General features: G+C 38.9%; 11 protein-coding genes and 2 non-coding genes across 15 annotated transcripts in view; 5 read left to right on the top strand and 8 right to left on the bottom strand.

Annotated features, from left to right (window-relative positions):
* ssh (Protein phosphatase Slingshot) overlaps window positions 1–344 on the bottom strand; it is a 185,175-nt gene extending 184,831 nt beyond the window's left edge. Inside the window, exon 1 of the mRNA XM_071689541.1 lies at window positions 173–344. Coding sequence (XP_071545642.1) covers window positions 173–229 — 57 coding nt within the window. The 5' untranslated portion in view covers window positions 230–344. The remainder of the gene's footprint in view (window positions 1–172) is intronic.
* A 5,108-nt stretch (window positions 345–5,452) lies between these two features.
* LOC139763466 (hsp70-binding protein 1) lies at window positions 5,453–13,863 on the bottom strand. The gene is made up of 7 exons (XM_071689539.1): window positions 13,655–13,863; window positions 12,658–12,817; window positions 11,406–11,586; window positions 10,371–10,592; window positions 9,503–9,658; window positions 7,584–7,798; window positions 5,453–7,000 (listed from the first exon to the last, which is right to left on the bottom strand). Exons 2-7 carry the CDS (start codon window positions 12,784–12,786, stop codon window positions 6,920–6,922), a joined length of 984 nt encoding a protein of 327 aa, XP_071545640.1. The 5' UTR covers window positions 12,787–12,817; window positions 13,655–13,863; the 3' UTR covers window positions 5,453–6,919.
* Window positions 13,864–19,402: 5,539 nt separating this feature from the next.
* On the top strand, window positions 19,403–47,260 carry LOC139763459 (uncharacterized). 2 transcript variants are annotated; one of them, XM_071689534.1, is made up of 12 exons: window positions 19,403–20,263; window positions 23,974–24,154; window positions 25,490–25,629; window positions 31,572–31,701; window positions 32,322–32,466; window positions 33,487–33,622; window positions 35,818–35,936; window positions 37,140–37,265; window positions 40,860–41,100; window positions 42,861–43,018; window positions 44,687–44,841; window positions 45,125–47,260. In XM_071689534.1, exons 1-12 carry the CDS (start codon window positions 20,035–20,037, stop codon window positions 46,164–46,166), a joined length of 2,802 nt encoding a protein of 933 aa, XP_071545635.1. In that variant the 5' UTR covers window positions 19,403–20,034; the 3' UTR covers window positions 46,167–47,260. The 2 variants fall into 2 exon arrangements, with proteins under 2 accessions (XP_071545635.1, XP_071545634.1); XM_071689533.1 differs by having other exon boundaries at window positions 19,444–20,263; window positions 37,140–37,274.
* A 117-nt stretch (window positions 47,261–47,377) lies between these two features.
* Window positions 47,378–54,127, top strand: LOC139763700 (uncharacterized). The gene is made up of 4 exons (XM_071690025.1): window positions 47,378–47,402; window positions 49,730–49,887; window positions 51,554–51,708; window positions 51,992–54,127. Exons 1-4 carry the CDS (start codon window positions 47,378–47,380, stop codon window positions 53,031–53,033), a joined length of 1,380 nt encoding a protein of 459 aa, XP_071546126.1. The 3' UTR covers window positions 53,034–54,127.
* A 7,725-nt stretch (window positions 54,128–61,852) lies between these two features.
* Window positions 61,853–73,115, bottom strand: LOC139763460 (uncharacterized). Its single transcript, XM_071689535.1, has 5 exons — window positions 72,938–73,115; window positions 71,483–71,715; window positions 68,137–68,229; window positions 66,474–66,674; window positions 61,853–64,556 (listed from the first exon to the last, which is right to left on the bottom strand). The coding sequence occupies exons 1-5, from the start codon at window positions 73,005–73,007 to the stop codon at window positions 62,493–62,495; spliced, it is 2,661 nt and encodes an 886-aa protein (XP_071545636.1). The 5' UTR covers window positions 73,008–73,115; the 3' UTR covers window positions 61,853–62,492.
* Window positions 73,116–73,439: 324 nt separating this feature from the next.
* On the top strand, window positions 73,440–77,294 carry MED10 (mediator complex subunit 10). The gene is made up of 4 exons (XM_071689538.1): window positions 73,440–73,692; window positions 74,117–74,200; window positions 75,401–75,476; window positions 75,814–77,294. Exons 1-4 carry the CDS (start codon window positions 73,571–73,573, stop codon window positions 75,928–75,930), a joined length of 399 nt encoding a protein of 132 aa, XP_071545639.1. The 5' UTR covers window positions 73,440–73,570; the 3' UTR covers window positions 75,931–77,294.
* Window positions 77,287–86,182, bottom strand: LOC139763464 (uncharacterized). Its single transcript, XM_071689537.1, has 7 exons — window positions 86,118–86,182; window positions 84,477–84,600; window positions 83,858–84,096; window positions 83,243–83,407; window positions 81,931–82,102; window positions 80,044–80,101; window positions 77,287–79,778 (listed from the first exon to the last, which is right to left on the bottom strand). The coding sequence occupies exons 2-7, from the start codon at window positions 84,598–84,600 to the stop codon at window positions 79,748–79,750; spliced, it is 789 nt and encodes a 262-aa protein (XP_071545638.1). The 5' UTR covers window positions 86,118–86,182; the 3' UTR covers window positions 77,287–79,747.
* A 7,068-nt stretch (window positions 86,183–93,250) lies between these two features.
* LOC139763461 (sterol carrier protein 2-like) lies at window positions 93,251–107,650 on the bottom strand. The gene is made up of 11 exons (XM_071689536.1): window positions 107,469–107,650; window positions 106,138–106,267; window positions 104,402–104,595; window positions 103,819–104,009; window positions 102,927–103,164; window positions 102,248–102,380; window positions 100,772–100,894; window positions 96,686–96,842; window positions 95,817–95,922; window positions 94,381–94,489; window positions 93,251–94,237 (listed from the first exon to the last, which is right to left on the bottom strand). The coding sequence occupies exons 1-11, from the start codon at window positions 107,535–107,537 to the stop codon at window positions 94,059–94,061; spliced, it is 1,629 nt and encodes a 542-aa protein (XP_071545637.1). The 5' UTR covers window positions 107,538–107,650; the 3' UTR covers window positions 93,251–94,058.
* A 1,859-nt stretch (window positions 107,651–109,509) lies between these two features.
* Window positions 109,510–112,894, bottom strand: LOC139763719 (uncharacterized). 2 transcript variants are annotated; one of them, XM_071690042.1, is made up of 4 exons: window positions 112,830–112,894; window positions 110,850–110,976; window positions 110,489–110,616; window positions 109,510–109,859 (listed from the first exon to the last, which is right to left on the bottom strand). In XM_071690042.1, exons 2-4 carry the CDS (start codon window positions 110,927–110,929, stop codon window positions 109,663–109,665), a joined length of 405 nt encoding a protein of 134 aa, XP_071546143.1. In that variant the 5' UTR covers window positions 110,930–110,976; window positions 112,830–112,894; the 3' UTR covers window positions 109,510–109,662. The 2 variants fall into 2 exon arrangements, with proteins under 2 accessions (XP_071546143.1, XP_071546142.1); XM_071690041.1 differs by having other exon boundaries at window positions 109,510–109,862; window positions 112,830–112,887.
* Window positions 112,895–114,751: 1,857 nt separating this feature from the next.
* TRNAT-CGU (transfer RNA threonine (anticodon CGU)) lies at window positions 114,752–114,823 on the top strand. Its single transcript has one exon. It is a non-coding gene; the product is annotated as a tRNA-Thr (tRNA).
* Window positions 114,824–115,268: 445 nt separating this feature from the next.
* Window positions 115,269–118,529, bottom strand: LOC139763699 (uncharacterized). Its single transcript, XM_071690024.1, has 3 exons — window positions 118,524–118,529; window positions 117,576–118,301; window positions 115,269–116,807 (listed from the first exon to the last, which is right to left on the bottom strand). Exons 1-3 carry the CDS (start codon window positions 118,527–118,529, stop codon window positions 115,512–115,514), a joined length of 2,028 nt encoding a protein of 675 aa, XP_071546125.1. The 3' UTR covers window positions 115,269–115,511.
* Window positions 118,530–122,300: 3,771 nt separating this feature from the next.
* On the top strand, window positions 122,301–126,238 carry LOC139763698 (uncharacterized). Its single transcript, XM_071690022.1, has 4 exons — window positions 122,301–122,306; window positions 123,000–123,815; window positions 124,520–124,953; window positions 125,026–126,238. The coding sequence occupies exons 1-4, from the start codon at window positions 122,301–122,303 to the stop codon at window positions 125,993–125,995; spliced, it is 2,226 nt and encodes a 741-aa protein (XP_071546123.1). The 3' UTR covers window positions 125,996–126,238.
* A 448-nt stretch (window positions 126,239–126,686) lies between these two features.
* On the bottom strand, window positions 126,687–126,758 carry TRNAT-CGU (transfer RNA threonine (anticodon CGU)). The gene has a single exon. It is a non-coding gene; the product is annotated as a tRNA-Thr (tRNA).
* Between the last annotated feature and the right edge of the window lie 17,421 nt (window positions 126,759–144,179).

The following is a 144,179-nucleotide window of genomic DNA, read 5'->3' as shown; positions in this document are numbered from 1 at the left end:
TTAAATAGCCCTTTAATGAAATGGTTAAGATATCATGAATATCATACTTAATGTCATCCCTCAATGGCAGGTCAAAAAGAGGCAAACTAACACAAAACCTGAGGAATTCTTCCTTCAGATCTGCTCAGACAGAGGCTTTTGTAGGAGGATCCCTCTCGCCCTGTCCACTTACCGAAGATGGTGGAGAACTGCTGACGCTTGGAGACCTCTGAACCGTCACTAACGCCATTATCTTACTAATTGGGTTTATTCCTCACCAAACACCCGATGTCTAAACTATTCACATCGCTATATCGTCGTGAATCTAGGCCAGAATAGTTCTAAGTAGTGCCATATTTACAATAACAAATTCCAGTAATATGACTCACTCCGGTGTCAACTTGATTCTATCTTTTTTTTGCTTTTAAACACATCTTTTTAAATACTGTTTTAATTCTAGATAATTATTTATTGTGTATGCATGTTTACTGTAATTTATTGATTGACTTTATTCAATTTTTTATGTTACTTTTTAAGAAAATATTTTGTTTCTGAACAAGTTTTAGCCTGTAACCCGCGGGGTTATCCATAATTCAATATTTACTTCAAAAACTGCCGTAAATAAAGTACAATACAAAAACAACTTACGGAAAAATATGACTCAATAAAGCTATCATACACAGCTTATAAAATAATTTATAATTAAGAAGCTAAATAAGGCAGCCAACGTTTTGATAAGCTGAGAACTTTGCTTTATATCTTTTGCCTGCGAACAAAGCCTTTATTCAATGAATCAGTGAATGGCAGCTGATTCATACAAAAACCCCATATGCAGAGGCATTTCACGTATTTTCCCCATGACCAAGTATTATATAACATTACTTCATCGAAAATATCATCAAAAGTGACATAAACAAAATTACCAAACTGGTTTAGAGCCTTTCAACGTTCATTCGTTTTATTTATCTTCGTCTGGCTAAACAGGTTTATCTATTTTTTGTAATATGGAAACGAATAACAGAATACAAAGAGATTACTTTTGTTCAAAATGGAGTCTGGTAGGATCAAAAATTGAGAAAAGAAAATCATTTATACGAATAACTGGTTGCTAAATGAACACATTTGTGTTGAGGGAGGAAAATGAGCTTTTGCTAATTTGAATCGGGATATTTCATCAGACATTTTATTATTTTGTATAAGGTTTTAGGGCAGATTTACCCTGTGATTGCCGCTGAAAAGCACTGTCTATGTAAAATATAGAGCCAAGTGATGACATCGCTGTACTCATCCTTTTCCAATCCATAACCCTTTATCGACTGTTCAGCTGAGTAGAGATACGAGGAATGGCGTCCGATCACCTTAGAAGACCTTCAGAGAGGTGGTGCAGTGACGCCATATTGTGAGCAGAGAGTAATGCATGGTCATGCATTGTATTTTGCATAAATCACCCCCCCTTGTGTATTTCCCTAAGGTACCAAACTATATACACTGGCCGACGACCGACTAAGGTGAGGTCATGTGGAGTTCATTACGACAGACAAATGAAGAGTAACATGATACTGTTCGGGAGTGTTGAGGGAATTGGCACTAACGCTGCGCTATTGATTTATAATGTCCTGAGGCACGTTCTACTCCCTAGCTTGGGGTTTATGCAATCGACCGGACTAACACACCCAATGCAGTTGTGAGTGCTTAAGATTTTACCCAGCTCACAAACTGACATTTATTCTTATTTGTAAGGTAATGGGTACTTTCATTACACCCCCATCTCTTGAACTTGGTGTGAAAAATAACGAAACGTTCCCAAATAACTTGATAATCAACTAAATGTTTATAAATGTCCCTGGTAATTATCATACGTAGCCAAATATTTGATAAGCATCATAAGGATTTCGATGGTGGTACGTAATAAGTCAGTTAATCTTTCCCAATGGATATACACTGTAAAATATCACTGCAATATGCCAGTCCGCTCAAAGGCGAAACTATAAGTAGTTTCTTTTGCTTCAATCCATATCTATTTCTCTACGGAGCACAAGATCTATTTTAGCACATTTGATAGCTGTTACGTTCACACCAGGAATTTTTTTTGATATGATAAGCACTGGATCATTTTACCCCACGCTTGCCCTTGTGGACGGCATTAAATCGGGCCCTTTCGGGAAAATGTTTTGGGCTTTCTTAAGCATTTTGCCCCACCATTAGCAATTCCATAAATGTTACCGTAAATTGATTTCAACATATCTACATACGAACCACAATTGGTCTACTATTTAAAGAAAAATGAATAAAAAAGAGGTATGTTGAAGTATGAGTTTCTTCTCTTAATAAACATTCATTCCATATCGTATCTCTTTTAGTAATTGAAGAAATGTCAATTTAAAAGACCTATATTGATGTATAAGTTTCTTCTCTTACTAGTTTTTTTCCCCCATATCGCTAAACTTTTATTATCCACAGAAACGTCAATTTAAAAGATCTATGTCGGGGTATGAGTTTCTTCTCTTATTAAATTTCTTTCCCTATTACTCTTTTCTTCAGACAAAAATCTTTTATAGAACATAGATATATATTTTGTATACGTATTCGCAGAATGATCTCCAGCGGAACATTACATGAATTATCATTCGCGTTTATTTCTATCATACATTGAAATATCACAAGGAAATGTCCATGTCCTTACTAACAAATACGTGCGCTTTATCAGAAATTCAGCCCTTACATTTTACTTCTAGACCTTAGCCTAAAAAATTGTAGGGCATAAGTTTCTTTATCCTTATCAAACCATTACCACAATACGTACTAATGTATCACCATGCAAATATTATAACCTGGCAGCAGCGACTTCTCGTCGCATTACGCTGTTCTAACGAAGATATTTCTATTTCTCTGCCTTTTCGCCAGTACCTCACGCTAACAGGATTCACTACCTGTATATGTTTACCTTGTACATACAACCTTATACATACGACCTGTATTCCTAGGAATGAAGGTTGTATATCCTGCCATTATGAATCAGTATATACGGGGCAGATGATCATACGTCGAGGCCAACTTCACCTGGAAACTTGAAGAAACGTAGAAATAATTGAAAGCCCATTCAAGAAAATAACCAATGATTTACACTTAAAGTTATCTGGCATCCACTGCTTATCTGCACAATATTTGAGAAATAAATATCTTATTATACACTGAACTGATGATCAATAGTGATAAGTTCAAGATAAATGAAAACCTCTCCGTCCGTGGGACTTCTACAGATCAGTTCTTACGACAGACGCATCACAAGATGTTTTCTACGGAATTCTATCGGCTTAATACAATTTCTAATGATTACTGATGACTCTAATACTGCCAAGATCAATCAGCACACATCGAAGCTAGACTTAATGCAATGGTTTCAAAAAGATTAACACTACATTATGGCGGTGGCTTGAGGTAAGGCACCTCTGGCAATGACTGGCCAAGAAAACATTATGAGGCTTTCCATCACCATTGGCATTACTACTATAATATTTTGCAGACGGAAAGGCAGATAGAATTAATATCACCACTACCATAATTACTCAATATATATATATATATATATATATATATATATATATATATATATATATATATATATATATATATATATACTAGAGAAAATTGTCCTAATAATCTCACGTCTTTTCTGCACCATATACCACACTTACCACTCGAGACAACTTTGTACAATAGAAACTAAATATTCGTATGTGTTAATGGATTTAATGGCCATCAAAGATTTAGTCACTCGTGATACACAAATCAGATATAGGTTTGAAAAAAATTATGTACAAACATTTCCGTAAACACTGAAAGATACGGCAATGTGCACTGCAATGTCGTCATAACTCCTCAATTTCAGTGGAGCTTGTTTTGCCCAAAATGTACCAGTTTACAGTCTATGATGGCGACTCTAAAGGAAGCTTTGAAGTAATTCATTATCAAGGCCATTTATGAGCATTTTAGAGAAACTTTAATTACCGAGATACGCCGCATCTACACTCAATTTTCTGTTATGTTCTCAAAATCATTAACGCTTAAGTTCAAAATTGCTCTAGAGCAGACCAGAAAATGTAAGAGGGTACTATGTTATTGTGTATATTAGACTTGTGAAAATAATGTGAACTGCACATACGACATTCCAATGAATTCTCTGAGGCACTTTTTATGTAGTGAAATATGGTTCTGTAGCCCCGTAGGTTCGATGCACAAACTGCTACAGGAATAGAAGTTACTAAAATTGGTAAATTCCCTTTAAGCATTATTTTAGTAAGAGAAACATCTTAAAAGTCATGAGGCATTACTCGTTTACGTGTACAGTACATAAGTATGTGTGTTACCGGACTCGGCCTGCAAAGGGTTACACCGAGATTGAGGTAATCTTCGACAAGGCTGTATCATCGGCAAAGTAAGAATGAGAAGGTTGAATTGATCGATGCAGGTCTTCAAAACGATCAAAGGGTCTAACAACATTTATTGAAAACAGTTACTTAAGGATATATCAATCGAATTTCACTCGTATCAATGGATAAAAAATCGTGGATAAACGTATTACTTTAAACAAAGGAATATCTTCTGCACTTCCTGAATAAGGAAGATACTCTCCATTGCTTAAAGTGCTCATATTGAAGATGCTCCACTTAGATATGCACCTCACTAAAGACACTGCACGTTCTCCATCGCCAGCCCTACACACTGCCACTCTGTCTGGCTTTCAATAGCACTGCCAGATTAAGCCTTAAATTCGTGGTGATTGAGTCAGAAAGAGGAATCTCAACTTGTATATCATGTATATCACAATAATGTAACTGATTCATGTGTCACACTTATCTACCTAAGCAGTGATACTAGTGTCCTTCAAGACCCACAAGCTTATGTATTTGATTTGAAAACCAGACTTCCTGTTTGCCTTGCTCCTCTCCATGCTCTCATGGGCAAGAAGACTGGTGATGGGTCTGAAACTGATTGGAGCTTTTACCCAAGTTTTTCACAACTGTTCAACATTTCACTCTTCTTTGGGTTAGTCGATGGAGTAAATCCAACTACACCCACTGTGAAAAGTATTGTATTCTCATGGCATTCGTCCAACTCCTTGCTCATACTTTAATCCTCACTATAACCAAAGCAGTTTTGCAGTACTATCAGGATAGAGAATCCTTCAAGAGGCTACCCCCATCCTCGTGGGTATGCACTCCCTACTTGCAAAATATATCCAATTTCTATGGATATCCTAACATGCTGTGCATAAGAATCATAACTGTATTCATAATCTTGCCAAAAATGCCTTTTTTTGCTTCCAACTCTTCCTACTAGCCTCATAGTTCATATCTGCATAAACAGACACACAAGCTCCATATGTATTCTTAATGCACTTGTTTCAAATAATACTGTAAATTGTTGCCGACTTAAGATCACCCATCATTGTTAAGGTTAAGAAAACAAAGGGATTACACATACTTTTAAATATGAAAAGAAATGTTTACAACATATCAAACATAAACCTTGGATTACAGACTCTTGTTCTATATGTATAGTTCTGTCTCAGCAAAAGACAGACATTCTATTCAATGGTAAAACTTAGCATGTGTTCCATTGTAGTACTTCAAAACTAATAAAAAATCATGTATATGCAGGATGACATGGTAGAACTTTTTTAAAGAAATACAAATTACAATACAATAAACCCTAAAAATATAAAATTATTACATGGGAACCTGTGTTATATTGAAGTGTGTTATTCTTACAGAATACATTTAAAAAAATGCATTCTAAATCCCTCAAAAATACTTCTACAGCCCTGTACAAGAAGTTATTCTGAACAGATAACCTCCCCAAGCCAAAAATCAATATTTCATTGTTCAATGAGGACAATGAAATAGTATTCAAACTATTCTAATGTGGGTTCAGCTATTTTGTATCTAGTAAACTGATGACAATAGCATGATCGTATAGATAAATTAACCACAGAAAAGCATGACCATATTCAATAGCCTGGTTCTGTATTCATATCTCTAAAGTACTATCCCTAGTATTTCCAGAAGTCATTATATCATACTGACTAGTAAAGACTGAAAGCAAGTATGCAACTATTAACCACAGATCTTAGTAACAAACAGTCACTCCTTATTTTGTATTTTCTGGGATGTGTCCAAACATGCATGGGCTTCAACAGATGTTTTCTCACCTCCCCACTACTACGAAATTTTGCCTTGTTTTCAGGAGTAATTGCAGATGTGAACCCAAGATATAAAAAAGTATCTTTTGACCTTCCATAGACAAATAGGGTTAGGGTCCCTAGCTTGGAAACATTTCAACAGTATTCCAAAAAAAAAGAAACTAACTTACGAAGAACACTTGGGTTGATGAAAGATCTATGGTCAGAATTTCTTTTGGAATAAACAAAGTACAGGGTTAAAACTCACATGCTTAAATGGCAATTTTGCTTAGGTCAATAAAGTTCAAATTGCACAACATAAGCTTGCATGCACATACCCGAGAGTCCTTCAGACCTATCATGCAATGTGAACATATACTGAATTCAAGGTAAATAGTCAAATCTGCCAGTGAGTCTAGTCTTTTGAGACACCATGTACATCAACAATATAGCACCATTCTTTCTAGGAGATTAAGCATATGAAAAAAATATAGACACTGAGCTCCTGGCTGTAAAAAAAGACAATGGCAAGACACCCAACCACCTGCTTCCGCTATTGTTTAAGCTATCTGAGGCTCAGTATCAATTGCTTCACACATTGCCACGTCTCATGTTTACCTTTCTTAAAATCATATCCATCATGTACTGGATTTCCATTCTCTAAATTTTTCATTTTTAGGGTTTACTGTATAGAGGTCAATGTTGAAGATAAGGAATAAATATCTTAAACAAATAAAGTGAAATATTATCACTTTATTATTATCTATATGTACTTTCATCACCATCACCATCTCCTCTCTCCATTAACTTCAGTAACTCTAAGATGTATCCTTCCTCCTCCTGAAAAAAGAAACTAATTCAAATATCTTTAAAACTTAGGGAACTTTCTTTATTCAATCCAACTGCTCCTCCCACCTTAGCAAGATAGTGTTAGGAACAAAAGAAAAATGGCCTAATCTCCAAACATAATTCTAACTGTCATGTGAATGTGTGCAAGTGAGTTCATCATTCATGCAATCCTAACGCTACCTTACTAAAGTGGAAAAAGAATTCGGACACAGGAAAAAGTGCTACATTAGCTGAAGGCAAAATCTACTAAAAGGTGACCATTGTGGCAGCAATGGAGTTGCCTTAATGTCTTTCCGAAGCTCTTCTGATGCAACTTACACTTACTCCCAAATATAATCAACTCTTAACAGCAATCAACTTGCATGTTCTGCCTCAACCTTCAGTAATATCTTAAGTATCTGTGACATACCTATAATTCTTTATTATTTGACAAACAACCATTCATCTGTTCACTTCAAATGTAAGCATCACCCATGAATCAGTACCTTTAAATCCTTAACAACTGTACAACAATATCTTCATATCAACATCCTACTAAAAGTTAAATATAATACTCAAGATATACAATTCTTACCTGTGTTTCCTCCTTGTCTTTGATGTCATCAAGTCTCAACTTTAAATGTTCTGATACATGGAGCTCAGGCCTCAAACACTCAGCAAGTGCGAGTGGATAAGATGATACTAAACCAAGCAGAGCTGCTGTACAATGCTCTCGGGAAATGCTGTCTGTCTCATCATTGCTCAGTATTGTTGTTAACTGCTCGACATATCCCATGGATACTAACGTAGCTAAAAAATTAAAATAAATCAATTGAAAAATACAAAAACTGAAAAAGTGACTAATGTGTTAATGAACTGATATGACAAAGTACCAGATACTTAATGAACAACTCAACTTTCAATATACCTTGTGCTCATTTTGGTGCTTCCTCTCTATCTCTACCACTTGGTTTTAAAACCAAGTTTCTCTGCTGTTCTTCAAGGCTACAGCCTGCAAGCCTACAAATTAACTACAATTTGGTTGATCTGATGTACTTTACAGATAATTATCCGGTAGGTTTCTAAATTTCTCCATTGGGTGGTCTGACATTTTCTAATAATTGTCAGTAGGGAGCAAAACACATACAAGCTCCAGATATTCATAACGTTACCTCAACGTATTTATAACATGTTTTGACTGGAATGAATAAGAAATTATTTTTCCTTAAGTGCCTTCAAGACGTCTCACCATGTAAAGTCTTCTATGAAAATTCTTACAATCTGCAAAAAAATTATGGTACCTCGCAACCACACAGCAATGAATTCAAAGTAACACTCTCAGTAACTCTTTTATGTTTATGCTAGTCAAGATCTCTCTCTCTTTGTATATTATACATAATCTATAAAAGTTTGTTGAATTAGTCTTGATACCCCTAACCTGAAGCCTTGTAAACTTTAAAGATTTTTTTTCGTAACAACAGTTTTCTTTCAGGTATGTATTATCCAAATGATGCTATCAGAATGCACTAATAGGAATATGCCCCATATTACATTTCTCTTGTTAATTTGCACTTCTGACCTCTTCATAACATTAGTCTGATATTCTGCCGTATAAAGCATCTGCAGCACTTTTATTTCATTATACACTCTTAACAGCAATTTTGGCTTTTCTTTAAGTATCCACCAAAAATATCATAAAATTCCAACTATCTGCCTTGACACCTTATCAAACTACAGACCCTTAGCTACACTCATAGCTGATTATACTCATTACTACTTACTTTCCTCCCGCAAGAACTCCTACTATAGAACTCCCACAGCAGAAATGAAGCTGGTCTTGTCCACCAGGGGAGCCCAAAGATCAAGAAGTGTGATGATGTTGTGTGTTTGTCTGTGTGAGATGAGTGCAATAGAGTTAAGAAGTAAGTGTAAAGTGTTTTCAATATGAAAGCTGCATCATAAACCTAGCTAAACAAGTAATTACAATGTTCCATGTTTTCAACAAAGATTTGGATCAAATTTCAATGCCATTCTGTACTGGTACAAAACTATCTGCAATGGTAGACACAAAGCTCATAACTTAAGTTAGGGACCTACATTAAGCTGCACCTTTTGCATAAGGGTGTCATCTTTAAAAGTAGGAGTGGGAGTAGTGTCAATCTTTTCTGGATAAGAACTCTTATTAGTTTCTTGAGGATACTTTACTTTCAAAGCCTTATCAAGTACCAAGATTTAATTTCATAAAGACATCCCTTGATTCAGCTGTCAGAATAATTCCATACATAATATTACCAGTTCCTGCTACTACCTCCATGAAAAAGAAAAGGGCAATCAAGTATGAATAATATATCATTTTTGTAATGATATAAATATGCTAATCATAGAATCTATTACCTCTCTCTTCAATTTCATGCAACCTCTTCTGTGCCCTAAATGCATGTATATGTTTCATCACTTGCCCATAAAATCAAATTCTTTACAATATAATATGCAGAGATAATACTGAAAACTTACCTTTGTGAGAGTCATTTCCTCTAACAAGCTTATTTAGAAGAAATGCTGATTTGACAACCAGTTTCTCCACACCAGATTGCATTGCACGCATCAAGTATGAAGAGCCATCTGCTTCAAAGAATTCTGCTTCTCCTTTTGGGCAGTCTCGAATAAGACCTGTCAAGAAGAGTATGAATATGATATTTCTGTTGTGTATCTTTCTTTTCATATCTATTCATACTCTCAATATTCCTTAATGATATCTGGGTGCTCATGCAGTACTTCATTCATAAACTTGTCCCACTCATTTCACTTCTGGACAATGCAACCTTCCAATACCTAATTTTTCCTCACCTCCATATCAAATCTACATAATTTTCATTACTTAAACAATTGCTGCAATCATAAAACATATCTTCCTTACAATTTATCATTCCTCACTCTTTCCAATACTATGTTTTCCTCCAGACCCGTACAAGCAGACTCACCTATATGGATTTCAAATCTTTGCATGCTCCTAAAAAATACAGTGCCTAGATTGATCCCTTGAATTCTGCTGAGTATTTTATAAACAAAGATACATTCCTCCAAATAATGACAGCTTTTTATCAAAGTAATAATTTTTCATGTTAAGAGTATTTCAGCTGGTCAGTATTGACAATTTTCATGCAAATCACTGCAAGAGTAGTTCTATACAATGAGTTAATCCACTCCTCATTCCAGAGCACCAACAAACCTACACAACCACTACTGGTAATTGTCTTTGTTTCACAAAACCTATATAAAATTATTTGTTCTAATTTCATAAGACTAACAAATAATATCTTTATGCCTGCCCTGAACCTCATAGAATACTGCCTTGGAACCAATCCGCAACATAAACACTTACATGATAGAGCATACAGGGCTTTGACTCTTGCCTGTCTGTCTTCATCAGTATCTAACATATGAAGCAAAACCGGCATAATATTTAATGAGAGCATATTTTCCTGGCAATATAAGTCATTCTGACATATATCTCCGATTAAACTGGCAGCACCAATACGTAGAGATGTGTGGGGTGAATCTAGGCATCGGATGAGAACAGGAAAGCCACCCATTTTGTGAACATCTGAAAAAAACAAACAACTGTAATACAATTGTACTAGATTACTCTTTGTGTGTTCAGTACCTGGTTGAATACTAGAAGAGTGTATAATGTTCAAAGTCCGACTTCCTGACCAATTAAATTCTGAACTAAAAATACCCCTTAAAGATAAGGCGACAAGTAATTTCTAAAATCACATTAGCATAACCACTTACAGATGAAGCCTGGTAAAGGATACTAACAATCTATACAACTTGACTAACACCATCTCAACACATCAAAAGACCCCTCACATACAAGATGCAAGTTTCAAAATCCTACATGTGCCTCTCATGGACATATGCACAGTGTAACAACAATTCTTGATCTGTGGTCCTGTCCAGTGGAAATGATCAGCTTCCTGTTTTCTGTGGAAGGACAGTGTGCAAGCATGTATATATTACCAAGTATACCATGCGATTCTAACCTCCAGTAATTACAATAAATTTCAACTCTGTTTTCTTGTACATCCAGATGACCCCCGACTTACAATGGTTCGACTTACAATGGTGAGATATTCAACACTTTATTATAAAATAGGCTATGTGTTAGATGATTTTGTCCAACTGTAGGCTTATGTAAGTGTTCTGAGAACATTTATGGTAGGCTAGGCTACGCTATGATGTTTGGTAGGTTTGATGTACAGTATTAAATGTATTTTCGATTTACAATATTTTCACCTTACAATGGGTCCATCGGAATGTAACCCCATTGTAAGTCAAGGAGCATCTGTAGTGGAATGATCACAGCTTTCATTCAACCATCAGGTAGGCAGCCACTTTTCAAGCTGTCACTTACCCATAGCATTATTGAGGTCATCTACATATTCCCCAATCATTTCCATAGCTTCTTCCTGCTCAGTTACATCTTCCCCTGGCATTGTAACTGCTTCACTGCATAAGGTCTTCACACCCTCTGCTAGTTTCCTAACCACATCTACTGTCAGTGACCTTAGTGCCTCCTCAAGAAATGCCCGACGCTGGGGAATAAATGTATAACAATATCATGAGTCATAAAGAGAAATAACATTACCAAGTATGCTGAAATGTTATAAACGTCACAGAAAGAAGTAGCACAAAAGGTGTTCGCAAGCTTAATCAATTGAATTTTTCTCTAAGTACAGTACTCATTTATTCAGTGATGGATACATTTAGCATCATCTTCTTCAAAAGAGATATGTCTTTTACACTAGCTGAATAAAAAATCTGAAGGAAGGCTGACTGTGTCCAACAGTGAGAGATAATTATAATACATGCAGGTGACAGTTACTAAAATATGTACTAACTTACTTCCCGTTCTGGTATATTGAAAATTCTGTATATCTGTGAATCTAGGGAACTAGTCCAGGCATATACCAAACACTACTGATGTTGACAAAACTGTAAAACATTAATGCTTTGCTGACATTCATTCCTTCAGTGAGAGTAAACATCAACAATGTTAAAGGTAATACAGAAAATGGACTAATTCAAAATCTAATCAGCCTAAAACTAGAAGCGATCAATGCAGAGACATCTCTAATGAGTGAGCATTTAAGAACAAATGCGGTCATATAACCAAAATATGATTGCACAGAAAAACTCAGCCACACACTTGGGACTAGTGCATGCTTCAAAAAAGGAAAAGTTTTAGTTTTCAAATAGGGAAAATAATGAAAAAAGCATATACGTAAATTCAGGTAAAATTCTTGAAAATGCGAGGAGAGATACCTCTGGTCCATATGCCTTTTATGTGTCAGAGAGATGAATGCTTCCTCAATCTTGGAAAAAGGTGTTCATAGGAAGAAGCAAACCTTTACTAAGAGGTCAAGTCTATACTGAATTTAAGATCTCTACCACATCCCATAAAGGTCATGAAAAAAATACATATGAAGTAAGACTTTACAAATCATTCATTCATATTAAACTATAAAATCTATGCTATTTCAGTCACGACCATAAACACCCACTTACCAATTTCTGTACCATTACAATGAAATTTACTATTTTTCAAATACATTATAAGTAAGTAGCATGACTGACATAATAAGCAATCACACAAACCAACTTACCTGTGGGTCCATTTCTTGCACCTGTGATGAGCCTGTTGGATCTTCTCTGGCTGTTATTTCTGTGCAGAAATTCAGAAGTCCTTGCATATTATGTGGCTGTCTTGAGCCATCACCTTCTCTTTCTGACATCTTGATGAGGTTAAGCACTATAATGCACCGCCTAGTAGGAAAACAATTAATACATGAACAGTTTATAGACACACACCAAAAACAAAATATAACCCTACATAAGAGCAAAAAGAGAGGCCTTACGTAAATGGGCTAAAAATCCTTCAACACCATTAAGTAATGATGAATAAGCATCACACAGCCATCACAGGTGGATAATGAAAGATTACTGGTCAAGAGGATGAGGATGTATGGCCCTCTACATACTTTCTTGTGTCAGAAGCAAGCACTTTAGACTGATACTCACCTTGTGGTAAGACACAAATACAATTATAGGTTTAATTTGACTAAAACATTTGAAATTAGAGTAAATGTCAACTACTAAGGAAAGTTAGATGAGGAGATAAGTCGTTTTCATTTCTATTGTATTTTCCTATTTTCGTATATATTAACCCCACATTCTCCCTCATCTTCAGAACCCTCCCCAGTATCACCAAATCTTTAACCATATATCTAAAAATAATGATGTTTCACTTACTGTATTCCCTCAACACTATACTACAGTTGCAAACAAAAATTAACCACATGCTAAACGATTAGAGTGAGCATTGCTTCAGCAAAGCACTACCAGTATGCTATAGGGCTGTAGACCCAGCCTGACTTACCATTAGCTCTAACCTAAAGTTACATCACCCTAACCTAATGTCTCATACAATGTATTTCTCCTCTGATTCAGACAGTTCTCATCTTAAATCTAAACAGCCTCATGTGTTTGAAAGCACAGAAGAGTACTTTAATATTTCACACATACATATAATATCAAAGCCAATAAATAACCTATTACGGTTAGAAGAGTTACACTGGGAAAAAACCACTTGACGTTACTTACCTATGTCAATGTCCTCTTATTTCCTCGCCTCAAAGTTATTTCGACTCAAGTACGTCAACGAAGTACGATATAATACTTAATACAATTGCCTATGTGAATTCCTTACTCCATGAGCGACTGTACATACAAATATAAAGAGAACTTTGGGATGGAAGCGGAGGAGAATCCCATCCTCTATATACCCTTCCGTGACACTGGGATAAAACACTGGAGCCTTTAATGGCAACACTGCCCCGTGCTGTGGAAGACTCCAGTAAGATCGAGAACTCCATTGATCTGTATATGATCTCAGCAATGTCTTGGTACACATGAACGAGACGTTTGAAATTGCCCCATCGATTATTAAAAGTTTGCGCTTGTTGGTCTAATGACCCTTTTAGAGTATATGTGAGCTTTGGGCCCAAATGATCAGCCAATAATCAAGAGCGCTGGTCTCTCTCTCTCTCTCTCTCTCCATCCCATTGTGGGGGGAGGGGAGAGGCCAGATGCGTTATAGAGAACTTTCAACCAAAATCCATATTAAGATTTATCAAGATCGTCTCAATTTCTTGTTATGTACCTGGTAAAGTAAGGAGTTCTTAAATCTTCAATAAGTGAGCTGAATTCTACTCACCAAGCAGTCAATCACTAAGGATCTTTCAGGCACAGTTTATTGATTCCCTCAGGTTATGATACAGTGTACGACGTACTGGGGATCAAACGCTCCTGTATTTTTTTTTTTTTTTGCAATATACGTTGGCTTCTATATTATTTCTTATAGTGGAGATAAAACTTCTGCTGTATGCTCACTTGTTTTTATTAAATACACTCACACTCACCCACACACACATACACAATATTGGCTTATCTTTGGAGTTGCCCAAAATGTGCGTCTCCTTGGGTCTACTTTAAAGGGTATAGTCATATCATAGAAAGACTCTTTGGTGCCGAAAGTGTACTACACTCTATGGGTTAAAGACTACATTTATATACAGCTGTTCATGGCACAGTCCAACGCCCTCTACCATAAAAACCATCATCTCCCTTCCTGGTATAATGGCCAATTCTCCAAACCAACAAAACATGTAAATACACGCCCTGAAGAAGTACATTGGCGTAGGTTACATAGACACTCATGAAGAGGTCGCAGGTTGCAGCAGCCGACCAGCCAAGTACATGACGTCTCAGCCCCTTCCTAAATGGTTTTGAGAATTTCAGATGCGTAGTTTCAGTAATGAATTATAATGAGACTGGAATGAACATGGTACTGCTATTACTACTGCTACCACTACTATTTCCACGAACATTACCTAAGCTTATGCGATAAAGAGGTAGATTAAAGTAGGGCAAAAAACTGTGTATCAGTAATTTTTTACTCTAGAATATATATATATATATATATATATATATATATATATATATATATATATATATATATATATATATATATATATATTACAATACACACGCACGTTCTCAACCATTAATTAATGTACGCCAAGGGTTTGATTCTTGGGCGCGGCAGTCGGCCCATACCTAACCCAGGTTTCTATCCTTCATTTGAGGCTGGTTGATTAACAGGTACCTAGCTTAGGCTAGGGTGTATATGCATATGTGTATATATGCATACAAATAAGAGCAAAGGCCCTGTACATATATACATGATTGAGAGACGGGGCAACACGTAAAAGACAAATGGTAATACAAACACACACACACACACACACACACACCCACACAACCTCGCCGCGCGAGGCGACAGCGTCTCCCTTTCCTTTGAGTCAAGGCCGTCTGTCTGCTGGTCTTCTGGGACAGAATCTAGGAACACATGCAAGTTATATCGTACATTTATGCACACAGTACGATAGAGATAACTCTATGGTCTGAAGCTTAACAATAAAGAGGAGAGACGTCTAGGTTTTTCAGTGTTACTGGGACTTTCAACATTAGTGTTCATGCTACTGTTGTCTGTCTGTCTGATAAAAGAAAAAAAAAAAGCACCCACTAACGAATTAATTCTTGCAGAATGGTCAAGAATCCTGACAGAGGAAAGAATGAAAGTATTACTTTACCTCTGAACTCTTTCGTGACCTTAAATCCGGAAATACCGTACGCACCATATTTTAAGCATCAAAGATGCCATTCAAAGCGCAGGACTATATCAAGTTCCATGTGTCCTCGACCTTAGCAATATGAGGTACTGTGACTTTGGAAATTTCGTGCGTGTCTGCAGTTGAAATCTAAAGATACATCACTCAACTCACACCACAAGGACATTTGTCTACTGTAATCTTTCCATGTCCTTGAGCATGCACTGTCGAATACGCTCTCCCTTGAAACTTCAACCCATTAAAAACAAGTTTTCTCTTGAAAACTGGACTAACATTTCCCATTTTCATGAAAAAATATCTGAATAATCTACTAAGATTAATATGCATCATCTTTCCTGACCTGTAACAAAAACATAGAAAGTAAGGTGTTAGCTGGGAGAAGTTTACACAAGGGGACAATATGAAGAACGACTCTTACTGAGAAAACACGAAAAAAAAAAAATGGATAGCTATTTCCTTATCTGGACGCAGATATGATAACGTTAAAAAATTCACATCTTTTTATAATTTTCCCAATAACTTCTGAGCCAGATATTGCAACTCTCTCCATACCTCTAATTTCATTTACTAACACAAATCTCTCTCTACTTGCCAAATTTTCTCGAGAAAAAAATTTGATCGCATCTGTTGTCGTTAGTCGACGTCGCTGAGCCCAAATTCTAACCTTAATCATTACCATATCCTGTGACTTAGAATTTCAGTCGTGAGAGTATAGTACACTGTTTATATATGTTAGTATCAACATGACCTTGAAGTAGACGAGGTAGACCAACACTTATTCACATTCCAAAACACCATCAATAAAAGTTCCTGCCTTTACTGATTTTATCGATTTGTATAATCCACCTCGTCGTAAAGATGTAGCCAACATACTACCTTGGATCTTCATCATATTAGAACAATGGCTTATCCATGACGCTGTACAAGCTCTTCTTCCTAGGCTTATTCCTGTCATAACATTTCTTCGCTGTAACATTAAAGATCGTCTGAGAAATCGTCATATTTCTTTGTATAAGTGCATCCGCAAAGTCGTAGAATTTCTATGTTGTAAGTATGATATACGCAACTCATTTTTCTGCTGTAATAGTATATTTGAGACATTCCTCTTGTGTAACAATTTTCAGCCTACTGTTCAATACAATAACGTAGAGGTATGAGTTCTCATTTATTACACCCATGTCAAATCTAGCTATCGACCTTCTTACGATTAAGTAAGCCAAGTTGACGTAATATCCCACTAAATTTCGGTTGGATTATCAGAAAAAATGTTTCATCATATATAACACGGGAACAAGTATAAAAACAAACATCATTTGCCATTGGTGGACAGATGGCGCTGGCTTCAACGCCCACACCCCAAAGCAAGAAGCACAGAGAAAGCATGCTATTTATCTTGCCAGTTCTACTATCATATCAGGGGTTAGCAGGAGAACTTCGTTTTCCCACGTCGGTATAATAACTTATCTATTTACTGTTTGGCTCCTCTTAAAAACAGAGAAATAAAAAGAAATACATCTTATAGAGCAAATGGAGCGCTTGCCTTTAAATAGTTCCAAGTTATATCTATTAGGAACGACACGAGTAATTAACTATTTAGATTCACTCATGATGCTACTCACTTAAAAAAAATTTCCAGAGGTAACCTCTGGTTAGAAGCTCCGCAAGTTAGCTAAGCTAGATGGAAGGCAAAGTGGTAATTTATGACTGGACAATTGGCTGATTTTCTATTCTGATATTTGCGCCTGCGCTGGGGTCAAACGCTTGACAAGAGGAATGGGTATTCAGCAATTCAAAGGCGTCATCTTATGCAGGAAAAAGATAATGACAAAACTGATTTATAATAAACTTGATTGTTATTATCTAATGGCTGAAACCATTTAACCATGGAAACCAACAGTATCCGTTCATCTATATTCAACTAATCCTTCCAAAAAAAACAAACATGATCCACTTAAGAGGAAATAGTGGTTTGTCCTAAAACATTACTAAGATTCGTCCTTAATTTGTGAAAATAAGATATCGGTATAACACTCTTGTAAACAGATCCCACATATCTTCGTCTTTAGTGGTTATTATAATGGAAAAAAGCCTGGCTATGACTAGATAAGGATAAGATCACCTCGCTGCTTGAATAAGGTTGATAAGGGATTTCTCGACGTAAGATATAACTTGCAGAATGTAAGTACTCGACCAACGGCAGCAATACAGGATTTCGAAAAGTTATGTTGAACAAAGATCAAGAGTTAAAGGACACTGTTTACCTGATCTGCTCAATTGGCTGTAATTTCACACATTAAAGTATATGTAGAATCCGCTTTATAAGTGTACGAGTACACGCCATTAGATGATTACATCACACTGTACATAATACAACCTTTGATTGTAATACTTTGGTACTAATATACCCCCCAATGTAATCGAGGCAGGAACATATCGATTTCTTTGGGGAAGAGGTCAGATCAATTCCTTTGCGAAAAACGTTCTAAATAGTCATAGAACTCATAGGACCAGACTGGACTTGAACTACGTACAAATGAAGACTCGGGAGGGATGCTGCTGTAAGTTGACAACGCCTCTTTATCAGAATTAAACTGTCATCGGGTTTAGTGAGTTTGTGGTTTTGACGCCTAGGAGACTTAAAGTAATACTACACGTATAATTTCAACTGTGTCCTTTCATGTTTTAATTCTAAGCTTCGAAGATTTACAGCATTATCGCAAGACGGTGCTCGAATGAGCGTACGGTTATACATTAGAAATCTCGCATCTGGTGCGTCAGGTGAATGACGCGCACAAAATTTTCAAGATCAAGGTCACGTGGAAAAGGTCAAATGTCAGGTAAAATCTGGGTTCCTTACTAACTGAAAGGAGTTCATGGGATATCCGGAGATCTTCTGGCATCTTTCTAGTCTCCTAACGTTGGCAGGGAAAGAGGAAGGGCCTCCATGCAGTGGAACGGACCTACAGACAGACTTACATTGAATGATACAGCGACCTGAAGGTGAACACACCAAGGATGCACTGTTGCTTAGTGACGAGCAGCCATCACAAGGTAGTCTATTCTTGGGGAATTCAACTCGGCTTTTTATACCCTAGACATACGAAATTGTTTTAAGGAAATGTGTGATGTATTACTTTGTGAGTAAAATGATTCGTAGCACTTTATTTGGTGATGTTTTATCACCATAGTTCTGCTTTGTATTGTGTATTGTCTTTGAGAGGTTCACATTTTCTCACTGGACACTGGATACTTTCATTCCTTTGTCTGAGCAGACTTTGAGTTTGAAATTTGAATTATCTTGAGAAATTATCGTGTATGTGTCAACCCAATTTAGATTAGGGTCCAGCCTTGTTTATAGCAGACTGTGTCTACTTGGCACTAACTCAAAATTCAAAGGTTAATGAATGTACAGTGGAGCCCTATATCACATGTTATTGTGAGGAGTCCAGGATAGCCATAATTAAATGGTTGTGAGGCGAGCAATTCTAACCCTTCCGTGACGGACGCACACGGAATAACAACAATCAATTTTGTCTGCTGGCTATTTATTTACGATGACTCGCAAATGCTATGAATGCTTTTTAAATAGATTAACAGATGATACATGCTAAGGTATTATTTCTCACGATGAAATCAGAGTATATAATGAAAATCCTTTAGTAATGTGTCTATTATTTGTGGAGTGGAAGGGAAGCAGGCGTGGAGCGGAATGGAGGAGGCCAACCCTGTCAGCTGATTGTCGAGCAGACACGTTTTCGTGTAAAATCGTCCTATTGTGTTCCCTCAGCTTAAATCACATCATGCGGCTGGTAGAGATAGACACCGTAGTCTTGATGGAAGGAATTGGATAGTATTGTTAAAGGATGTGACGGTAAAATTGGCGTGAAACTTTTTGGCCTTGGGGTGCCCCTGGCTGTGGAGGAGGAGGCAAGCAAGGAACATAAACAAAGATCAGGTGGGGGACCAGCTGAGACACTCCACTTGACGTTTCTACCTCCATGTTTCGACTCATCACTGGACTCACGTATCAAATTACTCAGCTCCCTGGGCTGAGAACTGTCAAGGCACAAAGGGTGTTGAAGTTGACTAGAGAAGTATTTAAACTAGTGAAGTCGGCGGGTTTCTATTGGCGTGTATTGATGCCCAATTCAGACAGAATGAAAGGCAGTCATCGTTCTTGGCATGGATAAGCCTCTCAAGGTTAATGACCTGATTACAACTACATTTAAGATAATTAAGCTAATGATACATTTATAAATGTGCATGTGAATGTAAATTGCATAAGTGAAAATGAGAACATTAGGAAAAATAAGTGAATTATCGGGCTGCTCTGTTCGCTATTTGGAATGGCGAGCATATCATTCAGCTCGACCAGATTGGGGTCCTGCTGTGGCCTCATCATCATTTTTATCACGGAGACTTGACACATCAAAAAACCTGTATCGAAAGAATCTTTATGCTCATTATGGGTGTGTCAATGCTATTGAGTTTTCCAGAGAAGGAGACCTGCTTGTGTCCGGTAAGTTTTTCAGTATTGCTTGTTTTCCCTTTAAACCAGTTGTAAAGAAGTATGTTTATTTTAAGACATACTGTAGAATATCCATTAGTATTGCACTAGGATTACCCAATCATTTTTACATAGCAGTCAATCCTTCACTGACAATTGGGTCTGGAAGGATTACTATTACCTTCCTTTCCCAACTGTAAGGGAAGATTTGAAAGGGACTTGTTAATGCTGTTACTTTATACTGCCTGTATAATTCGATATTTTTTGTATGTGAATTATATCTAAAGTATTATTCCTTAACCAGTCAACCTTACCTAATCCTGCATGTCCACCCCAACCCCAAATCTATCTTAAGATAACCCACTTGGGTGACGAGCTGCACATATGATGCCTTTGATTTAAATCTTAAACAGTTACACTAATTATGATCTAATGATTTACAGATGAAGTTTGAAATTAAAAAAATGGGAGGGGAGGATTTCCAGCCTCTAGCCCCCTCTCCTTTTACCCACTTTTTATGACATGCAAGAATATGTGGGAAGTATTCTTTTTCCCCTATCCCTATCCCTTGGGATACATGCGCATGTATATACATATATACACATATATACACATGTACATACTCATACTTGCTGCCCTCATCCATTCGCAGCACCACCCCACCACACATGAAATTATATCTTTCCTCACTCATTTTCTCCATGTGACCAAACAATTTCAAAACACCCTCTTCTGCTCTCTCAACCACACTCTTTTTATTACCACACATCTCTCTTACCCTATTTTTACTTTACTTTATCAAACCACGTTACACCACATATTGTCCTCAAATATCTCATTTCCAGCACATCCACCCTCCTCCGCACAACTCTATCTATAGCCCACACCTCGCAACCATATAACATTGTGTATGAGGGTGGATTGGGCCATTCTTTCGTCTGTTTCCTTGCACTACCTTGCTAATGCGGGAGACAGTGACAAAGTAATATAAGAATATATATGATGAGATTGCCTATGCTGTTGCAGCTAACATGATCAAAGAAGATTTTGCTAGAATAGGACTCTTAGTCAACAGAATTTATTTATGTATACATTCTGCATTTCTTATGTTTTGTTTTCTGGTAAAACTCGGTGTATTGTGGGCTTTCTCTGATCAGAAAAAATTTAAATGAGGTAAAGCACAATGATTTTTTTTGTAGAATGTTTTTGTTTTACACCCCAGGATATATACTGTAACATTTTTTAGAAGTTAGTGTATTATTTATTTTCAGGAAAGTAAAGAAAACAAGAATCATGTGTACTAATAGTAGTTTTACACGTGTCACAATACAGTACAGGTATTCATTGTATTTGCTATCACTTGATTCAGATTATGACTGGCAAAACTATGAAACTTTGATGACACTATGTATTTGGATTAAGAGCAGTATATAGACTTTTTTTGCCAAGCCTTAAAGGCAAAACCTTGATATTAAGGAGCGTTATGTGGTTGTCCCATTGATCATGATGTCACTTGTATTATAATCAAGCTAACAGTAGAATACCTTTTTGAGTAAGTTGGGGTTGGTCTTGCCATCTATTTCATTTGACAGTTAAAGTATTTGCCTATAGATGACAACATTATTCATTTTTGGTAAGTGAACCCAACTTAATGTAGGTATTTTCTCCCAAACTAGCCAAAACAGCTCAACCTAGCTCACCACAACTCAGACCATCTTATATGACATAACCAAAACTTGTTTAGCTGAGCATAATCCAGACCTGTGTTGCATGACAAAACCAGAATCTGCTTAACCTGGCATACCTCTGATCCAGAGAGCATGGGATAATCAAACAGCTTACCCTATTATACCCTGGGACCACAAATAAAGGAATCCAATACAAGAATGATGCATCACATTTTTTTTTTTACGTTGGAAGCTCCAGTCATGGACAAAAATCCACATCAAGGCTGGGCCCAAACTGAAATATAGAGAGGATTATGAAAGGGGAAGAGAAGATACAAGGAAAAGAATTTACAACTTTTAGAGAAAGTGAAAAACTTGTCTTTTAAAACATGCCAAGTCATAGTTATTGGGAAAGACATGAGATGGTAGAGTTCCGAAGCTTAGAGGTGTAGGGAAAGGTACAGTTATCAAAATGGCCCACCCTTGAATTGCTAACAGCCAGACAGTAATCACATATTAAATTCTCTAAGCTAATGGTGTGGGCACATGAGCAGCCAGATCTGTGGAGCAAAAACTAAAGTAATACCTATAGAAAAGGGAATATGAGTCAGCATTGCAGTGCAGGACAAGGGGGGTCAAGTTTTGAAGTTAGCTTGGGAGACTTTATTTGTCAAGACTACTTTCGATTCAACTAAATCAAGTAAGGATGCAAAGCTAGAACCACCCTAGATGTGAGAGCAGCACTTTATGGAAGGATGAATCAAACCTTTGTATAAATGGAGCAGCTGTTGAGAAGAAAAGAAATTTTGACATGTAATCAGGACTCCCAGTTTCTTAGAGGCAGACAGCTATTTCTGTACTGTGACATTTCCTAGAAAGAGTGGATATTGCAGTAATGCCAAGTATGTTCAGTGAGTCAGGAGGTGGAATTAAGAACCGTCAGAAGAGAGATGAGAGTTTTGAGAAGTCTTCGGTAGAGAGATGGGTAGAAACTGGGTCTTGGAGGCATTAAACTTACCTAGATTTTGTTTACCACACTGAGATATCCTGTCCAAGCCTGAGTTTACTGAAGTTGTCATATGACATTACTTTAAAAAGTATAACAAAGAAGTCATTGTGCAGCATGTGCAAAAATGTTATGTTTGGTTATTGATAACCTTGCAATGAGTTAAACAAGATCACTAATGAAACTTTGAAGCGCTTATTCTTTCCTAGTTAGAATACTGTGCTGTTGTGTGCTAACATCATATATGATTAGAAAAATTACAAAATTAGAAAATCTCCATAGAATGTCAGGGGCTTGTGTGTGTTCCTACTACTAGTAGATATAACGAACAGAATTGGAGGATATCTTGATAGTTTTATTCAAGATGCATCAGACCAGTTTGGTCACACAGTGTTAACCTGATGTAGACCAGTAGCATTAAGTGTAGTATTCCAAGACCTTACCATGGAAGCTTAGTTGTAGGGATAAGCAACAGCCCCCAAAACAAGTGTATGATAGGTTAGGAGTTAGATGTATTATTAATGGTATATTCCTTGAATAACAAAAATTTGCTTGAACACAACTTCTCTGAAATATAAGATTTCATCTTGCATGGCTCAGATCTTGACGGCTTTTGTATTTTAAAGCCTAAGTTATGTCCTTGTCCTCACACTAAGCCTACAAAGTTTGTTCTAATTCATATCCACATACTCCATCACAAATTAGATGGAAGCAGTTAGTGTACAGTAAAGAGGTGGTTTGGATGCAGATATTGGTTTCGTTATGATTTAACTTAGTGTACAAGGTGAAAAAGTGAAAAACTATTTTATATGTTAAAAGTCAATGTTTAATTTCTGCATTCTGAGCATAAACAAGTATGTATATGAATGATTCCAGAGGAAGTCCTGTATGTACTTGATTCATATTATGGGATTGGTAAAGGTACTGAATCTCGTGTTATGAAAACCTAGTTTCTTAATTTATTTTCCTTCATTTTGCCTCAGAATTATAATGCATTTTGGTTAATGAAGCTAATGATTATTTTATTTAATGAGTGTGTTTTTCATCAGGCGGCGATGATCGGCGTGTGCTCCTTTGGAATGTGGATGGTGCTCTGTCAGGGAATCATCGGCCTCGCACAATGAAGGGTGAACATAACAGCAACATATTCTGCCTCAGTTTTGATTCTTGCAATACAAAGATTTTCTCTGCTGGCAATGATGAACAAGTTATTGTACATGATTTAAGAACGTAAGAAATGCTACTTCTTGTAATACTGGTATCATTACAATATTTTTTCTCTGTATGTGATGGTTGAATCCAGAATCTTATGGATAGAAATAGGTTCTTTATCCTCTTCTAGATCATTACACTCATCAGGTTGACATTAGAAATCATTCCATACCTTCCTTGAGATGATATTTCTTCTCCTTTTTATTGTTTTGCTTCATATTTAACCCTCCAACCACTCTACATATGTATGATGTCAGTGTATCTCTCCACCTTTACGTTTACGAGTTGAGATTTCCTGCCACAACTCCAATGGGAGGTTCTGCATTGGGTTGTGTGAGGGGGTATATGGTTGTTGAATGCTTCCACATGACATATTATGTTCAGTTGCCTTTCAGGCTTCTGCAGCTTTTGATTTGAATCGAGTCTACTGCGAGTGTTGTGTCATCAGCAAACAGTAACAAACTCACCTCCCAGGCCTCCCCACCTTTCAGAGATTATAGACCTGCTCCTGTCTCTAAGACCCTTGCATTCACCTCCCACACTGATTCATCCACAAACAGAGTAAACAGCCATGGTCATGTCATGTACCCCTGCCACAGACATAGTAATTCAAGGACATCTTGAGGTGTAAAGGGTCTTTTAGCAGTGAAGGAGATGGTTTAGGTATAGGTACTGTATGTCTTTTTAGGTGAAATATGGTGGGGTGATATATATATTCTGTTTTGTGATGAATATTTCTGTATGAGTTTTCATTGTTTTGAATTTACTTAGGGTCTCGATGAATTCAGCTTTGCCTTTAGATTGAGTAAGAATTATTTGCAACCTGTAAACATGTGTGGAATAGGTTAGGAAACATTAAGTTTATAACAGGTTTTTTTCCATCAGAAAGTGTTTGTTTTAAGGTGGACGAATGACTATTTTTATATAGAAGAAAATTATTGTAGGAACATTTTTATTCTAACTTCAGAATATGTAATATCGTTGTGTGAAGAGCATTGTAGAAGTTTCATAGTATGATTAATTATGTATTAAGTCTAGATGTGGTTAGAAAAGTGAATCATCAATGGAGATGAGGTCTTCACAGAACATAGGAAAGAATCTTGGTAAACATTTCAGTTGTCTCCAAATGGTATTCGCATGGATTTTGGAGGATAGATGCCTCTATTTATATGTCTGATGCCTATTCCTATTGGGAACTCCTTCAAGGAGGTAGTTACAGCAAAAGCTAATTGATTTATTCCATTTTCCTACAGTGTATGGCAAAAATAATTAACTGCAGAAGAATTTTTTATTATATTGTCCTATGTTCTTGATAATAAGTCCTTGTAATGCTCAAACTTTTATCATACACAGGGGTGAAACTGTGGATGTGTTCCTGCATCGAGAGGCTGTGTATGGGGTATCTGTGAGTCCATCTCATGACTCTGTGTTTGCTAGTGCTGGAGAGGATGGGCAAGTGCTTCTTTATGATATGAGGGAATCAGCTGCTACAGGTAATATTTTGTATTCAAAATTTGGTCTCCAGTTTTCTTATTAGTTTTAACTTGAATGTGCTTTGTGTGAGCATAATTGTATGGTGTATGAAAAAATTTCACATTTGCGTATCTGAATACAGCAGCAAGTCTTGACAGCAGCAAGTCGTGATGTATCACATTTTTGAAAGTATTTCTGTATATTTATCTGGTATGCTGATGTCCTAGAAATTTTCATAACATTGGATTCATATGCTCATGGATCTGAATAGTGTATATTGACACTGTAATATTTCGTTATCTATGATTTAATTCCTTCGGCAATATTCAAGCATGGTTTTATAATGAATTCCCTTCAATGTTCATACATTGTAAGTTACTTAAGATTTTTTAGCAGTGCAGCACGTTGAGGAAGAAGAAGAGTTATGCAGGTCTGTTGATGTGACTTACTGTTAGGTAGATCTCATATATGAAAAGCATTCGAAATAGTTAAATTTAGACATTTGTAGCAGACTGTCTGATTCATCAAAATTCTTTCATTATGGTTTCATGTTTTGTTGACCAATTATTCACCTTAACTCACACTTACATTTTCTTTTGAGGATGGTGAACAAAGAAAGCTAGGATGATAACATCAGTGAAAATATGTATATTGTTTGTATGTCTGGTTCTGTCACTGTTTTTTGCATTATTATGTATTTTTTATATATATTGTCCCTGGAGATAAGGGAGAAAGAATACTTCTCTCGTATTCCCTGCCTTTTGTAGAAGGCTACCAAAAGGGGAGGTAGCGGAGGGCTGAAAATCCCCCCTCTCGTTTTCAATTTTTCAAAAGAAGGAACAGAGAAGGGGGCCAAGTGAGGATGCTCCTTCAAAGGCTCCGTCCTTTGTTCTTAATGCTACCTCTCTAATGCATGCAGGAAATGGCTAATAGTATGGAAAAAAAAATATATATATATATATATCCCTGGGGATAGGGGAGAAAGAATACTTCCCACGTATTCCCTGCGTGTCCTAGAAGGCGACTAAAAGGGGAGGGAGCAGGTGGCTGGAAATCCTCCCCTCTCGTTTTTTTTAATTTTCCAAAAGAAGGAACAGAGAAGGGGGCCAGGTGAGGATATTCCCTCAAAGGCCCAGTCCTCTGTTCTGAACGCTTCCTTGCTAACGCGGGAAATGGCGAATAGTATGAAAGAAAGAATATGTTATACATGTATGATATATATTATAGAGTTGTGCGGAGGAGTGTGGATGTGCTGGAAATGAGATGTTTGAGGACAATATGTGGTGTGAGGTGATTTGATTAAGTAATGAAAGGGTAAGGGAGATGTGTAGTAATAAAAAGAGTGTGGTTGAGAGAGCAGAAGAGGGTGTTCTGAAATGGTTTGGTCACATGGAGAGAATGAGTGAGGAAAGATTGACAAAGAGGATATATGTGTCAGAGGTGGAGGGAAAGAGAAGTGGGAGACCAAATTGGAGGTGGAAAGATGGAGTGAAAAAGATTTTGAGTGATCGGGGCCTGAACATGCAGGAGGGTGAAAGGTGTGCAAGGAATAGAGTAAATTGGAATGATGTGGTATACTGGGGTCGACATGCTGTCAATGGATTGAACCAGGGCATGTGAAGCGTCTGCGGTAAACCATGGAAAGTTGTGTGGGGCCTGGATGTGGAAAGGGAGCTGTGGTTTCGGGCATTATTGCATGACAGCTAGAGACTGAGTGTGAACGAATGGGGCCTTTGTTGTCTTTTCCTAGCGCTACCTCGCACACATGAGGGGGGAGGGGGATGTTATTCCATGTGTGGTGAGGTGACGATGGGAATGAATAAAGGCAGACAGTGTGAATTGTGTGCATGTGTATATATGTATGTGTCTGTGTGTGTATATATATGTGTACATTGAGATGTATGGGTATGTATATTTGCGTGAGGGGACGTGTATGTATATACATGTGTATGGGGGTGGGTTGGGCCATTTCTTTCGTCTGTTTCCTTGTGCTACCTCGCAAACGCGGGAGACAGCGACAAAGCAAAATAATAATGATAGAAATATATATATATATATATATATATATTATTTGAGTTTGAATGGAGAAAAACTGGAGGAAGTGAAGTGTTTTAGATATCTGGGAGTGGATCTGGCAGCGGATGGAACCATGGAAGCGGAAGTGGATCATAGGGTGGGGGAGGGGGCGAAAATTCTGGGGGCCTTGAAGAATGTGTGGAAGTCGAGAACATTATCTCGGAAAGCAAAAATGGGTATGTTTGAAGGAATAGTAGTTCCAACAATGTTGTATGGTTGCGAGGCGTGGGCTATGGATAGAGTTGTGCGCAGGAGGATGGATGTGCTGGAAATGAGATGTTTGAGGACAATGTGTGGTGTGAGGTGGTTTGATCGAGTAAGTAACGTAAGGGTAAGAGAGATGTGTGGAAATAAAAAGAGCGTGGTTGAGAGAGCAGAAGAGGGTGTTTTGAAATGGTTTGGGCACATGGAGAGAATGAGTGAGGAAAGATTGACCAAGAGGATATATGTGTCGGAGGTGGAGGGAACGAGGAGAAGAGGGAGACCAAATTGGAGGTGGAAAGATGGAGTGAAAAGGATTTTGTGTGATCGGGGCCTGAACATGCAGGAGGGTGAAAGGAGGGCAAGGAATAGAGTGAATTGGAACGATGTGGTATACAGGGGTTGACGTGCTGTCAGTGGATTGAATCAAGGCATGTGAAGCGTCCGGGGTAAACCATGGAAAGCTGTGTAGGTATGTATATTTGCGTGTGTGGACGTGTGTATGTACATGTGTATGGGGGGGGGTTGGGCCATTTCTTTCGTCTGTTTCCTTGCGCTACCTCGCAAACGCGGGAGACAGCGACAAAGTATAAAAAAAAAAATATATATATATATATATATATATATATATATATTTATTATTATTTTGCTTTGTCGCTGTCTTCCGCGTTTGCGAGGTAGCGCAAGGAAACAGACGAAAGAAATGGCCCAACCCACCCCCATACACATGTATATACATACACGTCCACACACGCAAATATACATACCTATACATCTCAATATACACATATATATACACACACAGACACATACATATATACCCATGCACACAATTCACACTGTCTGCCTTTATTCATTCCCATCGCCACCTCACCACACATGGAATACCATCCCCCTCCCCCCTCATGTGTGCGAGGTAGCGCTAGGAAAAGACAACAAAGGCCCCATTCGTTCACACTCAGTCTCTAGCTGTCATGCAATAATGCCCGAAACCACAGCTCCCTTTCCACATCCAGGCCCCCACACAACTTTCCATGGTTTACCCCAGACGCTTCACATGCCCTGATTCAATCCACTGACAGCACGTCAACCCCGGTATACCACATCGATCCAATTCACTCTATTCCTTGCCCGCCTTTCACCCTCCTGCATGTTCAGGCCCCGATCACTCAAAATCTTTTTCACTCCATCTTTCCACCTCCGATTTGGTCTCCCACTTCTCCTCGTTCCCTCCACCTACGACACATATATCCTCTTGGTCAATCTTTCCTCACTCATTCTCTCCATGTGCCCAAACCATTTCAAAACACCCTCTTCTGCTCTCTCAACCATGCTCTTTTTATTTCCACACATCTCTCTTACCCTTACATTACTTACTCGATCAAACCACCTCACACCACACATTGTCCTCAAACATCTCATTTCCAGCACATCCATCCTCCTGCACACAACTCTATCCATAGCCCACGCCTCACAACCATACAACATTGTTGGAACCACTATTCCTTCAAACATACCCATTTTTGCTTTCCAAGATAATGTTCTCGACTTCCACACATTCTTCAAGGCTCCCAGGATTTCGCCCCCTCCCCCACCCTATGATTCACTTCCGCTTCCATGGTTCCATCCGCTACCAGATGCACTCCCAGATATCTAAAACACTTTACTTCCTCCAGTTTTTCTCCATTCAAACTTACCTCCCAATTGACTTGACCCTCAACCCTACTGTACCTAATAACCTTGCTTTTATTCACATTTACTCTTAACTTTCTTCTTTCACACACTTTACCAAACTCAGCCACCAGCTTCTGCAGTTTCTCACATGAATCAGCCACCAGCACTGTATCATCAGCGAACAACAACTGACTCACTTCCCAAGCTCTCTCATCCACAACAGACTGCATACTTGCCCTTCTTTCCAAAACTCTTGCATTCACCTCCCTAACAACCCCATCCATAAACAAATTAAACAACCATGGAGACATCACACACCCCTGCCACAAACCTACATTCACTGAGAACCAATCACTTTCCTCTCTTCCTACACGTACACATGCCTTACATCCTCGATAAAAACTTTTCACTGCTTCTAACAACTTGCCTCCCACACCATATATTCTTAATACCTTCCACAGAGCATCTCTATCAACTCTATCATATGCCTTCTCCAGATCCATAAATGCTACATACAAATCCATTTTCTTTTCTAAGTATTTCTCACATACATTCTTCAAAGCAAACACCTGAACCGCACATCCTCTACCACTTCTGAAAGTGTGTGGACGTGTATGTATATACATGTGTATGTGGGTGGATTGGGCCATTCTTTCATCTGTTTCCTTGCGCTACCTCGTTAACACGGGAGATAGCGACAAAGTATGATATAATATGATATAATGTAATATAATATAATATAATATAATATAATATCCCTGGGGATAGGGGACAAAGAATACTTCCCACGTATTCCCTGCGTGTCGTAAAAGGCGACTAAAAGGGGAGGGAGCGGGGGGCTGGAAATCCTCCCCTCTCGTTTTTTTTTTTTTTTTTTTTTTTTTTTTCCAAAAGAAGGAACAGAGAATTGGGCCAGGTGAGGGTATTCCCTCAAAGGCCCAGTCCTCTGTTCTTAACGCTACCTCGCTAATGCGGGAAATGGCGAACAGTTTGAAAGAAAAGAAAAAAATATAATGATATTATATTTTTATGTATTTATTTATTTACTTATTATTCTTAATTGCCATCTCCTGCGTTAGCGAGGTAGCACAAGGAAACAGAGAAAAGAATGGCCCAACACATCCACATACACCTGTATATATATATATAAACTCCCACACACGCACATATACATACCTATACATTTCACCGTATACATACATATACATACACAGATGTATACTTATATTCACATGTACATATTCATATTTGCTGCCTTCATCCATTCCCATTGTGACCCCTCCTTACATGAAATAGCATCCCCCATATATATATGTGAAAATTTTATGAAAACAGGAATACTCTGGATATTTTCTTTATTATTTTGAAGGCTCCAGTCACAGACAAAAAACATCATCCACACCAGACCTCAAATGAAACATAAAATAGGTCTAAAGAGTTAAAGAGCTAGGGAGAGAATAGGCAAGAGATCAAAGCGTTTAGGAGAAATTAAAAATATATGCTGTTTGAATAGGAGCAGTTCATAGCTATTATGAAAGACTTCAGAAAGTAATGAGTTCCAAAGCCTTAGCAATGTAGGAAAAGAAACAGACATCACAGTGGTTGTGGGCAGTATCCATGAAACATAATGACATGCTGTGTATTATATGGTTTTGATTAATGGCAAGGACACAAACATTCAGTTCCTAGGAGTAAAATTGAAGCGATAGCATAGACAAAGGAAAGAGAGCCAATGCAGTAACCAAGGAGTATGTCTGTGAGTGGAAGCAAGTGAAGAATTTTTAGAGTGTTTGTTGCCATAGTGCACGAAAGAAACTACTTGCATCGTTCTACTCTGGTTGAGGGAATTGGCATATTTGTTCCTAGATTGGTAGAAACTTGTGGAAGTTGTGCATAGTAAAAGAAAGTTATAGGATCAGGGATGTGTAATATATTATTTCCCTTATGTTTTTTTAATTATTTATTTATTGGTTATTTATAAAAGCATCAGATCACACTTTCTCTTTTTCAGATCCTGTGTGTTTAGCGCGTTACCATGACGCCTTCCATGCTGTACAGTTCCATCCAATAGAATCAATGTTTGTAGTTACTGCTAATTCTCGGGAAGGTGTTTCTTTATGGGATGTACGAAAACCTAGAGTGTAAGTACAGTATGTTATATTGAAATATTTTGCTGTTTACTATTTAAGATTAATTTTAGAAATAATAATTATAGTAATGATAATTGTAATGATAATGATAGTAACACTGTTAATAATAGTGATAATGATATTAATGATAATGATAGTATTTCATACTTGAGCACCGTTTCCAGTGTTAGTGAGGTAGTGCCAGGATACAAACATAGAAAGAAACATCCGCTCACACACACATACACACTCAAATATAATGATGATAATGTATATGTGCATGTATGGTCATTTACGTATATATATTTGTATATGAATGGATGGGCCATCTGTTTCCTGCGCTACCTCGCTGACACAGGAAATGGCAATCAAGTATGATAAATAGATAAATGAGTTGATAAATATAGGGCTGGAAATCCTTATCTCCTGTTTTTAATTTTCCAAGAGAAGGGACAGAGAAAGGGGTTATGATAGTATTTTGATTAGAGCTAGTTCACCACTGTTGTGGTAAATTTTGCGCAATCTGTGATTGAGAATGTGTTGGTCTACCATATACTTCTTTTTATACTGAACTAATTACCAGTTCTATCTCTTCATGTACAATTGTTTATAGTTGTTTTACATATTTACAGACCTGTATTAAGATATGGAGAGAAGAGGTGTGCACAGTCATCCATGTGTGCAAGGTTCAACAGAACAGGCAACCAAATAATTGCACTGAGGAGAAGACTTCCCCCTGTTCTTTACAACACTCATAGCTCAAAACCCATCTGTCAGGTATTGTGTATTCCTTTTCTCTCTTTCATACTTGTTTTTTCTTACGTCAGTGAGGTAGCACCAGGAATAGACAAAGAAAAAGCATCTCTTGCTGTCATGTGTAATGCTCCAAAAGCACAGCCCCCAATCCACAACCAGGCCCCACATGCCTTTCCATGGTTTCCCTTGGCTGTTTTATGGTTCTGTCCATGGACAGTACGTCACCCCCTGTATACCATATCACTCCATTTCACTCTATCCAATACATGCCTTTCACCTACATGCATGTTCAGGTCCCAGACACTCAGAATCTTGTTCACTTCATCCCTCCATCTCCAGTTTGATCTCCCCTTTCTTGTTGCCTCCACTTCTGATAAGTATATCCTCTTTGTCAAGTTCTCATTCATTCACTATATACATGTGCAAAGAATGCATGAGTTTTCCATGCTGCTTGATGAAAAAGATTAAGTTTTATATACTGAAGTGGGAATTGGGTCTTTGAGTCAGCTAGTCCTTGATTCCTGTTTTCTAGAGTGGATATAAATGCTAGTTTCAGAGGCAGCACATCATCTTACTGATTGGCCATGAATAACTATCTGTGGCCAGACATTTTTCAGTAGTCAGTCATCTACGTGAAGGATAGTCAGTTCCTGGCAGTTTGGTTAAATGTTCTATAGGCATTGATAGACCACATTGATATTGTATAATCCCACTGTATAACTAACCCAATAGAGGGAAAATTTCTCTTAAGGTATTTTTTGTTCCTTTGAATTGCCACATGTTCTGTATGTTTAATATTCTGGATGATGTTACTCCAGAAATGATACCTAAATGAAGCCCAAGCCAGAAATTGATTGAGTTTTGAGCTCAGAGCATATTTCTCTAATATTTTTTTCAATATTGATCATAGAGTTATTGTAAAGTCTAAGTTCACACCAAGCTGCATTTTTGTGTGTTTATGACTTACTCTTTGTGAACTCCTGCATCACTGGATTTTATCATCTGCAAAATTTGTTTCATAACAATTCTGATTATTTCCAGTTTGATGCTGAACACTACTACAATTCATGCACAATGAAAAGCTGCTGTTTTGCTGGTGACAACGATCAGTTTGTTCTCTCAGGTTCAGATGACTTTAACCTCTACATGTGGAAAATCCCAGAAAGCAATAGTTCAGGTAAGTGCTGAATGTCATGTAAAACTCCTTGTATTTAATCTGTTTTATTTGCCTTCTTCTTCTCCTAACTCTTCTTCTTCTTCTTCTTCTTCTTCTTATTATTATTATTATTATTATTATTATTATTATTATTGATGTTATTATTGTTATTTTTATTATTATTATTATTATTATTGTTATTATTATTATTATTATTATTATTATTATCATTATTATTTTCTTTCTTTCCTTTCAAACTATTCGCCATTTCCCACATCAGCAAGGTAGCGTTAAGAACAGAGGACTGGGCCTCTGAGGGAATATCCTCACCTGGCCCCCTTCTCTGTTCCTTCTTTTGGAAAATTAAAAAAAAAACAAGAGGGGAGGATTTCCAGCCCCCCCGCTCCCTCCCCTTTTAGTCGCCTTCTACGACATGCAGGGAATACGTGGGAAATATTCTTTCTCCCCTATCCCCAATCCTCCAGGTTTTCCATTCAAATTCACACTCACACCAACCTGATTCTCTCTACTGCTAAACCTGATAACCTTACTTTTTTCAAATTGAACTCTCAACTGTCTTATTTCACACACTCTCCCAACAACAGACACCAGCTTCTAAAGTTTCTCTTTTAGAAAAATCTGTCTCCTGAGCGATTTCATCTGCAAATAGTGACTAACTCTTTTTGTATTTATATATTCATTATTCATGTATTCATTTATCTATATTTACTCAAGAACAACCTCAGTTCCAGGTCTTCCTTCAGCTCCAAGACTATGCTACACTTATTAGCAGGGATAGGATGGACCTTTTGAAATGAGGATTTCTTTGATGAGACTGCACTCTGTTTTGTCATCTGATAGTGATGCAGCCCTCCAAAGATGACTTATTTAATGCAAACATGAAAATCTATACTGTGTATTCATTTCTAACAAACAAGAACAAGAGACTTCCCTCTGTAAATCCCTTCCACCATTTAAACCATATTGCTTAAGTGCTCAGTCTTAGAAATTGCCACTCGATCATATGTTTAGCTGAATTTGGTTGTAAACTACAGCCTCTTTATATTGTACATTCATTTTGCACACCTTTTTGTCAATATGATACCAAAGTTTATTGTATTAGGGAATATTAAGTGGTTTTTTTGGAAGATCTTGTTACTGATGTTAAGCCTTAAAGACAAGTAAATCAGGAAAAAAAGTTTTTAAAGAAAGTTAATCTTATTTTTGGAGGCTATGGAGATTAATCTCTTTGGGATAAACTTGTTAAAACTAATGGTGAAGTCATTGCTCTGAGAATTACCGTAAGAGAAATGCAGTTTTATGCATTATTATTCAGATTTTTTTATTCAATACGAAATGGCCTTTTCCTCCTTTGAAAGTTAACAAGCATGAAGTAATAATTGGTTAAGGGTAAGCAGCTTATCATGTGTGTCTATATTTTTAATTATTATTATTATTATTATTGTTATTATACTGAATCATTGTTTCCCACGTCAGCGGGGTTGCACCGGGAAAAAGATGAAGAATGGCCTATCCACACACACACACACACACACACACACACACACACACACACACACACACACATATATGTATACATAAACACCCATATATGCACATATACATACATATACATGTCAACATATACTCATATACATACATATTCATGCACATCTTTTTTCATACATATTTGCCATTTCATGCCTTAGAGAGGTAGCGTTAAGAACAGAAGACAGTCTTAGAAGGAATATCCTCACTTTGCCCCCTTCTCTGTTCCTTCTTTTGGAAAATTAAAAGTGGGAGGGGACGATTTCCAGCCCTCCGCTCCTTCCCCTTTTAGTCGCCTTCGACGACACGCAGGGAATACGTGGGAAGTATTCTTTCTCCCTTGTCCCCAGGGATAATGCATACACATACACAGACATATACATATATGCTCATATACATATTCATACTTGCTTGCCTTCATCCATCCCTGTCGCTACCCTGCCACACAGGAAACAGCATCGCTGCCCCTCACTTCAGCAAGGTAGCGTCAGGAAAACAGACAAAAAAGGCCACATTCATTCACACTCAGTCTCAAGCTGTTATGTAATACACCAAACCACAGCTCGCTATCCACGTGCAGGCTTCACAGACCTTTCTATGGTTTACCCAAGACGTTTCACATGCCCAAGTTCAGTCCATTTAAAACACTAATATCTTTCTTTCAACAGAACACTTTGTATCTGAAGCTCACATGGTATTAAAAGGTCATCGTTCCATTGTAAACCAAGTGCGTTTCAACCCACAGAACTTTATCATAGCATCCTCAGGAGTGGAGAAAATTGTAAAGGTATGTTTGAATTTTGCTTTAGGAATAAAGTAATGCAAATATTTGATTTAGAAATTAAAGATATGACTTTGAACATGATTGAGTAGAGACAAAGAATTATATAATGTAATTTTAAAGATGTTTTAGAATCCAGCTGACTTGAGAGTATATGAGTGAATTGCTTTGTTGACTCCATAGATACCATGGAAATGGTTATGTCTGACTGTTGTAGTTGTGTGGATGGTTGCAGTATGGGAGTACTGCTAGTCATGTCCTTTGTCAGTGGTTTCTTTTAAGGAGAAACAGGGTGTGGGTGTAATAAGACAGTTTTAGATTGTTAGAAACTGTTCTGATATCTTTTCTAACAATAAACATTTGATTAAGAAACGATAAAATTAAGATAGGATATCATCAGATGTTAAAAAGGTTTTTGTTGTTGGAGCTTTCATATATTTGATAGAATTGTCATTATGAAGGGAGCATTAAGTTCCGTTGCTGCAGTATTTTACTCTAATATTTTAATGCTGCATATAGCCTCATCTAAAATACTTACTAAACTCATGCTCTAGTGATGCATATTATGTCATCCAAAAAACCTGTGCTTGCACTCCTGTCCTACTATATGCATCATCCATTTCAAAAATTCACCAAAAATAATTTTGCTTCATTTGGTGCATAAAATACAGATAGAGTAGATTTTATAGTGATATCAAGTATGTTTGTTGTGATTAGTATATAATCAGAGCCATGGAAGTAACATGGATTTTTACAGAGAAGATGGGAAGAAATTGGGTTTTTATGGGTGTTAAACTTCAGTAGGTTATGCTTGCCTTTAAGGGAAATTCTGTCTGTGAGGTTATAAAAGTAGTTGTGATAAGATCAAATAGAGATTGAGTAAAACAAGATGGTGTGGATTTGAAAGAATTGAAAGACTGCCAATTTGAATAATGAAAATATGATTGAAGTGGTTAAATGTTATAAAAAGAATACTGATAAAAAAGAGAAAAAGGGCAGAATACAGGACAGAATGCTCTGGGACATTGTTGATATAGAAAGAGAAGTTAATCCATCAAACGATTTTAGCAATGCCTCATCTTATACTCAAATTACTATGTGATTACAGACCCAGTTAACAACAATCACTTCATTATTAATGTTAAATCTTAACATAGTTTCTTTGTACAGATTCTCAGAACAATTTGTAATGACCCATTCTTCCAACAGCTTTGGAGTGGATTATCCCTGCCTGGATCCATAGGAAGTTTAAGGACGAGCACCTCAGGAAGTTGCATGACAAGAAGAGTGTACACACATGAGGAGTACATAGGACTTGTTATGGAGAGTGGCCAGGTAGTTGGGGTATGTCTTGGGATGATGACAAGAAAGGGAATGTAAAATATTTGTATTTTATTTCAGAAACTGTAAAGAATCAGTAGTCCTTATAAAGATGCCACTATGGGTAGTCAGCAATGCTTGGCATTCCTTCGGTCTGCTGTGTGGTCTTATATGGTCAGTATCAGATGCACCTCCATGTACATTCTGCCATGATTGATGTTTTAAGATATATACCATAGGTTTCGAACATTGAAAGATTTTTTAATGTGTTTAGAGTAAAAAGTTATCTGAAGATAGGACACTAGCTGCTCAGAGCTTGATCTGTTAATGTAGGTACAGCAGGAGTTATGTGTTTCATGAAAGAAGGATATTTGAATAGCAGAAACAGAGGAAGACAAGAGTGGAGGATATTGATAAGGCAGGAGAGATGCATAGATATTGAAACATGATGTTTGTAGTAATAATACATTGTTGATGGTGATGATAGGATGTAGACCGTGAAGTTGAACTGTAGATTTTGATAACATTCTGCAGATGGGTAAAATGGAGTGGGTCAATAATTTTTTCCACGTAAAGTGAAAGTTAATGGTGAGTTTAGGGAGAGAAAATGAAATGTAAAACAGTGGTGAAAGCAAGGAAACTTAGATAGATGGCCTGTGTGTAGAGATGTATGGCAAGCATGAATGAGAAATGGTAAAAGGGTGAAAGTAAACAGACATCAGTGATATAACTGTTAGCATTCCTGACAGTGATGTATTCTCAGTTTGTCTGGGGTCAAGCTCACATAAGTTTGAATCCTGATCATGATGGTTGGTCCACAGTCCAAGTAGGTGGTCATTTTGGTATTATTTACCATGATCTCCCTTGTTAGTCTTGTTCCCTAGGGATAGGGGAGAAAGAATCTTCTCACCTACTCCTTGCTTGTGGAAGGTGTCTAAAAGGGGTTAGAGCAGGGAGCTGGAAATCCTCCCCTCCAGCTTTACTTTTTGAAAAGAAGGAACAGAGATGGGGGGCCAGGTGAGGGGTTTTTCCTCTAAAGGTCAGTCATCTGTTCTTGACTGCTACCTCGCTAGAGATGCTGTTTCCTGTCGGGCCGGGTGTCGCTAGGAATGGACGAGGGCAAGCAAGTATGAATATGTACAAGTGTATATATGTATATATCTGTGTATGTTGATACGTATATGTATGTGTATGTGTATGTGTATGGGTGTTTTGAAATGGTTTGGTCACATGGAGAGAATGAGTGAGGAAAGATTGACCAAGAGGATATATGTGACGGAGGTGGAGGGAACAAGGAGAAGAGGGAGACCAAATTGGAGGTGGAAAGATGGAGTGAAAAAGATTTTGTGTGATCGGGGCCTGAACATGCAGGAGGGTGAAAGGAGGGCAAAGAATAGAGTGAATTGGAGCGATGTGGTATACCGGGGTTGACGTGCTGTCAGTGGATTGAATCAAGGCATGTGTATGGGGGTGGGTTGGGCCATTTCTTTCGTCTGTTTCCTTGCGCTACCTCGCAAACGCTGGAGACAGCGACAAAGCAAAAAAAAAAATATATATATATATATATATATATATATATATATATATATATATATATATATATTTTTTTTTTTGCCGCTGTCTCCCGTGTTTGCGAGGTAGCGCAAGGAAACAGACGAAAGAAATGGCCCTACCCACCCCCATACACATGTATATACATACGTCCACACACGCAAATATACATACCTACACAGCTTTCCATGGTTTACCCCAGACGCTTCGCATGCCCTGATTCAGTCCACTGACAGCACGTCAACCCCGGTATACCACATCGATCCAATTCACTCTATTCCTTGCCCTCCTTTCACCCTCCTGCATGTTCAGGCCCCGATCACACAAAATCTCTTTCACTCCACCCCTCCACCTCCAATCTGGTCTTCCACTATATTTTTTTTTTTTTTTTTTTTTTTTTTTGCCGCTGTCTCCCGCGTTTGCGAGGTAGCGCAAGGAAACAGACGAAAGAAATGGCCCAACCCACCCCCATACACATGCCTTGATTCAATCCACTGAGCACGTCAACCCCGGTATACCACATCGCTCCAATTCACTCTATTCTTTGCCCTCCTTTCACCCTCCTGCATGTTCAGGCCCCGATCACACAAAATCTTTTTCACTCCATCTTTCCACCCCCAATTTGGTCTCCCTCTTCTCCTCGTTCCCTCCACCTCCGTCACATATATCCTCTTGGTCAATCTTTCCTCACTCATTCTCTTCATGTGCCCAAACCATTTCAAAACACCCTCTTCTGCTCTCTCAACCACGCTCTTTTTATTTCCACACATCTCTCTTACCCTTACGTTACTTACTCGATCAAACCACCTCACACCACACATTGTCCTCAAACATCTCATTTCCAGCACATCCATCCTCCTGCGCACCACTCTATCCATAGCCCATGCCTCGCAACCCATACAACATTGTTGGAACCACTATTCCTTCAAACATACCCATTTTTGCTTTCCGAGATAATGTTCTCGACTTCCACACATTCTTCAAGGCTCCCAGAATTTTCGCCCCCTCCCCCACCCTATGATCCACTTCCGCTTCCATGGTTCCATCCGCTGCCAGATCCACTCCCAGATATCTAAAACACTTCACTTCCTCCAGTTTTTCTCCATTCAAACTCACCTCCCAATTGACTTGACCCTCAACCCTACTGTACCTAATAACCTTGCTCTTATTCACATTTACTCTTAACTTTCTTCCTTCACACACTTTACCAAACTCAGTCACCAGCCCATATATGAGTATATGGGCCGTTCTTCATCTGTTTCCTTGCGCTGCCTTGCTGACATGGGAAACTGCTATCAAGTATGATGAATGAATAAATAAATAGATATTTTTTCAAACATATTTGCCATGTCCTGTGTTGGCAAGGTAGCGTTTAGAACAGAGGACTGAGCCTTAGAGGGAATATTCTCACCTTAGCCCCCTTCTCTGTTCCTCTTTTTTGGGGGGAAAGTAAAAAAAACGAGGGAAGGATTTCCAGCCCCCCACTCCCTTCCCTTTTAGTCGCCTTTTATGACACGCAGGGAATATGTGGGAAGCATTCTTTCTCTCCTATCCCCAAGGATGATATATTTATATATTCATATGTATGTATAAATATATTTTTTTGATACTTGATCCCCTTTCTTCATACTTGTATCATAAGCATGGTGCAAGTTGTGGTCTTCTCATATAATTTCTCCAAAAGATGAGAGGTAGTATTGGTTGCTCCTGACTGCTGTAACTCTGATAAAACACTGTAATTGTGAGAGTGACTGTTAGGGGGAGAGCATTGCTGATTAGTTTTCAACTTTTCAAGAGGAGTTGGTCTACCATTGAAATACCTGTATGTTTGTGTTATTGATGATTAGTTGGGCATTTAGAATGTAGGCTTTGAGGTTGTGTGCAGATACACATATTATTTAGAATGTTTAAGTTTCTGAAGCTATTTGCTTAAAAGTATTTGTAAAGATGTTTTGTGGAGGTTTGATGTACTAGTACTTAAAGAAGCTTCATATGCAATAGTAGGACGTGTCATGTAATAGTATACATGTGTTATTCATCTAAGTAATCCTTTAACAGGATGTGAATCATGACTATAGCCATGGCAGCACAGATGAGGACCCTCGCATGATGGCCTTCTTCGACTCCTTAGTACAGAGAGAGGTAGAAGGCTGGACCTCCAACACTGATCTCTCTGATGATCTTGATAATGATGCACAAATCTCAGGGCAAGATGATGATGATACAGAAACTACAACAACGCAATCATCTCTCTCTATTGTTACATCACAATCTGATGATAATGATTCAGAAGATGATGGTAATGATTTTTCCATATAATGTTTTGTTATATGAATTCTGTGAAGGCAACTGTCTTGCCTGTGTTTTGATTTATATTGCTTGCTGAAATCCCTGGTAAGTACTTAAACAATGATACTGTAAAAAAATATTATTAAAACTTACGATCATTGTATTATACTGAATTGAGTTAATATTTGCAATAGAGAGGGTGGCACATATGATAAAGAAGTTTTGGGACTGTGTTAAAAAGTATATGGAAGTGAGTTTATGATCGATGTAGTTGAGAAATAAAGTAATTCATGAGAGGTGGATGATTCTTAGTGCTTATGCACCAAGTAGTATATTTTAAGAGGTGTTGAATGAATGCTTTGGCAATTATGATGCAATAGTATTAGGGTACTTGAATCCAAGGATAGGTAATGTGGGAATTAAGGATATGATTCAAAGACATAAGGTCCCAAGTGAGGTTATTGAGAATATAACAGGAGACTTGAGGTCCCATTACTTGAAGTTGAGAAACAAAGTGTTAAATTGTTTGCTGAATGAGGAATGGCAATTGGGAATATATGGTTTTAAAAAGTTGCATATGTAAGTTTACTTTGGTGAATGGTACTGGGGGTTATCAGGCTCAGTTGGATTATGTGCTGATTGACAGGCATGCAATGGAGTGGTTTTGGAATGTGAACATGCTTAGAGGCAGCATTTGTAATGTATGAGTATTTCTTGGTGGAGGGGAATGTAAAAATTTGTGATTGGTTTGGGAAGAGAGGAAATGATGTGTGAAGAGGTGATAAAAGCGAGCATCCTTGAAAAAATGGCTTTTGAGAAGATAGTATGAGATATCGAGATATTGAGTGAGGAATGGCATAGGGTTGAGAATAGATGATATAAGGGGAGTGGAGGAGGAATGGAGGGTATCACAGGAAGTAGTGCTTATATGTCTGGGTGAAGTATTTGGTATGCAGAAGGTGGAATGTGAAAGTATAAGAAAGAGTAGCGAGTGTTGGATTGAAGAAGTTAAGTTGTCATTTAGAGTAAAGGGAGGTTTATAGTCAGTATCTCTAGGGAAGGGATGCATTGATTAGGGAAATTATAAGAGCAAGCAGCAGGTCAGGAGAAAGGTATGAGAGTTGAGAGAATGGGCAGAATGAGAGATGGGGTAAGGGAGTATCAATGAACTTTGGGGAGAACAAGAAAATACTTTAGGAGGAGGTGGTTGTCAAGTTTTTCTCTCTGCGTCACCCACACATGGACTACAAACATTCTGTCCACAATTATATAGTCTCTCCTTGTCATACATAACATTTGACAACACTTAACTCATGCAGCTCATTCTTTGTTACTCTAGATTTTCCTGCGGTGAGCACTGTGCACTAGCCCTGCCTTTTGGCAAAATAGTAAGAGTGACTGATGGAAGTAGTTAGGAACATTTATGCAGGAGCATTAGGTAGAATTAGTAGGTAGGAATATAAGGTAGGGACATTAAGTAAATGTAGTCAGTAGGAACATTAGGTATGAGACTCTGCAAACACTCTGCTAGAATTGCCCTATGCTAGTGTTTTGTTAAGGGTGAGGCACTAAAAGGTTAGTTGTTCCAGATGGGAATAGGCATCAGAGATATAGATAGATAGATAGATAGATAGTATATTAGAGTTATGAATTATTTTAAGGATCCTTAATATCTCTGTATATGATTAAGTAACTGGTGACATTCTCTCCTGAAAGAACTTCCTGTAGATCTCAGATTTTGCCTTTCATAATAGTTTGATTTTCCTTTAGAGCCAAATGGGGGCCATAGACAAGAAAGTTCTGATGAACATCAAGAAGCAAGACAAAGATCAAATCAGCTTCCACGTAGAAGACAAGCACATAATGATCCACCAAAAAATGATGAGGATGAGGAGGAGGAGGAAGATGATGATGAGGAGGGGGACAAGGTACGTTTTACAACTCAACAAGTTACTGATATCACCCACTGTTAGATTCAGATCCCCTTCCACCAGGATCTGACTCCATCACTTCTCTAGCTGCTAAATGCTTTAACACTTACAGTCACCCACCTCTTATAGACTAGTTTTTATTATTATTATTATTATTATTATTATTATTATTATTATTATTATCATTATTATTATTGTTATACTTGATTTCCGTTTCCTGCATCAGTGAGGTAGCACCTGGAAACAGACGAAGAATGGCCCATCCACTCATAAACACATATATTTACATAAATGCCCTCACATGCACGTATTATTATTATTATTATTATTATTATTATTATTATTATTATTATTATTATTATTATTATACTTGATTTCCGTTTCCTGCATCAGTGAGGTAGCACCTGGAAACAGACGAAGAATGGCCCATCCACTCATATACACATATATTTACATAAATGCCCTCACATGCACGTATACATACATATGCATATACTTATCAACATATACACATGTACATACATATACATACATGGACATATACATTTATACACATGTACTTATTCATACCTGCTTTTAAGTAGGTACTTTTTTTATCCACATCAATATTAAACTATCTTTGTTTATTCTTTGACGCTTCCCCATAGCATCTCCTTTATTAGAAGTGCCACTCTCACCTCTGCTTCCATATTTATACAAACCAGAGAGTTTACCCCCAGCATTCCCAAACTATTCAGTCTTCCCCTTCTATTTATTTCACTCAGAACCATATTATTCAGGTTTCTCTCCTGAAACATAGCACCAGTCTCTTCCTTCTTCTCATCCTGTTTTCATCCATAAGCATTTTAGATGCCTCAGTCTGAGCCTTTGAGAAGAAAGCTATGCTTGGGTGTTTTTCCTGTTTTTATTTTTGGAAATCATGTCAAGATATAAGGAGGTGAGGGTTTTTGCCTTTGGTTGTGTATGTTAGCTGTCTTTAAAAACATGTTGGAGATATATGGGTAGTTTCCTTACTTCCTTATCTCTTGTCATCCACTTTCAGTTTTATCCACATCAATCTAGAATTTCCTTACACTCTTTCACACACTTCCACAACTCTTGCTTCAGGAGTAGTGCTTACTCCATCCTTAGCTCTTGTCCTCTCACCAACCCCAACTTTTCTCCAAAGATGCTCCTCATTCATTCTTCCACTTTGCCCTTTGGCTTCATTTCACTCAGAGCCAGAACATCTATGTTTCTTTCCTCGAACATACCACCTGTCTATCCTTTCTTCTCATCTTGGTTACATCCACACATATTCAGACACCCCAATCCGAGCCTTCAAGGAGGATGAGCACTTCCCACATGACTTCTCCCTTTGTTTCCTATTTTAGAAATTGAAATACAAGAGGGGGAGGGTTTCCAATCCCCGTTCCCACACCCTTTAGTTGCATTCTGAACATATATTGTATAAAATCTTTTATAAGCTTTTACTGAAATTATTTACTAGAAAGTCAGTGCTGGACCATGGATTGTGGAACTTTATGGATATGAGAAGCATGGCCTTTCAATATCATATTTGCACTCTTTTTCTTATAATGTTAAATGGCATTCTGCTTAAATAAAACAAATCTGAAAGGCCAAAATAGATGAAAGTCCTGAGGGGCAATGGTCTTTAAATTCTAGGCATCTGGAGGAAGTGAATGGATTATGCGTCTGATTGCAAAGAAGAGGGCAAAACTAAGAAATGCAAAACGAGCAAAAAGGAAACGTAAGCATTTAAGGAGACACCGCAAGAAAGCTCAGCATTTTCTTCGTTCCTTTACTGCAAGCAGAAGGCGGTAAGTACTCACAATTACATTAGGTATAAGGCATTTCTTTCTCGTATTAGTAAATGTTTGATATTGCTCATAATCTTCCCCTTGTACTTTACCCTTCATCCTGTTGGTGTATATTTTGCCTCAGTAATTATCCTTGCTTTTCATTTGATTTAGTCTCGAACAGGTACTGTTTATGTGTATATTTATGGTTCAGAATGGTATTGTTAACAAATTACATAAATTTGGGGGTTAAACCCATTTACATATTGAGAGATATGTACATAACACTGATTTTATTTTACAGGTATTTGTATCACCCAATGGGCCAGAATTCTCTTGAAGATCATCAGGCCCGAGATCTACCAGGACTTGCAAGTGCCATGGAAGACAATGCAGGGTCAGTGAGACGACGAACATCATATCGTAGAAGGTACATGGCCCCTTATACTATTATGGTGGTGCAGAATACTGAGCCAGATTCTGAACCAGAGTCAGATGAACAAGATGATGGTAATGGTAGTGACACAGAAGAAGAAGCTCAGACTGTAGAGCAACAGTATAGAGAGAATAATGGTGAAGTTGAGAATGGAAAGCGTTTAATGTGGTCCTCTGATAGTGATTCCAGTAGTGATGATGGTCATTTACCTGCAAAGCGGAAACGAACCAGTTTAAGTAACAGTGATAGTGATGAGGAGAGGTCACAAGAGACAAAGAATGGACATATTATATCTGAAATAGTTGATTCTAATACCAGTGATTCAGAAATAGAGAGATCAGTTATCGATGTTAAAACACGAGACCCAGGGAGAAATCTCAATAGTGAAGGCGCTAGCAGCAGATCAAATTGTCTTCCTGACATTATAAATGATACCACTTTGTCTGGAAAAAACTATGGTGAAAGTAATGGTATCAGTGACATTGGTAATGAGTTAAATATAAGTAGTGCTGTCAGTGATGCAATTCCTATCAGCAGCATTTCAACTGATGATAATGGGTCTCTTTTATTCGACGCAGACCGTGGGTCACTTGTCCCTGGTTTAGATCTTCCAAGTAGTTTGGACTTAGCTCCTCCAACAACCCCTAACAAAAAGATAATGCAGAATGGATCAAGCCAAGCAGCCAATGGAACAGCATCTGTAAGCACACCAGATAGTGGAATTTTGGTTCTTCCTTCTAGCACAGAAAAAAGTGAAGATGAAAGTAGAACTGGAAATGAGATGGAGAGTAGCATAAGCATTAATGGAACAGAAAATTCAAATTCAAATGGTGAACAGTCAATAACATTCAAAAAGCGTATGCCTGCTTGTAATCTTAGAAATTATAGAAGACGTAATGAAGATCTTTGAAATGAGTGGAGTTATTTGCCCTTGATCTTTTTTCTCAATGGCCTTTGACAGTTTTTCGTATTTCTAGCATATCTTTGATAATGTAACAAGTTTGATTTCCATGTTATTATTTTGCTTTATAGATATATATCAGAATAAGAATTTTCGGAGTTACGCTCATATGCATATAGTTTAGGCCAATGGGCACTGTGTGATATGTATTGTCTGAATTTTGTAATTATATTGATTTTACATTTTTAGTTTACACATTTTTTATTTCCTTACCAAAGAAGCTTGATTTCATTTAACAGTCTAATATTTCGTTCCATAAAAAGCTTACAAACATTGAATTTGATTTACCCCAACAATTTGTCATACAGTAGCTTACCACACCCAGAATAATTGTTGAAGTAGGACAGCTAAAAGGCTGCTGAACAGATGGGAATTTTTCACTCTGCATTAAGAGAGTTCATATACATATATTTTTTTATTATGTGTAGTTACCATGCATAATTCTAAAATTTTAAGAATTTAGTTTTTACATAGATTTGAAAACAAGTGAAATTGTAAAGGGTATTCAGTGAATTTTATGCTTTAAGCTTTTTTAAGTTTTACTATTGAGCTAAAAGTTCAAGATATTGGCCAGTTTCAACTATCTAATATTATTCACCAGTTTTTAGTTATTGTTTTATGAGTATAGTTACTGTAGTGGCTGACCTTCCTGTGACCTGAAATTAAATGTGGTAGACTATGTATCATAATTTGGCAAATGAAAAGATGCTGCCTTTATTGTGTTTATTTATTACAGTTACATTATTTATTTTCCAAACAAATGCTACTGCATCTATAATCCACATAGACAAGTATTGTTTCTCAATCTGTGTGCATTAAATTTAATGTAAGAATTTGTGGACTGGCCTAATTTCATGTGTCACAGACTGATAATTTGATGGAGTTGTGACGCTTTCCACCTGTGGCAAAAGTCTAAACACAGTGCTATCCATGTAAACATGAAATGATATTGTATTCTAGACAGTGTTATTTTCTGAGCAAAGACTTAATTTATATACCAATAATTCACATTCTTCTTTGTTGTAATGAATGTATTGAAAAAGGATGATTTGTTTTCATTCACTTTACTCTGTTGAACTAAATAGGATTTGCAGAGAAAAAGATTAAAATATACAGGTCTGTCCCAAATTGATGGATTATGGAAATCATTTAAAAAGAGAATGATAGGACTGTGTATGCTACTGGGTTTGTTATAATACTTAGATATAAGAGATGATGTCTTCCTGGTAGTCTTAACCAGGAGAGTGAGAGCACCAGAACTGTGGGTAATTAAAGGAGAGTGTATGATGAAGAGTTGAACTTTAGCCGCTGCATCAGCATTTAAGTGATGAGGATACATCTTTCCAGGGTAATCAATAATGTATGATAGTTATGTCTTCGTAATTGGGAAATGTGCTGAAGCATTATTTCATTTTTTGAGGGCAGGGGCCTGCTGAACATCAGATTATCAGTAGATAAAAGAAAGCTTTTGATGCAACCTGCCTGTATCTTGACTCTGATATTATCATAGGCTGCACCTGTTTGCCTGGGTAGTCAGACCCACAGGTTTTTAGTTTTATTTTAAGGTGCTGTTCACATTAAGGCTCCAAAATCTTTGCAGTTGCTCGGCTTTTTATAATGCATGGATTTATACATTTATTTTTAATGCATGGATTGATGTTTATTTTCATAATGCACAGATTTGTAGCTTTAATGTATAGATTTATAGGTTTATTTTTAATGCACAGATTTATAGGTTTATTTTGATGATACGCAGATTTTTGTATTTAGGCATTTCAATAGTGGAGGGGATAAGGAGAAGCCAAATTCAAGATGAAAGGATGGGGTGTTTAAGATTTTGAGAGTTCAGGGCCTTAACATTCATGAGGGTAAAAGGTGTGAATCTTTGACATGTAGACCCTAGCTGGTGGAGGAAATTGAAAGGTGATGGAAATGATAGAAATTTATTTTTTCTCTTACTTAACTGTTCCTCCTGCCTTGGTAAGGTAGCTTCAGGAACAGATAAATAGTGGCCTTAATTACATTTACACGTTCTCTAGCTATCATGTTATAATGCACTAAAACCAGAACCTACTATCCACAGCCAGACTACATGGTTTACACATCACCATACATTATGAAAATGGGGGTGGTATTAAACAAGATTTGCTTTTGTAATATATTATCACAAAACTCTTCAAAAAGATTGATCAGTGTTTTGTTAACTGTACCCAGATTTATTTGCTCAAATTTATATTCATTAAGATCCATCAGGTTCACTTTTGCCCATTTGCACGCACAAATTATGTCTTTATACACTTCTTTTTGATTATCTGATCCTGTTATTTTCTGTACTTATTTTTGTCAGCAGAGCACCCAACTATTGTATACTTTCAGCTCAGTTAATGTCTGATACCAGCATTAGAAAGGGAATCAAGGCTAATGCAATTCTTAGTGTTATCCCTAGTAGAACCATGGTTGTGTTTACCATTCTGAATTTCCTCTAAGTAAAAAAGTCTCAAGTTCCATTTATCTTTCTCAATTGTTCTGCTTTGCTACTTTCCCTAGTAAAACTACAGTTAATATTTATTGTGACATCTTCAGTACCTCCTTGTCTTCCAGCTTCTTATCATATATATTTCTGCAACATCCTGTTTGATTTTGGCTTTATTTGCTCTGAACATTTCAAGTTGTTCCAGATTTGCTTCATCTTTCATTTTCTCATTGAGGCAAGTTTACATCGTGTTGTTTAGTACTATGATATTATTTTTAGTGTTCTTAATGATGTAATTTACCTTGATTTTAGAGTTCATGGTTATTAGACTATTTTTCAGGTAAATAGTTGTTGGTAGGTAGCCAACGATTAGGGAGGTATATTACCACCATTACCTGCCTGGGCATTGGGAGGGTTTGTGATGGCTGTATAGTGAGCCAGTGCTTCAAAAGTTGTCTTTTCTTTCTGCCTTGCCCCAAACATGGACTACTGGCATTCTGTCCACAAATTTACTATTTCTTGTCATTCATAACACTTGACAACCCTTAACTCAGACAGCTCATTCTTCTTAATTTTCCTGCTGTGAAAATAGCTCATTCTTCGTAACTAAATTTTCCTGCGGAGCACTGTGCACTAGCCCTGCCTTTTGGCAAAATAGTAAGAGTGACTGATGGAAGTAGTTAGGAACATTTATGCAGGAGCATTAGGTAGAATTAGTAGGTAGGAATATAAGGTAGGGACATTAAGTAAATGTAGTCAGTAGGAACATTAGGTATGAGACTCTGCAAACACTCTGCTAGAATTGCCCTATGCTAGTGTTTTGTTAAGGGTGAGGCACTAAAAGGTTAGTTGTTCCAGATGGGAATAGGCATCAGAGATATAGATAGATAGATAGATAGATAGTATATTAGAGTTATGAATTATTTTAAGGATCCTTAATATCTCTGTATATGATTAAGTAACTGGTGACATTCTCTCCTGAAAGAACTTCCTGTAGATCTCAGATTTTGCCTTTCATAATAGTTTGATTTTCCTTTAGAGCCAAATGGGGGCCATAGACAAGAAAGTTCTGATGAACATCAAGAAGCAAGACAAAGATCAAATCAGCTTCCACGTAGAAGACAAGCACATAATGATCCACCAAAAAATGATGAGGATGAGGAGGAGGAGGAAGATGATGATGAGGAGGGGGACAAGGTACGTTTTACAACTCAACAAGTTACTGATATCACCCACTGTTAGATTCAGATCCCCTTCCACCAGGATCTGACTCCATCACTTCTCTAGCTGCTAAATGCTTTAACACTTACAGTCACCCACCTCTTATAGACTAGTTTTTATTATTATTATTATTATTATTATTATTATTATTATTATTATTGTCATTATTATTATTGTTATACTTGATTTCCGTTTCCTGCATCAGTGAGGTAGCACCTGGAAACAGACGAAGAATGGCCCATCCACTCATAAACACATATATTTACATAAATGCCCTCACATGCACGTATTATTATTATTATTATTATTATTATTATTATTATTATTATTATTATTATTATTATTATACTTGATTTCCGTTTCCTGCATCAGAGGTAGCACCTGGAAACAGACGAAGAATGGCCCATCCACTCATATACACATATATTTACATAAATGCCCTCACATGCACGTATACATACATATGCATATACTTATCAACATATACACATGTACATACATATACATACATGGACATATACATTTATACACATGTACTTATTCATACCTGCTTTTAAGTAGGTACTTTTTTTATCCACATCAATATTAAACTATCTTTGTTTATTCTTTGACGCTTCCCCATAGCATCTCCTTTATTAGAAGTGCCACTCTCACCTCTGCTTCCATATTTATACAAACCAGAGAGTTTACCCCCAGCATTCCCAAACTATTCAGTCTTCCCCTTCTATTTATTTCACTCAGAACCATATTATTCAGGTTTCTCTCCTGAAACATAGCACCAGTCTCTTCCTTCTTCTCATCCTGTTTTCATCCATAAGCATTTTAGATGCCTCAGTCTGAGCCTTTGAGAAGAAAGCTATGCTTGGGTGTTTTTCCTGTTTTTATTTTTGGAAATCATGTCAAGATATAAGGAGGTGAGGGTTTTTGCCTTTGGTTGTGTATGTTAGCTGTCTTTAAAAACATGTTGGAGATATATGGGTAGTTTCCTTACTTCCTTATCTCTTGTCATCCACTTTCAGTTTTATCCACATCAATCTAGAATTTCCTTACACTCTTTCACACACTTCCACAACTCTTGCTTCAGGAGTAGTGCTTACTCCATCCTTAGCTCTTGTCCTCTCACCAACCCCAACTTTTCTCCAAAGATGCTCCTCATTCATTCTTCCACTTTGCCCTTTGGCTTCATTTCACTCAGAGCCAGAACATCTATGTTTCTTTCCTCGAACATACCACCTGTCTATCCTTTCTTCTCATCTTGGTTACATCCACACACATTCAGACACCCCAATCCGAGCCTTCAAGGAGGATGAGCACTTCCCACATGACTTCTCCCTTTGTTTCCTATTTTAGAAATTGAAATACAAGAGGGGGAGGGTTTCCAATCCCCGTTCCCACACCCTTTAGTTGCATTCTGAACATATATTGTATAAAATCTTTTATAAGCTTTTACTGAAATTATTTACTAGAAAGTCAGTGCTGGACCATGGATTGTGGAACTTTATGGATATGAGAAGCATGGCCTTTCAATATCATATTTGCACTCTTTTTCTTATAATGTTAAATGGCATTCTGCTTAAATAAAACAAATCTGAAAGGCCAAAATAGATGAAAGTCCTGAGGGGCAATGGTCTTTAAATTCTAGGCATCTGGAGGAAGTGAATGGATTATGCGTCTGATTGCAAAGAAGAGGGCAAAACTAAGAAATGCAAAACGAGCAAAAAGGAAACGTAAGCATTTAAGGAGACACCGCAAGAAAGCTCAGCATTTTCTTCGTTCCTTTACTGCAAGCAGAAGGCGGTAAGTACTCACAATTACATTAGGTATAAGGCATTTCTTTCTCGTATTAGTAAATGTTTGATATTGCTCATAATCTTCCCCTTGTACTTTACCCTTCATCCTGTTGGTGTATATTTTGCCTCAGTAATTATCCTTGCTTTTCATTTGATTTAGTCTCGAACAGGTACTGTTTATGTGTATATTTATGGTTCAGAATGGTATTGTTAACAAATTACATAAATTTGGGGGTTAAACCCATTTACATATTGAGAGATATGTACATAACACTGATTTTATTTTACAGGTATTTGTATCACCCAATGGGCCAGAATTCTCTTGAAGATCATCAGGCCCGAGATCTACCAGGACTTGCAAGTGCCATGGAAGACAATGCAGGGTCAGTGAGACGACGAACATCATATCGTAGAAGGTACATGGCCCCTTATACTATTATGGTGGTGCAGAATACTGAGCCAGATTCTGAACCAGAGTCAGATGAACAAGATGATGGTAATGGTAGTGACACAGAAGAAGAAGCTCAGACTGTAGAGCAACAGTATAGAGAGAATAATGGTGAAGTTGAGAATGGAAAGCGTTTAATGTGGTCCTCTGATAGTGATTCCAGTAGTGATGATGGTCATTTACCTGCAAAGCGGAAACGAACCAGTTTAAGTAACAGTGATAGTGATGAGGAGAGGTCACAAGAGACAAAGAATGGACATATTATATCTGAAATAGTTGATTCTAATACCAGTGATTCAGAAATAGAGAGATCAGTTATCGATGTTAAAACACGAGACCCAGGGAGAAATCTCAATAGTGAAGGCGCTAGCAGCAGATCAAATTGTCTTCCTGACATTATAAATGATACCACTTTGTCTGGAAAAAACTATGGTGAAAGTAATGGTATCAGTGACATTGGTAATGAGTTAAATATAAGTAGTGCTGTCAGTGATGCAATTCCTATCAGCAGCATTTCAACTGATGATAATGGGTCTCTTTTATTCGACGCAGACCGTGGGTCACTTGTCCCTGGTTTAGATCTTCCAAGTAGTTTGGACTTAGCTCCTCCAACAACCCCTAACAAAAAGATAATGCAGAATGGATCAAGCCAAGCAGCCAATGGAACAGCATCTGTAAGCACACCAGATAGTGGAATTTTGGTTCTTCCTTCTAGCACAGAAAAAAGTGAAGATGAAAGTAGAACTGGAAATGAGATGGAGAGTAGCATAAGCATTAATGGAACAGAAAATTCAAATTCAAATGGTGAACAGTCAATAACATTCAAAAAGCGTATGCCTGCTTGTAATCTTAGAAATTATAGAAGACGTAATGAAGATCTTTGAAATGAGTGGAGTTATTTGCCCTTGATCTTTTTTCTCAATGGCCTTTGACAGTTTTTCGTATTTCTAGCATATCTTTGATAATGTAACAAGTTTGATTTCCATGTTATTATTTTGCTTTATAGATATATATCAGAATAAGAATTTTCGGAGTTACGCTCATATGCATATAGTTTAGGCCAATGGGCACTGTGTGATATGTATTGTCTGAATTTTGTAATTATATTGATTTTACATTTTTAGTTTACACATTTTTTATTTCCTTACCAAAGAAGCTTGATTTCATTTAACAGTCTAATATTTCGTTCCATAAAAAGCTTACAAACATTGAATTTGATTTACCCCAACAATTTGTCATACAGTAGCTTACCACACCCAGAATAATTGTTGAAGTAGGACAGCTAAAAGGCTGCTGAACAGATGGGAATTTTTCACTCTGCATTAAGAGAGTTCATATACATATATTTTTTTATTATGTGTAGTTACCATGCATAATTCTAAAATTTTAAGAATTTAGTTTTTACATAGATTTGAAAACAAGTGAAATTGTAAAGGGTATTCAGTGAATTTTATGCTTTAAGCTTTTTTAAGTTTTACTATTGAGCTAAAAGTTCAAGATATTGGCCAGTTTCAACTATCTAATATTATTCACCAGTTTTTAGTTATTGTTTTATGAGTATAGTTACTGTAGTGGCTGACCTTCCTGTGACCTGAAATTAAATGTGGTAGACTATGTATCATAATTTGGCAAATGAAAAGATGCTGCCTTTATTGTGTTTATTTATTACAGTTACATTATTTATTTTCCAAACAAATGCTACTGCATCTATAATCCACATAGACAAGTATTGTTTCTCAATCTGTGTGCATTAAATTTAATGTAAGAATTTGTGGACTGGCCTAATTTCATGTGTCACAGACTGATAATTTGATGGAGTTGTGACGCTTTCCACCTGTGGCAAAAGTCTAAACACAGTGCTATCCATGTAAACATGAAATGATATTGTATTCTAGACAGTGTTATTTTCTGAGCAAAGACTTAATTTATATACCAATAATTCACATTCTTCTTTGTTGTAATGAATGTATTGAAAAAGGATGATTTGTTTTCATTCACTTTACTCTGTTGAACTAAATAGGATTTGCAGAGAAAAAGATTAAAATATACAGGTCTGTCCCAAATTGATGGATTATGGAAATCATTTAAAAAGAGAATGATAGGACTGTGTATGCTACTGGGTTTGTTATAATACTTAGATATAAGAGATGATGTCTTCCTGGTAGTCTTAACCAGGAGAGTGAGAGCACCAGAACTGTGGGTAATTAAAGGAGAGTGTATGATGAAGAGTTGAACTTTAGCCGCTGCATCAGCATTTAAGTGATGAGGATACATCTTTCCAGGGTAATCAATAATGTATGATAGTTATGTCTTCGTAATTGGGAAATGTGCTGAAGCATTATTTCATTTTTTGAGGGCAGGGGCCTGCTGAACATCAGATTATCAGTAGATAAAAGAAAGCTTTTGATGCAACCTGCCTGTATCTTGACTCTGATATTATCATAGGCTGCACCTGTTTGCCTGGGTAGTCAGACCCACAGGTTTTTAGTTTTATTTTAAGGTGCTGTTCACGTTAAGGCTCCAAAATCTTTGCAGTTGCTCGGCTTTTTATAATGCATGGATTTATACATTTATTTTTAATGCATGGATTGATGTTTATTTTCATAATGCACAGATTTGTAGCTTTAATGTATAGATTTATAGGTTTATTTTTAATGCACAGATTTATAGGTTTATTTTGATGATACGCAGATTTTTGTATTTAGGCATTTCAATAGTGGAGGGGATAAGGAGAAGCCAAATTCAAGATGAAAGGATGGGGTGTTTAAGATTTTGAGAGTTCAGGGCCTTAACATTCATGAGGGTTAAAGGTGTGAATCTTTGACATGTAGACCCTAGCTGGTGGAGGAAATTGAAAGGTGATGGAAATGATAGAAATTTATTTTTTCTCTTACTTAACTGTTCCTCCTGCCTTGGTAAGGTAGCTTCAGGAACAGATAAATAGTGGCCTTAATTACATTTACACGTTCTCTAGCTATCATGTTATAATGCACTAAAACCAGAACCTACTATCCACAGCCAGACTACATGGTTTACACATCACCATACATTATGAAAATGGGGGTGGTATTAAACAAGATTTGCTATTGTAATATATTATCACAAAACTCTTCAAAAAGATTGATCAGTGTTTTGTTAACTGTACCCAGATTTATTTGCTCAAATTTATATTCATTAAGATCCATCAGGTTCACTTTTGCCCATTTGCACGCACAAATTATGTCTTTATACACTTCTTTTTGATTATCTGATCCTGTTATTTTCTGTACTTATTTTTGTCAGCAGAGCACCCAACTATTGTATACTTTCAGCTCAGTTAATGTCTGATACCAGCATTAGAAAGGGAATCAAGGCTAATGCAATTCTTAGTGTTATCCCTAGTAGAACCATGGTTGTGTTTACCATTCTGAATTTCCTCTAAGTAAAAAAGTCTCAAGTTCCATTTATCTTTCTCAATTGTTCTGCTTTGCTACTTTCCCTAGTAAAACTACAGTTAATATTTATTGTGACATCTTCAGTACCTCCTTGTCTTCCAGCTTCTTATCATATATATTTCTGCAACATCCTGTTTGATTTTGGCTTTATTTGCTCTGAACATTTCAAGTTGTTCCAGATTTGCTTCATCTTTCATTTTCTCATTGAGGCAAGTTTACATCGTGTTGTTTAGTACTATGATATTATTTTTAGTGTTCTTAATGATGTAATTTACCTTGATTTTAGAGTTCATGGTTATTAGACTATTTTTCAGGTAAATAGTTGTTGGTAGGTAGCCAACGATTAGGGAGGTATATTACCACCATTACCTGCCTGGGCATTGGGAGGGTTTGTGATGGCTGTATAGTGAGCCAGTGCTTCAAAAGTTGTCTTTTCTTTCTGCCTTGCCCCAAACATGGACTACTGGCATTCTGTCCACAAATTTACTATTTCTTGTCATTCATAACACTTGACAACCCTTAACTCAGACAGCTCATTCTTCTTAATTTTCCTGCTGTGAAAATAGCTCATTCTTCGTAACTAAATTTTCCTGCGGAGTACTATGCGCTAGCCCTGCCTTTTGGCTAAATGGTAGGAGCACTAGGTAGGAGTAGTAGAAAGGAACATTTTAGGCAGAAGCATTGGGTAGAAGTATTCAGTAGGAATATTAGTTAAGAGCCTTTGCAAACAGTGTTAGAGTTGCACTCTGCCAGTGGCCTGTTAAGGGTGAAGCATTAAAGGTTAAGAAGCAGCACTGGGGTTCACAAGTTATAGAGACTATTGCCATGGCCACCCCCTTGAGAAAGTTCCAGTTGGGAACAGGTGTCAGAGACATAGATAGCTAGATATTATTTTCCAAAGATACACTATTACTTTGTCCTTCACTAGTTTTTGGTCTTTGTTTATTTTGGGTACGTTTGAAGGAATAGTGGTGACAACAATGTTATATGGTTGCGAGGCGTGGGCTATAGACAGAGTTGTGCGGAGGAGGGTGGATGTGCTGGAAATGAGATGTTTGAGGACAATATGTGGTGTGAGGTGGTTTGATCGAGTAAGTAATAATAGGGTAAGAGAGATGTGTGGTAATAAAAAGAATGGTTGAGAGAGCAGAAGAGGGTGTTTTGAAATGGTTTGGTCACATGGAGAGAATGAGTGAGGAAAGATTGACCAAGAGGATATATGTATCAGAGGTGGAGGGAATGAGGAGAAGTGGGAGACCAAATTGGAGGGGGAAAGATGGGGTGAAAAAGATTTTGAGTGATCAGGGCCTGAACATGCAGGAGGGTGAAAGGCGTGCAAGGAATAGAGTGAATTGGAACGATGTGGTATTCCAAGGTTGACGTGCTGTCAATGGATTGAACCAGGGCGTGCGAAGCATCTGGGGTAAACCATGGAAAGTTCTGTGGGGGCCTGGATGTGGAAAGGGAGCTGTGGTTTCAGTGCATTATACATGACAGCTAGAGACTGAGTGTGAACGAATGTGTCCTTTGTTGTCTTTTCCTAGCGCTACCTTGTGCACATGCAGGGGGAGGGGGTTGTTATTTCATGTGTGGCGGGGTGGCGATGGGAATGAATAAAGGCAGACAGTATGAATTGTGTACATGTGTATATATGTATATGTCTGTGTGTATATATATGTATACGTTGGGATGTATAGGTATGTATATTTGCGTGTGTGGACGTGTATATATATATACATGTGTATGTGGGTGGGTTGGGCCATTCTTTCGTCTGTTTCCTTGCGCTACCTCACTAACGCGGGAGCCAGCGACAAAGCAAAATAAATAAAAATAAATATTAATATTATTATTATACTTAGTCACTGTCTCCCGTGTTAGCGAGGTAGCGCAGGGAAGCAGATGAAAGAATGGCCCAACCCACCCACATATACATGTATATACATAAATGCCCACACATGCACATATACATACCTATACATTTCAACATGTACATACACAGACATATACATATATACACATGGACATATTCACACTTGCTGCCTTCATCCATTTCTGTCACCACCCTGTCACACATGAAATAGCACTCCCCTCCCCCTGCACGTGCACAAGCTAGTGCTAGGAAAAGACAACAAAGGCCACATTCATTCACACTCAGTCTCTAGCTGACATGTATAATGCACCGAAACCACAGCTCCCTTTCAACATCCAGGCCCCACAAAACTTTCCATGGTTTATCCCAGACGCTTCACATGCCTTGGTTCAATCCATTGACAGCATGTCGACCCTGATATACCACATCGTTCCAATTCATTCTATTCCTTGCATGCCTTTCACCCCCCTATATATATATGTTCAGGCCCTGATCGCTCAAAATCTTTTTCACTCCATTCTCCCACCTCCAGTTTGGTCTCCCACTTCTCCACATTCCCTCTACCTCTTACACATATATCCTCTTTGTCAATCTTTCCTCACTCATTCTCCCCATGTGACCAGACCATTTCAATACGCTCTCTTCTGCTCTCTGAACCACACTCTTTTTATTACCACACATCTCTCTTGCCCTTCATTACTTACTCAATCAAACCACCTCACACCACATATTGTCCTCAGACATTTCATATCCAACACATCCACCCTCCTCTGCACAACCCTATATATAGCCCATGCCTTGCAACCGTATAACATTGTTGAAACCACTATTCCTTCAAACATATCATGTAAGAGCTGTATTGTAATGGATGTTTATTTCAATTTATTTTGGCTTTTCCACAGAACACCTGGATAAGAACCCGTGCTTTATGGTATTAGGGCCTAAACATTCTGAAGGGCAAAAGACATGCAGAACAATGAATTCAATTAATGTTTATGGCAGATTTACAATGAAAAGCTGAACTATAAGTTTGTAGGGCTTGGTTGTGGATGGTAGGTATTAGTTCTGGTACACTATACAAGGAAGTCAGAGTTAATATGTTCAAATGAGCCTTACTTTTGGTTGCTTCTGACACTACCTTGCTAAGGTTGTACAGGCAATTAGGCATAGTAAAAGTATTATATATTCATAAATATGAGTACATTTCCACAAGAACTGAAAATATAAAATCTTTTGTTGAACACAATGGCTTAAAACCAAGAAATCTAAATTTTGCAACAAGGTTTTCTGATATAATAGTTTTCTCTTTTGGTGACGAAGGAAAAAGTATTGCTTCTTAAGCGAAAAAGTGTCGGGAGAAAATGCAAAATGGGAGTTAAATGGACTTAATTGTGGAAAAGAAGCAGTAGATACTGAATGAGCTAAAGAAATTCTAAGAAAGTGTTTCAATGATAAAGTAAATAATCTTAAGAAAGATCATGATGCAAACAGTGCATCTATAATCATCTAAAAAAAAATTAACCCTTAATTTGTGGTAAATAACAGAAATTTTACAATTCTACAATTGTTGAAACCATCACAAAAAATATTTACTCATATCGGTTATTTTATAAAAATCTATACACATGTAGATACAATATCACAATCAAAATATGAATTACAATATTCTGTCCTTTGGAGGCACATGGGAAGCATTATTCTCTATATTCAGGGGTCTAGGGGAGTAAGAATAATACATTTCTTGTGAATACAATAGAAGGTGGTATTATTTTCTAAAACTCATGAGGATTTGTCTTCAAAGAGCCTGGTATACCAATGTTCCAGCATGTGGCTTTAACCAGAATGAGAAGAAGGGAGGAATCACTGCAATGTTTGATGAGACACTTGGATACTCTGGCTATGAATGGAGTGAAGAGGAAGGGGGTAGAATGGCTGGGGAATGTTCAGGGGGTAAGGTCTGGGGTTAGTGAGAGAACACGAGTGAAAGAAGGGATGAGACTTCTGGAGTGAACTCTGGGACTATTTTAAGGAGTGGAAGGAATTGGGTTTAAGATGCTTGTGGGTTAGAATGAAAGAAGACTGCTGTATGAGAAGTGGATTACTGCAAGTACTTATGTACCTCATAGTGAAAGGAGTGAGGAAGATGAGAGTGCATTTTGGGAGGTCTGAAAGAGTGTTTTGGCAGTTTTGCTGCAAGGGATCAGATTTTGGAGTAAAGTGATCGATAGGCAAGGATGAGTTTTATGGCAACTGTTGGTAAAATTGTGAGGTATGGACATGCTGATGTAAATGAAAATGTATTGCAATTGTCCTAAGAATACACAGTTATAAAAAGGCATTCATATGAATTTATAGGCGAGTGGGATTAAGGGTTAATGTGCAATACCGAATAATGTTCTAACTGACATGCATGCTAAGGGAAGGTTATTGGATGAAAATGTGCTGTGAAGCAGCAGGTAGAATGCCTGACAAAAGCTTGATGCAGGCTAGAAGGTAAGTCTGTAGGGGGTTTTGGAGGAGAGGAAATGACATACACTACATGTGAAAGAGGTAGCAAAAGATAGTCTGCTTGTAAACATGGCCTGCGTGTAAAGTTACCAAGAGAGACTGAGTGAAAAATGGCACAAGATAATAAATGAAACTAAGGGAGTAGAAGGTATTTGCAAAGTTGTGCTCAAATGTGTATGAAGTAATAAAAAACATATCAGAAGCTAATGATAAGCATAAGAACAAGAAAACAAAAGGGGGACAATATTGAGATTGGATTGGGAAATGTTAAAAGGCAAGCTTTGCAAAAGAGATGAAGTGAATATCGTATTTTGAAGGCTTCTGAATGTGTTAAATGATAGGGCACAGAATGAGGCGTGTTTGGGGTGAGGGCAGTGGATGAAGAGTGTTTAGGATGAGACATGTTGAGAGAGTCATGGCAATATAGGAGCTACTGGTTGGCCCTAGATGGCAACCCAAACAGGATGAGTCACTAGAGCTTCCTGAAGACCTCAGTAATCAGATAATTGCCATAATGGATGGTCACACACCTTCTCTAAGGATTTAATGCACCTGTGGCACCCACTGCTGCCCATAATTAGGATTGACCAATCTGGTAAATAAGGTTAGGCTTGACTCTTAATTCATATGATCAATATTTTGATGCTTTTTATGAACCTATTAAAAAATAAACATAGGTTTTTTTTTTTGCATTGCATACTTAAGATTAGCCCATCTAGCAACAAATATTTTTCCTGAATAGGAATGATCAAATCTTAATTAAAAGAATAATTATTTTTAAACTTTTCTGCAACCGTTAAAATATGCAATGCAAGTGGGGCAAAAATAATCATTTGTGCAGTGAACTATGTCCACAGACAAGGTTGTGGGTCTTTGAGCGAAGGTGGATATGCAACATGTTGGTGATGCATAGTGCGGGAAGAGAATCAGGTGCAGTTTACATATATGGCTCTGGAAGCAGATTCCAGGGAAACTACATAATCTGGCAACAGAGTTTGGGAGTGTGTAAAATGATAGTTGAAAGCAAATGTGCAACAGAGTAAGGAAATGAGGGCACCAGGAGGGTGAAACATGTTGGTCTGAGTGTCAGTGTACATGAGGACCTTGAAAAAATGGAGTGCTTTAGAAACCAGTAGACACGGTAAAGGATGAAATAGTAATGGATGAAGCGAGTCTCAGAGTGAACAAGGAGCTAAGTTCCCGGGTACATTAAGGAATGTATGGAAGGAGAGGTAAATGTCCTTAAAGGAAAATAAGGATATGTTTGATGGGATAGTAGTCTTGACTATTGCATGAATGCCAGTCTTGAGTCATGAATGCAAAAGAAAAGGGTAAGTTTTGGAAATTAAATTCCTTATGAGAATAAATGAGGTTGGAGGATTGCATAAGGAATAATAGTGTCAGAGAATGGAGTGGTAGGAAGCACAGTTTAACCAACTGGCCAAACCAGTAAGCCGAAATGGTTCAAGCATAAAGAGAAGATTAATACAGAAAGACTGGCCACGAGGATTTGTATCAAAAGGGGAGGAACCCAAAGGAGAGATGGAGACCAAGGAGTCTCAATGGAGTGACAGATGCTTTGAGGTACATTCTTGCGGACAAAAGGTGTCCATTCCACTGAATGAATAGGAATAATGTGGTGTATGGGGGTGATGGGCTGAACCACAAGAGATGAAGGGGTCAAAGTAAACTGTGAAGACATCTTGTGGGGCTTGGGTGGAGGTGGCAGGGCCTGGTTTCAGTACATTATATATGGAAGCCTGAGTGAATGTATGCCAATGATGCCACTGTTTGTTTGCTCCTGATGCCATTTCACTAAACTGAGAAAGGAAATGATGTGTAATGATACAAGTCCAATTATTTTCATAAACCAAAATCTTTCTTTCTTTCACTTCTTTCCCACATGAATGAGGTAGCATCCACAGCAAACAACTGAACCTTGAGGGAAAAAATCCTCATTTGGCCCTTTCCTCTGTTCCTTCTTTGGGAAAGTAATACATGAGAGGATTTCTGGCCCCCTTCTCCTACCCAACTTAAGTCACCTTCTCTGACAGGCAGGACATTCATGAGTATTATTCTTTCTCCACTATTACCGGGAGGATACAATACCAAAACATTAACACTTACCTTTAAATTTACAAATCTGAAAGACTTTTCCTTTGGTCAGACTTTTCCACTTGTATCAAAATTTGACTCTCAGTCATTTACAATGAACACAAGTTAAGTAAATCAAACATGAATAAACCATCTACATTACATAATATATGAATGCAGTACAAAGGAAGTTCCTTACAGAAAAAATTGACAAAATCTGAATTTTTAAGACACTTCATAAAAAGAAGGAATTCTGCCCATCACAAATGTGAAAAATGGTATTACATCCATCAAAATTAGAGAGATATTTTCAGCTTCATGTATAATTTTGTAGGGCTGTTTTCATAAAATGTCATTTATGTGCTCTGGGCTAGTATGGTATTTCAATTACTATGAAATGTTGGACACTGATGTAGGTAAAACCTAGCCAGTATGATTCATCTTTTCCCAATTTCATGTAATGTATCCAAACACTGCAATGGCTTCATAGTTTTTATGTCCTCGGATGAGGCCATACTGTTTCGGGCTGAAACCCACGATTCAGCATCTGAGATATCATGAGATGAACTGCGAAAGGGTGAGAGCTTTGTACCTGGGTCTGGACTATTTGTAGGTGTAAGATAGGCTTCAGTGTCTGACTCTGAAGAATCTGCAACACATTCTGAGGAGATGAGTGTTACTTCATGTTTTAGACCTTGATTCATTTCCTTTAACTTTAGTCTTGATGGATGTTTTGTCCCATTACTTTTACACTTCTTTTTCAAGTACTTTGTTACTGACACATGTGGCTTAGTTTTTGTTTTAGTTGCAAGGTCATCAGAATCATAATAAAGCTGTAAATTTTCACCTTCAGCTTTTTCTTCACGAAGCTGTCTGGTATTTGCCCTTGTCTGCCTCTTGCTTTGAAGCACATTTTGCTTTGGAGATACCTTACCTTTGTTAGTGGGAGTGAAATCAATATTTTGTTTAATTCTGCTGGATGAAATATTGATGACTGTAGATGGTAAAATATAATTGCAAACTGCATCCTCTTTTCTGCTGTTACTAACACATTCTTGATTAGTTTCTAAATGTAAGCTTTCTAAGCTTAAATCTGGAGGTGACAGAGCTTCAGATGGGATTCTACTTTCAGCAATTACATTGTTTTGAGCATGGGAGGTGGATTGTACTGGTCTTTTATTTTCTTTATCATTCATGAATGTTCCTAGAATTTCCTTTTGGTACAAGCTTGTATCCTGGCTTCTAGTGTTATCTATTTTTACTAACTGAAAATATGAAGCTTCAGAAATAAACTCTGATTCTAATAAAGTATCACTTGAATCACTCAAGCATAAATGAAGAGCATTCTGATCACTGCTACATGACATTTGACATGGAGAGAGAGATGCAAGAGGGGAAGACTCATGATCTGAGGGCTTATTTCTTTGGCTTTTATCTTCAAGAGATTCCAAGGGACTGCTTCTCATCTCTCTCTCCAAATCATGCAAGTCTGATGCAACTGTCATCAAGAATTTCTCACTTGGTGAAATTTTGAAACCACAATTCTGCCAATTTTGCGAGTCCAGTGGGTTATGATTCTTATTATTTTCTACTGAAGAATTATGTGCTTGATGATCATTCTTTATTCGACTGTTTTGATGTGTCAGTTGTTGTTCTGTAATCAAACTAGCATGACTTGTACCTGCATGACAATGATCTAAATGATCTCCATCTTCATCTCCTGAATTACTATGTTCATCAATAAAACTCTGCAGTCCAGCAGCAGCTCTTTTTCCTTTTTCTTGCTTAAGCTTCATCTTCAATAATGAGAGAAAATTTTCCAAAGTTGTGATCATGCTTTCCAGTTCCTGAATGTCTGAAGCTTCCATGCAATTTTCCGTGAAATGAGACTTCTGCATATGAGACGTCTTCTGATCTTTATAACTTCTAGAAGGCTTTCGAACAGGAACCAGATTCTCTTTAGATACTACTTCAAACTGTTTGGAATTAACTGTTATAACATAGAGATCTTCAGGTGATACTGGCATTTCATTGGTATTCTGCTCTTTGTCACACAAATCATCTGTGTTTTTGTGAGTTGCAATAATTTTTCTTTTCTTTTTAAGCCTACTCAGCTCACATATCTTTACTGGGTGGATAATGCTCTTCTTCATGTACTTAATTTGTCCATTCACTATGACAACTTCATGATCACCAGAGGACTCCTTACTGGAGGTGCAGTGAATTTCTCTTTCAAGTGAAATGTCTTCTGCATCCACACATATTTGATTTAATTCTTTAGATTTTGCTTTTCCCACACTGATGTTTTCATTTTTGGCTGTTCTCAGTTCACTTACAGTTTGGGGATTCTCAGATATTGTTGCATGCATGGTCAAAAGTGCTTGCATGACTTCCCTTATGACACTTTCTGTAACGCCTTTTCTAGTGAAGTTCAGAAGAATTTGAAACTCAGGCCCTCCCTCTATAGCAAAGGTTTCTCGTAGTTCTGCACTGTTAATGAGCTGCAGAAAAAAGTTCATTATACAAGAATTAGTTTTAAGAATATTTTCTAACACGGATCTCAGACTGCTATCAAATGATTTTCTTCACTGGCAAAATTACTCTGAAATGCTGAAGGATTTACTAATCATCAAGTGCAAAGTAATTATGTAAAATGTGAGCCACTAAGAAATATGAGTGACATAATTTGTTTTAAACAACATAAAAGTTTTAAAAATTATTCAAGGCTGTACAGTTTGATTTTTGAAAATGGGTTTCTTCACTTTCATCTTGGGTGAAGTGATCATTACATATACAATCTAACATGAAAGCAATTTATAGATAATATCCTGATTTTATTCATGTTAATTCAGTTAAAGGTAAAGTGAATGACCATGCATTGAATCACTTGTTTGAGAATAATTATGCTGATCAAAAACCAGAGGTTACATGATCAAACAGTACCTACATTCCTCTTATAATGTAATCCTAGTTATCTTTCTCTTGGATTTTATGGAAAAAAATATCAAGCTATTAAACTCATCCATTCTCAGTAATATGAAGTACATCATGTGTATACAACCTCTGGTAAACATGGTTAACACCAAGATAACAGAACTTTATTATGATGGTAAAACAGATATGTCTATTTTTACAGTAGTATTTAGAGTAAGGAGGGAGAGAAATGGATATTTGGGAAAGGAAGATATTATATACAGTAGTCTTTAGAGTAAGGAGGGAGAGAAATGGATATTTGGGAAAGGAAGATATTATAATGTAAGAATGTAGTTTAAACATGTTACCTGCTCATCTCAATGGGGGCAATGGGGGCATATTCCTTCACTGTACCGTGCTTCTGGCCTACAATATCAAAGGTCATCAACAATTTGCTAGCACTCAATGTTATGTTGCTGGAATTGTTGCTTATCTCTAAAAAGTATTGAGTGGAAACATGAAGCAAGCTAGCAATCTTTCAACTAGTTACTATGCTAGTCTTGTTTGTTATATGAATTAGCATGAAACACTGCATGACCAATTAAGGTTATGTAACACCAACCAATGTAAAAAAACTTTTAATCTTCTAATCATTCCAGCCACAAGCTCCACTAGTCCTAGTCATGCCCTTTCGTTAATTCTTTTAAGTCTCGCCTTTGAAATATACTACCCTGGGAATTCAATACTACCCTGGGAATTCAAACAAATTAGTTTCCTAAAAGTTACTTTCAGGGTCATGGGAATAATACTAAATGATTACTAGTCATTAGTCTATGGTTAGAACCAGGGCAATAAATGCTCATCTTCAAATCCCTATATCTCATTTTCGACATGAAAAATCTTTAGCAGTAGTTCATTTTTTTTGTGATGGTACAAATATTTCACCCCCAACACCTATGGTTCCAAAAATTAACTAAAGAGAACCATTATTCTGTGCACAGACATTCTGATTTTTTTAGGAGCCTACCCTGAACACTAATCTGTTTTAAAGTAAATATACCAGCCACACTGGTCACATGATGAAAAGCATCCCTTGAAATTCTAAAAGACTTATCATTTCATGTAAAACACTTCTTAACTCTTAACATATGAGATTTCAGAGAAAAGAACAAAGGAAAATTTAAATAATCCTGATGTCAGCAATTAACACAGTTAGCAGGGAGAGGATTCAGTTATGGTTCTTTCTGACTAGCACATGATTGCTATTAATAAACAATGTAAAGGTTACTTTGTTAAATTACATTCACTATGTACTGAATCTCAACACTAGTTAGTCAAGGGCATCCCATTCCCCTGACTCACATGGGGAAATAGCAAACTGGCATGGGATTCTTTAAGCAGACTTACTGAAAGGATATGTATCAATGTTAACTTGACACAGTGGACTGGAAAAGGGCTGAGCTATAGCAGATATAGCTAGGATATATACCCATTTTTAATCTCACCTTCTCTAAAGCAGTTGAGGGAATAAGTGTCATCAAAACAGCTCTTAACTTGGGAATCTCTTCTTGAAGGCAATTCTCAATAACTCTTCGCAATCTTGGAATTAGATGATTAGGATTACTGGTCTGCTTATCTGCACATGCTTCAATGGCTTCATGTGCAGCAGTGATGAATTTGGCATAATGCTCTTTGAAGTAATCATCCTGGAGAAAATTAATCATTGATGCTTTAGCTGCATCATCAACAACCTCATATATCTCTTTATGGAATCATTTTTTCTTCAGTCAACAATCAGCAAATTTAATGTATTTAAAAACATTACAATAACCAGAATACAGACAGTAGCTGTAAAAAAATCAAATGTGATCTGACAAAAGGATCCTTCCGTTGGCTCATGATATTCACTGCTGAAAATGCATACAAGAAAGGTCCCTCAAGGGAACTCATTTTCTTTAAGTGAGCATGGGTCAACAAACTATGACCATTCCTCAGCTGACAGAACAGTCTCAAAATGGCAAGTCCTCTTGAAAGAGGAAGGGCATACTCAACATTTGGCTTCATCTTTGATAAACCCTAAAAATCATAACAGAAACCTGATGCATCTATTGAGGACAAAGAATACCAACATCTTTCAGGTGAATCTGTCTAGCCACCCATTATATTTCTTATCCAACTCACAAAACTTGTCTTTATAATTTCAATTTTTGGCAAAACCAAACGCACCTTCTGTATGGCTTAGAAATCCTATTAACTATCTAGACAATCAAATCATACCCATGGATTCTTAAACCCTAAATCAAAGCCTTACAACTCATATATTCTTTAAAATTCCCATAAATCAAAATACTTTAAAAAACAAATTGGGGTGTAAAACAATTTATGAACTCTGCAAACCACAGGTAACAGCATAACAGCTTCATTATGTTTTAACCTACACTGGCAAAATGTCATCTTATTCCAGCTAAACCTAACATCAACATATTTGTTGTGGTAAAGCCAGCATTATGAGCTCACTGAATCAAAGAAAACTGCACGCTTCACAGGATGGAGAGCCATTTCTCTATCACAAGCAGTGCCCTGTGAGCATGTGCTATTTTATCACCCATCGGGTGTATCCATGAGGATTCATCCTTTTGACTGATAAAAAGCATATGAGGCTAGCATACGTACATTTACAGAATTCAAAAACCACACATCAACTCATCTAAGCTTGTAAAACCATGGCATGGTCTGTGACATTCTTTTTCTTCGCTTTCATATTAATCTTTTCCATTTTCCAAACAAGTGGATATATATATCATGTGATCCTTGTATTAACAAGTCATCAATAATCTACTTAATTTCTGAGGGATCACTATCTGTGGCCTCAGGCTGATGGCCATTCACTTGCAATAAAGGTAGTTGTACAGATACTGCTTACAGCAAAATCTTGTCCTGCACATTCCTGGCTATGGAAGACTCTTCTATAGGCCACTAATGGTGTAATAATTCAGCTGGATATGTAAACAGAGATGACTGGGACTATTCATAAATTATTCTTAAAGCAAATAATCGGATCTAGCGATAGAATAAATACTTTTGATCTGCTTAAATGGTGTTTGTGAAAAAGTATACTTAATGAAGATTAGTCATAAATATAGAAGAAAAATAAAGCTTCATAGTTACCTGATATTGAAAGTCAGATTTCACAGAATCCCAATTGAAGTATGGAAGATGTTTCAGCACCAAATCATGATGAAGTCCTCCTTCATCCACCAGCTAAGAAATACATAAATTAACAAAATGATTATCACTGAAAATGCAAGATTTCAACATAAAAATGCATAACAAAAAATTGAGTGTTAAAGACCAGAGTACGTCTCACATCAGTGAGGTTCCCAACTGCTTGATCGATACTCCTTATGATTTCTTTATTCTCTTGTGGTGAAGTGAATACCAACTTTCAGACGTTCCTTTATTTTAAAAGTCTAAAACAATGAATGAAATCACAGATCATTTGTCAGACTTCAATCTCTCTGCCAGACTCTTTTAAGTCTGTATAATCATCATCATCATATGTAAATTTTGATTAATAATTTTGGGGGCAAAAAAGGGAAGAAAATGCTGGTATATGTGAAAAATCCTCATTGCTTTTCACATGTCTTACCATCCATCATTCAAATAGCAGCAAGTAAACAATGCATCTATTGAATGAAAATGGAATTATCCTGGGCCTGTATTTGAAAAATAAAACCAGCAACAGATACGTCATGGAAAACTCCTTTTGCGTAATTTTTTCCAAGTATATCCGGGATGGTAAGGCAAGGGGTTAAACCAAGTTACAAGCCACAGTGGAAAAATGCTGAACATTCAGCTAATTTTGATCCAATTTAAAGTTCCATACATCTATAGTCTTAACTTCTGCAAATTCATCAGTCTGATACTTCATATTCTTATTAGTGAAAAAGGAAGCTTCATTGGTATGTGTTGTAAACATTTAAGAGATGTCTAGGCCTTGGGGATGAGGGGGCCCCCAGGCATCTTGCCACCTTACACACTTTAAAACACCTCTCATGCGACAAGTAATAAAAAGCTTAACAAGTCTCTTTTTGTATGTTTGGTTTTCTGTATATTCACAGCACATATAAAATAGAATACATTGTAAAATAAACACAACAGAACAGAACCCTATTCCATCTATATTATATATCTAAGCCACTAATAATAACCAAAAACATAACTGTCACCCTATTATACTATTCTGAGCATTTTTATAATACATTCCACAAGAAATGTAGCAATCAATCAAATCTCTACAGAACTGCAGCTTTTTACTAGCTATGTATATATCTTTTTTTCATACTAGGTTAAGCATGTCTTACTTTTACCATCATCAACCAGATTTTCCTTTATACGAAAAGGAAAATAGATATGAAGAAAAATCAAACTACATACTCTAAATGATACACTGCGCACTACTCTACAAGAGGTGCTTTACAGTCAAATTAAGTTTGGAAACATTCTAAATCTTGAGGGTCATCTGTTACCAAAGTTCTTCATCAACCCTAGCATAATATTCATCAAAACTTGGTACATCTGTTATGGAATCTGCTGCTCCACATGAAACAAAGGTTGAACAGGAGGATTGTGGGGTCCTCTGCTTGCCTCCCTCATTCCTTCTCCCACTCAAATTGCTCTCAGAGACACTTTATTTTTTAAGTTTTGGCTGTTTTGCTTCTTCACTCTCCTCTCCAGCTGATAAATATGATGACTTCATCTTCAATACTTAAGTCATCCAACAACCTCAGCATTCCCTGTAGAATCACTGTATGTATGACCTGAGAGGTCATTTTATCTGCAACTATAATTGTGAATCCGGGAATACTTTGGAGAGTTGAATTTTTTACCACACCTGCATGACAACAGAAGAGACTCCCTATGTGCTATTAATGGTACAACAAGTCAGCTTCATATTTAAGAAGATGTACAAAAATTTAGACTGCCATCCCCAGTCAGATCATGTGACAATGGCCTCTTTTAAAGATTATCTTAGACATCACTCACTGTTTCTTGTCACTGGAAATGTGCTTCACTGTTCCAGGTCTCACCACAAAAGTGAAACTCACCCTGCATTTTCTGAAATGTGTCAAAAAATGTGCATTTGTGGAATCACGCTGGGCCCATGCATAGAGCAGAAGAGGTATTTCAATATCTAGGGAGCGATGATGAATGTGTGGAAGGAGATAACGTTACCTTGGAGAGCAAAAAAGGGTATGTTTGAGGGAATAGTAGTCCTAACAATATTATATGGTTGCGAGGCACGGGCTATGGATAGGGTTGTATGGAGGAGGGTGGATGTGAGGATGTGTATGGAGGAGGGTGGAAATGAAATGTGTCAGGACAATATGTGGCGTGAGGTGATTTGATTAAGAAATGAAAGGGTAAGAGAGATGTGTGGTAATAAAAAGAGTTTGGTTGAGAGAGTAGAAGATGGTGTGTTGAAATGGTTTGGTCACATGGAGAGAATAAGTCAAGAAAGATTGACAAAGAGGATATATGTGTCAGAGGTAGAAGAAACGAGGAGAAGCAGGAGACCAAATTGGAGGTGGAGGGATGGAGTGAAAAAGATTTTGAGCAATCAGGGCCTGAACATAAAGGAGGGTGAAAGGCGTGCAAGGAATAGAATGAATTGGAACAGGGATCGACATGCTCTTAATGGATTGAACCAGGCCATGTGAAGCATCTGAGGTAAACCATGGAAAGTTTTGTGGGGCCTGGATGTAGAAAAGGAGCTGTGGTTTCACTGCATTACACATAACAGCTAGAGACTGAGTGTGAACAAACGTGGCTTTTTTTTGTCTTTTCTTAGTGCTACCTCACACATGCGCGAGGGGGGGAATGCTATTTCATGTGTGGCGGGGTGGCAACGGGAATGGATGAAGGCAGCAAGTATGAATAATGTACATGTGTGTATATATGTCTGTGTATGTATATGTACGTATACATTGAAATGTACAGGTATGTATATGTGCGTGTGTGTGGGTGTTTATGAATATATACATGTGTATGTGGGTGGATTGGGCCATTCTTTCGTCTGTTTCCTTGAGCTACCTCGGCTAAACGGAAGACAACGGTTAAGTATAATAAATATAAATGAATATATAGTGTCTTGGATAATCGCATGTTTCCCAAATGGCGTCCTAGCTTCATCTCTTCGATGTATATCAACTGACTGTTATATTTCTCTCTTGTGTCTCCCCTGATGATGTGATTATTACACAAAAGTGCACTTGGGAACTTATCATGTTTCATTTTCCCCATGGACATAAGAATATCTTGATCACGCGCAAAATTGTGATCCTTTCCAATATATATGTGTATGTGTGTGTATATGAGTGGATGGGCCATTCTTTGTCAGTTTCTTGGTGCTACCTTGCTGACACAGGAAACAATGATCAAGTATATCACTAAAAGTTTAGTAAACAAACACAGTAGATTTAGTTATACTCATGTGTAACATGATTAAACTTACCCATAACTTGGTCACTATCAATAGTTTGATGACTGCTTTGTGAAAACTGAAACATTTATGGAATGGCTCATACCGAAGAATATCATGTAACAAACAAACTATTGTTTCAAGGTCAGCTTTTGTTGGTGCCTGGTCTCCATGCAGAGTAATTTGAAGACGTCTAATGAAAAGTAAGAAACCAGATTTTGGAATTTCAGGTACTCTGCCTCTCTTCTTAAATTCAGCTTCAATGCCTGAAAAGTAATAATCACATATTCAATAATTGTTAATGGCTGGATACTCTTATAAAGAAATATAAGAAAAATATCACATGCTTACGATAGGATGTGTGTCAAGTAATGAGGGTAGGGTCTGCAAATACAGACAAACAGAGAGATATACATAAATGCCTCCACAGATTTATTCAAACTTTTTGAAAAATCTGATAAATCTACCAGCAATTTATTGCTTTTCTGCTTTTATTATAATGATTTTGTTTTGTAATCTTCATTCATTGATGCGATCCAATACATTTTAGTTCATTAAGGTCCACAAGGGGTCATAACAGTACGCAATATAATCATAATAGTTATGCCATGACGGTCAATCAAATCACTAAGCTTTAACAGATTTAAGCCACAGGAAGATACTAAACAGCATAATGAGGTGCATTCGACACAAATGCACAGTTCTAAAAATACACACACAAAAGCAAAATGGTCAAAATTCATGTCAGAGTGACTGTATTAACCACATCATCTGGCTTCTTTGCTCTGTATTCCTGTCTTTAGCCTGCATCTCTGCATTAAGAAGACTAAGATATTTTTCATTACATGATCTGTTGCTGTCTGTTTTTCAATGGCACTCAATAATCTAATCTATCTAGAGAAATGTCAGTTGTAACATGCACTCAATAATTGCTATCGGTATCCAAGTATTTTCACAAAGATTCATGACTCGCTCTAACTTAGTACAAATATAGATTTACATTAATTTGTACAAGTCATTAATTCTACCCATCATTAACCCAATACTAACATCTGACAAACATATCACTCGTTTGCATATTTCCTAAGAACTTTATTCCTTGTATACACTGAACTTCAATAAAGCATTGAACAAGGTATAAATCAAGCAATAAATTCAATAAACTATTCAACAAGGCATCAATCAAGAGAACATTATATCAATTTTCTAAATCGACTTTATGAAGTGTAAGGGATTCACTGTTATCAAAATCTATAATCATATCTGTGGTAGTCCTGGACTAGAACTCTACCCAGCATTCCTCTATAGCCAACAGTCACTATCAAACAAAAGTTGATAAAACTTTAGAACCGTTCCAGTTTCACCTTCCCAGAGGAAAGGGTACTACACTGGCATGAAAAGCACCTCCCTAATCTCAACCTCTCCCTTAATATGCCACGAACTTATTTTTACAACTCTTATACCTATTCAAATCGTCATGGACCTTACTTGAGCACAGGCCACCATAATCCTGCTTTATGCAGTATTCATATAACCAATCCAGGACCTGGTTGTCCATCAGAGCAGCAGCAAAATCTTCCACTATATATCATTTGTTTGTTTACAAATTGACTGCTAGACGCCATTGAGCTTCGTGACGTCATAAGATTACTAAAATTCTAAAAGTTTATTACAGTTCCGCTCTTTTTTTTTTTTATCACATTTCTGCCATCTTCATTATCTATGGTAACAGTTGAACTAGGGTGGGAATTTCTTTCAATAGTATGTAAACTTATTTCACTTTCAGAATCCAAAACTGTGGCTTAACATGTCAAATCATGTCAGGCATTTAATTCAAATTTTTTTTCCAGAGCTAGCCAAGCATCATTGCCACTATGTTTCATATAAGTATAGTTAATACAAGTAAATGGACATAAAATAATTTCAATGTTTAGATAAACATAAACCAACATTAGAATGTAAAATAGCTGAACTCATCTCAAAGCGGGAGTTGGGTGTCAGTTTCGTAGAAAGACACTTCCCTTGGAACTTTTCTCCCATAACAAACTGGATAGTAATGTCCGGTAGTCTGAGGCAGACACATTAAAACTACTCTTACAATACAAACCGAAGAAGAGGATCATGTCGTCGTCTTTAGAGCAACTGGAGAACCAGCTAGAAACTTTCATAGAGAATGTGCGGCAGATCGGGATATTGGTTAGTGATTTCCAGCCACAGGGACAACAAGTTCTGAATCAAAAGCTGTAAGTACACGGTTTTTGTTGCTCTAAAGGGAAAGAGGCCTCATGGGAAATTATTGACGGTTGTATACTAGTTTATGAGTAATTCCGTCAACCTTGTATGATAATTGGTTATCTTCCGCAGTCCTAGTGTAAAATTCAGAAACGATTGATATTAGATAAGGTGATAAGGGTTATGTATTGTAAATTGAGGTAATAATCTTATATACAGCATCAACAAACTTAATGATAACCTCATTTAATGACCGAAATTAGAAATATAAAATTCATCTGATACGAGGGAGTGCATTGCCTCAACGTTGTGTCGTCTGTTTGTTGACATTCGGTGCCATTTTTAATATATATTAGCTCAGTAAGGTGGTGATCAGTAAAATGGGGGCCTTTTCCAGTGTAAATCCTCCTAACATTCTTTTTTTCTTGTTTTCAGGCAGAACATGATTACGAACATGCAGGATATTGACAAGTTACGCTCTGCTGTCCAGGATGTGCTCGTCCCTCTTGAGGTGTTCGAGTAAGTTTTACACTTAGGGTATAGAATTATTATATAACATGCTGCATAGCCAGGCTTTTTTTTTTTTCTTCATGATATTACATTCTTTTGATGCCCTCTAGTGTACTTCAAACAAAATATCTTAATATTATTTATACTCCTTCATTGTACCTTACGTATTGCGTTTTACATTGTAATTATTGTTACCATTGTTTTATTCATGCTTATTTGCCATTACCTTCATGAGCAAAGTTGCATTAAGAACAGGTGATGTATGGCCTCATATGCTCAAAACCACCCGCTGGCTGTCATGTATAATGTACTGCAAGCAGAGCCCTGATCCATAACCAAGCCCCACAGACCATTTTGCGTTTACTCCGAACCATTTAATATGCCTTAGTTCAGCCCATTGACAGCATGCTATCCACTTTATTCCATATTACTGATCTATCCCATGCATGCTTATCAGCCTCTTTAAATGTGCAGATGCCATTAACAAATCTTCTTTCACTCCATCCTTCCATCTGTTTTTGGATCTCCCCTACCCTTTGCTCCATCCACTTCTGTGGTCTATGTGCAGTCAGTGGACTGAACCAGGGCATGCAACATTAAATTACACCATAGAATGGTCTATGGAGCTTCCCTCTGAATGGCACATTATGTATATAAGGCAACTAAAGTGGTAAAGTGGAGAAGCAACTAGGAATGAAAAAAATGGAGTACTTTATGATGAGAACACATAAATATTTATACCCTCTAAGGCTTAGTCCTCTGTTCTTAATGCTATTTTGCGAATGTGGGAAATGGCAAATATGTATGAAAAAAAAATATACATATATATTTCTTTCTTTCAAACTATTCGCCATTTACTGCGTTAGCAAGGTAGCGTTAAGAACAGAGGACTGGGCCTCTGAGGGAATAATCTCACCTGGCCCCCTTCTCTGTTCCTTCTTTTGGAAAATTAAAAAAAAAAACAAGAGGGGAGGATTTGCAGCCCCCAGCTCCCTCCCCTTTTAGTCGCCTTCTACGACACGCAGGGAATATCATTTGTGTGATTTTTTTGTATGTAAGTGATATTGTAAGGTATTTTCTCTAAAAAACAGTTTGTCGCAGTACGTATTCTTTTTCTTTGAAAATCCATATCGTTTTGTTTTTTTAAGTTTAATAATATAGATATTTGTCATTGTAAGTAACAGTGCCTAATGTTGTGTCTTTCTTCAGGTATATAGATGGTGGAAGAAATCCTCAGCTATACACCAAGGATTGTATGGAGAAAGCCCTAACAAAGAATGAACAGGTGAGGAAAAATTGCATGAGCCAATTTAGAAGTTTGGAAAAGATATCTTTATTATCCTTAATATTATTGAACACTTACCCATCTATGTCTTTAGCTTACTCCCCCTACCCCAAAACACACACACACACACACACACACACACACACACACACACACACACACACAGTATCACCACACTTCTTGGTCCTATACAACTCTAGGACATGAAAACTGTTGTAAAGAGGCTTTATATGGGACACCCTGCATAATATGATTGTTCCTATCATTCATCATTGAGATATTATTATACGGTATCCATAAAACTTTCATTAAAAGGTACCTTTTTTGTGCATTTCAGGTGAATGGAAGAATTGATGCATATAAAAGGTTTAAAGCAATGTTGTTGGTTGAGCTGTCACATGTGTTTCCAAATGAAATGACACGTTATCGTGCAGTACGGGAAGAATTAAGCTAATGGAAGAGTGTGCAATTACAATGACATCTTGAGGAAATTCGTGAAACTCATCAGATGTTGTTACTGGTAGTGACAGTAATTCAAGAGAAAAGGGCTTGTCTTCTAAAAAGAATTCTTTACTCAGACAGTATGAATTATGTACATGTGTATATATGTATATGTCTGTGTGTGTATATATATGTATACGTTGAGATGTATAGGTATGTATATGTGCGTGTGTGGACATGTATGTATATGCACGTGTATGTGGATGGGTTGGGCCATTCTTTCGTCTGTTTCCTTGCACTACCTCGCTAACTCGGGAGACAGCGACAAAGTATAATAAATATGAAATGGTAAAGGTATCATTTTTTAATACTGTACTTAGTTTTGTATTGTATATGGAACCAAAACTTTTGAAAGCTCTTTACATTCTATTTTGATTTTTTTTTTATAAATGGTGTTAAATAAACATATTTTGACTTATGGAAAGGTAATGACAAGAATTATGAGCAAAATTCTGTTATGGTTTCTTAGAAAGTGAACTAACGTTCAGAAAAAAAAGAGATACCAAAGAGCAGCCCATTAATTTTCTCAAGAGCATTCCTTTTTTGCAAATTATAAGTTATGAAATATTGCAGGACATGAAAAATGTTGACAAGTTTATTTGCTTGATTTTATTCCTTGTTTACTTCTAAGTGTGTGGCCTGAAAATGTGTTTCAGGGAAATACATAATGCTAAATTCTTGTACTGTTTCTGTAAAATATGCAGTGTAATTCGTTGTTTGTATAGATGTTCTGCTTTTTCCCACCGTAGGTAATGCATATGAAATAATGGAATGTGATGCCAGTGTTATGAGTTGTATGGGTTATCAGACAACTATGTTTTCCTTATGAGAAAGATTGCTTATGATGTAATTCATACTGGATGAAGTTATCTTTAGAAAGAAGCCAACATTATCCATGAAATTGTATACATATTTACTCAGTGCTACCTTGCAAAAATGAGAAATGACACTCGTGTAAAAAATTATTTACTCTGTGCCTAAGAATTATCATCTGCTAGCTCTCCGATCTTTTCAGGAATACCTTATTATTAACTGAATGTTGAATTTCTTTTATCTGCATTTTTTGAATAAGTATATTGTAATTAACTGAGTAAACATATAAAACAATATTTTATGATGTCTTCTTACTATGTAAGAACACTGCCTCCTAAAAGTAGTGTATACATTTTTAATGATTTGTGAATAAAAGTATTGTTTGAACATGTTTTCATTGAATATGATTCACAGATGTTGGGAGGAGATACTTCATGGATCACCTCATTGTACAGTTGAAAAATACTGAGAAACTGAATGATTGACAATAAAAAGATACTACTGTGTTTGTATTTCATTTTCAATTAACAGTGTTCACAGATGCTTTATACATCAGTAAATTAAACAGTAGAAAAAACTGTATCAGACACTGGTAGACTAACTATGGATGCTTGGATTGACCACATTCAAAGGATGGATCAGTAACCTCTTGGTCTCCAACCCAACCCTTCCAAGTTCTGCTTATATGCACCTTGCCATCCATTCTTTCAGACTTTTAACTGCCCTTTTTACATGTGAGCCCCACAAATGAGAGTATCTACCAACATACTTAAATTACTTAAAATGAGATTTTGCCACACTGGCATGCCTATTTTAGTGTGTAGCACTCGCATTACATTTTGCTTGATGAATGATACTGTTCCTCTATGCAGCCACCAGTATTACATATTAAATTTGGATTCATCAGGGGCTGATTTCAAGAACATGTTTTCTCCTAAATGTTTCTGTAATTGTTCCATGCATATTTCTTAAATCTCCTGGTACTATACATTAATCATTCTAGCCTAGACATACTAAGCTTACTGGCTGTGTATGCACTATGAACATTTATTATGCAGATGTGGTGATGCAGTGTGTGTTAACAGCGATGGTAATAATGATGCAAAAATATGGCAACGCAGTGTTTGCAATCAGTGATGAAAATGATGTTATGGTAATTGTGAAGAGGCAGTGTGCTTTCAATGATGATAGTGATGTGGAGACAGTGTGTGTTGTCACTGCTGAACTATCACGTAATTAATGCTCAAAATGATACAGTCCCTGACTGGCAAGTTTGTTATCTTTGTCAGCTAACATGAGACGTGATGAGGACCTCCATATCTGGAACTAGTTCAAACATAATGTACATTGCTTAAGACACTTACTAACTAGATGTAGAGGAAAAACTGATGTAGCTAACAAAGACCTTTCCAGGGGGCAGTCAAGGGCTGTTTTTAAGCTAAAGTTCAAGCTTGCAGAACTCCACAAGGAAACAATATCAACATTCCTGGAGTTGATTTTGCAGTCTTATAAAAGTAAACTTCTCTTACATTATAAATACAAGTGGCAGCCAGGTATTACAGCACATGACCAGGAGGTCCAGGATGCTCTAAAGAGTACCCACTTATCTCTGGCATAAGAGCAGACAGAAAACAATTCTACTGAGACAGCATGAATCATCCCACCATAGTGCTGCTGGAGAAGTTTTTCTAAGTGCTCCAAGTAGAAGAGAATTGAGGGTGGGCAAGTGCAACATCCCTAGCAACGAGAGGGGTGAAGATAATAGATAGGGAATATCTCAAACATCGACTGCACATTTGGAAGCTAAAAAGGTATTATCTTTGTCAGAAGTTTGACCATATGAGAGCTAGGTGCTCAGACAAGAAGAGGAGCAGAGTTTGCTCCAGGTGACACCTGATAGGATGCGTGAAAAATATGACCAGTGAGACAAGGCTGTATTCAGCAATTGCTTGGAGAGTGGGAGACTCTATGCTTGGAATCAGAAGTTCGAAACCACACCCATAGAGGCTATGAACGAAGCTTCAAAGAAAGGCGAAATTTCATGAGACAGCATTTCATATATGCTTCACTGTTTCGAACTTTGATTCTGGTTGAACCCTCAAATAGCTTCATGTGAACTGAAGTAGATAACCTGACATCTGTGGAATCCTTGATGCAAGGTCTGGAAAAAGATATGATGGATTCCATCGAGAAACAAAGATTCCAACCAGAGAACTTCACCAGTTGTATCATGTGAAAAAAAATTGGCAGACCATCTTCTCGCGAGGAAAGCACGTCTTGGAATGCCTTGAACAACAGGTCAAAAAATTGCAATAGGAAATAGCTCACTCTCAGCAGCAGAATTAGGAACTGGAGACAATAATAACTCTATAAAGAAGCACATAACATGTGACCATAAACCATCCTTAAAAAAGAAATGTAGAGCAACAGACAGTGTCAGGTAAGGTCACCAACAGTACACAGTTCAAAATAGTTAAGTCGAATGAAAACTCGAGTCCATACTTCTGGAACACGTTATCCAGCAGTCTTGCCACTAGAACAAAAAAGCAATCAGCCAACCACTGCCACGAACAATCCACACTTCGTCATCTGCTGCAGACGATTGAGCAAGTTTCACCTCCGGTTCGGACAAGTTCGAAATCAGGCTTCACAGGTATCAACGAACCCGCCAATGAAAACGATGAACGACCATCAAATGAGGAAGTTTAAGGAGACGGAGTTACAAAGTGTGAGTCCCGTCTGCCACATATGTTGGGCCACTAGATCTCATGGTGGAATAGTGAAATCCAACAAAGTGAATAAGTTCACAGAGGTGACATAATTGCAGAATCTATTTAATAAAGTTACGATATATTGTTATGTCGTTCCTCAGCGCACCTGCTTACACTGGTCTCTCCTCAGACTGGTTGGTCTTACGTGGCTACCTGGTCACCAACGTCCTTCCCCTCTCGGGTAGTTCATGATGTACTCGCTCTTGCTGCAGGGTCTCTGTAACAGAGGCCCTGAATCACTAAGCCATCGGGGTAGGCACTTAGCACACACACTGAGCTTAAGATAAACCACCAAACACTATATGAGTTTACACATCCGTATGTACATAAACCATATATATATATATATATATATATATATATATATATATATATATATATATATATATATATATATAACTGCAAAGGCCACTCGCATGTTGTAAAATCAAGCGATCACCTCCCTGAACCAGTGAAGGTCTGAGCGAGACGTAACATTTTACCTGTATTGTTTGCTCCTTAAGGGCAGATCGCCATCCTTCACGTAGCGCATAGTGTCACCTGAAACATGACAGACAATCAGCCACAGGGACATAGGTGGCGTGTGCGTGTAACGGTATGGGTAAGTAGTACATTAGGGTGGGATCGGGAACGAATAATATAAAAAATAAAATAAAGAAATGACGATGTTGGTACAGCAAGGCATAGATTTACAAGATGAAAATGTTTACTTGAGATGTTGATGGATGACGTCAACCAATGTGAGTGAGGACTGGTGACACCAAGTCATGGGAATAAACGTAGGTGTTGTCATGGGAAGAGAAGAAACTACAGTTATAGAAGGGCTTTGGTGGTGTCAGATGGTAGGAGTGAAGTAGGGAGGCCGCTGGGAATTGTTGTGGTGTCAGTGATGTGAGAACATGAGAGTTATGATTGGTGGCATTGTGGTGTACAGGGTAGGAAGAGGTACATGATGTCAGAGTATGGTATTATTAATGGAACTATTTTGGAAACAAAATTATTTGTGTCCTGGTAATGACTAGTGGCTGGACAACTTTAATGTAAATATCAAAACAAACGAGGCTCTAAATGATATGGACGATTGTATATCAATACACTGACATCGTATATCAATACACTAACAATCTTTAACGACACATATTATGATAAAAGGTTCTAATCACCTTCAAATTTACGGAAGTTTTGTAGAAAAATACATATTCCTATCGGTTGAAATATTTCAATCTATAATCAATATATTGATGTTCTATATATCAATAGACCCTAAAGCTATAGTTTTCTGTATGAATTACTTGAAATAATGATAAAGTAAGAATATATAGATAATTTTGGATCAAGTATAATACACGTTAACGTTCGCAGAATTATTCTTTAAGTCTGCGGTAATCATTCTCTGTAGTGCCAACATCAAAGAAAACGTAATTTCCTGCATCCTTTTAGTGGGGTAACTTATCTATATTTGGGCTACGCGCAGGTGACTTTGTATTGCTTCGCATAAAATGTACTGACAGCGAGATATTACCTAGCAGAAGACCGGAACCTCTTTATCAGAAGATTCTGTATTGATATGTGAATTCACTAACATAGAGGCCATAACATTTTGTAAAGAATGTGGGGTAAATTTTCCGTATACTCGACGAGTATTCTTGCCTGTAATACTAGTTCGTAAAAGTAAATACTCAGAAAAGGGTCAGTAAAAAGAAACAAGAGCAACACCTTGTGGGAAAAGCTAGTACAGGATTATTGCTCTTTTATGGTGACATTAAATGCCATGTCTAATGGGACAGGACGAATTACTGTGAAAACCATAGTTACGTAGTAGATTTGGCAACAGTTAGAGGAAACTATAAATCATTACCGTTGAGTCATACGGAAAGGAAATGGTGAAATTCACTGATTTCAATTATTCAGAAAAAATACAAAAAAAAAAAAAGATAATGGTGAGCAGGTAAAGGAGGAAAGGGAAGTGGAAGGAAAGATTAAGAGGATTCAAGAGAGAAATCGAAATAAGAAAAACATAACAAGGCTCGTATACGAGTAGAATATAGTCTTATGTGACGGAAAATGTTGTGGTTGGAAGAAATGAGAGGAAAAACAGAAGAGGGGCTGCAGGTAGCGTTCATAGCACGGGCATACTTTTGAAACTAAAGATTCATAAAAGAGGGACAAGAGCAGTACCTTCCTACTTCGTAGACATCTATGCTGAAGCAGAGACATATCAAACAGAAATATTACGATGTATGTTCCAGATATTACGGTAGAAAAGATGTCAGACTTTTCTAGAAATGATAATGAGGGTTAGAAAAAACAAAAAGGTGTGTGTGAAGAGGAAAGTGTAGATTCCATTATGACCAGAAGTTTCGTCTTACCTTGCATCTCACGACGCCTGGGTAGAGTTTGAGTTCCTTGTAAAGCCTTGATGTTGGCCTTGGATTCCATGTGTGTCCCTGGGAACTGGGAGGTGGTGTTGAGGTCAGGTTGCGAGTTACTCCTCCTCGTGGAGCGGGAGGATTCCTGGCTCGAGTGACGGATCATGGATCTCTGAAATTACCATTCGTCTTATTCTCTGGGATGATACGAAGAACTAGGGTCCACACCACTGCTGAATATTCTTGATCAACCATATCAAAGATAAAACGTCATCTCAGGTCCAGAAGGAACACATGCTTTTGGCGTTGGGTACCTCCACACACACACACATACACACATTTACACACACACGGGTAATATGTGGCAGTAGGTTGCTGGCCCTCAGTTCACAGACACACATACACACACACTTTCTCTATCTATTGACCCCCGACAACATGCAACTCAGAGGAAATTATATTCTTAACTCTATGTTTTCTTCTGGTGTGAGCCACACACTAGTCCTGCCTATTGGCAAAGGGTCGTCACAGGTAAAGAAAGTTCTTGAGATGGGTCACTACGAGTGTGGATCTATATCTCCATGATCTACGAAGCTGTATATCATAAATAGGTAACCTACGCACACTTGAGACCAAACCGATTTCGTTGTCGTGGTGGCAGGAAGTTGCCAGAGGCCGTACTCCTTAACTATATGAAAGAAAACGAAGAACTTCAAGGAAAAACAAGAAATAACTTATAAAGTCAAGGGAAGGGTAACTAAGACGTTACCAAGATTAGGTGAGCTGAATTACAGGTGCCCACTGTGGGATAGAGAAGCGTAATGGGTGACTTGATCACAACTGTTAACTTTCTATACCAGGTTGATGATATCAAAAGTAATCTATTCTGCGAACATATGGGGAGACTGGCAGAGTAGGTAATTTCTCAGGCTACAAAAGAAACTATATCCACTGGTGGCAAGTTCAAATACATTGGGATACAAGACATATGAGTATCTTTAAAAAAAAAAAGACACTTTAAAACGTAAAAAAAAAAGGTTAGGGCTTAGCATGTGACGATACGTTTCCTGGGCATGAAAGACAGATCATCAAGAGATTAGGACGTCAGATAACCAGTTGCAGAAGTGTTGCACCTTCAGCCCCAAGCCTCACTCCCAAAGTGCTAACACCACACCACTCAACCAAGCCCCCGATTCGGTACATCTCACCACACAACAAAGTTTCCCTAGTACTGCCACCTCACCTCACTGCACAGGCCATCCAGAACCATGAGCTCCCCACGAGATGACATGGGTTAATCTGGTTCACTCACCCGGATCTTCAAGCTGTACCCAAGACCCCGTCTGAAGCTGGGTTGTTCTGGCTCATCATTTGAAACCAGGAGGATGATATCCTCTGGCGACTTCCCCTTGCGACATAACAATTCGAACTGGAGGTATTCTTTCATCTCATTGACTTTCTGGTAGATACGATAACCCTGTGGACAGAAAGGGGAAAGCATGAGGTCCTATACTTTTCATTATGATGGTATTAAGGGAAAATTTCCCCTGATTCATGAAGTTTCTAATCATTAGGTCATCCTATTTGAAAGATGGAGCCATATGGAAATTGGGGAGGGAACCATTCAGTGATAGATTATCAAGACAGCAACCATTAAGGATCTCAGTGTTTGTCGCAATTCATAAGTGACTCCCCACGTCCACTGACACTTTACGTATACCATACTTCCCACCACTTTAGGGAGCCCCTAAATATGTCTATATACTTTACTACATCAGTCCAGGGACCACAAGACAAGCACTTCTGCTCTCGCTTCCTACGACTCCAGTCTAACACATTTCATACTATATGGTCCCACTCTCTCGCTCACCCATCCACCCACACACATACACACTCACTGTGGAAAGCAATCCCTCCCTCCACTAACCTTGTCAGTGAGGAAGGTGAAGACTCCATCGCCCGTCTTGGATTTCCGGCCAGCCTCCAAGTGGAAGGAGGTCGTGTTGTAGCCGTACCTCCGTATGGCGTTAATGCTCCAGCTCCAGGTCTTCAAGTCGCCTCCTTGGAGAAAGATGGAATCTGTCTTCACCAACAGGACGGCCTCTCCCTTCATACCAAGGCGTCCCTCAACGTCCTCCCTCAACCTCACCGGGATCTGCCATTCCTCTGCAGCAAGATAACGTATCATCATCATTCATTATCATTTCCTCTGTCTCTCGGGTTGACTTGGAGATTAGGACGAGGTCCTCAGGACATGATACATGTTCTGGATCCATCAGTTGTATGTGTGTGTGTGTGTGTGTGTGTGTGTGTATTTTCATCCTTTGTATCTCAGTATGTGAGTGTATACATACGTAGCTTAGTTGTCTGCACTATAAATACAAGCTTTGAACTTGGGTCTTTCTACACCACGAATGTTCTCTTAACATCACTCACTCTTAACTTACGCTCCTGTTGCTTACCTGGTAATACAAACCCAGGGGTACCAGCTCCCATCGTATATACAGTAGAGAGGGAAGTGTGATGCTTTTATGTCAGCTACTTACCGAAAGTCTCCAATGGGTTGAGCTTGGAAGAGGTTTCAATCCCCGTCCTGAACAAGGGAGGACTAGAATCGGTCGTGGTCTGCGGCCCGGTCTCGGACCACGGGGCGTTCTTGTACTGATGCATCTGCAAACTTAGTTCTATTAGGAATATTGCCTGAAGTGACTAGAATAAAGGGGACGACGAAGTTGTGAGGGGGGGGATGAAGCTGCGAGTGGGGACAGCATGCAGAAGTTCTATGGTAGAGGAAGTTTTAAGTCTCCACGAGAGTAGAACTTCCATCCCTTACAATATAAAAAGGTCTACTTGGTATACTGGCTACAAATGTCTTCCTGCTAGTCTACTGTACAGTACATAACATAAACTCCGAAGAACAACTTGCATATGCATTGTTCAAGAGAGATAATGTCTGTATATCTAACTAATCTTTGTACCTCCTTTGTTTAAGCAAAGATAATGCCTCCATATATACGAAGATAGTTTTAATCTCTCTTGTTTAGGTAAAGAGTATGCCTGTATCTATAGTTCTTATCTTTCTAAGGAAGAGGCTTATTTTTCTAGTTCTGTCGCCTTACAGAGATCCAACACATACAAAAGACCGAAGCTTTGTTCTCTCTCTCTCTCTCTCTCTCTCTCTCTCTCTCTCTCTCTCTCTCTCTCTCTCTCTCTCTCTCTCTCTCAAGCGACGACATTCGTGCCTACTTACTTGACTTTTCCCTCGTCTGAGTGTCGGATGTGGCTGTCGGATGTTGACAACTGTATGACGTGGCGTTTGTTAAAGAGTTAGTTTGAGTGTTGGGAAGACCTAACCCATCATTATTAAAACTACAATCATCGTTATCAAATCAGATAATACTATCATTAACTTTCCTCTCATTACTAGGATTATCTTTACTCTCATTGCTGACTCCTTCTCGAATGAGAGGAGTAAAGTAGCGACGCCACTGTATTATCTGTGCCGGATGTTATCACAGTACCACACAAGGAGACGAAGATGGGACCCACCATACAAGGAGAATATGTTATGGTCATCATCACTGACCCCACCACACAAGGAGGTTATGATCGTACCACCACACAGGGACTTTATATATGTAAGGGATAGAGGAAACATGTATGGTCTACAATTCACTGACAAATACTTCGTGTTCTTCTCATACTGTCTATCAGACATACAGTGTCCTTGTCCTAGAGCGTCCATCATTGACAGTGCCTCTCACATATATCGTTCCTCTTCCACAATGTCCTTTATAAACATAGTACCTACCCCTTCAACTGCCCTCCATCTATAATCATAATTTATCTATAACGATTCTAATCACAGTCTCCAGCACTTAACACTTCCTTCTACCTACAGCGCCTCTTAATCATACATTCAAAGGCCCATTACCCCTTAGGACTTATTTAAGTGTTTGAAGAACTTACATCAACGAAGAGAGATTTCTTAGTTTTTCTTTTCGTCACTTACTTAGTCTTGTGAAGTAACAGGGAGACCCAACGCAAGATGAACCAAGCCAAGTACGAAGATCATGTCCCTCTCAAACATCACCAGCACAACAGATACTCATTATTTTGTGATTTTTTAACTCGGAACTTTGTGGCACTTTACACACGGCTGCCTCGGGTATCTCTGCGTTACAAACCTGCGGCCTTTGTCGCAATGTCAAACGGGGTGCGTTGTTTGTCAGGACACAACAGGACGCGTGGAGTGTCACCCACCACTAATGGTATCCCTTCCCAAGCCTGTGCGCAGCTGAGCGGGAAGTCATGCTTGAAAATGACTATCAGTCATTATACAAGAAAAGAACATAGAAGAAAGAGTCCTTTGCTTATCCATTATACATTCATATGAAGACGTACTTCATGTAATTCACGGTTGTTTTGTTTATCACAACGAGTAAAGGTTAGCTAGATAGGGCGCCTCTTGTCACCTTTGCCTCGGGAGCTTATCCGTTACTTATCTCTCGCCTTTCCGACTTATCTACGTAACCTTCCGAAAGACTTGGTATTTGTTGTATGGAGCCTAACTTAAACATGAAAAGTCCTCCAGCAGATGTGCACCTCTGATAGAATATCTAGTTCTTTGATATCTTACTGTACAGTTAGTAAAAATTTGTGGACGCCACGGATTTCCTAGTCGTTTGCATCTCTTACAAAGGTATATATATATATATATATATATATATATATATATATATATATATATATATATATTACATTTTGTCGCTGTTTCCCGCGTTAGCGAGGTAGCGCAAGGAAACAGACGAAAGAATGGCCCAACCCACCCACATACACATGTATATACATACACGTCCACACACGCACATATACATACCTATACATTTCAATGTATACATATATGTACATACACAGACATATACATATATACACATGTACATAATTCATACTTGCTGCCTTAATTCATTTCCGTCGCCACCCCGCCACACATGAAATGACAACTCCCTCCCCTCGCATGCGCGAGGTAGCGCTACGAAAAGACAACAAAGGCCAGATTCGTTCACACTCAGTCTCCAGCTGTCATGTACAATGCACCGAAACCACAGCTCCCTCTCCACATCCAGGCCCCACAAAACTTTCCATGGTTTACCCAAGACGCTTCACATGCCCTGGCTCAATCCATTGACAGCACGTCGACCCTGGTATACCACATCGTTCCAATTCACTCTATTCCTAGCACGCCTTTCACCCTCCTGCATGTTCAGGCCCTGATCGCTCAAAATCTTTTTCATTCCATCTTTCCACCTACAATTTGGTCCCCCACTTCTCCTTGTTCCCTCTACCTGTGACACATATATCCTCTTTGTCAATCTTTCCTCACTCATTCTCTCCATGTGACCAAACCATTTCAAAACATCCTCTTCTGCTCTCTCAACCACACTCTTTTTATTACCACACATCTCTCTTACCCTTTCACTACTTACTCGATCAAACCACCTCACACCACATATTGTCCTTAAACTTCTCATCTCCAACACATCCACCCTCCTCCGCACAACTCTATCTATAGCCCACGCCTCGCAACATTATAACAATATATATCTAACTTTTGGTACAGCATTAAATGGTTTCAATGCAATACACATGACAGATAGAGAGTGAGTGTGAACGAATGTGGCCTTTGTTGTCCTTTTCCTAGCGCTACCTTGCGCGCGCGCGTTGGGGGAGGGGTGCCATTTCATGTATGGCGGGGTGGCGACGAGAATGGATGAAGGCAGCAAGCATGAATATGTACATGTGTATATATGCATATGTCAGTGTATGTATATGTATGTATACGTTGAATGTATAGGCATGTATATGTGCGTGTGTAGGCGTTCATGTATATACATGTGTATGTGGGTGGGTTGGGCCATTCTTTCGTCTGTTTCCTTGCGCTACCTCGCTAACGTGGGAGACAGCAACTAAGTATAATAAATATAAATAAAATATATACATATATCACACTCTGTTTGCTTGTGGTTACACCGCCAACAAAGCCACCTTCAGTGAATCTGTATCATTACCTTATAGTAAAAAGTAGTGCAGTCTTGACGAAGACCTTCTCATTCCAAAAGAACCCACCATTTCCCTGCTACTGGAATTAGTGCCATACTTTAGTGAATAGTGGATGCAGCCAAAAGCCGAAATATTTAGGGGAAATGTATACAATTATGACAATAGATCTATAACAAGGAAAGAGGATATCACACAGTTTTAACATATACATTATATGGTATTCAAAGATGTTCACAGTGGTTAGAACAGGGCTTTTCTTGAAGCATTCTGTACAAATATGGAAGGAGAATAAATGTCATGTGTATGCCATAAATCATGTTGAATTTTGTGGATTGGAAGTGGTTGACCATTGTAAGTGCCATGTGGGTTGAATTCGTGTCTGTTTGGGGTTAAAAGAGTGACTGGATCTTCTGTGGTGATGCAAACAGTCCATTTTGGGTGAGCCAATGTTCAAGCTGTGTAATGCAAAGTTGCATGTTTCTTGTTACTTGGGCAGTGCTACGACACTGTGATGTGATTGTGAGGTAATCTGCACATAAGTAGACTTTCACGCTGTGTTCTACAGGCGATGGATGATGGTCTAGGAAAAGAATAAAAAGGACTGGGAAAGTACTGCTTATTGGAGAATTCTGTTCTAAAAGCTTAAGGATTTTGAAGCCTTAATGAACAACTATGGTTTGGTGTCCAGCTATGAAGTTGGCAAGCCACTTTTTATCACTGTTGTGGAAGGGGGTATTCCCTGCATGTCGAAGGTGGTGACTAAAAGGGATGGGAACAGGGGGTTGGAAATCCTCCCATCCAGTTTTACTCTTCCAGAAGGAACAGAGAATGGGGCTATATGAGGAGTTTCCCTCTAAGGCTTGATCATCTGTTCTGGATTGCTACCTCGCTGATGCAGGAAATGGTGAATATATATGTGTGTGTGTGTGTGTGTATATATATATATATATATATATATATATATATATATATATATATATATATAGGTGGCATTTACTGAGATTCTGATTAAATGCTCACTAATCTTGGTGACTATTCCAACAACAATTTTTTCCCCTGAAAAGATGATGTATAAACAAATTGCAAGAGACAGGAGTCTGCCCTGTTATGCTACTCACAGAATGAATAACAACATTTGTAAAGATAAGGTATACAAGCATGCACATGTCTATCATAACAGAAAACCTGAGGTTTACTTTGAATAATAACAATACTCTCCAATCATACTACTGATCTACAGTGTTCTTAGTAAATACAAAATATATGTTCACTCACTTTAATTCTGAATCCCTTATTTGACTGATAACCAAAGACTTCTCAAGATATCCTGAGTAATAAAGCTTGTTGTCATTGGCAGTGAAGGTCATGAAGCTGTGGGAAAATACAGCACGTATTATGATTAATATGGTATATGCCGAATGGCAAACTACCTAAACCTGGGATACATAACCAATATTTCATGAACTATATGTAAATATAAATACATTCATATATAACTATTAAACTCTGCCTACACATGGATATTCCAAAAGTAAAAAGCCACCTCTGGTGAGGTTGTATCATCGTCAATGAACAAAAGAGTACAGTCTTCTCAAGGAACTACCCACTTCAAGGGAGTCCAAACTTTTCCCTGGTATTGATTCAGTTGCAGTCTTGAAACTGCTTGAATCATGTAAAAGGGGTCCTGGGGTTATATAATTGGAATAAATTTTTTTTTTATTTTCTTTTTATTTTGCTTTGTCGCTATCTCCCACGTTTGCGAGGTAGCGCAAGGAAACAGACGAAAGAAATGGCCCAACCCACCCCCATACACATGTATATACATACACGTCCACACACGCAAATATACATACCCATACATCTCAATGTACACATATATATACACACACAGACACCTACATATATACACATGCACACAATTCACACTGTCTGCCCCTACTCATTCCCAATGCACTTACTACATAAGTGCACCTGATTAGCTTCCCATCTAATAAGATCATGTATATGTGCAGTATTACTTCTGTGGAGTAGTCTGCCTATATCTGGGATAAATAACCAACAGTACTTAAAATACATCATGACTATTATTGTACAACCCAAAGACCCCTTTTAAGGCATTCCTGCAGCATTAAGACTGCTCTCCAATCTGGAGCGGGGAAAAGATAGATACAAGAAGTTCCTTGACAAATTTCCTCTACTCTCTGTTCACCAACTATGATAAAGCCTAGCTAAAATGTCTTCTTGCTTACAATATAAACAGTTCAAACTTAGTTTAACAAATAAGAAAAAGATATTGGACATGAATGAAATAAACTCTAGGGTGTGTTTGAGAATTGACTTGAAATGGGAATATGGGTAGAGAATTTGCAAGTTATCTAATATTTCTTACTTTATCTTGAACAAATGCAGGAATGGGGACTATTACAAACTGTGACAGACTGAAAAATTGTTTAAGGCTAGATAAACATAGTATGGATCCGTCATAAACAATCTTAAGTAACAAATGAAATTTCCTCTTTGGTTACGTTCTTCTAAAAATGGCAGAAAGATCTAAGGCCCACCTAAAATGTTTTTAAGCATCTTATGGAGATCAATCACCATTTCACACCAAAGCAAACCATCTTTCTCCACAGAAAAGTTAATTTTACTTAACATCAGAAAAAATCCACACATATCAATAACACCTTTACATTCTTGGGGTATAAAAAATAATAGACTGTACACAATTCTTTAATAATGCATATAAATCTTTACATGTGAAATAATGTGTATTTTTTGTAGAAAGTACTACATAAAAACCTAAGATTTAGCAACTAAATCTAAACATATACACAAAAACAGCCAATTGTAAATGGCTCCTATACAAAATTGCAAATATTACACATTCTCTAATTCTTCAACATATAGTTGAGTTTATCATTGTCTCTATCAAGACTATTTTATTGCATTGTTGGCATTGCTTTCATTTGCAGTAGCAAAATACCTTAGACGATTTTAAATTGTTGCATTGAAGGCATTGCTGTAAACTTCAGATTCAAGAAGTTTCGGTCAGGGACAGTTATTAGAAAAAAGCTTTGTACCTAGAAACCTACTTGCCAACAGCAAGAAATCTCTGAATTATGGATTTTTTTTTTAATAAAGTTCAAAATATCCATTATCAGACACTAAAAGTTCCATGGGGTAATGTGAGAACCTACAAGTAATAAATATACACCATTATATACCACAACCCTATAATGAATATATCCATGTATTTATCTATTCATTCATCTAACATTACCCCAATACCCCTTTCTAAGAAAAAAATCCTGGTGTTACTCAAGTTCCCCTGTAGCTCCAAGCTTGCATGAATTCCAGCAGCATGGAAATGATAGACCCATCTCGAATAAGAAGTTCTTTGATGAAACTGTACTCCCAGGATTAAAGCCCTGTCAAAGGCGACTTTTCATTGGCAGTGCAATTATATATCTACTTTTTTCATACATATTTACTGTTTCCTGCATTAGCGGGGTAGATTTAAGTTCTGAGGACTGAGGATTGGAACCTGGGCCTGCTGTGAGGCAGGCCAATATGTTATGGTTACACTGCGTGGCAACAAAAGTTTTCCATCTCAGACCAACCAATGGTCCTAGGGATCCTTCAGGCTTGCATGAGGTAAAACAACAAGTGAAAAGTCACCTATGTTGAGAGTAAATAACTGAAAGTATAACCTCAAGATTTGCACTGCCTTGCTACTGGAAGTATCAAAGCCTAGAGATGTGGGCACTTCTGCAAAGACATCCTGGGCAACAAAAGGACTCCTTGGAAAGAGGTCCTTGGGTAATAACAATAATAATAATTATCTATATATATATATATATATATATATATATATATATATATATATATATATATATATATATATAGGTGTTTCTGGGTCCTTCAAGCTGGTGCTTTAACTGAGAAAAGAAAAGTCTTAAATTTAATGAGGCTGTATTATTGTAAAAAAAGGAACACACCTTAATTGAATGTCTTCTCACTCTGAAGCATCCCATTTTACTTTAATCCTGTATAAAATGCAGCCTCAATGAAGGAGGAACCCCAGGAAAGGGATACCTGTATTACATATAAATAGGTATCTAATGTTTATACAATACATGGTTGGTTATACAATACAAGACTAGTCTTATGTAATGACTGAGCTTTAAAACTACTCTTCTCACAGAGGCAAGTTAACTTGCATAGACAGACAGATAGATAGATAGGTAGATACACAGACAGATCGACAGACAGATGGATAGACAAGAATGGATAAAGGCAAACAAGTATGAATATATACATGTGTATATATGTATGTATATGTGTGTGTGTGTGTATATATATATATATATATATATATATATATATATATATATATATACTATCCCTAGGGATAGGGGAGAAACAATACTTACCACGTATTCCCTGTGTGTCGTAGAAGGCGACTAAAAGGGAACGGGGCAGGGGTCTGAACATCCTCCTCTCCTGTTTTCATTTTTCCAAAAGAGGGAACAGAGAAGGGGCCAAGTGAGGATATTTCCTCTAAAGCTCAGTCCTCTGTTCTTAACACTACCTCGCTAATGCGGGAAATGAAGAATATGAAAAAAATATATTATTACTATCATTCATACTTGCTGTTTTCTGCATCAGTGAGGTAGCACAAGGTAACAAATGAAGAAAGGCCCATCCACTCATATACACATATATATATACATAAATGCCCATATACACACATATACATACATATACATATCAACATATACATACACATACACAGACATATACCTATATATACATGTACATATTCATACTTGCTTGCCTTCATCTATTCCTGTTGCTACCCCACCCCACAGGAAACAGCATCACTACCTCCTGCTTCAGCAAGGTAGTGCCAGGAAAACAGACAAAAAAGGCCACATTCGTTCACACTCAGTTTCTAACTGTCATGTGTAATGCGCTGAAAACACAGATACCTATCCACATCTAGGCCCCACAGACCATTCCATGGTTTACCCTAGATGCTTTTTCCCCCCATAAATATTTGCCATTTCCCGCATCAGCAAAGTAGCGTCAAGAACAGAAGACTGATTTCCAGTCCCTCACTCACAACTCACATATGCACGGGGAATATGTGGACAATATTTTTTTCTCCCCTATCCCTAGGGATAATATATATATTTCATAAAACATTACAATGTAGGATAACACCAAGTTGAATGAGTTAAGAAAATATACAACCATATGCATGAAACATTCCTAGATTTTATTATAAGTGATACAATTTCAATCATGTTGACAAGTGAATAACTAAACAGTTTCTTAAGAAGTTTTAAGAAACTAAATCTTAGTAATTTTCAATTCTGATCTACATGCAAAATGAAACACTGAAAACTCAGAGAACTTATTTCAGGAAATCATCATATAATTCAATTATCAAAGTCCTGAAAACTCTTATGATCTCTCAAGAAATTAATTTCTATGGTTAAGAATAATAATGTAGAGGTCCCAGAGAGTTAAGAATAATGATGCAGGAGTGCTAGTAAATAAATAAATAAAAAAAAGTCAAGGGTCCAAGGCAACACTCTGTTAGTGGTCCTAGACTGTCAAAGCACCACAGTAACACCAATTTTTTGGAACAGTTCAAGGCTGTCAAAGCACCCAGTAACACCAATTTATGGAGTTATACCAAAGCCAAAAAAAGCTTTCTCACAAAATCTGTCAGTGAATATCTACTTTACACCATTTCTTGTAAAAAAAAAACCTGACTAAACTTCTCTGCTAAGAAAAGTCTAGCCACTTTTACCTTATGAGTAAAACATTATCAAATGACAACCTGTATTAAAATTAGTGCTTCTTTCCTTATTTTGCACATTACATATCTGAAAGATATCAATGCGAATGCTTAAGAAATAAGAAAAAAAATCCTAAAGAAAAATAAGCTGTGTGCAAAGTATGTTTACATACAAGCCAAAGTCTGGGGTAATCATAGTATCCAAGTGGTAATGCTGGGAACACATCAGTTGATGAACGAGTTTATGTAATGGGATCATTTACAATTTAGCCTTAAGCTGTTCTGCCTGCTTTTGGAATTCCTGTAACTTCATGGCCAGACCCATGTTACCCTTAATTTTAAGTTTGCCCTGGAAGAAGGCCTTCTGTGGGTTTAGCTTCCCCTCCATCAAATCAACGAGGTCTGCATCCATCATGGTGATCGTGACATCTGGCTTAGCTGTTGAAATGAAATAATAATGATAGCTTTCATCAACAAACTAAAGTCTAACATAATTTCACTCTTTGCAATGGATAATTGCACAACAGGTTTGCATCTTAACAAATATGGTATGCAGTGTACATATGTAAACCATTACAAACCTGAGCCATTGAATGTAACAGACCCTGATCCATTTTTTGCATCAACAATCCATTTGGCTTCACTACCACCTGGACCATCCTTTACTTGGAAGCAATAAACTCCTTTCACCTAAAAATGAAATGTTTAACATTACATGTCAAATTATTTACCTGTTATTTGTTTGCTTCTAAAAAAATGTACATATTTTTCTGCACTTTAAACAGGATGATGTATAATATTTACCGAAGACTTTGGTAGGAGACCAACTCCATATGTTCATGTACTGAAATCCTAATTGCAATGCTCCACACAAGAACTGAAGATTTCTTGATTCTGGTTTGGCTATCTTGAACTGAGTCAAATGTGTGCAGAGATTTATGGTTGGAGAATAAAGGTAAAATGACTAAAAATACACAAGAATAAACCTCAATATCAGGTTACTCTATCATGTACTTTTTTGTTTCATAAAATAGGTAATAGTAACAAAAAGAATTCATGGCTTCATATAATTTTTGTATAAAGGTTTAACATTTTTCCAGTTACCTGTTCATTCCACCAGAATTCCGTCAGTTTATCCAACCTTATGCATATGTTATTCTACTTGTAGGTACTCAAATTCATCACTGTGCATATTTTCCAGACCCCTTTCTCACTAACTGAGTATCTTTTGTGATTACTAAAGAGCAAAAATCATCTAACTATATCATATCCTCATTTTCTAACTTCTACACCACTTGTTCTCTAAACCTCAATACTGATGTAATTAACTGTGAAACATCATACTAAAAATAGGAAAAATACAACTGTTTAACGATAAATCCTGGCTGATCCTAAACCTACCCTGAAATGAATGAACCAGTTTGCTTTATCCATGTAACGGATATTATTTCATTCATTCATTCATATATACACTAATCTTTCAAATAGAAAGCATGACAACATCGCAATCATTAGCACAGCTCTGTAGTATTATTTCCCAGATTTCATGTTTCTTACATTTTATACACTAATTATTTTCCAATATGAAAAAGTATATGCTCACATACAATGCACATCCTTTTCATTCATATAAATCCCACATTCACATTTGTCTGAATTCAGGTCGATTACATATTCTGACTCTTCAGAACTCATTTCCCTTTCCCTTTCTCGACCTATTCATGTAACTAAAGTGAAACTTTACTAGCCACACATCCTATAGTATCATCTTTTTTTAACAACTAAGTTCAGCATACAAAACATCTAACAAGCATTACCAAAAGGAATTATGAATACAGTGTTACCAGTAAGGAATTCAAAAGTAATGGAAGCTACCTAAGTGACTTGCAAAATGTACCCTCGGAATTACATTCACTTCAAGGTATGAAGAGTTTTCTTGCAATGATTTATGTCTATCATTCAGTGGTAAAACAAAATTACCTTTGTGAAAAAATATAAGGAAGTGTTATCAGCCTACCTTTTTGACGAGTGCAGGACCATCAGCCTCCAAGGCATTTTGAATAGCATTGAAGATAGCAGCACTCTGGAATTCTTCTTCAGCTGCTGTGGTTGCTGCTACAATGCTGTTTCAGTATATGTGCACATTCATCATAATATATAAATATACATATATATCTAGTATGAAAAATAATTATGTATATATCAATTATTCTATTACACTACATTTAAGCCCTTTCAATGTGGATGTAATAATATCTGGGGACACTTTGTGCAGTAGTTTGTTATTACAATTTACATTAGAATGTAGTTTTCTCAATAAGATGATATAGAACTTCACCTGGAGAGACATTGCTTAAATCTGCTATGCATCCTTTATGTTCCTCAGCTGATGTGCATATGAATTACTCCATGAGTATTTTCAGGCATATATGGTAAATTGTGAGGTATACCTATAAGTCTTTTTGTCATAAACAAATATGATTACTAAGGGTTTTCATCAGCAAATATCTATTATCTTGAAGAGTGACCCAGCTTCAAAACAATACATAATGTGACACCACAAATCTCATTCAGGATTTTTTGACATCTTGTGTAATGACCAATATATGGAAAAAGTTTAGGATATAGTGTCTGAAAACAATGGGTGGAATGTATTGGCTGTATATTAACCCATGAGGCAGAAACATCCCAAAAATCATGTATATGTCCCATCTGCAGTGAACATAAAAAACTACCAGGTGTATACTCCTAATCCACAGTGAATGTGTCAATATCTAATCTACCATACAGTGATTAATTTCTGTATAAGTTCTCAGTTTATGGCAGCAATAAACTAGTCTTTCATGTTCTACAAGATTAAGCAAGTGTGAGAAGCATTTTACTGACCCGCGATCATTGCCTCTAAAGCCCATCTTGTACAAAGTTACAACAGCTGCCCCTCCAAGTCCAAGGTTGTGCTGGAGAGCTAATTTAGCCCCTGGAACTTGACGTTTGCCTGCCTGTCCCCGCAGCTGCCAACACAGTTCAGAGCACTGTGCAAGGCCTGAGGACAAAAAGACAGCCCCTTAATATGCAATCTGCATTGCTGGTGAAAGATGACTGTAAAAAGAAATGAAAACAGTAAACATACAAGTTAGTTCAGTAAAAACTGTATCAGGAGGTGATGCAGCACCTACATAAGTAATCAAAATGTAAATAAATCTTAACAATTAATACATTAATTAGTACACCTCCTGAATTCCCAATGCACACTATGCATTCTAGATTACTCATGTTTAATCCCATTATCAACTACAATAAGTCTAAGTATATTTATGAGAAACAGTGCATACAACAGTTTTAAAGAGCTGATGTAATAATACAAGATAAAAAGGACAAGTCCCGTCAAAGTTACCAAGAATTAATTCATACTCACTCACAAAAACACTACCTACCCAGATGGATGCTCTAACAGGAAAGGGACAAATACTGTGGAGTCACCCAGACAGCAACTGATACCTAAGGCAGCCTGAACTTATCAGTTGTAGATTATAGATTAAGATACAGTATCTGTTACAACATAAGGGCCACACATATAGGAAGTGCATGTGTAGTCTTAGAATCATCCTTAACATCTGAAGAAAGATTTTTTGATTGTTGGATGCAGCTTGATGTTGACCTGCCTTTATGATGCTAGCAACTGATAGGCCAAAATCCTGCACAATATAACCAAACATCACAGCAGGGAAGTGACAACAACGAGAATCTCTATACTTACAAATATTCACGTCGTTATCCCTGGATGTGTACCTTGCTCATGCACAATTAATCACCTATACCTTTCAGCTCATTCAAAACATACCCATTCTGTTTCATCAAAGTCAACTGATATTGATTTTGATAATCTTTAATTTCAGTTATGAAACCCACTAACTACACAGCCCTCCCCACTAACATCTTCATTACCTTACAACATACAAAAAAATAAAAAGCTTCAAATCATACCATTCCAGTCTGATTTAACTCTACATACACTAAACTATCAATGGAAAATGAAACCAATGTAATTCCAGGTGGTGCTCTTAAACTTACTAATTATCCGACAAATTGTTTGAGACAACTTTCACTCGAGGCTACAAGTCACTAAATAAAGGCCCTGCCTTTAACTAGTTTTTTCCTAACACCTGAAGTAGAGAGTATCATTAATTATAACACATCTTGGTAATCTTTAGCACATGTATCAAAAGAGAATTGAATAATAAGAGGTATAACCAACACCATACTTTGCCTGCCGCTGGCAAAGTGTAATAACGTACAAGAATGTCCAAGGAAAAGGAAAGAGCCATAAATTTCTGCATCTACCCATTACTAATAACAAGGTACACGAGCCAATCATCAGCATGACAGAGCAAAAAAACCCGGCAAATGTGGCATAAACATTAACAAGAACAGTAGAATATACTACACTAAACTTACGATACGAAATGATTGAGAATTTATCAGCAGTTACAAGAACAGACTTCTGAGCATCTAATATCTAATGAGGGAACGCCAGCATCTCCATCTCCAGCCAGCAGCACACCCCCAGCCAGCAGCTTCACCGGGGGGGAGATGAGGGGTGGGGTTTATTTCTCCCTACAACCAACATTACGAACCTTCGTCACCTCCTGATAAGGAGATAAGCGAGTACCATCTTGTCTGATTACCTTGTGCTGCCTGTGATTTGTTATCACACAGAGTTAGAGCCATATTAACATCACCTGACCACCAAAACAACGCACAAAACAGGGTGATCAGCTGATGCAGAATACCCGATAGTCACTTGTTTACATTCACGCTCTTTAAACTTTAAATACCCCACAAAAATAAACAAATAATCATGTTATCCACTTCAATCTATGAAATGATAGGAGGTAGTTATATAAAACTAATATAGCTATCATTTGATGTCTAAAGGGAACAATTTTATTTGAATATTTTGTATTGTTTATACCAAGCTTCAGTACAAATGACTAAAATCACCATATCTCACTTTTTCTTCACTATATAAAACTAGTAGTCTTTTATGCACCTCAATATGTGTTTCCTTTCAGTACCTACCTTGATCCATTTTAATACTATTAATCAGGCAATAAAACTTAATGAACTTTTCAATTGTCACATGTACAATACACTGACTGGGCAACACGGGTGTTAAACTTTCTTCCTGCAACACAAACTCACATCACAAATACTATTCACTACAACATCGTTTATTCTGCTATACCTAACAAACCCTCGCCTCCTGCTGTTCTACCCTTTTTCGTACACAGACCACCACCCTCCTCATTGGCACCCTTTAATCGAAGCTGTTCATCTTTAGCTTTAGGTTTGGTTAATGAGCTGGTACCTGGCGTAAGCTGAGGTTGTGTATATGTGTGTACACATATGGCTAAGACAGTATATGGACAAGGTCATGAGACAAGGCATCAATAGCCTCATATATGTAAAACAGTAATGACAAATAGTTCATACTAACATATCGATATTCTAGTGATGAAGACCCATGAACACATATATACATATTTTATCATACATATGAGCCACAAAGGGAAAATCCTCACTAGGTCCCCTTCTCTGTTCCTTCTTTTGGAAGAGGGAAAATCCTCACTAGGCCCCCTTCTCTGTTCCTTCTTTTGGAGGAGGGAAATTCCTCACTAGGCCCCTTCTCTGTTCCTTCTTTACGAAAAGTAAAAACTGAAGGGGAGGATTTCATGCTCCCCACACAGACATATACATATATACACATGTACATATTCATACTAGCTTGCCTTCATCCATTCCTGGTGCTACCCCTCCCAACAGGAAACAGCATCGCTACCCCCTGCTTCAGTGAGGTAGCACCAGGATAACAGACAAAAATAGCGGCACTAGGTTTCCCACTACCAAGCGTCACCTTACTGATGGTGCTTTGAGTTTGTGGCAGGTCACGGTGTGTGACCTCACAATCAAGTACTCAATGTTCAACAGTGGCACGTCAAAAGCTGCCACCATCTGGTGATGCTTGTTTACCAATGGCGTCTTAGCTATGTCTTTTCTTTGTATATCAACTGATTGTTCTACATTTTTCTAATTCTTGTATCTCCCCTGATGATGTGATCATTACAGAAAGTGCACATGGGAACTAATCATGTTTCATTTTCCTCATGGTTATATGCATATGCTAGATCATGTGCATCACTGTGACCTCTTGCATACATATACAAACACACGCATACACATATATACACATTTACATATTCATACTTGCTTGCCTTCATCCATTTCTGATGCCACCCTGCCCCACAGGAAACAGCACAAATGCATGAAAGAAAAGAACAGAGATAACAAACATTCTCTTCTCTTCCCCCACACCTAATTGTTGCCCCCTCTTAGAAATAAGAATTACAGAAATGGATTTTACGATGCGTCTTTGATGACTACCTTTAGTTATGATCATCTATTACAAATGAAGATGTTCCCTAACCAAAGCCAGATTTTATCAAATTACCCAGTAAGCTTCATTTTCAGTCCAAGGTAACTGGAATTCAAGTATGCAGAGGAAAATGGTTCTTGAAATTCCTAAAGATGCATGCAAGGCATTCAACTTTCACATGAGTTGCTTGCACTAAAGTTAATGTAAATAACTGGCATTGTGGATCTTCAATATTAGTGTTATCAAAATGCATCATTAAATTATAGAATAAGTCCAGTGAGAACCACATAATCACCTACCTGAAGAGAAATGTAGAGAAAAAAAATCCATATCAGGATCCAAAAAACTTAGGTAATACTACCATGATGCAGATCCACCTTTGAAGTGTTCTAACTGATTACTTTTGAGAAGGTGAACATTGATGGATAATATATCAAACCAGCAGTTCAGTCAGCTGAGCTTAAAAATATAAATGCGTTTTGAAAATTTTCATAACAGGAATAGCTAATACAGGTGAGGTCATTTATTTGCTTACTCACCTGTAGCACCAAGAGGATGACCCTTTGAAATGAGTCCACCGGATGGATTTATGACATACTTTCCACCATAAGTATTATTACCCAAGTCAATTAGTTGCCCAGCTTCACCCTCACCACAAAGGCCTGGAATAGCAACAAGAGATCAAATTCAATCACTTGAAATACTGAAATAATTGAATTCATGAGAGTAGTTTCTTTTTTTACTTTCTAGTCATATCATTTCTTTTCATAATTCTTTCTAACTATGCAATCACCTTCATCTTGGATACAGCACTCTCCCTTATTTTCCCTTCCATCCAACCGTGTTTGCTCATGGAAATTAGTTCAAATCTTTATATTCTCTCACTTATTCCACTAGTTCACCACTCATCCTGACCTTACAATTCAGCTCTACATCTTTTATTCTCATTGACACTGCAAAGGCTATTATGTCACTCTCCCTCCTTTCAAAACTCAAAAATCTTACTCTTACTGGTATTACTTCACTCTCTCCATTCAAAACTCAACCTCTTACTATTACGGGTACTGACGTTCATTCCCCTTCTTTTATACTCTGTGTAAAACTCACTTTACCTGTATTATCTCTTCATTCTTTGCTAGTAAGACTAAATTGCCTATAAACTAGAGAGAAACCAAAAAATTAAACTTTTCTGTCAAACTCAGGCTTTGCTTCTGTTCTATTCTATGTCCACATTTAACTTTACCACCCTTTCCTTGGTACAAAGGCACCACCAACTGCTTCTGTCTAGTCATAAGGCACCGCCCCAAACTATTGAAAGAAAACATACAGGGGGTCTCTGATTCATGAGCATCCTACTTATGAACACGTGTACTTATGAATGAGCTCAATTGAAACTATAATTAATTCCTATTCTCACATACGATCAATTACTCATACTTATGAACTGCCAAAAGTAACTTTTTTCATTAAGCGTTGCTTAACATGATGTTCTACTAACTATATTTACTTCAGAATACAATATCTAATACATTAGTCATGTATAGGTATTTACTCAAATTTCATGCATTTCTTTATATTTCCCAACTTATGAACTGATAAACATTATGAACAGGATCCAGGAACCTAATCCATTCATAATCTGGGAACCTCATATATATTTTGTGTATCCATTACTACTTAATTCACTTCTACTCCTCAACATTTCTGCTAGTATCTACTTCAGGGGCTATCAACAATTTTCATCTGCTTATAGCTAACTCTATTCTAACCCACATTGCAATTTTCCCTCCCCTCTCTTCATCTCCATGCCAAGTTTGCTCTTTTATGGGGTCAACCCTATTTTCTTGAACTGAGGTGTAAGTTTAGTATCCTTATGGCACTGTGCTTTCATGTAAATGCATAAAGATTAATTGGAAATATATATTAAGACAAAAAGGATTAGATAGGTCTTCACCAAAACATGGATATCAAGGCTTTCATGGTAGATTCTAGAAACAGATACAGATTTAACTTACCAAGAGCTTCGTATGAAATAAGCTCATTGGCTGAGAAGCAATCATGAAGTTCAACTACATCAACATTAGAAGGAGAGTAACCACTCTTGCTGAAAACCCTCTGAGCTGCCATCTTTGTCATGTCATATCCAGCCTAAAATTTGAGAAAGAAAATTTTCCAAGCTCTATCACTTTTATATAAATATTTCATTAAAAAAATCCTCTGTAATAAAAGCTTCTCAGAGTTATGATTCTCAAATTACTTCTCAAAAATACAGAATTTCTAATGAGTGTTCAAACCGGTAAATTCCACTAATGTTCCATGAAGAGTACAAAATGAATATTTGGACATTGTTCTGATTATCCTGAATGTTTTAAATTCTTGGAAATAAGGAAGCCTCTGCAGTAGGTTTACAAACATGGATCTTGTTTCTTTTACAATTTCATTTAGATAAGGAACCTTATGTGTTTACTGATAGTACTTACCTTCATGTGATACCTTCTGTACGCAGTGCACAAACTTATGGAGAATACAAACCTCAAAAACTCTAATACTGTATTCTGTCCATAGAAAACTGTTTTGACATTAAAACTGTGCACACTTCATGTAAATTTCTTACCTTGCCATGTTTCCTAAACTGGTTGAATGGTAATACTAAATGATTCCTTGTTAAATGAAAACTCATTCTCATAAACTCACAATCTTCATTGGACTTTCATCCTCGAAAGTAGAAGGTAGATCAGTTGACATTTCCATGGCCAAGATTTCTACTGCTTGGTCCTGAAGACCATGAGAAATTATAAACTCCTCAGAAGCCAAAACTGCTGCTCCAGCACCATCAGAGGTGGGACAGCACTGCAGTTTGGTGAGGTGCCCTGAAACCTTTGGAGATTCCATAATCTGTTCCAATGTATACTCTTGTTGGAACTGAGCATATCTGGTGGAATAAGACACACAATCAACGTTTTTGACTTCTATATACAGTTTTGAAAAATATATAGAGATGAAATTTTCTCAGTGTTCACTAGCTTTATGTTTAATGATTATTTTAATTTAAGTAGTTGAAATCAGTATCACAGATAAGTTTAAAAAAACTTTATCAATATTTAGGTTTGTCTATGACTGACATTATTTGTGCCTACTTAGTTATGTGAATACCTTGCATTCCCTTGTCTTAGGCTGATCTTATACTTCCTTTGGATCTGTTCAGTTTTTGTATGAAGGTTTAGGTGAAGACTCCAAATAAATTTTCTCACAGGGTAGACCACTGAATAACCACTTAATGTTCCTGGCAGGGCACTCATATATCTTTTAACCATATCTTTTAAAAAATTCTAGGTATATTTGTAGATTTAATAATTTTCTTTCTTCTCATCTGAGAGGTATTTAGTTCTGAAATATTCCGATTATTTCTGCGTATGGGGAGAGAGGTTTACATTCATTTTACCCTGTCACTTAACCATGTTTATATTCCTAAGTCTGCATGCATGCATGCACACACACACACACACACACACACACACACACACACACACACACAAAATCACTGTGTAGATATTTTGTTCAATAGTTACAACAAAAAAGCACCCACGGATTATTGACAGAATGAAGATGATTTTTGTGGGCTATTTTGGCCAGATGAAGTGGTGTAGTCCCATATTTTTTCATGTGTTCAATGCCAGCATTTCCAAAGATCTGTGCAGCCATAGGAGCAGCCTCTATTTCAGCAATATTTGCCAGGCACTCTACGTGCTTTCCAACTGGATTCTCACGGTCATGATACTGTAAGACAAAACAATGTAATCATTCCATATAAATGTAAGTATGGCTTATTCAGTGTCAGCACATAAAAGATTGCAAACTTATTTATACCTACAGCAATAATTCTATTTTCAACAGAGGTTAAGTTACTGTAAATAACCTTATTTGATGATATGCGACCATATCTGTTGATCTTATTTGTACCATTTGACAAACTAATGTTTCAACTACCACTCACATGAGTGCAGTGAGTGAGCAAAGTAAAAACCATATACAGTATAAGCTTAAAAGGGGCCCTGGCACAATGAAAATATCATCACTATCGAATGACTTCAAACGAGTGTAGCTGCTTTAAGCAGCAAAATCTAAAATGTATTGCTGAACATAAGCAGAACAAGCATCTTATTACTAACCTTTGAGCTGAGAGAGCCACGTTCCATTTTCTCAAAACCAAGAGCAAGCACACAATCAGCCTGTCCTCCCAAGACGAGATTACGTGCCATGAAAAGAGCAGTTGAACCAGTCGAGCAGTTGTTGTTGACATTGTACACAGGTATGCCTGTCATACCTACTTCATATAAAGCACACTGACCAGAAGTGGAGTCCCCTGCAGTTTATGAATGAACATTGATGTATAAAAACTTATCTATGTCTGTTGTGCTAGTTTATCAGTTACTAATAACCAGACAGAATTTTTGCATGCTCAATGAAATCTTTTTTTGTACCTAAAAATAAAAAAAATATGCTAATATAAATTTCAAACGGTGACAAAGAGTACAAAGCTTCAATTTTCAAGTACTTTGAAAAAAGCAATGATAAACATATTACATGGGCAGGAAGAATGCTTCTTCCTAATGACTCAGAAATCAATCAAGACTGATTTATCCACTAGCCTCATCAATAAGTAGCTCAAGAACTCCACTGCAATAGGAAGTCTGACAAAAGAGAATTTCTCAAAAGGAACCTACTGAGATACTATAGGGAAAATAATGTTTTTGTTACAAAAGCAGCAAGTTATATAATCATTCAAAATTTCCCAGCTGATCCTTCCACTGAGATAACAGATTTCATTAGAACCACAAAGGTTCCATTCTAGGAAAACTGAAAATAAAATTCACAAATTACAATGATGATCCAAATATCATATTTTGAAGATTTAAAGGTAGTAACAGATCCAACTGAACTGAATACAAATAAGTGGAAATCAAATACTTTTCAAATTTTTCATAATTTTCAGTAACTTGCATTCTATTACCTTTACACACTAGTTACAAAGTAAGTTCCTTGTTAAGATAAAACATTAAAGAAGGACCACAAATTATAAAAGGCTCTGAGAAAGGAACAGGAATACTTCTTACTTAATCATGTAGTTTTCCTAGGACCTGTCAAATCAACCTTAGTGATACAGGAGAATACACAATTAATTATGCCACAGTCTCATTTGATGCATGCAAAAAACTCAACTATAAATAATTTTGGATGCTGCCTGAAAAGTCTATTTGAGAACACTGCTGTAATCACCTGCTAAGGCATACTCCTCTAGAATCTCTATCCATGATATTACTCCCTCCACTCAGCTGACATGTTGAAAGGTGATCTAATCTCCAGTGAGGAACGTAAGCCAGGTGATGAGATGAAAGGAAATGATAAGTCTACGTTAAAAACATGCTTTTCACGGGCCCAAAACTGACTTTTTTAAAGATACCTTTCTCACTTGCTCTCTATCATCATGCATTTTCCCCAAACAAATAAATAAGAGAGGAGATTTTAATTTCTATGGATTTACCTGAAGCTACCAACAGGAGAAGAAACATTTTAAGTATCGGAAGAGGATCATCCAGGAGACTCCACTCTTAACGAGGTCCCTGACCAGCTCTGCCCTCAAGCAACCACCCATTTTTGCAGAGATAAATCATGTGGGCATGTGAGTGAGTGTGTGTGTGTGTGTGTGTGTGTGTGTGTGTGTGTGTGTGTGATATGTTTTAAATGCAGAGAGGATGATCATTCAAAACATCAACAATCAGCAATTATCAACCATTTACTAGACATTCTTATACTGATTATCAAAAGTACATCACCTTTTGATTTAAATCCTGGAGCAGAGGATGCTATGAACAAAAAACATGAAACACTGCCCATGCCAGCTCACCATAAACATATCCAACTGCTGCCTGCTGAATCGCATCATAAGTGATCTTGGCATCTTTGAGGGCCTTTTGTACAGCCTCCTTTGCCATTGATGGGTAGCTAAAGTCATCTCTTCGACCGGGCTTCTCAAACTAGAGGAAAAAGAAGGAAAAAAATTATCTATCTATACTTATGTCTTACTTCCAGCCCCAGGAGTCCCCTCTATCTTCATGAGGCTTCTGCAGTACTGTGGAAGCTGACTGTACTCAGTGGTTGCGACCAAAGGTCATAAAGTGTTCAGACATGTGTCAATCTATGTGAAGAGCATGAAGGGATATTAGGGCTATGGAACAGTAAGTGCTTGATATCTTCATTACAGCAGTTGCATCATGGGAATGGAGGGTCATGGGATTTATTGAAACAACATTTTGTACTGCTGCATGGATAGGTATATCCTGGCATGGATTGGAAAACGTGGTTCATGTTTGTTTAAGAGTGTTGCTTCTGATGTGTGTTATTCCAGTGAACTAGAGTTTAACACTGGGCTGGAAAGGTAGCTGTTTAGTTTTTAATGCATTATTTCAGCATGTATATGTTCTGACAGTTATATTTGTTCTAGGTGGGTGGGGGAGGGGTGGGATCTGTGAATAGAGGTTGCTGAAGTATGTGACAGGGGAAAGTTTTTGTTTCTACTAGGGAGCTGGTATTTACTTATGGAAAGATTTGGTGGGAGGGGTTTTGTGCTGTTTTGAGTGTGCATATATATATATATATATATATATATATATATATATATATATATATATATATATATATATATATATATATGTTTCAGAACCCTGCATAACTGAGCTTAATTAATCAAAACTCAAATATGGCAGAGCTGTATTGTGGGAAGCACAGTCTCGACAAAGTACTTCTTGCTTCAAGCATCCTAGTCATGCAAGGCAGACACAAATTCAACTCATACCCTCTAGTCACCTTGAATGGATAATCCTAAGTCAGGTCAAAGGTCTTCTCCATTGTATCTTTATCTTTACTATATCGTCTAGACTAATGGCATTTGTCATGGCACTAATGGGTGTACGCAAAAGTCTGCAACTTTATAATGTTTTAGATGAATACTTGTGAAGTCTTTGGGGTCCTACTCTCCCATAGCCCAGGTGGGGCCAAGGTTGCTGGGTAGGGTCGTTGGATGACAGGGTCCATACAGTGAAGTGTTATTAACAAAAGGATCAAGAAACAAAAAATAGAAGTTTATCTCGGAGAAAAAATAACATTCCGCAGTCTACATCTCAGAACCCTTAAACTTAAGAATTACATGCAACTATACACTAATCATCCTTAACTTACCTTTGTCATGCCAACACCAACCACGAAAACTCTTCTGGCCATGTTTTCAAGATGAAGCACAGCTTGCATACCCTATATCAGCAAAAGGGTGAGGGAGATGAAGCCTTCAGGAAGGTCCTGCTTCGTGTGTGTTGTTTATCAGCTGCCTCGACCCACCCGCACAGGCCCCCAGACCCAGTGGTGCCTTGTTTATGTTTATCAGCTGGTCTGAACCCTGAACCTGCTATGATCATATAATACGTATTCTTTCGTCTTATCAACTCAGAATATACTTTTCAGTCATATATATATATATATATATATATATATATATATATATATATATATATATATATATATATATATATATATGCTTTAAACAAATTCCTCTCACATGGTGTGCATCAGATAACTTCTACTTGATTAGAGTGTCATGGTGATAATCGTTGCCCTCCAGCAATGCTGTAAGATACTTCTTATCAAAAGTACAACACACCTGCTTCTCAAAGTATATAAAAACAGCTCGAATATATGTCGATCAATTCTTTACGTGCGCTTGTGCTTCATCGAGACATGAACTTAGTTCGAAGTTATGAAGCAGGACTTCGTACAATAGTCATACTACAGCGAATTTCATCCAAGTGATTACTGATCACTTGTGATGCCAAGCATAGAGCTGTATAGAATGCATGGACATGAACAGAAAACTAGTTCCAGGAGGCCATTGCTGAAACGAAGTTGCTAAATAAATACAAACATATAGGCAAGCAATCCATATACTCATCCAAGGTATATAAACCAATATGAGTACGTAACCTGAAGGCAACAATCAATATTCTCGTTAATCAGCCTCGATTCACAGGCAAACTTTAAATTCTGAACACACTATCTTAAATGACGGGGCAGACGACAAGGCCACAGCCATTGTATAGCATCATGTCGCAGTTACCCAGCTTCTTGATGACTGGGCAAGTCGATGTTTGCAGTAAAATGTGATCATACCTCTCTATCACGTGATTAAAATACACATAAAGGCATGTTTATGTCGTTCCCAAACCAAAACAAAAACCTCATTCATCTCTAGTGATATTAGATAATTACGTGTTGTGTGTACAAGAAGATCGAAGATATTTTATTATTACAATCATCATTTCTACTCCAATTCTCGTTATCTTTAGTTAAACTGAATCAAATACATCTACTAACATTCACTGATGTTAATTGATTTATATATATCTATTGATTAAATGATTTGTTTTCATTGATAGAACACGCTCATAGAAATGAGGACTTTTAAACGTCCATTTAAATTCATTCATCATAATCGTCTCGAATGTTTACTATCGATATTTAAATGTAGGATTTTAAAGAATTGTGTCCTTAGATCCTTTTAGAGTCCTATCGTTAATCCATTTATCTATGGAGGACAAAAATAAAAGAAAATATAATAGACTGCGAAAATATCGTCTGAAATCCCGACTTTCAAGAACGATTTGGGATGATATCAATGACGTAAGATCTACCCGAGTTTTAGAGAAAAGCAGGATAGGGAATACATAAAAAAATAAAATGGTTTAGTGAACGAAATATAGATGATTATTTTATTCATGATATCAGAGGAGAATCAACGACAGTGTTGGAGTTATATTGTTAACGTTGGGTTGGAAAAAGAAAATGGGTATCAAACAGTGAAAAAGAAAACTGAATATATTAGATGGGTAACTTTAATTGGTATTGTTTATAATGGTAGGACGTCGCAACCCAGCAATATAAACGGTTTAACATTGAAAGTTGATGATGGATTTATGAGAAAATTTGGCTTCTTAGAGTGGTAAATAGGAAGAAAACATGCCTGATGAGAATTATTGGAAAGCCTGGATATGTGCCGAAATTTGAATAAATATACCAGGTTGAATTATTGATTAGAATTATCAGTTATGAAAAACAATAACTAAAGGTGTCAGATATTTTTGGAATAGATTATAACTTTGTATGTTGATAATTTTTATTAACCTCCATTATAAAATCACATATTTCTACCTTTTTATAGGTCAATGATAGATTTGATTAAAACTGCTTTTTTACTGCTTGCCTTTCGATATATACAGTACAACACAAACATTAAATAAACCAGTATGACAATTCATTCAACAGTGCTAACCTAATAAACAATTTTTACAGTATTGTAAGATCTCTGAATTAGTGAAGCCCACCTCTAAACAAGTTCAGAAATATAATTCCCAGGATACAAGTACTTTGAGGAATTTCCTATGTATGAACACAAATCTATTACTCCCCATGGCTCTTGCACCTTGTCTTTCTGTGTATCAAGGTAAGCATGGTAAAGACTTGTACTGGGGTAAGCCAGTACTGGAATGATGTTCAGTATCGTTTGTTCATTCACCTGCATCCCTGCTGAAATAGAACATACCCCACATTACACGTGTATCCAGTACATTTGCAGTACATTGGTAATTGTACTTTGGGACTTTTATGGCGTCTTAGCTATGCAATAACTATCAGACGACCTCTGGAAAAAACCTAACATTAATACCATTTCATACTTCAAAATGATATATGCGTAGCTTAACCTGTAATGCTATTTTGGCAATTTCTGATATTCACTAACAAGTTCCTCTAGAAATAACATTTTCTTTAAAGAACGATCAATTGGGCATTTGTTTTCGCGGCGCAGCTTGATAAATAATCCATGCATACCCAATGGGTCTTTTTTTTTTTTTTGCAACGAATGATAATTGATTACATTTCTGAAAGTCTTAATCAGACATATAATGTCAAACTTTGGAAGATTAAGAATCTGATCACCCTCCGTAATTTGGTCAGGCAATCATTATAGATGATATAATCACATAACCAGTATAATTCCTATTCGTTCATAGTATTTCAGCTTATAGACCACAAGACAATCTAAGATATTAAAAAAAAAAAAAATCTGAATACTGGATAGTGACCAGGATCATAATACTAAAAACTATTGCTTAAGAACTTGAACTTAATCACTATGAACTTCAGAAACTTACTGCAATCATAGGAGTAGAAATTTTCTCGAACCCGAGGTTTGGCCTCAGATCCCGGCTGCCATTGCTCCTCGAGATCACGAAATAGGCTCGTCACACGTCGGTCCATACCAATCAAGTACCTGAACAAACTAGAGAAACCAGCTCTTACAGTTCCGTGGGTTTCTTAGCGTCTGTGGCGAGTGAATGGTATGATGTGAATATTATATAGTCTTTAGAGTCCAAAACTCCATCTCATAAATGATTAACAAACCGTTTAATCCTACTGTCCACTGACATAGGTCATACCAAATCCAATTCATTTCTAGAAGACTAGTAAACATTCATCTAAATACAAAAGGAAATATTTCATTCCATGACTTACTTCAGCACAGATGTTCTGCTGTCAAAACATGACAGTGGCTTCGTGATCCTGGATGCCACACCGTCGCCACTTCCAAGCATAACGTGATAAGGCCGTCACATCATCTTTGTCCTGGAGAAACTAATACCTGGAAATAATGAAGACAACAGCAGTGCTTCTTGCTGGAGAGGGACATAGCCTTACACACTATACGTGTGTTTAGAGGAAGGGAGGAAAGGGGGTGAAAACAGCGGTTGCTGTTATAATGCGTTGCACAAAGCACAAGCTTCTTGACTATAGTTTTAACATGCCACTACTTACTTTTGCCTTGAACTATGATATATATACTTACCATCTATGTACAATACTACCAGTGACACTATATACACAAAAAATTATGGTCCCAAAACAGGTATAAAAGACTTAGTCAAAAATTATAAAAGAATGATCCAAGTCCAGGTCATGTCAGTCAGGTCATCGGTCAAAGTGATTCAGAGACACACACATACAAACCTGCAAATACGTTGACAAGTTATCATCAAAAGCACAAAGGTTAAGCAAATTAAATACCTGTAATATTCATGCAAAAGAATACGCAGGAAATCACACAGGAACAGTCCAGTAGGTTCTATCGTAAATATATCTTAAAAGACTGACGCACGTTTTCCTAGGATTAGGATCTGCGTTCTACTCTAATGGAATCATTGTTGCCACTATCAGTAGTAATTTAAGAGGGTGGGATTTTCATCGTCTCTCGCTCAATATCGATCTTTCGATATCGGATACATCCTTGATAGTAGGGTCATAAGGGAGAGGATAAATGTGGGTTTGAATGTCACTTAAAATACCAATAAGACCAAAAACAATATAACCTATCTATCTTAAGGCTTCAAATGTCTTATAGGTTCTGTTATTAGTGGGATTTCGTCGTTATCAAAACACAGTTCACTTTTAAGAGCTAGAATTCCTTTAGTGTGGAAAGTAAAGAGCGAGTTTCGATGTCAATGGGGATTTAGAAATCTAATTGTATGGGACACCTCATAAGCGTTAATTCGAGGCCTAAATTTGTGTAGATATCTGAACTTACTTAACACATTTGCGAAACTCGGAAATGTGTTCATCTTAGTTAGTCTTATTCAAACGTTACGATGCACTGTGGCATTCAGTGGAATGCATAGATAAAGGAGAATAAGCATTTCTAGACTCCACAGCCAAGGTTTCTGGTATCAGAGCATTATTCCCTCTAAATTTCGACACACGAAGTGAATAAAGTTCTTTAAGATCCAAACAAGGGCTAAGGAAAATTCTATTTTGTCAATGTTCGCAGCAATAACATCCTGACGAGTAATCTAAATTAAGATATATTTAACAATCTTCAACCTTATTAGATGCTTTGAAGGGAAAGCCTTGAGGATAGCTAATATGGCCATGGCTAATCTCTGTACACCAGTATGAGACCAATCGTTACGATAATCATAATCACCAATCTTTAATTGTTATGATCACACTATTGTTCCTGTCTGGTACAGGCAATAGTCTGTTCACAGATGAATCCTTAATTGCTTCAAATATACAAATAATCTTTAAGATGAATGATTCTTGATAGTATATTACGGATAACCAATTCAGGCTCAACAGCACAATTCAACGAATCTGCTTTAATGACTAGTGAAATATCAAGAGTGCTAAACTTACACTCTCACAATCGTCCAAACGTATCATGGAATAAGGCAGAGGAACTGTCAAAAAAATACCATTTCAATTTGAAATGTTTCGTGATAGATCCTTCGTCAGCTTACAAACGTCCAGTTCAACACGAACAGAGAGCCCGTTATACATTTTGACGGGAAGCTTGGCTAAACTTCTTATCTAAGTTCAACACGTAGTCATATACCGTACATAAAGTCAACCAGTCTGTTTAGATCATAAACCCTATGATCCTCGATTAGTTATACACAGAAAAACAGATGAAATGAAATCAGAGAAACGGAAGTAACATACCTTACCAAGGTCACAGTGCAACTGACTCTCACGAGCTTCAGTTTGTGACATCACAACTGTTACAAGTTCAGGTGGAAAGTCTCATGAACCGCTTTGAACACAGTGAATCACCCACACATTGAAACACCTGGACGCTTTCGAAGCCTCTTTTTTCGGCTACAGCAAACAAATCATGATGACAGTTTAAAAAGCGATAGATAAATGAATAAGGGAATTTTATCAGTTTAGTAATGAGTAACGTAAGCTCTCGTGATGTACAGAAAACTGTCAATGTAAATATCATATACAAAACTGAGACAGCCCTAAAGCTTCGATACTGCTTTGGGTATGCGTGTGGCTTTCAGGGAGTTTTCCTTATAAGTTACAGTGATAACATTTGATAATCGCATTTTGCATTTGTTATTACGTAAAATTTTGAAAGGTATGAAATCTTGACAGCGTAACATATCTAAGGAGTAACATATGACGACAACAAGATTGATTAGAAATTACATTAGTCATTTAATAATTAAAGATAAACACAAGCCAGATTCGATAATGGTCTATTAGAAGTGATATTCATTAAGTGTACCTAGTATGAAAAATTCGCCAGGAAAGGGTTATTGTTTTCTGAAAGCTTTCTCTGAGAACAGCAACCAGACCAATTCTTTCCCCCATGTTAAAGGAGCCTAACCCGCATGGAGCGGTCCTGCATCTTATCTTTTTGGTTTATTGTCCCATGAGAGATTTAAAATAGCATCATATTTCTCATAATCCAATGGGAATTAAGCGATCTATTTTGTAATTTCTTTTGTTATATCGTTATACTGTTTTGTCCGATGGTAGCACTATATGTAACTACTTGCATTGCATTATTTCTTTTTTGTTTCATATTTGGTTTAAGGCTTGTGGATTATTAGAAAAATCTTGATCAGGGAAGCTTTGATACTGTAAATGCATTCGATAGTCCATTCACTGGCTTAAGCGAGATTGTCGAAAGCTTGAATTAATATTTTACAACAGACATCCTTACAATAAATTGTTTTCTTTAGGGGAAACATAAAAGAAAACAATATTATTAATGGGTAGACTATTGTAAATGATCACGGCTAGATGAGAGTGAGAGATCGCTACCGATCTGTCAGTGTCGCCCAACTATATAAATAAGAATGCAATTTAGATAGCATACACTATGTTCTTCTGGTATATTTTGATAATCTTGGCGCTGAAATGAATGCACCGAAGCGCTAAACAAGCGACGAGGTGGCACTAACGCCTTGGGAGACAAGTCACAACCTTGCTGTAATTCACTCTTTTGGAAATACATTCCCTCAACTAGTTTTATTTTCTCCTTATTTTTCTTTGATAGCTTTAAGAATATGACAATGGTATCTTGATTGTTTTGTCCTACATGTTCTTTCATTTCATGAGACAGAAATATGAATGATTTAGATACGATGTATGTCAATGTTTGGGCCACTGCTGCTGAAAGAGCTATGGAGAAATGATTGTTAATTTCTTTAGCTGGTCAGGATTGATATACTTTTATGTAAAAATTTGTTATGCCAGCACATTTGAACATAAACACCACACTCTGTATGGCACAGACTGCATATTTATGATATATTTTTGCTGATTTCGACGTACTTCGGGCTTTTGTAAGACCGAGACATACGTACTTACAGATTACTTCCTGGAAACCTAGAGGAGGCTCCCAGATCCACCATCTGCCTCCTCACCTTCGCGGGAGATTGTCTCTTGTTACTGGAGGACGAGATGGAGTCCTTCCTCCCTGGCTCCTGCTTCAGGATGTCTGCATCACCGATACATTTGACTTCATCCTTCATCCTACTGCTCGCCTCTGCCAGTCCTTCCAGCTGATATCAAGGTTCAGGTGATACACATTATATTGGTATATGGGTTAAAGCTGGGGTCTTGTGTCAGCCTCCTTAGCTCAGTGGTAGAGCACTGGTCTCGTAAACCAGGGGTCGTGAGTTCAAACCTCACAGGAGGCACGAAGCTTTTAAGTCAACCACAACATTGTGACTTTACTAATGAGCTGCTGAATGATGATGACTCTACTAATGAACTGCTGAACGATAATGACCTTACTAATGAGCTGAGAATGCTAATGACCCTCTCCTAAGATGCTGAATGATACTTTACTGATGAGCTGCAATGGATAATGACTTTACTAATGAGACAATGAAAGAGAGACATTCTAGATTTACAGTGGCTGAAGTACATGGTATTACTGTTATCTTCTCTATGATACATTAGCATAAGTTCTCTCAAAAGTCTGTTGCTTCCATATTCATGGATGGGAGTGTATGATCTGTGGATATAAAAGCCCAAAATTGATATTTAGATAATCTTACAATCTTAAGACTTTAATCCTCTTATTCAAATATTTTCCTAATGTTCAGAGATGATGAAATATAGTGTAAATTAAAGCCAGGATATATTGACATGTTTTTTAATGGTTTTCATTCCTTTGCATTGCATGTTGCTACCGTAACTAACGAGAGTCCAGATCACTGAACATATATCCCCAGGTGCCCCCTTCCTCACCCCCTGATGGGAGAGAGAGCAACAGGTGGGAAGTTATAGTCATCTTGTGGTACGTGTCATGATCCGCGCTTACAATCTCCTTTATCCTCAGTCCATTAACTTTCCAGGTGTCACACACACACGAGAGGACCTTTACTCTGTCTTCCTGACGCGGCGAAGAACGATGGGTAGCACCCTGTACTGCTCCTGCCTCGGCTGGTTCTGTGCACGCTGGGCACCCTGAGCCACCTGGTACTGAGCCGTGGTCAAGGGCGTGATGGCCAGAGTGTTCAGCTGGTTGACCTGGGCGCTGCTGCTGCTGCTGCTGCTGCTCAAAGAGGAAGACTGAGAGGAGGAGGAGGAGGAGGAGCGCTGGTCAGCTGCATTCTGGCTCTTTAAGACGAGGCGGGCGGTACCCTCCAGCTGTTCTTGTCTCTGTTGCTGCTGCTGTTGTTGCTGGAGGTTGAACTGTTGTTGCCGTTGGTTGTTGTACTGTTGTTGCTGCTGTTGTTGTTGTCTGTTGTACTGCTGTTGCTGTGAGGCATATTGTTGTTGTTGTTGTTGTTGTTGTTGCTGAGAGTTCAACCGTTGTTGTATTTGGCTTGCCAGCCGTTGTTGTTGTTGTGACCTGTACTGTTGACGCTGCTGCTTAATGAGTTGTTGTTGTTGTTGTTGTTGTTGTTGGTTGTTGTATTGTGACGGTTGGAAGTTTCTGACTCGTTGTTGTTGTTGTTGTTGTTGTTGTTGTTGTTGTTGCTGGGATGTGTACTGCTGTTGGCGGAGGTTGTTGAACTGCTGACTGCCTGTCCTCTGTTGTTGTTGACTGTTGAACTGCTGACTTTGTGCTCCATACCGTCGTCGTTGGCTTTGATTATACTGTTCCTGTTGTCTTTGGTTATACTGTTGCTGTTGTCTTTGGTTATACTGTTGCTGTTGCCTTTGGTTATACTGTTGCTGTTGCTGTTGCTGTTGTCTTTGGTTATACTGTTGCTGTTGCTGTTGCTGTTGCTGTTGTCTTTGGTTATACTGTTGCTGTTGCCTTTGGCTATACTGTTGTTGTGTATTGCTGGCCAACTGCTGGGTCTGTTGGTTGAACTGGGTTCTCTGTTCATTGTTAAACCTCTGTTGTTGCTCTTGCTGTTCCCGACTGTTGAACCTCTGTTGCTGGATCTGTTGCCTGGACTGACCAGCGCTGCTGTACTCCTGGCTGAAGGGTCTGAAGGGCTGGAAGGTGGGCTGCTGGAAGCCTGGCTGACTCTCGACGGTAGCCTGGAAGCCTTGGTCAGGGTGAGCCGTGTACCTGACGACTCGCAGGGAGCCGTCGGGTTCGACCAGTGAGTACTGCCCCCTCACCACGCCGTCCACTTCACGATGCTCGATCTGGCTCTTGTGGTCTCCTGTTGAGGGCGCCCTCACCTCGTAGGCCCACTGGTAGGGCGAGTACGAGTACTGCAGGAGAGACACAGGCTATATCAGAGGCGGAGGAATGCGCTGTAGAGAAATTGGCTGATATATTTTGTGTAAAGGTTAGACAGACGTTGGAACTGACTGTTAAATGCCTTATAGAAGTTCTTGATTACAAATAACTAACATCTTTAATAGAACTTCTTAGGTTATGATCAGGAAATTTCTATAATCTATAAACACTAAACCAGATTGTAATTTATGAACAATGATGGCACGAGTCTTGAGGGAGTTGTATATGGGCGAAGGTTTCGGGTAAGGTGGTTTAATTATGCCCTGAGAAGATCATGAGGTGTTGTGGAGTTGTCACTCGCTCTTGTTAGATGAATTAAGAGTAAGGAAGAACAGAAGTGAAATGAAAGACGTCTGTGAGGGTGTACTGGGATCAGAAGCTGACAAAACCTTCTGAACCATATCTGTTGTAACATCTGCTGAGAATAGAAGACATGTGAGGAAATTCTCTGATTCATGAGACCCATGTTTAAGGTCTTGGATGACTCTAAGACCCCAAAATATATCCGAGTACTGTAGGGAAGACTGGAAGAAAGATTTTAGTGATATATAGGAAAGAGAAGGAGGTCAGACTGGAGGAGGAGAGATTTTAGTGATATATAGGAAAGAGAAGGAGGTCAGACTGGAGGAGGAGAGAACGCTAGAGACAGAAGAGGTGGTGAGGCCAGGAGGGAAGGACTACCATGTCTGTAGCTTGAGTACGACCACCACAACCATAACAACAACAAGAACAATACTGACCACGCTGGACTCCACTCCGGCACTGTAGGCCAGGTGAGCCTCCTCCTTAGCGACCTCGAAGGCTTGAGTCAACTGTTGGTGAGTGGCCATCAGTTCATCCTTGGGCACCGCTCCTTGTATGGTGGTCAGGCCTCCCCGGGAGTCCAGGTGGAAGCTGGTGTCGGCACCAACGGGACTCGTGGAGAGATGACCCTCCGTTACCTGGGACCCCAAGACCTGGGTCTCCTGTGCCACCTGTGTCTCCGCCACCAGCTGGGACTCCGCTGTCTCCTGGGTATCCACTTTGTCATCTGTCTCCGGCTCCACCTGTGTCTCGGCTGCCAGTTTTGTCTCCACCACCAGCTGGGACTCTGCTGTCACCTGTGTCTCCGCTGTGTCATGTGTGTCAGCAGCCACATGTGTCTTGGGGGCCTCCTGTATCTCCTCCACCAGCTGGGACTCCGCTGCCACATGTGTCTCAGGTGTGTCATGTGTCTCGGCAGCCACATGTGTCTTGGGGGCCTCCTGTATCTCCTCCACTAGCTGGGACTCTGCTGTCTCATGTGTCTCGGTTTCCACATGCGTTTCCGGTGCCACCTTAATGTCCTCCACCAATTTGGACTCCTGTGCCACCAGCTCGTCCTCCTTCGGCGTCTCGTCTGCCACCTTCGGCGCCTCAGCCTTTGCCTCCTCGAGGCCTGAGGCCAGACCCAGGAGCAGGGAGACACCCAACAGCACGATCACCACCTGTCAGGTACACAACACATGAGTCCTGTGGTACAATGCACCAGCTGACTCACTCCGCCTCTCACACATGGCTTCATAACCACTGTTCATGTCTAAGTGACAACCTAAAGTCAGGTGTTAAGGATAATTCTAAGGCCACATACAATCTTACTTTCCATTCGGCTCAAAATAAGATAATAAGAGAGAATACTTTCAAATAGTGCAGTAGTGCTGATAACTCACCTTCATGTTGAACTGATGCAGTGTTCACGATCGACTGTGCTTATATACCCCCACTTGGAAGTAGGTTGCCAGATTGTGATTATATAAGGATCTGAAGTTACACAGTGGGCGACCCTGTCGACGTTGTGAGGGAAATGACTGTAGTGCCTGACGACCATATCGATCGTTACCTTACATCACCTGATTTTGTCGTAGGTTTAACAATTCATGCCATACCAAGTTTTCTGTCCTTTATTCCACTTTTGAGTTTGTTTCACGAAATCCTCAATATGTTTTCATCAGAATCATCCTTTTTTTTTTTCATCTTGTTTACCTTTTCCAAAATACACTTGAGATAATGTAGCTACTTACAGATGTGTCAATCATACACATGATATTCAGTCTTCAAACCCTCCTGTTTTATCTTTCCTCCTCCAGTCTGTTCTCTCATGTCTAAGCTCCCTCTTTGGCTTGTCTTGTCCCCGAAATTGCTCATGGATTACGCTCTCTCCTCCTCCCCTATTATCATCGTTCTCGCTCAGAGCTCTGTGTACCTTGTGTACCTTCGCCTGAGACACACCACGCAAAGTTCGGCAAGTCTCTGCATCACACGATGACTGTGTGGCTGTTGGCCATAAGGTTGGGCTGTTGTGATGTCTGTTTCTTTCCCATCGCCGCGAAGCTTTAGACTTCTTCACCTTGCCACGTCTTTTCTAAGAGCTATGTGATGCCCTTTTTTGAAAAGGGAAGGTTTTCCACTTCCTCAAGCACTCTCAAATATTTTTTTCCTCTCCTCTCTCTCTTTATTTCTTTCCCTCTTCATTCCTTTTTCTCTTCCTCTCTTTACATTCCAGTTTAGCCTGGCCTCGATGAGCACTTTTGGTCCGAGACCAGAACCACTGACATGAAAAGAGAGGAAAGAGAATAAGGTTAACTTTCAAAGGTAATCTACATTATTTACCTCCAGCCTCGAGTCCTCCGGTGCTGTGAAAGAGACAAATGAAATTCCTCACACTTACGTGACAACACAGAGCTATACCGTCGCCTGAACGGGCTATTTTGAGCTGCGGTACCTGGAGCTGCCCAGACGACAATACAGTGCTGCAGCAATACAAAAAGATAAAAAAAAAATCAATCGTTCTTTCAAGGAAGGTTATACTCATTATCATCCATAGGCTGCAGCTACAGGGTGTGACAAAATGCCAGCTGTTAGACGAATAGAGGGACATATTGGGAAAGAATAAGAACCCTCGTGTCGCTTGGTGAATATAAATGATAGGAGAGGAAAAAAAAAGGCATCAGACGACACTAGAACAACAGATGAAGGAGGATTAAACTACTGAACTCTATCGCTTCGCCCAGGAGCAAAAAGAGAATAAGATCAGGTAGCAGTGGAAGACCTCTGGCGACGGAAAATGCAGCCCCTCGTGTCGCTTATAGCTATTAAGGAAGGGAGCTTACACAGGTTATCTGCCGTTAACAGCCGTATTTAATTACATGGTCCCTGGGTTTACGTGTCCCTCCAGATGGCTGTAATGGCTCGCGCGAGGGCCTGAAAGTCAACTGTGATGATAAGCAACAACAACGGGCGTTGAGGACCCCGGCGAGCTGAGGTGCCCAGAAACCGTCAGGAGGACGTGTGTGGTAAGGAGGGCGAGCGAGGGTGCCTGGCGCTCTTCTGCAGGCTATGAGGAGAACCTTATATGCTTTTTTTTTTTCCCCAGGAGTAATATTTTCCAGCCGTGTGGTGAGGGGGAGGTAGTGTGGCTGGCTGGCAGTGAAGCAAGGTGGGAAGAGAACTTTTATATTCATTTTTCTCCCAGGAGCGTCCTGGACCTAGCCCAATTGTGGATCCTGGTCCAGGACCCTCATAAGAACACTGACTACAACACTATCTTGCCCTTAAGGCTCACTCATGGAACACACACACACACACACACACACACACACACACACACAGACACGAAATTCGATTGGAATATTTGATCTCAGCCAAAAGGATGATATTTACTGTTCACTCAGGAGGAGGTCGTGGCATAGGAGCAGCAACAAGAGTGGTGGTAGTAGAGTCATGGCAGAGTTGGGTGCCAGACCCAGACGAAGATGTATCCCGTGGTTGATCCTCCCAGCTCCTGTGACATTACGTAATGCTTCACAAACCACCCCACCCCCTCCTTCTTCAGACACGTCCTACACAGCTAACATTGGGTATGTATCTACTTCATATGCACACAGTTACGTATATATACCAAACGATCTGCTTTTGAAGGGGGTGTGAGATCGAAAGTGGATTTACCGAGTGTGTCGTTAAGCCTCGCCTGGAACAGGAAGTCGTCTGAGCGGGTTGGAATAAGGTACCCGTCGAAGACCTTGAGGTGGACCCCTCCAGTGGCTCGGGTGTCGCGACGATCTTGTTCTGGCTGGCTGTGGGGGCCTCGCTGGTGCTGCCTAGCGAGGTAGGCTGCTGTAACCCAACCCTGCCAGCGCTCTGGTTAGGTCACCGTGATGAAATATCTGGATCACGGACGAATGGCGCTATCTAGTTAGGCTGTGGCTTCCAGTTACACCCACTGGGTGTTTGTGTAGATTAATGTCGTCACGAGGTGAAGTGTTGGTATGAGGGAGGTGTACGACTGTGTACGCCTCACACACACACACACACACACACACACACACACACGCAAATTGGCCCATGGCAACTCAGGATCGTTCTGGAGAACACAAGTGGCAGCAGCTGCTCGTTGTTAGCCAGGCGCCCACACAGACCTGGCTAGTTCAACCGGACCCCCAGGAGTACCACCACAGTGACCCTTCGACCTTGAACACGGGTGGGGGGTTACGTAGGCACTTTTCACAGAGTCTGAAGTTTCGTTGGGTTTACCGTTTTCTGTATTACGTATTCCATTCTCTGTTACTGTCATGTTTTGTATGTTTATATAGTAATGATTTATGGATAGTGCTTTAGGTACGGTATGACAACGGTCAGCCTCAATGCACACAACAGTTTCAAAATAATCCTGTGATGCCGACAAGTATAACCTTGTCTTGATAATGGTGCAGGTAAGCATGCGGGAGCAGATGTCACAAACAGAAGCAGATATCACAAACAGAAGCAGATAGCACAAACAAGCAGATATCACAAACAGAAGCAGATGTCACAAACAGAAGCAGATGTCACAGACAGAAGCAGATATCACAAACAGAAGCAGATGTCACAAACAGAAGCAGATATCACAAACAGAAGCAGATATCACAAACAGAAGCAGATAGCACAAATAAGGAAATATCAGAGTAATACTTAAGAAAGAGGGGAGAGAGAACCAACACTGCACAAAGTCGTCAATCTAAAACAGGAGGGCTGACAAGTCGGATTGCTTTTGGCTCGAGTATAGCAAGGTCAGTTGTAATGAGACGTGGATCAAACAAGAGGAAATGGCGCGGATTTTGGAGAAAGGGAAGGTTGCAGGATGAGTCGTTATTGTATTCGTTGACTTGGTTGTCTGTTCAACATAGGAAATCGTTGATAGAGAGGAGAAAAGAGCATAGGAGGATGAACTTCAGCTGATGTATATGACAAAAGGCTTACCGTGGAATAGGTTCGTAACCTATATCGAAATCAGGTGACAGGACGTTATGATCAGGTAGTTATGTACTCAAGGTATCTTTCACATCCTCGACAGGCTGGCCCAGTGTGTAACATCAGACCCTTATGTAATGACGACATGGCAACCTTCATCACCCTACTCCTCCTTGGGGGTATATAAACACGACCAAGTAGGGACTCATCACCAGTTCAACATGAAGGTGAGTCCAAGGCATTGTATACAAAAGCATTCTATCTTATCATTTAGAGAGATATGTAATCATACGAAGTCAGTGAATCTGTATAATACTATTGATTTCTCTCTGAAACTGATGTGGACTGAGAAAGAAAGGTAGACTGTCCCATGTCGACGTCCACACTGGATCAAAACCCAGGTGCGGAGGTTGAGTAAAATGTTGTGGTAAATGTTGGGTGTATCTTAAATGTAAATTGTTTACGGCTGGAAAACTGGAGCTGCTGTCTCTCTCTCTACCCCATCAGCTGTTCCTCCATTTACAGTGAAGATGTTAACGTTATACTTCGGTCTGTTTATATCTATGTTCTTCTAGGTTACGTATGTTTCGCATACACGAGATGTTATAACGAATCATGAAGCAGGTGTTGGAGGGTAGATGAAACAGCTCTTAAAAATCTTAGGGTCTGTACCTCACCGAACACGAAAACAATTCAGCCTGTGGCTACAATATGAACGATAAGATAACTTTTGGAATTTAACTTTGCAGTAGGCGTCTTGCCTAGTTTTTAAACACAGCCAAACGGAACATTTGTGTTACTGAAGTGTGACTTTAGGTTGTCCGTTAGGCATGAATAGTGGTCATGAAGTCATGTGTGAGAGGTGGAGTGAGTCAGCTGGTGCATTGTACCACAGGACTCATGTGTTGTGTACCTGACAGGTGGTGATCGTGCTGTTGGGTGTCTCCCTGCTCCTGGGTCTGGCCTCAGGCCTCGAGGAGGCAAAGGCTGAGGCGCCGAAGGTGGCAGACGAGACGCCGAAGGAGGACGAGCTGGTGGCACAGGAGTCCAAATTGGTGGAGGACATTAAGGTGGCACCGGAAACGCATGTGGAAACCGAGACACATGAGACAGCAGAGTCCCAGCTAGTGGAGGAGATACAGGAGGCCCCCAAGACACATGTGGCTGCCGAGACACATGACACACCTGAGACACATGTGGCAGCGGAGTCCCAGCTAGTGGAGGAGATACAGGAGGCCCCCAAGACACATGTGGCTGCCGAGACACATGACACACCTGAGACACATGTGGCAGCGGAGTCCCAGCTGGTGGAGGAGATACAGGAGGCCCCCAAGACACATGTGGCTGCTGACACACATGACACAGCGGAGACACAGGTGACAGCAGAGTCCCAGCTGGTGGTGGAGACAAAACTGGCAGCCGAGACACAGGTGGAGCCGGAGACAGATGACAAAGTGGATACCCAGGAGACAGCGGAGTCCCAGCTGGTGGCGGAGACACAGGTGGCACAGGAGACCCAGGTCTTGGGGTCCCAGGTAACGGAGGGTCATCTCTCCACGAGTCCCGTTGGTGCCGACACCAGCTTCCACCTGGACTCCCGGGGAGGCCTGACCACCATACAGGGGGCGGTGCCCAAGGATGAACTGATGGCCACTCATCAACAGTTGACTCAAGCCTTCGAGGTCGCTAAGGAGGAGGCTCATCTGGCCTACAGTGCCGGAGTGGAGTCCAGCGTGGTCAGTATTGTTCTTGTTGTTGTTATGGTTGTGGTGGTCGTACTCAAGCTACAGACATGGTAGTCCTTCCCTCCTGGCCTCACCGCCTCTTCTGTCTCTAGCGTTCTCTCCTCCTCCAGTCTGACCTCCTTCTCTTTCCTATATATCACTAAAATCTTTCTTCCAGTCTTCCCTACAGTACTCGGATATATTTTGGGGTCTTAGAGTCATCCAAGACCTTAAACATGGGTCTCATGAATCAGAGAATTTCCTCACATGTCTTCTATTCTCAGCAGATGTTACAACAGATATGGTTCAGAAGGTTTTGTCAGCTTCTGATCCCAGTACACCCTCACAGACGTCTTTCATTTCACTTCTGTTCTTCCTTACTCTTAATTCATCTAACAAGAGCGAGTGACAACTCCACAACACCTCATGATCTTCTCAGGGCATAATTAAACCACCTTACCCGAAACCTTCGCCTATATACAACTCCCTCAAGACTCATAAAGTACAATCTGGTTCAGTGTTTATAGATTATAGAAATTTCCTGATCATAACCTAAGAAGTTCTATTAAAGAAGTTAGTTATTTGTGATCAAGAACTTCTATAAGGCATTTAACAGTCAGTTTCCAACGTCTATCTAACCTTTACACAAAATATATCAGTCAATTTCTCTACAGCGCATTCCTCCGCCTCTGATATAGCCTGTGTCTCTCCTGCAGTACTCGTACTCGCCCTACCAGTGGGCCTACGAGGTGAGGGCGCCCTCAACAGGAGACCACAAGAGCCAGATCGAGCATCGTGAGGTGGACGGCGTGGTGAGGGGGCAGTACTCACTGGTCGAACCCGACGGCTCCCTGCGAGTCGTCAGGTACACGGCTCACCCTGACCAAGGCTTCCAGGCTACCGTCGAGAGTCAGCCAGGCTTCCAGCAGCCCACCTTCCAGCCCTTCAGACCCTTCAGCCAGGAGTACAGCAGCGCTGGTCAGTCCAGGCAACAGACCCAGCAACAGAGGTTCAACAGTCGGGAACAGCAAGAGCAACAACAGAGGTTTAACAATGAACAGAGAACCCAGTTCAACCAACAGTCCCAGCAGTTGGCCAGCAATACACAACAACAGTATAGCCAAAGGCAACAGCAACAGTATAACCAAAGACAACAGCAACAGCAACAGCAACAGTATAACCAAAGACAACAGCAACAGCAACAGCAACAGTATAACCAAAGGCAACAGCAACAGTATAGCCAAAGGCAACAGCAAGAGTATAACCAAAGACAACAGCAACAGCAACAGCAAGAGTATAACCAAAGGCAACAACAACAGCAACAGTATAACCAAAGACAACAGCAACAGGAACAGTATAACCAAAGGCAAGAGCAGCAGTATAACGAAAGGCAACAACAACAGTATAACCAAAGGCAACAACAACAGTATAACCAAAGACAACAGCAACAGTATAACCAAAGACAACAGGAACAGTATAATCAAAGCCAACGACGACGGTATGGAGCACAAAGTCAGCAGTTCAACAGTCAACAACAACAGAGGACAGGCAGTCAGCAGTTCAACAACCTCCGCCAACAGCAGTACACATCCCAGCAACAACAACAACAACAACAACAACAACAACGAGTCAGAAACTTCCAACCGTCACAATACAATAACCAACAACAACAACAACAACAACAACAACAACTCATTAAGCAGCAGCGTCAACAGTACAGGTCACAACAACAACAACGGCTGGCAAGCCAAATACAACAACGGTTGAACTCTCAGCAACAACAACAACAACAACAACAACAATATGCCTCCCAGCAACAGCAGTACAACAGACAACAACAGCAGCAACAACAGTACAACAACCAACGGCAACAACAGTTCAACCTCCAGCAACAACAGCAGCAGCAACAGAGACAAGAACAGCTGGAGGGTACCGCCCGCCTCGTCTTAAAGAGCCAGAATGCAGCTGACCAGCGCTCCTCCTCCTCCTCCTCCTCTCAGTCTTCCTCTTTGAGCAGCAGCAGCAGCAGCAGCAGCGCCCAGGTCAACCAGCTGAACACTCTGGCCATCACGCCCTTGACCACGGCTCAGTACCAGGTGGCTCAGGGTGCCCAGCGTGCACAGAACCAGCCGAGGCAGGAGCAGTACAGGGTGCTACCCATCGTTCTTCGCCGCGTCAGGAAGACAGAGTAAAGGTCCTCTCGTGTGTGTGTGTGACACCAGGAAAGTTAATGGACTGAGGATAAAGGAGATTGTAAGCGCGGATCATGACACGTACCACAAGATGACTATAACTTCCCACCTGTTGCTCTCTCTCCCATCAGGGGGTGAGGAAGGTGGCACCTGGGGATATATGTTCAGTGATCTGGACTCTCGTTAGTTACGGTAGCAACATGCAATGCAAAGGAATGAAAACCATTAAAAAACATGTCAATATATCCTGGCTTTAATTTACACTATATTTCATCATCTCTGAACATTAGGAAAATATTTGAATAAGAGGATTAACGTCTTAAGATTGTAAGATTATCTAAATATCAATTTTAGGCTTTTATATCCACAGATCATACACTCCCATCCATGAATATGGAAGCAACAGACTTTTGGGAGAACTTATGCTAATGTATCATAGAGAAGATAACAGTAATACCATGTACTTCAGCCACTGTAAATCTAGAATGTCTCTCTTTCATTGTCTCATTAGTAAAGTCATTATCCATTGCAGCTCATTAGTAAAATATCATTCAACATCTTAGTAGTGAGGTCATTATCATTTTCAGCTCATTAGTAAGGTCATCATCGTTCAGCAGTTCATTAGTAAAGTCATCATCATTCAGCATCTCATTAGTAAAGTCACAATGTTGTGGTTGACTTAAAAGCTTCGTGCCTCCTGTGAGGTTTGAACTCACGACCCCTGGTTTACGAGACCAGTGCTCTACCACTGAGCTAAGGAGGCTGACACAAGACTCCAGCTTTAACCTATATACGAATATAATGTGTATATCATGAACCTTGATATCAGCTGGAAGGACTGGCAGAGGAGAGCAGTAGGATGAAGTCAAATGTATCGGTGATGCAGATATCCTGAAGCAGGAGCCAGGGAGGAAGGACTCCATCTCGTCCTCCAGTAACAAGAGACAATCTCCCGCGAAGGTGGGGAGGCAGATGGTGGATCTGAGAGCCTCCTCGAGATTTGCAGGAGGTGCTGAGTAAGTAGGTCTGGCCTACGACTCGGTGTTGCTCCGTCTGCGTTTCGCTCAACGAGGTTTTCTATATCCTATTGCCATCTACAACACCTTCTCTTAAGGGGGTGTGTTCGTCTCTTGGGGACTCGCGTGTGAGATATAAGGTACTTGCCATCCCATTTGCTGTCCATCATCGTACGTATAGACAGTCATGCTCACGATTCAGTCAAGATCCTTCACATATCTGTCCATCTGTCCTCTCTCCTGGGTGTCATTCAGTCCATTGAACGACATACAGTGTTCTCCAGGCATCATATATGACCCCCGTCTGCCACTCTAACATAGTCAGCCTTTCCCTCTCTCTCTCTCTCTATCTCTCTATCTCTCACACGTCTCCACCCTCGACTTTTCTCTCGCCAGGTTCGTATCCCCTGGGGTAGCAACGTCCTCCTGCCACAGTGTGATGGCCACCACCGACCGTCCCTCCTTCCCAGACGGACAATACAGGACTCATTTTCTGTGTGTGGGTTTCCATATTATCTTATCATCACCAGCCATCCTAAGCTCTGGCACTTGTGCCTTTTGTCTTTACCTAAATCAAGACTACTTTTCCATCATTTTCATTAAACGTTTCTTCCTGTTTTCTGTATTTGATTGCTTTCTTGTCAGTAGATGACTTTCAAGATCCTTACAGTTACAGCTAATCTCATTAGAAATTCAGTATATCAGTGATATTGTCTTGTTCCTCTCTCATTTTCCCTTGATCTTATGTGTAGCTGTTTATCTATGGAGGTTTAGGTTAATGATACGAGTAAATTGAAGAACTGAATCTATTCAAAGCAATGAGAATGAACAGAATTTAAAGAGATTAGTTTAAATGACTTCAAGGATGAGTTTTACCGACTGAAATTGAAAGACTTCTCGATGAATGAATACTTATGAGAAAACCGAGACGATATGGATTTAGATAATTGGATCTGGTTGATGGGGTTCGAGCCCTGGGCAGAGAAGTTGGCCCTTTATCCTTAACTCGGTGGCTGGACCGATGAATGGGTACTTACTGTAGGGTAGGGTGTATATGAATCTAAATAGACATATGTGACTAATAATGGAGACTGGGTTAGCAGTAAACACCTAATCTGAAAACATCTTTATACTTGTTAAATACACATCATGTCATGGTCTTTATGTCATGTGACGTGGGGTTGGGGTGTGTGTTTTGGTTTGAGGCCAGAACAAAGCTACCTGATTCATCATATAACTTAATTTCATATAATGCATCCACGTAGCCAGACATTAATCCTTGTGGTCACACATTTGCCAGCACACACACACAGACACACACCTGACACACACACACACACACATTCGAACAGACATATCCAGGCAAAACTCACATATTAAGTGTTATTAACATTCATTTTACTGTTGCATTTTTCTTCTTTGACTTTGAACTTGATGGAATTAAACTTGCAGATCTGATATACTATTTCTGTCGAGTATTTTGTCAAGTTAATTGTAAAAAAAACCCCCTGCCATTTCTGGACTAAATGACCCTAATGGGTTTAGGCTTTCTTTGACAGAGAGTAATTATTTATGTCTTGAAACCCCTTCATTGTTCTCTTGTCATTTCTGGCCACGATAGGTCATCTGGACGACGGAATAGCACTGCGTGCATGCAAGATTTCCATTGTCATTTATCTATGCAACAACGTCGAAAATTCTCTTCGCTGAATATCTACACTGCGTCGTATCTACAATGTTGACAGTGCACCCGACTGTCCAATAGATTTGACGTATATGTAAATTATGTAAAATAATCTGTATACGTTTAACCTCAAGTGGAAAAAGTAATTCTTTTCAGTTGAATATTGTGAGGCAGTATTGGCTGATTCGTTTCGATTGTGGAATATTCGCCAGTCATTGTGTGGGTATTTCTATGAATATATGAATGACAATGTGTAAAGCATCAGCTACCCTTCATATGTGTTGCATCTGTGTGTGTGTGTGTGTGTGTGTGTGTGTGTGTGTGCGTTTGCTTTCACCGCCTCTGACCGCGACGTGTGGCCCGGGCAGTCCACTAACGCTAGAACTAATTAAAAAAGTATATTCCAAGGAAATGAATATTGAGGAGGGTGGCCGGAGTGAGCTTGGTGAGACCGGGATGTGGTTTGTGCACTGGCTATTCAGAAATGTTGATATTATTGTGAGGAAGTTGTGTTGGGAAGAAGAGGGAGGGAAAACCTTGGCGAAGTGACAGGAATATTTCGGTGACATATTTTGAATCCCCGTCTCCAGCAGAACTTTCTCAACTCAACAGTTGTAAAAAAAGCTTCAGTCAAAGTTCTGTATGTGTGTGTGTGTGTGTGTGTGTGTGTGTGTGTGTGTTATGTACCTCGCTGGCTGGCTGGTTGGTGGCACATGAATGATATATGTAGTAGTCATATATACATCATCTATCTGGCCTGAGGAGTTGAGGTTATCACTGGGGGTCTTGCGTGAGGAGATTGTGGATATATGAAAGTTGACAGGTCCTCTTGTAGGGACTTCAGCCTCCTACAGGATCCCCAGCCTCCTGCAGGCCAGCCTCCTACAGGACCCCCAGCCTTCTGCTAGCCAGCCCCTACAGGATCCCAGCCTTCTGCTAGCCAGCCCCTACAGGATCCCCAGCCTCCTGCAGGCCAGCCTCCTACAGGATCCCAGCCTTCTGCTAGCCAGCCCCTACAGGATCCCAGCCTCCAGCTGGCCAGCCCCTACAGGATCCCAGCCTCCTGCTGGCCAGCCCCCACACCATGATAAATGGTGGACCTTCTTTCTTTCTCTCTATCGCGGGTGAGACCTTCCTCCCTCACTCACAGTTTTGGTTTTAAGAGGAATTGGAAACGGCTTCTGGATCCCGTAAGGAGATTCCTCGCGAATTTACACACAGGCGTTACGAAAAATTGGTAGCAGTTAGCGAAGGTTCCACATCTTTATGGGTTTTCTGGTTCAGCTGGTGAGGCAAGTCTTATGTCTGTGAATTGATATATCTTTTTTCCAGTTATCTGGGCGTCTTTCATAGAAAGTTGCAATGGTGAAGACTGCCATCATGATCCTTGTATATCTCTGTGTTTGAGAAAAGTTCTGCTGCTTTAATACTAGTCTCTCATTCATCCAAATTTATCCTCTCATGGATTTTCCTGGTGTGTGAGAATATGGCCAGATTTAGGGCATCGATACGAAAAATTAAACCACTCAATTGGAAGAAAAATCCCACATGAGTCTGGTCGGCCTTCCCACAGGTAATCATCCAATACCTTCACAGCAACACTGATACTTTTTCCAGCGTCGTCTGTTTGTCGATAAGTTGGTCATAAGTAATTCCAGGGGTCGTCAGGGGAGGGCCAATAGAGGCGGGAACGAGACTCTTCGTGAGTTGGGGACGATCCAGGGCTGAATGATTTTTACAGCAAGGGGTGAAGGCACTCACCAGCCTACTGGGGAGGAGAAGAGGAGGGGGAAACGAACGGACGGACGGATGGATGGATGGATGAAAGGTTCTGCTTTCACTGGTTTGTTTGGAAGTCTATTATTTCTTGCATCAGATCACCCGGAACCTGATGACGTGGAATTGTACAACAGAAACGAGGAACTTTAAGTTCCATGACGTGGTGTCGTACCACAGAAACGAGGAACTTTAAGTTCCTTTTTATACCAGGCAAGGCACGTCATCGGTAGAGTTTCACAGAAGCAGGAGATGCGACACTTGTAATACACATAAAGTAAGTCAAGGACGTACTGCTATAGGAGTGATATTCAGCCAGAACTCTGATGATTTACGACGATTTCGCCAAGACTTTTCGTGGTGGAGTGGTTAGCATAGCTGGTTCTGAAGCAGCGGGATCAAAGTTCGATCCCTGGGGGCCATGGCAGCCGACTCACAACTTCACAACACCTGCCATTAAATCTGGAGAGTGGAAGCAGACCACAACAGGTGTGTTCGTCAGCCTGAGAGACGAAGAAGAAAAGTGTTAAGATAATGTTGGAAGTTTGGCGGGAAAGATTTTGAGGAGAGGCGGACGAAAGAAATTCTGCTGGAAATTTCTGGTCTCAGACGCGATGGAAGAAAAGCGAAGGGAAAGAAATCTTATGAAAGACAGACACGATAAGGGGATGGACGGGAAGTGGAATGAAAACAAGAGAAAAAGAATACAGGATGATGGAAGAAGAAGAAGAATAAGAAGAAGAAGAAGAAGAAGAAGAAGAAGAAGAAGAAGAAGAAGAGGAAGAAGAAGAAGAAGAAGAAGAAGAAGAAGAAGAAGAAGAAGAAGAAGAAGAAGAAGAAGATGATGATGATGATGATGATGATGAGGAGGAGGAGGAGGACTTTGACGTAAGGTCTATGGGGTCAAGAAATGTCCTCTTCATCTTGACACACACACACACACACACACACACACACACACACACACACACACACACACACACGCGCGCTTCCTCATACAGTAGTAGGGAGTGACGTATTACTTCTCCTCCTCACATGGTGGTGGGAAATGATCGAGAACCTCCCCACTCCCATGTAGTGGTGGGGAGTTGACCAAAAAATCTCCTCCCCCCCCTTCTCTCACTCCCCAACCTCTCCCAGGCTCCTCCTATAACTCACCCAACCCCCCCTCTCTCCCACGGCACTCTCCTTGATTGTAGCCATTCACTGAAAAGGTCCACAATGAGGAAAAAAAGAGAAAAGATATATTCGTATGATGGTAGCGGAAGAATTTGGGGAGGGTGTGTCCTTAAGATCTATTGTCCAGCTGATGGCTTACACCAGGCCTGAGAGGAGCACAGAGCTGTAACTAAATAAATACTGATGATTAGTGATACATAAATCAATACTGATGATTAGTGACACATAAATCATTTATCTTATCTCCAAATGATGCTCAATGCTCAACCAATATATAGGCCGATCACGCACTGATAATTCATAACGAGCCCTTCTTTCTTTATCATTATTCTGAAGTTATGAGATCAAACGAGACTGAAATACATGATTGACTCCTTCCAGAATATAGATCATCATCATTTATTACTGAAGGAAAATTGTCTATAACATCTCAGTTCACAAGACCTTAAATTTGATTTAGTTTGACGTTGTGACACGTAAGATTATTGCAGTACAACAATCGTCACATATAAGATAACTGGAGTCCAGTTGTCACATGTAAGATAATTGCAGTATAATTGTCACACGTAAGATAATTGCAATATAATCGTCACATGCAACATAATTGCCATCCACTTCAATCCTACTAAGAATAACAAATATTCTATATGTAACTTTTTTTGCATATTCAACACATGATACATATGTATATATGTAACATATGATACATATGTCACATATATATGTGACATTTGACGCATGTGCAGCATATGTAGCATTAACTGAAGCGACAAGATAAAAGAATTTCTTAAAATATTTGGAATATGAGTGAAGAAAGTGGATGAAAAACGATATGGATGGGTTATACAATGTAGTGAGTGACGTGAATGAAGAAGACGAGTGATGATGACATTGGAGCAATGAATGTCTGGCAATGTCTCACTCACGTGTGTGTGTGTGTGTGTGTGTGTGTTTGTGTGTGTGTGTGTAAGGCCGCCTCTCGTAGTAACAGGCCTTCGTTAAAGGGTCGAGCGCAGAATTGTTGTAGATGGTTGTAGTCTTATGGCTCACAATGCTTCGTTGTAAACTGAGGGTTATAGTGTGGTAAGTGGAGTCTCGACGGTGAGGTGCCTTCCAGTTCCCATAATACTTGAAGTGGTGAAGGGTGTGATGGTCTTAGAATGATGATAGAATGGCGTCTATTCTCCCTCTGAAGTGGGGCAAGTGACTTTGAGGGCCATTTCCCTCGACGGCGGGCAGGGAAAGAGAACAGAGAGAGAGAGAGAGAGAGAGAGAGAGAGAGAGAGAGAGAGAGAGAGAGAGAGAGAGAGAGAGAGAGAGAGAGAGAGAGAGAGAGAGAGAGAGAGAGAGAGAGAGAGAGAGAGAGAGAGTAATGGCGTCTGCCACCTTAATGGGGCAACAGACACACAACACCACAATGCTCTGGTACCCCAGAAAGGAAACTTATCTTCTGTGTCGGGTTTTCGGGCACATATTGATGGTCGTCTGCAACCTACATTGTGTCGTGTAAATAGAAATGTCAGTAGGGAACTTTCAGGCATAATCAATACAACAAATTGGTCTCTGTTGCTATGTTGAGAGTGGGGGGGGGGGCCCCTCCTCCGGTTGGGTGCGTGTTGTATGAGCTTGTTCGAGTGTGTTCGTGTGTGTGTGTTTTCTGGGCAATACGTATCGAGTGTGAGTTCACTAAATTTGCATATGTAAATCTATGTCCTCTGTTTTGATTAAGTATGAGAAATAATTCTTTTTGCAAACTGAAAACAAGAGGATTTATATGGTTTTTATGTATAACTGTGTCACCTAAGTTTATAGATCTATATATATTTACATTTATATCAACTTCCATCTATCTTTTTTTGTGGAAATAAGGATATTCATAAGAAACAGGTATTCCGTCACACAGCCTGCAGATAACCGAAACATTACGAGAAAGTAAAAAGAGAGAGAGAGAAAAAATAAAAAGTTTTCTTTTCATATGACAACCGTCCAAGTGGGATGTCTATTCCAGTGTGACCCCCTGGGTATAGAGGGCCACTGTGAGAAAATGGCCCACTGGGTAAAGAGGACGAGGACTTCATGTGACTCTTATGATTCTATGGAACTGCGTAGAGTGTGACCATTCGGGTAAGAGGACCCATCGACATAGTGACCACTTGTTAAGAAATACCCCCACTGAGTCTTTAAGGGCTTCTAGGTAGCTTGTATAGAAGTTAGGGCCAAGTTTTTGTTCTCATATATATATATATATATATATATATATATATATATATATATATATATATATATATATATATATATATATATATATATATATATATATATATATATATATATATATATATATATATATATTAATTTGTCAGGTCATAAATTACTTCGTGTGTGACATATCATATGAACCAGTCATTCCAGACTGAAGGATGAGATGGACCCAGACAGACCTGTTTGATGATTACATTTGGGTTTCTGTTCCCCTGCTGGCGTCTGCTGTGAGAGTCGTGTGTCTCACTGGCTTCATTTTCACTACCCTGGCAAGCTGCAGTTCGGATCTTATTCGCTTCTTGAATAGTTTCTTATGTAAATTCTTGTCACGGGTTGTTTGAAATCGAAGAGGGTCATTATTGGGTTTATTACATGGTCATCAATAGACCACTTAGAGTGTTTGATGGTATGTTAAGACTTGAGAATGTATGATACTAGTGGGCCGACCTGTGGATATGGGTTTATGGGGGTGTCACTTGTACAACATTAGGAGAATCTGCATTTAAGGATGATTTGCCAACCTTGTAAGGGTCTCTTCTCATTGGCTAGTTGCTGATGGTCGTGGTGGCTGCACCTCGTATGGGTCGATCTCCTAGCTCTATAGCTGGTTCAGTGGTTCGAGCATCTGAACTGGTGGTTATGACCATCGAACCACCATAGGTTTATAATGATGAGCTGGTGCTTCTTCGATGATATATTTACCATCAGATACTTTCGTCTAACCCATCGTAATGAGCTAGCCTCTGTGGTTGGGCGGTGAAGATTATTGACTCTAGTCTAATGAGGTGATTATTGCCAGTTTTGATGACCTTGGTGATTAATTAGGGTTAGGTTATGAAATGCTCGAGCAGGAATATTTGAGAGAGAGGAAAAAACTTTGAAATGACTTCATATTGAGAAGTAGAGTAGGGCTGGCAAGTTATCCTCGAGGGAAGTGGCCATATCTACTATCGTTGGGCAACCACGTCAGTAATCTACATTTTGACTCAAGGTTTCCTGGAAGCGTTCTCCGACGCTGCCTTCCGACACACTCCTCTCCGACACGTCCGTCCGACACTCTCTTCCGACACCTCCTCCTGTCATAACTTAACGCTCACACGCCCCGCCCCCCTAAACTTTCTGACACACGGTGTCCATTCCAGCTATTGTCAAACTTTACAAACCAACACGGAAACCCGAACTCCAGGCTTCAACAGAGAGAGAGAGAGAGAGAGAGAGAGAGAGAGAGAGAGAGAGAGAGAGAGAGAGAGAGAGAGAGAGAGAGAGAGAGAGAGAGAGAGGAGGTTCCTGTCGTCACCTCTCCCGGAAAAGGTGAGAAAATGCAGCACAAATCGGCAGCGAATAGTATATATATATATATATATATATATATATATATATATATATATATATATATATATACATCTATCGCTTGAGTCTGTATCTATATGAGTTAGTTCGCCCATTGATCTATGCATGCATGCCTCTCACATACGTATCGTCCACAGATGATGAAAACATTACTTTTTATTTTTACCTTTGTAGTCTCACGAGATTTTCCTCACCAAGTCTATGTATCTGAGTCCTCCTGAGGACATAGCAGACACAGCAGGCGTCTCTGTGTCAACAGAAGGACACAGAAAGCAGCAGCAGCAACAGCAGACCTTTAAGCAGACGCTGTGAAGCAGAGGAAGTAAAACTCCCCTCCTTCCCCCACCACCCCGTCACCAGCGCGCTGTGGGAGAAAATTAAGACGAATGCGGAGCTTCCGTTGGAGAAATTGGTGGAGTGTGTTGGAGGACAGGCCATAGTTACGTTAATGGCTCTGCCTGGGTAGACGGTTAGCCGATGGGCCTGAATATCCGAGCGAGGTATTCGCGGAGGAGAAGAAGAAGCAGGAAAATCACATATGAGATCGTGGACAAGGACGAGAATCAGACGATAAAGAAGATAGAAGAGAAGAGGAACTTTGGATAAAAAGATGGATGTATAGTGATTAAAGATATCTCTGAATTGTCACCAACTATATTTTTATCGCCAACAAAATGGACAAAATCTGCAAAAAAAAAAAACTAAGAAAAAACTACGATCTTTATCAAGATAAAACATCGCTGCTGACAACTCCACCACCACCAACAACATCACGTTCTCCACCACCTCCACCTCCACCAACAACAACAACAACACCAACAACCCTAACTATATCTACACCAACAACAGCGTCAACAACATCACCACCAACACCAACGACGAGCATTGTTATCCCCAACAACACCTACAACACCACTATAATCATCATACCCCCACCACCATCACCAACACCATCACCAACACCATCACCAACACTATCACCAACACCAGCACAACAACACAACAACAACAACAGCAGCGCCTCCTGCAGGAGACTTCAGCCGCCATAAAATCGTTAACAAACTCGCCAATGTTGTCAGGTTTATGTTTGGCGCCGCAGAAGTGGCGGAAAATTTGGCGTGAAATACGACGCCACCGTGGCGGGAATTACGGGGAGATGGCGCGTTCTGGCTATTCACTATCTCTTTAAATTACCTGCTGTTTAGAAAAGGCTATATTACTATACACAAGATTCTCAATAGTGTTACTGTAGATTGCCAAAGGCTAAGTAAATCTTTCAACCTTTCATTTTCAGAGAAGAAATTACTTATGCGCCTTTAATGCTGGTATCATGAGAGCGATTTCTGATGCCAATTGGACCGTGAATGACCCTTACAGCTTAGGAAGGAAGACTTACCACTCCAGTCATTGGGTAGTTGCGAGGGAACCATATGGGAGAGGAGGGAGAGAGGAGCAGGAGTGGTAATCCCCCCACACTGCAAATTGGGGTAAATTGGAGATATAGACTTTCATGGCATCAGGTTCCATAAACACGCCATCTATTGGCCTGTCGAAGCCTTCCACGATCTCCCAAGGGAGGAGGAGGAACCTCTCTATTTTCTGTTGTGGTCTTCCACTTCCCAAGAAGCAGAGAGCGACCATCTTCTGTCGAGCAAAGGACCCTTGTGTTGCGAAGGGATGGTACACCATTTGCATTCCAATCGCAGGGTCTTTGCATAGAGAGTGGACTGTATGGTAAAATAAGCTTTAAGAACAGAGGACAATACATTGCTACAGTTGCATAATAAGGCTACACATTAGTGCTGCAGAGGCTGAATATGACTCAGGTTACCATAGATTATTATGCTAAATAGACAGACAGAAAGACAGACAGACAGACACGGAAGTGTAATCTTCCTTCACAGACGGGGATGGCAAGGACTGTCTAATACGCTACATCTCTTCCAGTAGTGTGTGGTGGGCTGTTCATGATAGCAATTACATCAAAAGAGCTAATTCTCCTCTGGAAATAATCTTTTTTTTTTCTCTCTCTCCCTTGATGATTACAGACAACACGAAGCATAGGTTTCTTATGATTGTAGGTGTGTTTTTTTGGAGAGAGAGAGAGAGAGAGAGAGAGAGAGAGAGAGAGAGAGAGAGAGAGAGAGAGAGAGAGAGAGAGAGAGAGAGAGAGAGAGAGAGAGAGAGAGAGAGAGAGAGAGAGAGAGAGAGAGAGAGAGAGAGAGAGAGAGAGAGAGAGAGAGAGAGAGAGAGAGAGAGAGAGAGAGAGAGAGAGCGCTCCTGCTTTGGATGCCAGCCTCTCGACGCCAGGTGCGGTGAATGTCATTATCTCGGTACATAACAAGAAGTAATTGAAGTAATTAAGGTGTCTGATCCTCGCTGAAGGCCAGGCCACTGAGGTAACACTGGATAGAGGACGAACTGAGGGCAGGGCAAGCTGTGGACAGGACGAACTGTGGGCTGGGCAAACTGTTGGCTGGACGAACTGTGGGCTGGACGAGCTGTGGGTAAGACGAATTTTGGGCAGGACGAGTTGCGGACTGGACGTGCTGTGGACTAGACGAGCTGTGGGCAGGACGTGCTGTGGGCTGGACGAACTGTGGGCTAAATGACACCCACCTTTAACGACCATTTCAAAGCTTGTGCCATCACATCCAAGGGTCGTGTCCCACTGTGCTCCAAGGTCGTACCATCATGATCCAGGGTTGTACCATCATGCTCAAGGAACGTACCATAATGCTCCAAGATCGTATCATCTTGCTCTAGGATCGTACCATCGTGCTCTAGGATCGTATCATCGTGCTCTAAGATCGTACCATCGTGCTCTAGGATCGCAGCATCGAACCCTGTGTTCGTACGGTTCTCAGCTGCAACACTAGAATCGCAATTTACAGTTTGCAATTTCCCTCCCCGCTGGACCCGTGCAATTAAACCTGCATGATGCAGAAGGCGCCTTTCTCGGCTCGCTGCCTCAATGCAGGTAGGAAAAAAAAAGAGGCCTGAAGCTTTGTTATTGTTGAGTTGTGTGGCAGCTCTCACTGTCTCTCTCTCTATCTGTCTGTCTACATCTCTCTGTCTCTCTCTCTATCTGTCTGTCTACATCTCTCTGTCTCTCTCTCTATCTGTCTGTCTACATCTCTCTGTCTCTCTCTCTATCTGTCTGTCTACATCTCTCTGTCTCTCTCGAGAACCTTGTCCCTATCCGTCCTTTATCTGTCTGTCTAAATCTCTCTGTCTCTCTCTATCTGTCTGTCTACATCTCTCTGTCTCTCTCGAGAACCTTGTCCCTATCCGTCCTTTCTTATCATTCATCTGTTTTTTTTTTTTTCTTTTCGATGGGTACTCAAGACTGTCATTTGATATTTGATGATCTTCATGCTTGCTGGATGATGACGATCATCTTTGACGACTCACGTGTGATGGAAAGCCAAATTTGTGATAGCTGAAAAAACCCTATGAATTCGCTGAGCCGTCCAGGGGATAATTAGATTATCTATTGTAGCAGGTTAATTGGGTGATTAGCACCGTGGAAAACCCAGAGGAGCAATGATGTGGAGCAATTGGAGTCACTTGTTGTAAGTTAAACTGGAGACTGAAATACAACTGGGGGAGATATAGGATCATGACGGGGTCATGCAAATGAGTGGGTGTGGGCTGCAGGTCATGAGGGGGATGGAGGTCATGAGGACTGGAGATAATGAGGGCTGGAGATCATGAGGTTAAAAGGGCTGGTCATGAGCGCTGTGAGGGGGTCATTAGGGCTTTGAAAGTCATTAGGGCTTCAGAGGTCATTAGCGTTGGAAGTAATTAGCGTTGGAGGTGATGAAGATTGGAGGTAAAGGGAGCTGCGGAGGTCAATAAGTCCGGAGGTCAATAGGGCTGGAGGTCATTAGGGCCGCGCACGTCATGAAAACATGGGGTCATTCGCTGTGAGGGTCGTGGGCCGTAAGAGCTTGTCTAAGTTGACTTGATGTTCGAGGAGTCTAAATGACCGGCACACCTAAAGGAGTTCCACTTGGACCTGGCCCATTCTTCTGCTTCTCCTCCAAGTCTTCCTCCTCTCTCGTTTTTTTCCCCTCACCTCCCTCCCCAAGCGTCCTCCGAACAGGTTAACTTCCCAGACGCTTGAAATATTGAAACCCAATAGTCAGACCAAACAGTGAGGGACATGTGTTCTGGGAATTCACGTGGAGTTCGATCATTCAAAGCTTAAGGTCACGTCGGAGTGTAAGCGAGGTAAACATTCCATCTTGAAATTGTTTCTGTAATGCAACCGTGTTTTCCAATGGTCGAAAACTTACTTATTGACCCCACGGTAAAAGATGTAAGATCTGTACATCCTATATGTAAATTTTCAGTGATATTAGATTATTTTCTAACTAGATTTAGGCGGTGAAGGATGCGTTACGTGTCAATATATTGTCATGAGCTATGAGATATGAAACCACTGATGGAACATCTTTTTTTTATACTGTAATTGCAAGATGGAATATTCGAAGACAGGGGAAGATCAGACGACGATTTGAAAAGTTACAGAATACCTGAACAAGAATCAACAGTAATATCAAACTGTTAGTAATATGATATGTAAAAGGAGAGAACTCAGGGGACCTCCTTTAGGATGTTCTTTCAGAGAGAGAGAGAGAGAGAGAGAGAGAGAGAGAGAGAGAGAGAGAGAGAGAGAGAGAGAGAGAGAGAGAGAGAGAGAGAGAGAGAGAGAGAGAGAGAGAGAGAGAGAGAGAGAGAGCAGGGAGACAGGAAATCGTGGAGGCAGCGTCGTTGTTGTTCCCTTTGGGCTGATTTCTGTCGCGGCAAAGCACAGCGGAGAGAGAGGCAATCCTGTGACGTTTGGCTGAGGCCGAGCTGATCTCGGCTGAACCACCTCCAACACAGGTGGCTATAAACACAGCCGGAACAGCTGGTTGGGGATCCATGTACACACCCCTTGCCCTGAAGCCTAGGCCAAATGACCTTCCATTCCCAGTACAGGTAATCACTATAAAGGCTGCTGGCAATAGGCGATTGGCTTGGGAATGGTGGGAGACAAGTTAGCATCCACCTCGTATATACTAGGAAAAGGTAACCAGTTCTCATTCCTGTACTTGTGGACCTGGAGGAGGAGTATGTCTACAGGAGACTCTGTAGACGATTTTCAGACGTCTGATTGGGAGTCTATGTGTCAGGCTCGTAATCAGAATCTGTAGTTGGGGAGTTGAAGAGGATTTATATATGAGTAAACGAGACGAAGGATGATTGGTAGAGATTTCTCCTGTGGTCAGGATTAAACCAACGTCCTTGGGAGAGTGGCCAGAGAAAGACCCTTAGGTAAGTGTTATATAAAGACCAGTTAGCTGGTCTTCGGGGTCTTTTGAAACATGGTCTTTCGGGTGTTTTTGATTAAGCTTAAGACTCATTTGTCTAAATATCCACAAGTCACATGTGCTTAATTCTGGTCTGGTCTGGGAAGAGCCACTTCGACGTGTCTGTCCTCAACAAGAAGAAGAAAGGAACCACTCGAACTAGGATTCACGTTTTCTCTCATCACGCTACGTGTTCATTTTCCTCAACTTCCATTTCCCTCGCACAGTTTAGGGGGGAATGAACCAATCTCTCCGGGATTACGTGGTGAGCCAAGCCTTTCCGTTTCTTGGTCTGAAGATGTGTGGAAGATGGAGTGAAAAGAAGGGAGAGAACAGCCCTCTTTAGAAAATTCTCTGGAATCTGTTGGATCAATCTTTTCTAAACCATTTGGGTATGGAATTTTTGAGGGACTTTGGGAGGCGCACATAGGCTCGTGGGTAGTCTGGCAAAACTGAAAAGTTTAGAAGGGGTGCACTTTACATCGTGGTTTCCTGTGATGGATGTGACACTGGCTCAAGATGTATGAAGATGACAGTAATGTGTTCTGCACTATGGAGAATTTCTAAGAAAATCATATGTTAGACTGTGACATCGTATACAAACACACAGACACACAGACACAGAGACACAGACAGACAGACAGACACACCCTAGCCTAAACCAGGTACCCATCTATCGACCAGTCTCGAAGGGAGGATGAATACCTGAGTTGGGGGATGAACATCTGGGTTGGGTGTAGTCCGACCACCTCGCCGAGAATTCGAACCCATGTGAGCCTGACCTCAGGCGGGCCCTGTGCTGACTCATGGTCATTAACATCAACACTGAACTGTACATATGTATATATGTTGCATACGTATGTGTGTGTGTGTGTGTGTGTGTGTGTGTGTGTGTGTGTGTGATTCTGCTCACGATCATATAAGAATTAATCAGCTTCTTGAACTTGTATCTTTTCTCTCTACCTCCGACAGGATATAGGATATAGGAAAATGCTAATCTGTAAAGAATTTAGATTAAGCGCAAGTCTTAAATGCTACAGGCATTAACCCCAGGTGAAATGAATCAAATACTCCAGGTTAAGCAGTGGCTGTAATGTGATACGGAAGTAAAGACGCAACGAATCACTTGGAAAGCAGAAAGATTTATCTGAATTTGATATCCCTATGGTCTCTTGGAGCAGAGAGAGAGAGAGAGAGAGAGAGAGAGAGAGAGAGAGAGAGAGAGAGAGAGAGAGAGAGAGAGAGAGAGAGAGAGAGAGAGAGAGGGTGATGCATTTCAAAATGATTAAAAAAAACAAAACAGAAGAGAAGAATACAACGAAACGAATCAGATGGGGCTGGATGCTAGCGGACGAGCCTCCGGGCCCAATATCTTCCATTCCTGGCACGGATATGATTATCTGAACCATAAATCTACTTTAGATTTGACCGAAATCCGCTAAATCTCCCTCAGATAGATTAGAGTCAGCAAGACACATTGTAACGGCGTTTAAAGTCGTAGATGGTGGAGATTGCGGGAGCTTGGGAGGCGGTGGTGGAGATAGTGGCGGTGGTGGAGATGGTGATGTCACTAAACCTATTCTACAATCTTTAGCATCGGATGTAAAACAGTTTAGGCATTATGGCAGTGTAAAAGAGGATATAGGATGTAAAAACAGACACGAAAAAAAAAGATAGTGATTGTAAATGTCTTTGGTAATTTCTTTTTTTACAGGGTTGATGGAGGATTGTGATGGCCGAAAATTGGTAATAGATTATATCTATCTTCCATATCACCATTCTTGATCACCTTGAAGGTTCATTATGAGACACAGAGTCTAATGAACCAAGAGGGGCATTGCCAAGCTCCTGGAGAGCTGACGTTAAGGGTATTACAGGGCTGACACCATGGGCATTGCTGGGCTGACACTATGGGTATTGCTGGGCTGATACTATGGGTATTGCTGGGCTGACACTATGGGTATTGCTGCGCTGACACTATGGGTATTGCTGGGCTGATACTATGGGTATTGCTGGGCTGACACTATGGGTATTGCTGAGCTGACGCTATGGGTATTGCTAGGCTGATACTATGGGCATTGCTGGGCTGACCCTGTGGTAGCCAGTGGGTTGAGACCGATCCTATTTGCAGGCTGACACTATGACCCATTTCATATATTCTAAGCAAATATACAAGCACACTAATGCTTATATATAATCATAAATCTGATTCAACTTTTAATGTAAATCTCAAAGAGTAATTGGTGCAATAGCTTCTCCTCAAGCCACTCTCCCTTTAAAAACACCTGCGTAAGCACAGAGCTCATTAATCACTTTCACACCTGCGTTCTCTTTTTTTTCTTTTAATTGCCATTAATCAAACGCATCTCCTTCACTTTTCAGGGTTATATTTAGGGTCGAATCATTAGGGTTCTTTCACATCCCTAAGGGAGTGAGAGGTGGCAGACTGATCTCTCCTGCCTGGCAATTACAGATTGTTTAGGGTCCTGATAAGACCCTAAGGACCATGACTCGTCTTGGCAGTAATTACCATGTCCTCGGTGGTTAATCCCACCCCCTTAGGGACTGTCATTCTCCATCTGAATTATTTCCTGGTGTCCCTTCCTCCTCCTCCTCCTCCTCCTCCTTCCTCATCTGAACCCTTTTTTTCTTTGTGGAGTTGTCCCCCTTACCCTTCGTTTTCTTTAAGGTTTGCCTCTGCAAAACGTCTGCCTTGGGAGTTCGGAAGGTGTCGCTTACGCAGGGACGTACTGTGGCACTGTCCCAGGGTCGTTTAACTATCTGTCGATCAATTAAGCAATCTACCTGTCAATATGTAAGTATGCACATATACATTACATACATATGTAGTCTTGTCTAAAGTGTGACAGTCTCTATGGCGTCCGTCGTCAGTGCTGCAATACACTGACCCAAATAAGTTTCTTGACCGCAGATCGCCCCTGGTCGTTCATTGTCAGAAGCTGGAACAAGATCGTTCTTTTACTGAAGCATTTCTTTGATTTATTAACCTTGAATTTGCTTCCACTAAACTACAGACTGGAAAACGATTGTCTTCCTCATTTTTTTTCCTCTAATTTTTTTTTGGGTAAGTAATAAATCATTTAATGTCTGGCTTCCAGTTTCCAGGTTCCAGTGGTTACCTTCCATTTCCTACGGTAAGTGGGACGCTTCCTGCCACGTCTGGCTCTCGATGATCTTGGGTCATGGCCAACGCCTGACTGTCTCTGGTGCTGCTGGGTCTTGGCCAGCACCTCACTGTCTTTGATGCTGCTGGGTCTTGGCCAACACCTCACTGTCTTTGATGCTGCTGGGTCTTGGCCAACACCTCACTGTCTTTGATGCTGCTGGGTCTTGGCCAACACCTCACTGTCTTTGGTGCTGCTGGGTCTTTGCCAACACCTCACTGTCGCTGGTGCTGCTGGGTCTTTGCCAACACCTCACTGTCTTTGGTCCTGCTGGGTCTTTGCCAAACACCTCACTGTCTTTGATGCTGCTGGGTCTTGGCCAACACCTCACTGTCGCTGGTGCTGCTGGGTCTTGGCCAACGCCTGACTGTC

The sequence above is a fragment of the Panulirus ornatus genome, chromosome 47, assembly GCF_036320965.1.
Source record: "Panulirus ornatus isolate Po-2019 chromosome 47, ASM3632096v1, whole genome shotgun sequence".
In the NCBI taxonomy this organism is placed as follows: Eukaryota; Metazoa; Arthropoda; class Malacostraca; order Decapoda; family Palinuridae; genus Panulirus; species Panulirus ornatus.
Note: the sequence above shows the minus strand (reverse complement) of the source record. Positions and strands in the feature narration are given on the sequence as shown.

Bases quoted from the DNA above. Each gene is read 5' to 3' on its own strand.
- LOC139763466 (XM_071689539.1), bottom strand. From the start codon at position 12,786: ATGTCAGAAAGAGAAGGTGATGGCTCAAGACAGCCACATAATATGCAA. The intron at 9,659-10,370 runs GTAAGTGTTTAT...TCTTCTTGACAG, and splicing joins AGCCCTGTATGCTCTATCAT to GTCTTATTCGAGACTGCCCA. The intron at 7,799-9,502 runs GTAAGTTTTCAG...TTAATTTTTTAG, and splicing joins AGGAAATGACTCTCACAAAG to CTACGTTAGTATCCATGGGA.
- LOC139763459 (XM_071689533.1), top strand. From the start codon at position 20,035: ATGAGAACATTAGGAAAAATAAGTGAATTATCGGGCTGCTCTGTTCGC. The intron at 35,937-37,139 runs GTATGTTTGAAT...TTCTTCCAACAG, and splicing joins GAGTGGAGAAAATTGTAAAG to CTTTGGAGTGGATTATCCCT. The intron at 41,101-42,860 runs GTAATGATTTTT...ATTTTCCTTTAG, and splicing joins TAATGATTCAGAAGATGATG to AGCCAAATGGGGGCCATAGA.
- LOC139763700 (XM_071690025.1), top strand. From the start codon at position 47,378: ATGATAGGACTGTGTATGCTACTGG. The intron at 49,888-51,553 runs GTACGTTTTACA...TTTAAATTCTAG, and splicing joins ATGATGAGGAGGGGGACAAG to GCATCTGGAGGAAGTGAATG. The intron at 51,709-51,991 runs GTAAGTACTCAC...TTTATTTTACAG, and splicing joins TTTACTGCAAGCAGAAGGCG to GTATTTGTATCACCCAATGG.
- LOC139763460 (XM_071689535.1), bottom strand. From the start codon at position 73,007: ATGGACAACCAGGTCCTGGATTGGTTATATGAATACTGCATAAAGCAG. The intron at 71,716-72,937 runs GTAAGGTCCATG...ATTACTTTTCAG, and splicing joins TTATGGTGGCCTGTGCTCAA to GCATTGAAGCTGAATTTAAG. The intron at 68,230-71,482 runs GTAAGTTTAATC...TGTATTTCTTAG, and splicing joins TGATAGTGACCAAGTTATGG to CTGGTGGATGAAGGAGGACT.
- MED10 (XM_071689538.1), top strand. From the start codon at position 73,571: ATGTCGTCGTCTTTAGAGCAACTGGAGAACCAGCTAGAAACTTTCATA. The intron at 73,693-74,116 runs GTAAGTACACGG...TCTTGTTTTCAG, and splicing joins CAAGTTCTGAATCAAAAGCT to GCAGAACATGATTACGAACA. The intron at 75,477-75,813 runs GTGAGGAAAAAT...TGTGCATTTCAG, and splicing joins CCCTAACAAAGAATGAACAG to GTGAATGGAAGAATTGATGC.
- LOC139763464 (XM_071689537.1), bottom strand. From the start codon at position 84,600: ATGCATCAGTACAAGAACGCCCCGTGGTCCGAGACCGGGCCGCAGACC. The intron at 80,102-81,930 runs GTAAGACGAAAC...GTCATGTTTCAG, and splicing joins CAGGCGTCGTGAGATGCAAG to GTGACACTATGCGCTACGTG. The intron at 79,779-80,043 runs GTAAAATGTTAC...CCTCTGTTACAG, and splicing joins TTAAGGAGCAAACAATACAG to AGACCCTGCAGCAAGAGCGA.
- LOC139763461 (XM_071689536.1), bottom strand. From the start codon at position 107,537: ATGCAAGCTGTGCTTCATCTTGAAAACATGGCCAGAAGAGTTTTCGTG. The intron at 102,381-102,926 runs GTGAGTTTATGA...CTCAAATTTTAG, and splicing joins ATGAAAGTCCAATGAAGATT to GCTGGATATGACATGACAAA. The intron at 94,238-94,380 runs GTTTGTAATGGT...TCATTTCAACAG, and splicing joins TGTTACATTCAATGGCTCAG to CTAAGCCAGATGTCACGATC.
- LOC139763719 (XM_071690041.1), bottom strand. From the start codon at position 110,929: ATGCTTGGAAGTGGCGACGGTGTGGCATCCAGGATCACGAAGCCACTG. The intron at 110,617-110,849 runs GTAAGTCATGGA...TGGTTTCTCTAG, and splicing joins AGCAGAACATCTGTGCTGAA to TTTGTTCAGGTACTTGATTG. The intron at 109,863-110,488 runs GTAAGTTTCTGA...GTTCTATTTCAG, and splicing joins TTTCTACTCCTATGATTGCA to CAGGGATGCAGGTGAATGAA.
- LOC139763699 (XM_071690024.1), bottom strand. The intron at 116,808-117,575 runs GTCAGTATTGTT...TCTCTCCTGCAG, and splicing joins CCGGAGTGGAGTCCAGCGTG to TACTCGTACTCGCCCTACCA.
- LOC139763698 (XM_071690022.1), top strand. The intron at 123,816-124,519 runs GTCAGTATTGTT...TCTCTCCTGCAG, and splicing joins CCGGAGTGGAGTCCAGCGTG to TACTCGTACTCGCCCTACCA. The intron at 124,954-125,025 runs ACAACAGCAACA...GTATAACCAAAG, and splicing joins CAGCAACAGTATAACCAAAG to GCAACAGCAACAGTATAGCC.